The 108,967-nt window shown below is 51.9% G+C and overlaps 1 protein-coding gene across 1 annotated transcript; it reads left to right on the forward strand.

Annotated features, from left to right (window-relative positions):
* The first annotated feature begins 3,007 nt into the window (after nucleotides 1-3,007).
* ADAMTS10 (ADAM metallopeptidase with thrombospondin type 1 motif 10) lies at nucleotides 3,008-104,765 on the forward strand. The gene is made up of 25 exons (XM_048830912.2): nucleotides 3,008-3,355; nucleotides 21,002-21,459; nucleotides 34,968-35,332; nucleotides 42,239-42,398; nucleotides 49,371-49,588; nucleotides 51,646-51,729; nucleotides 52,331-52,476; nucleotides 57,267-57,310; nucleotides 58,854-58,959; nucleotides 62,328-62,474; nucleotides 66,321-66,462; nucleotides 72,315-72,422; nucleotides 75,169-75,314; nucleotides 75,479-75,542; nucleotides 77,920-78,022; nucleotides 90,413-90,546; nucleotides 91,968-92,091; nucleotides 92,565-92,645; nucleotides 94,656-94,819; nucleotides 95,297-95,423; nucleotides 96,340-96,469; nucleotides 97,636-97,840; nucleotides 100,704-100,880; nucleotides 102,225-102,381; nucleotides 102,892-104,765. The coding sequence occupies exons 2-25, from the start codon at nucleotides 21,339-21,341 to the stop codon at nucleotides 102,999-103,001; spliced, it is 3,363 nt and encodes a 1,120-aa protein (XP_048686869.2). The 5' UTR covers nucleotides 3,008-3,355; nucleotides 21,002-21,338; the 3' UTR covers nucleotides 103,002-104,765.
* Nucleotides 104,766-108,967: the final 4,202 nt, after the last annotated feature.

The raw sequence follows: 108,967 nt of genomic DNA on the forward strand, positions 1-108,967 counted from the left end.
TAGTCACCCAGAATGGCTCTGTGCTCGGATGCAGAGCTAGGAGGCTTTGAGCATAAGGCAGACGAGCCTACAACCCTGCCCCCTTGTATGTTACAATATGGTCTCTAGTGGCATCTCTGCAGATCAGTTGAGAAACCACAAAATCCAACCTCCAATACAAGGAGAATCTTTTCCCACAAGGGGAAAAAACAAGTATCGGGGTGGTGGGGGGGAGAGAGAATGCAGGGCAGCAAATTCCTGGGCAGGAAAGATGTATCTTTGAAACCTCCTTTCCTTGTAATCACCCATGAAGTGTGCTTGATGACAAGCTTTAGCAGAGAGAAGTCATTCGAAAGTCCTTTTGCCTGGCTTCAGGCCACGTTCAATGCAATTAGTGAGTTTTCCCCTGGCCCGAAGCAGTTCCATTCAACAATTAAGCCCCCAAATACTTTGTTTAGCTGCTCTTTTATGCATGTACTTTGGGGCTCATACAATGGCCAAAGCAGCATGAACTGTATGGAGAGGAAGGAAGGAAGCCACTCTTCCCACCCACCAAGGGAGCTGGCCAGGAATCCAACCCAACAATTACCTCCTCTATTCAATAAATGGCCCATTCCTTTGGGGTTCTAACCTCTGTAAATGAAAAGGCGTTTTCTTGCCTGACATTTTCTGTGCTCCAGAGTCACATCGTGCAGAGACGCCAGCAGCTCTGGCCTCTGCTGTCTGTGCTTCCAAAGTATCCACGTGTGTGTGACCCACCTGCCGGCCCCCACCCCCCAGAACATCGGCCTCTTGCTGGGGCTTTCAGAATGAAATTGTGGCTGCGTTGTATACAGACATCAGGGTCATAGAATACCAGGCTTGGAAGGGACCTCAGGAGGTCATCTAGTCCAACCCCCTGCTCAAAGCAGGACCAATCCCCAATTTTTGCCCCAGATCCCTAAATGGCCCCGTCAAGGATTGAACTCACAATGCTGGGTTTAGCAGGCCAATGCTCCAACCACTGAGCTATCCCTCCCCCCCTTGGCTTGGGTCCTTGGCTGAAGGGTGCATCGGCAGCATTGGGAATAGAACCAGCCAAGCCACTGCTACTTGAATTAAAGGGTGTCTTCCAGCCCCCAGAATAGGGCTTTTATCTTCTATAGCAGAGGCTCTCAACCTTTCCAGATGACTGTACCCTTTTCAGGAGCCTGATTTGTCTTGCAAACCCCAAGCTTCACCTCGTTTAAAAACAACTTGCTTACAAAATCAGACCTAAAAATACAAAAGTGTCTCAGCACACTGCTTCTGAGAACTTGCTTTCTTTCCCATTATTACCATATCATTATCAAGTAAATCAACTGGAATATAAATGCGGCACTTACATTTCAGTGTATAGCATTCAGAGTAGTATAAACAAGCCCTTGCCTGCATGAAATTTTAGTTGGTACGGACTTCGCTAGTGCTTTTTATGTAGCCTGTTGTAAAACTAGGCAAATACCTAGATGAGCTGATGTACCCACTGGAAGAGCTCTGTGTGCACCCAGGGGTACATGTACCTCTGGTTGAGAACCACTAATCTATAGGCTCTTTTGGCCTGTGTGCACACTAAGTCACTGCACCTGTCTCTTTTCCAAGATGCCACCTTCTCCGAGTACACGGTTTGAGCTAGGAGTGTGGTGGGCTGCAGGATTTGGGGAGGCATGCAAGGTAACGGGCTGCAGCGCTACATTCCCCAGTTCACCCTCTCTGTCTGCTCCTGCCGGTCCCCAGCAGTCACAAAACCCTGCAGCCTGTGTTTCCAGACTGATAGGGGTAGGCCACGTGGCCAGAGTGACCCCTCGGTGGTCTCCCTGAGGCAATAGGGAAGCAGAAGGCTATTCAGAGCTAACCTTCCCAGGCTAGCGAGTGATTTAAGTACCACTGTCACGCGCAGCAGAGCAGACGTTTGTGCTGGGTCAGCTGGGCTCTGAACTTTTCCAGCAAGCTGGTGGGGGGCACGCACTGCGGACAAGGCTGCACTGAACGGGTGGCAATCCCCCGAATGATGGAATGGCCCTTGCCATCAAACTCAGTGTTTTGTGATTGAACTCCAATGCCTACTAACATGGAGAAAGGATGTTTTTGTTAAAGAACCAACCCCTCCCCCATCCCTTTTCGTAAAGGTGTGAGAGCTCATGATACATGCCTCGGAATGGTCCAGGGACGGCCAGATTTGATGTTTCTGATATTTCTATGGTTAAATCTTCAGTGGAAAAGAAATGCAGACGTTTGGAAGGGCAGGACCTTTTCTTTCTTCATGGTGAAAAAGGAAAGCAGCTCAATTTCTAAAACACCTGTTGCACATCACCTTCCAATCCATTCCTCTAGTTCGGGGGCTCTCCACCTTTCCAGATGACTGTCCCCCTTTCAGGAGTCTGATTTATCTTGTGTACCCCTGAGTTTCACCACACTTAAAAATGACTTGCTTCCAAAAATCAGATATAAACATACAGAAGTGTCGCAGCGCATTGCTACTGAAAAATGGCTGACTTGCTCGTGTTTGCCATAGAATTATAAAATAAATCGACTGGAATATAAACGTTGTACTTGCATGTCAGTGGATAGTATCTAGAGCATCATAAACACGTCATTGTCTGACATTTTAGTTTGTACGGACTTCGCTAGTGCTTTTTACATAGCCTGTTGTAAAGCTAGGCAAATCTCTAGATGAGTTGATGGACCCCCCGGAAGACCTCTGCATACCCCCAGGGATACACGTACTGCTCTAGTTTCCTGGTCATTAATTATTATAATTATTTACCATATGTAATTATGGTGGCCCTTAGGACCGCCAGTCACGGAGCAGAACCCCACCGTGATAGACCCGCTACAAACACAGCGCAAAAAGTTGGTCCCATTAAATCAAGTAAGGGATGGAGTGTTTCCTTTTAGAACAGGGAAACTGAGTAGTTTTATTCTGTAGCAGAAAAGGCCTGCCTTCTTTAGTGATTTCATCAGTCTGGGCAGGGCTTTTATGGCCTTGTGGGGTTTTGACTTTTCTGTGTGTGTGTGTGTGTGTGTATCCCTGGCAAAATTCCTGAGCGAGCGGTGATTTTTTTATTTTTTTTTTTTAACAGCTCCTATCCATGCTGCCTGCAAGCTGCTCTCTGATTACCGCTCACTTCCTGAAAGGAGACTTTTCAGCAAAGCCTCTCACTCAAGAGCTGCCGACCTCTGACAGAAGAAGGCTATTCTGCTGTGACTTGAGCAAGGGCGACGCACACCCTGGCAGCCTGGAAAGTTTCTGACACACGCAGGAGGGAGAGAGAAGCTTTTGGCTGCTGCTGGGAAAAAGAAGAGATCCTGGCAGACTAGAAGGGGGGAACAGAAGAAAAAGGGGGAAAAGATAGCCAAGGTAATATGCTTTCTTAATAAAGAAATCTTTGCAGAGCAAACTCTCAGCGGTTGGGCTTGTGGGGGTTACGGGAGGGGGGTTATGCAGATGTTCTTTGAAATCCAAATGGTCTCCGGTTGAAGGAATGAGGCTGAGGAATACTGCATGCTGGAAAAACATTTATGAGAATGAAAACCATGTTCACCCGTCTCCAACATTCAGAGTTTCCATAAAACCTCTGGGTTGTGTTTCAGAGTGTCTGCAAACAGCGGGAGTCAGGCATTTGCTCTCGCTTGCTCTCTGTCGCTCCCAAACACACCAGTCAACTGCTTTGACTGGGCTAAGCCCTCTGATTGCATGTTTGTTGTTCTAAAATCGGAGTCCCTTTTGCAAAGCGGCTACGGGGTGAAACTCTTAATTACCAAGCCCCAAAGCTGTAATCGTGCTGGAGAATTATATGTTCTTAGCTGCCCTCATTCCTGAGAATAAGCACACATTGCTTTCTCTCTCTCTCTCTCTGACTTCATGCACTGCCAAGGCTTGCTTTCCCTCCTGTACTATGTGGCTTATAAACTGTCTGCCCCCAAAAAGTTACAATGCCGCTAATTTTGTGAGCAGCATCCGGCGTTTGGCAGTTCAGACTGGTCATTTGTTTCTCTGCCTTGATTATATTTTTAAAGGGTTTTTTTTTTTTTTCTAATTTAATCCCCTGGACCATGTTATTTTAAACATCAAGGTAAATATTAGCCATGGAGAAATGCCAGCAGATTATCTCATTAGGGTTTGTTGAGCTGTACTATAAATAGAAAGGAGTTTATAAAATAACCTTGGTGATCCAGTCCAACAAAATAAAATCAAGAGAGGCACTGAATGCTGGGCTGGTCTGAGTGCTGGGGAAGGGCTGCTACCCTCTGCCTTTGGCGCCAGCTAGGGCTGTGCGGCAAGATTTAAATTTTCAAATTGGGGCCAGTTTGGGGGAGGCTGTTCTCAGCAGTGATTTGGTCAAATATCAAAGTGGTTGTAAGCCTTGAGTTTTTCTAATGGCAGCCGCTACCTGTTTACATGGGAGAAGACTCCCTATCCTGCTCAGACACACCAGCCAGATGGGATTTCTGTCCCGGTTTTATCCGTTTTTGTCAGTAGGGTTTAGACTTTGACAGCTCAGGGTCTGGTGTCAGCTGTGCGGAGGGTCACGAGGGTTCTCGGGGTCTGTGATTTCTGTTGGTCCTTTGGTTTGGATCCATCATAGATGCTTGGAAGCTGTGGGAAAGGGAAATGACTTATTGGGCCATCTAGTCAATTTCCCCTGCCAGCGCAAGATTCCTCCCTACCGTCTGTTCGCCAGTGCTTTTCTCAGTCTAGTTTCAAATGTCTCCATCAGTGACGCTGTCGTCGCTTCTCTTGGGAGACAGTTCCACTGAATTATAGTTTGCAGTGGTGGTGTTGTATCTGTGTGTGTCCCAGCTGGTCCCATGTTTCCAGAAAATTATAGACTGGGGCATCATTTGGTATGGGGCAAGGGGGCAGTTGCTCCCCTAAACCTTGTTTTGCCCCTCTCTGACTTTTATAGGTCTATAGGCTTGATTATGTCTTCCACCCCAACCCCCACTATGACTTTGCATGACATAATATCACATATAATGTTATATTTGCTGACACAACTTTGTCCTGCCCCAGAATTTTTCTGAAATGATCCCCTGATTATAAATCTCACTGTCAGGAAGAGTTCCTTATATTAAACATACCAAGTGTTTCCTTTGCTCTATTTCATCCAATTATTTTCAGTTCTACCCCCATTGGACCTCCCTGTACATTCCTTTCCCCTTCTTGATGTTTAAACCTTCCAGACACTTATATTTGGTTCTCTAGCCCTACTCACTCTTAGCCATATCGTCAAAATCACATAGATTTTTGCTCCTGTAATCTTCTGGGTAAACCAACCCCTTTTCCCAGTTCACAAGGACAAGGCATTGGAGGCAGAACACTTGTCATTTGGGCCTGGAATGTCCCAAACAAAACTCATGATAACGAGAGCTGTTAGATTCAGGGAGGGCTATTGGCTGCCCTGAGGTTTACAGATTCCCCCTCCCATACAAGGAATATAAGTGTGCTTTAAGCAGCCACACTGAATAACCAGCAATCCTTGACTTCCTGTACTTATAAAGCGTAGAGGTCACGGGTGTTGTCTGTTAGTTTAAGCAGCCGGCCACTAGATGGCAGCACCAAGTGCAAAGAACCAGGGACCCATTGGCCATAAGATGGAACACTGAGCCTCTGACAATGGAGGAATACAATGCTCTGGAGGAGTCGGGTGACCCAGAGGGGAGCATTTATTGCCACTGTCAGTCCTGGCTGCCCACCGGTCCAAGAGATGGTGAGCACTGTGCGGCTCTGAGGCGGCCTCCGCCGATGGGAGAGTCTTTTCATTGACTTCCACAAGAATTGTATTGGGGCCATCGTGAGCGGAGAACATCAGTCAGTGGGATGGTTCCGTCCGTATCTAAAGCCTATCCAAAGCCCCCTTAACTCTGAAAACCTCCATAGACCAACTCTGAGTTCATGCCAAGCCAGAAATGCCATGGGAAGTGCCTCTCAGCCATTTGTCACTTCCCAGACCAACCGTGTCCAGGAAGCGCAGGGGCAGTGCCAATCGGGTGAAAACCCACAGAAAGCGAACCAGGCTTCCTCAACTTTCAGAAAGGTTCAAGGCGGATTTGGATTGTTATGGCGAAGTTTAGGCTCAGATGTCTGGGTGACAAGGAACCAGAAAGAACACAGCTTGGCTCTCCGATTCCGGGCAAGGTCTGCAGAGCGGCTAGTTTGGAAAACCACCTTCTGGTTTGTAAGCCGATCAGATCTGATGTGGCGTCATTCCTACATAAGAAACATGGGAACCCATGGGGCCATTTTGAGGGTCCGTTTCCAGAGCAGAATCACACTGAAACGGTCTTCAGACCTAATCCAAGGTTAATAGTAACTGAGATGAGAAATCCCTAACTTGATGGGATCCCTCTACAGTCAGCGTAACTCCATGGAAGTTAGTGGCACTGCTACTTCAACTGACACGAGCTGAGGATCTGACTATTCTCCAGTGACGTGGGTTGTTTGGTTTTTGGTTTCAGTCAGCATGGGCCGTGAAAACAGATTATTCAGCGGCACCCTTACTAGACGCTTTCACTTTCTGTTGATTGTCCTAGGCCAAAGCTGTTGCTTTTGGGTTTCCAACACTTCTTCACACAATGCACAGTCAACCTGTGGAACTCCTTGCCAGAGGATGTTGTGAAGGCCAAGACTATAAAAGCGTTCAAAAAAGAACTAGATAAAGTCATGGAAGATGGGTCCATCAATGGCTATTAGCCAGGGATAGTGTCCCTAGTCTCTCTTTGCCAGAAGCTGGGAATGGACGACAGCAGATGAGGGAGGGATAGCTCAGTGGTTTGAGCATTGGCCTGCTAAACCCAGGGTTGTGAGTTCAATCCTTGAGGGGGCCATTTGGGATCTGGGGCAAAAATTGGGGATTGGTCCTGCTTTGAGCAGGGGGTTGGACTAGATGACCTCCTGAGGTCTCTTCCAACCCTGATATTCTATGATTCTATGATCACTTGATGATTACCTGTTCTGTTCATTCCCTCTGAAGCACCTGGCATTGGCCACTGTCAGGAGACAGAATACTGGGCTAGATGGACCTTTGGTCTGACCCAGGATGACTGTTCTTCTGTTCCATTTTCAGTTAATTTTTAAAGAAAAAGCAAGTCACTAACAGGATTCTGCTCCTTTTAGGTTTGCAAAACCCTACTGAATGCAAAATCTTCATCAGTATTGGTCCTAACATGCGTTGAGCTTAGTGCATGCAATACCTGGAGTTTTGCCATGCAATGGCGCCAGGATTTCACCCTTCAGTTGAAACCAGAACAAAAGAACTAGTTCAATCCCCTGTCCGGCTAACAGCCCCAGATTCCAAAGCGATGAACGGCAGTGTCTCGTCAGTGAGTAGGCACAGATAGCACGCTGCGTGGCCTTTGAGTTGCAGCTACCTCATTAGAAACCTACACATTTTGGCAAGTCTGCCCTGTCCCATCAAAACTAAATAGTCTGGCTGATATGCTTCCTCCATGGAAGAGCCCACAGATGGGGGAGAAAGGGACGCTTAAATCTCGGCAGGTGAGAGCCATCCGAGCTGGCCTCTCATGCTCCCATCTGAAGAGGGATTTGGAGCCCAGAGCCAGAGGCAAGAGACATGACTTGCAAACCCTGTGACTCCATGAGATCCATCTAGAACTCAGGGCCCAGCAATGTGACTCCCATTCCCTCTGCAATGCTTCCTGGGCAGCACTCCTCCTCAGGCCCATACTGTCGCTGGTTCTCCTGCTGCTCCAAGGTACCTTTCCCCTTCCCTCCAGGAGCTTCTTGGGCCAGTGTTAACTCCAGCCTTGATTTCTGCTCACCGATCTATTGGGAGTTGAAGAGCACGGATGTTCCTTCCCTCACGCGCCCCTCTTCCTTCAGCTCCCTCTGTCAGACACGCTCCCCCCATGACGTCTGGGACCTTTAGCCACCATCCGTCGGCATCTGACTGGGATGGTGTACGCCTCAGGGCGGTGACCACAGACATTTGCACAGGGCCAAGCTAGAAAAACCAGACTGAGAGTTACAGGGCCGTGGAGAAGGAAGTCCTCAATCAGTCACGCCCACCCTCAACCAGTGAGGCCTGGTTCCACGCAGTGTATTGTCCAGGCCATGTTTAAGTAATGCAAACAATGAAAGCAGTGACCAGTTCCCTCCTGTCAGCCTCGCAGATCTCAGCAGTGGGAAGCTTTTCCTGCTATTTAGTGTAGATTTTTTCCTTTGCTTAATTTCATCCCATAGGTCCTAGAGCGGTGATACTCGCTCAGAATCCCCTAGCCCCCCACCACCCCCCCACCCCTTGTTACTTTAGGTAGCTAGCGCATCCCACAATAGTCAGAGATTCTAAGGCCAGAAGGGATGGTTGTGATCATCATCTAGTCTTACCTCCTGCATAACACGGGTCATAGGATGTCCCTGAATTAATTTCTGTTTGAGCAGAGCCTACAGTACAGTCTTGATCCAAAATTTGCCAGGGGTGTTCCAATGGTTACTTAACCTCCTATTAAAAACTCGTACCTTATTTCTAGGCTGTATCTAGATTCTACTTCCAGCCATTGGATCTTGTTCTATCTTGATTGAGGAAACTATGATCAAAGTTCTGTTCGCCAAGCAGGTACTTATGGACTGTGATCAAGGCATCCCTTATCCTTCTCATGGTTAAGCTAAATAGATTGAGCTCCTGGAGTCTCTCAATAGAAGGCCGGTTTTCTCATCCTTCGATGATTCCCGTGGCTCTTCCCTGAACCCAATTTATCACCATTCTTCTTGAATTATGGCCACCCAAACAGGACACGGTATTTCAGCAGTGGTCGCACCGGTGCCAAGAGGTATAATAGCCTTCCTACTCGAGGTGCCCTGTGTATGTATCCAAGGATTGCATTAGCCCTTTTGGCCCCAGCCCTGGGAGCTCCTGTTCGGCTGATTATCCACCGTGACCCCCCCAGAGGTCCGAGTCGCCACATCCCAGCACATCCCAGGTTTTGAGTACAGCTGTGCACCCACTTTAATCCCACGCCACTTGCTGTCTTGGAGTGTCACTGTCCAGCATTAAACACCTGCTGCGCTCCACTCCAGAGAGAGTGAAGTGATTACACGTTCCATCTGTCCCATGTTCTCTCTCTCTCGCACACACATATAGAATCATAGAATATCAGGGTTGGAAGGGACCTCAGGAGGCCATCTGGTCCAACCCCCTGCTCAAAGCAGGACCAATCCCCAATTAAATCATCCCAGCCAGAGCTTTGTCAAGCCTGACCTTAAAAACTTCTAAGGAAGGAGATTCTACCACCTCCCTAGGTAACGCATTCCAGTGTTTCACCACCCTCCTAGTGAAAACACACGTTCCAGCAGACCCATGTTCTCTCTCTCTCACTCACTCACACACACACACACACGTACGTTCCAGCTGTCCCATGTTCTCTCTCACACATACATGGAATCACAGAATCGTAGGACTGGAAGGGACCTCGAGGGGTCAGCTAGTCCTGCCATGAGAGCAGGGGGCTGGACTAAGTATTACATACACACGTCAGATAGGCAGGGCTAAATTTTCAAAAGAACTCAGGGTCAGATTCGCTGTATACTTGCGGTTAAAATATGTCGGGACCTTTGGGCGTGACAGGCGCTGTGGAGTTGCAAGGCATTGCCGTGTCACTCGACCTGCGTCCCATTGTAGGGCTCAGTACTGAAGTTCTTCCTCTGAAGTAAATCAGTGGGACTTGTGCTTGAAAGAAGAGCTCAAGACTGGCTCTGCGGTGGCCTGGTCACTGTGCCGCCCAGTGAGCCTGTGGGCTTGATTCTCCATGGCCCCATGCAGGTATTAACACCCGTGGACAGTGGGTGTATAAGGCTTGCACAGGTGTAGTTGGCTGCCCAAGGCTCTAGGCAGTGGGGAATCAGGCCATGAGGTTTTGTGTGTAGGAGGGGTGGGGGAAGGGGGTGGTGTTTCACTGTCTGTGTAGAACCATGAATGCTCCATCCTTTTCCGAGCCTCGACACGCTTATTGCAAGCCAAGTGGAGCCAACGACGGTGCTGGGTAGCGCGGACACTGCTGGTTGCCAAGGAAAGGGGAGGGGGGCAGTAAGAGGAGTGGGAGGGAAGCTGCCTTCACTGACACCCATGAAGGTGGGAAGTCCATATTTCCTGCCCACACCGAACCCCATAAACTGTTCGGAGCATAGTGGGGCCGCTCACAGTTGCACACAGTGCAGCTTATGTCTGAGGACGGGACGCCGGAGGCGGCGATCCCGCTGAACTGCGAACCATGAAGCAGTCAACGATCCAGTTGACGGGAGAGGGTGCAGGGGCCGCAGAGCTGATGTGGAGGCCCTGAGTGCCAAACGATCAGTCTGCACAGTGGAACGGTAACAACTCAAGCAGGTGTTTGTGGCTCTGGATCCGGTGGAAATAGGGTTTGCTGATTGATTGATTTATTTTATGGTTGTATCCTGAAGCTCTCTTTGTCAGCTGAGACTGTAATAAACATGTGTGTGTGTACACACACACACACACGTTCCCTCTGTCCCGTGTTCTCACACACACACACACGGAATCACAGAATCGTAGGACTGAAAGGGACCTCGAGGGGTCAGCTAATCCAGCCCCCTGCTCTCCTGGCAGGACTAAGTATAACATACACACGTCAGATAGGTAGAGCTAGATTTTCAAAAGAACTCAGGGTCAGATTTTCAAGTGCTCGGCCCCTATAATTTTGTAGCCCCCCACCCCAGCACAGGTTGCAGACAGGGACCCACATGTAGAGAGATTCATCTGTGTGGATGGAATACATACCTAGTCATTCAGGCGTGGGAGTGGCATATACACGGACAAACACACGTAGGTGGTATACACCCACAGACATACATGTGTATAGGTGGTGCACAGTAATGTAGATGGTGCACATGCTTGTGCATGGAGGACACACACGCAGAGATGGCTCATATCCACGTATGTGTAGACAGCACACACGGACGTACACACTTATGCATAGATGCATGCACACGTGGATGGCACCCGGACATGTAAGTGTAGGTGGCACAAAGCTACAAAGCCCGAGCCGATGTGTTGATGGCTCGCATGCTTGTACAAAGGTGGCGTGTGCGTGCCCACGCTTCGATGGCATTCGCAGGCGCGCGCACGTCGGTGGCAGATACGGTCGCTCAGTGACTGTCTGTTCTTTTTTCCTTGAAGCCAGTGGGGGCCAGCAAGTCTGGATCACATGGAACTGCTCCAAGCCGTTGCATAACTCCTGTCTGAGAGGGGACCTGCCTGGGAACGCTTCGCTTCATCTCCTTAAAGCAAAAGACGTCCCGGGGCCGGTGTCTCCTTCGAGGGCAGGAGCTTCCTGTGTCACTCAGTCCATAGCTGTCTTATCTCTGGCCTAGAGGGTTACCCTGGGTTGTCCAAGGACTAGGGTTCAGACCCAGTGCAGATGCTGCCATGTGAGGCAGGACAGGAGGTGCTGCCCCCACGTCTATAGCACCTCCTGGATCAGGCTCTCAAAGCCTGTACAAGGGAGCTGGACAAGTAACATGATCCCCATGGGACAGATGAGGAAAGTGAGGCACAGACAGGTCAAGGCATGCCTCCAAGATCACAGAGCAAGTCAGTGGCAGAGCAGGGAAGAGACTCCAGGAATCCCTGACCCCCTGTCTTGGACTCGGCTGCCTCCCACTAAAATGCGGTGCCTTCTGCCCCAGACCCAGGGAAATCAGAGCCCTGCTCTCCTGGCTGGCGTTCTCTCCCCAGCGAGAGCAGGGCTGAGTTCTCAATGACTTCTACGTTGGCTCCTTGCTTGAGGCTGTGGGTGGGGGGAGGGAAGTGAAGGGTAACCGTGTTCTCTCTTGTGGAGCCCGAACGGGCCTGCAGAGAGCTTAGGAGAATAAACACAAACGCCCCTGGCTGGCTGGCAGCCCCGGAAAACTGAGACTGTCCAGCACTGCCCAGCTTGCAAGCCGCCAAGCGGCTGCAGTTGGGACTCACCAATGCCTTTCGGAGGCAGCTTGGTGTCTTCCTAGAGAGCCAGGAGCGTGCAGAGAGACAGCGGAGCGGGAGCCATGAGAAATGGGATCTGCTTTGAGGGCTTCATTTCAAAGGCAAGCAGGCAGGTTGGTCTTGAGAGGCTTTTTCTAACCCAGGCTTTTTCAAGTCCTTATGCCCTCACTTTGGCAGGCAGGAGACTCTCCAGCTCTGAGCCTGCTGGTGTCTCCTGCAATCCTTCCTCTGTTTCAGCTCCTTCCAGCCTTCCTGCACCCAGAGAGAAACTGATCCCAGTGCAACCAACCGGGCAGCTGTGGCCAGTCCAGGAGCCATGCTGCCCGCTGTAGAATGGACCGGTGTTGAGCCTTTCGTGCGCTGGGGACGTTGCTGTTGATTTTATGGGCCAGGCGTTCAGACACTGCCATGATCAGTGTCAGCAGAAACCCCCAGCTAGACAGCCACCTTCCAAGGGTGTAGTAGACCCCAGGCAGACGCGCACGCCATTCACTTCTGGGGCCGATACTTTGATTTCCCTGGTGTGTGAGTGGCAGGCCGGTTGTCTTGTTCCTCCAACCTGTAACAACTTGCTACATTTGAGGCATGTGAGAACTTCGCAATGAGAGGCAAAGCTACTTGATGGAGTTTGGATGTGGTTAAAACCTCAGAAAAGGGCTCATTTCCCTCAACAAAATAACTAAAACAAAATTCAAGTCAGTTTTAAAATCCCTGTGTTTTATGAATTTTTCACTTCAAAACAGACCTTTCTGGCTGTGCTTCTCATCCAACTGAATGGCCAATCGGGTTCAGGCGCATGGAGCCAGGTGGCCAGTTGGAGTTGGTGACTTGGTGATATTTCACCATGCGAACAAGCCCACCGGACAGCCTGTTTCTCCTTTCAAAGAGCAGAGAACAAAGATGTGCAGTTGGTCAGTAGGAATGAGTTTCACGTGTCTGGGAAATTAATGTTTAAAATAATGAACATCCTAATAAAGAGAGGCTTGACTAGGGGGTACAGCCCTTGAGGAAGGTGTCCTCTCTGTGGTACCATTTCACTGGTAGCTTAGGGGTGCTGTGCAGGTGGGCCATCAGGAATGAATGAAGGGCTGTCTCTGGAGATCTAGCCATGGCCTACCTTCAGCTACTGCCTGGCAAAGGTAACAGCAGCTCTGGCTTTTGGCTTTCAAGAAATGCCAGTCCCCCGTTAAGCAATTTGGAGTTCTCTTGGTCACAAATTTCTCAACTTTCACATTTTATCTGAATGATCCCTGCAGGTTTGTTCCTTTCATAGGAACACAGAAATCAGACCAATGGCCCAGCTCAGTATCTTATTTCCATCAGGGTGGACAAAACTCCACTCTTCGGGGGGAGGGATAGCTCAGTGGTTTGAGCATTAGCCTGCTAAATCCAGGGTTGTGAGTTCAATCCCTGAGGGGGCCATTTGGGATCTGGGGCAAAAATTGGGGATTGGTCCTGCTTTGACCAGGGGGTTGGACTAGATGACCTCCTGAGGTCCCTTCCAACCCTAATATTCTATGATTCAGGGCTGATAATGGACAATTATGCAATAATCCATGATACTGGCCTTGGTTACTATATACCCCTGAGCAGAATAACCCAGACTAGGTTTGGGACCGCACTTTGGGATGACATGGAACTACCCTTCCTTCACCTTTTGACTGGATTGGTCCATGTCTGCGAGCCATATTTCAGCAAAGGCTCCAAACCAGAATTCTCCAGGTCTCCATGCAGCAGCTCTAGCATTTAATGAAAGAGGCTGGTTTTCAGAGAGAAGAGATTAGGATAATTTCAGGATGAGTCTATGACTATTTGGATGAATGCTGAACCTCTCCCGCTGCAAGGTCTTTGCTCTGCAGCAGTCCTGGGTCCTTCCTCAGTTCAGGTCCTTGCTGACCTACAGTGGCATCTTTCTGGTCTTGGTCCATAGCGGTGGTGATAGGAGTGCAGCAGATTGATGGGGCTATTTGGTTTACGGTGATTGTTTAGGATGAGAAATCTTGGCGTAAGGAAACTATCCGGCTGGATGGTGTCTACCTATGGTACTTATGGCCCTGAGCACCTCAATCTTTCATGCATGGATTCTCCGAGCACCCCTGTGTTTTGGGGAAGTGCTATTTTACTGAGGCACAGAGAGACTAAGGCTATGTCTACCCTCGCACTTTTGTCGGTCAGGGGTGTGAAAAACACACTAACATAAGTTTGACCGACAAAAGCACTGGTGTGGACAGCGTTATGTCAGCAGGAGAGGCTGTCCCACCAACACAGCTCCCGCCGCTCGTTGGGGGTGGTCTAATTGTGCCCGCAGGAGAGCACTCGCCTGTTGGCATAGAGCGGCTACACAGGAGACCTTGCAGAGTTACAGCCATGGCGATGCGAGGTCCAGAGTGTAGACATCGCTTGGGTGATTTGCCCCAGGTGACCCAGGAAGTGTGACACAGAACAGGGAATTGGAGCCAAGTCCCACAAGTTCCAACCTAGCACGTTAACCCCCTGGAACCTCCTCCTCCTTTGAGCTGTGTGCTCCTGATCTAATTTGAGGACTTCAGTAGCTCAGACATAGGTTAGATAGAGGTTTGTTACAGGTGTGGGTGGGTGAAATTCTGTGGCCTGCATTGTGCAGGTGAGACTAGATGATCATATTGGTCCCTTCTGACCTTAAAGTCTATGATTCTATGATATCAACCACCCGCACTGGATCTGGGCAGCAGACTTGGTGCATTAACTAAGTGCTCTGTGGTTGAGTTCCTCTGGTTTGGAGAGTGTATCCAGCCTGCACGAACTGTTACTACGTTGTGATGGCATAGACAAAGGCCAGGTATTGATTCATTCATTAATTATTTAACTAAGAGAACAACACCGTCTGGAAGTTCGGATTCCGGAGCTTTATGTTCTCCTTGTTTTCAGCAGCTGGCACTGCACATCAGGGAAGGTGTGTAGGTGGAAGGGGGATGGGGACAGGCTGGCAAGAAGGGCTCGCAAGTATTTCCTCCCACCGGGGTGTGCTGGAAGCAGAAATCTGCGTTTGTCTTTATTTCTCTCTCAAAAAGGGAAAGGGACACCTGAGCTCATAAATTGCAAACGCTGGATGAGAAACCTGGAACCAGCAAGCCCCTGCGTCTTTAAAAGTATTTAAGTTCCTCTCCTCTGCACTAGGAGGCACCTTGAACCTTCCTCTTGGGCCAAATCAGAGCCCATCTGCTTTCTATTACCTTCCCATCCAGCTGCCTCCCGAGCCAAAAAGCCAGGCTTTCAGGGAATTCTGTCTGCAGACCCGATGTTGAAATTAGTAACAGTTGTCCTTTCTGTCTTTCTGTCTTTCTTTCTTTCTGTCTTTCTTTCTTGAGAGCCAGGGATCCAAACAGCCGCCTTGTACTCACGCCACAACCCAAGAGTTCACACAGCGAAAGCCACCTTGGCACAGGCAGCTGGGAGTGTTAGCTATCAGGCAGCGCCTGCCAAGTACAATGAATTCCTAGGAAAGGAGCAAATCGGAACCGACCCAAGTGAGGCAGGCACGAGACCCGGAGAGGTCACGCTGTACCCTGGGCCTCATTACTGCTGGACATGGCCCCGCCTCATAAAAGCCGAAGATTCTGGAGCCCCCCCCCCCCCCCCCCGGTGCACAGAGCTGGGGGCTTCCTGGCTGTTTGTGCCTGTGTATTATTGACATCCTGAAGGCTAAATCTTGAAACGAACATTCTGGAAAACTTTATACATATTAAAGAAACTGAGGAGCCCACTGGTCTTCCAGCTTCCCTCCTCCTCTGCTCCTTGTTTTGGGTCTTTCCCTCCCAGAATAAAGGCTCATTGGGGGTCTCAGAGGTGGAGTGCTGTGGAAAAGGGGATGCATTTTTACCACCCTGTGCATAAATGCTTGGGCCCTTCCCCCACTGCAGTTCAGGGGAATTTTACAGCCCTAATTCCCAACCTGTGGTGCTAAAAACAGACCTTCCTCCCTGTGAGGTCAAGGGTTGAAGGGTTCTCCTTGCTCTGCAACCTCTCCCAGGCTTTGATGCCTTTGTGGATGAGGGAGCTGCTAACATAAATGAGAGGGAAAGGGGGAGGGAAAGATGGAAGAGGATAGGAGGGAGGTCAGAAGTCATGGCCACTGCAGCTCAGGGTCTTGGAGATGTGGAAGAGCGACAGGAAATAATAACTGCTTTGAGGAAGCTGGTTCAACAACGGAAAAACAAGACAAATTAGGAGTGTAAAGCCCAGGGGAAATATACTTCAGCTGAGAGGCTTTCTGTCCAGAAACCTTGGAAGTAGGACAAAGTTTAAAAGCTGGAATCTCAAAGCTTAATAGAGTCTAAAAATGCTGACTTGGGAGAGCAAGCCCATGCTGGGCTTTTGTTTCCCTTCTCCCTTGTGCAGTTTAAATCATGCAGCTTTAAAGGGAATCATGATGGACAAACTCTGAGCTTTTGCGTCGGTTTGGCTGCAGGATTGCACTTGCTGTTCTCTGAAATTTACTCTCCGTTCACTGGTACGTCTGGAGGTCGTGTTGCGATGTGGCAACGTCACTAGGTTGGACACCGCTACGTCACTGCCTCGTGACCCCGTGGCATGGGCCACATCGGCCTTACTTTATTGAGAGGTGGGATCAGGAATAGTCCTGCCTATCAGCCCCCCAGATTTCTCTGTTCTTGGTGACCAGAGTAACCCAAGGTCAAGCTTTGGCCAGCTGTTCTGCAGCCATGTACTTACTTCACTGGGGCTATGGCATAATTGGGAGATGATGGTTTCTGCGTAGGATGTGAAGGGCATAGACAATTGTGTTCTATCTGCCTACTCTTGGCATTTGGACCCAGGGTTTCTAATAGTCTTTTCGACATGTGTGAGAAGATAAAACCTTGTAGGACTCCTCCAATGAGAATTTAAGAGAGAGAACTGAAGATACCCATTACAACTCGGTTGATTTGGACTGAGAGGAGGGCCTGGTGCCAGGAGTACACTTCCCCGCTGTCCATAGCAAAGAAGCAATCATTTAATAACACACCCAAGGTCATCTCTGAGCCATACCTGGCTTACCATTTAAAGGGATACAGAATGTTGATGGCAATCAGGTGTGGTTGGAAGCTTAGCTTCTCATCCACCTAATTTAGAAATGGGAGGTTAGACACCAGCCTGTAGACAGCCATACTGGATAGTTGGCCAAGTTTGTGTCAAGCGATCGTTTCTTAATTACTAGCTGGAGTTTGCAAGGCTTTGAGAGGGAAGACGTCTACATTCATCCAAGGAGCCCAAGAGTTACAGGCTGTCCTTAAGCCAAAAAGGGTGTGGGACAAAGTTGAATGTGGTGTCTCTGAGAACTTGCAGTGCTTCCAGGACTTGCATCTGATATGAAGAGTCCAAATCCATGGGGACAGAAATGGAATCACGGGTTCTGTATGTGTCCGTCAGTATACCTGAGGGGTCCTCTTGGATTTGTGTGACCTGATCTGAGATGAACATTCTTTGCAACAAATTGCTTATGCTTCTGTTACCGTCTGTTCACAGTTTTTGTTATTGACCTTCATGCTTCCTTCCTTTCCACAGGTCATCTGAGAGCCATGGGTGTCTATGGAGTGATAGGACAGAGACTTTTGGTTCTAAGGTTTCAGTGACAGTGGAAAGTATATGTTCCAAATGTTTGACCAGATCTCCATGCCGTGGCTGCTTATTTGGATGGCCGGTTTCTTTTAGGATGTTCTGAAAGTTGGCTGGCTTCCTGAGTCTATACGGTCAGACTGTTATCAGTAGGGTGAAAGAGCTGACGCTATCCTGGATGAGTTGACTGTCTAACAAGGACTCCCAGTGCCCAAATCCAGGCTAAAGATAATGTCTAGAGTGTGACTGGCCAAACAGCTAGACTGGACACTACCCGGAAAAAGCTCCGGGAGGAGAAGGTTGAGATAAAGCTCCATGCTAGTTTCTCAGAAGAGCTGCTCGGGCATGCACTGAAATCAGGAAGCCTTGGGGACTCCAGCATCATGCCTGGAGAATATTTCTCTCAGTTCTGCCAGGACAGCATTGCTTTTTGGAGATCCCAGACGTTTCTGGATTCATAGGCCAAGTGAATAATGGGCTCAGGGGACATTTTGTTCTTGCTCAAGGGAACCTCTCTTGCATGGAGGTGGGATGGGAATGACACAGCCACCCTGCCCCAGGCTTGTCTTTCTCAGTTGGTAGTGGACAGAGTAACCTGAGAAAACAGGGTGAGCCATGACGGGGTTTGTGATGTCAGCTAGTCAGGCTGCAGTGATGGGGCCAGGGGGGTCTCAAAGAAACTTTGAGACAAATTACACAAATTACAGCAGGCTCTGCACCATCTCCTGTTTTTCCCCCAGATTCCCTCTAGTGTTCACAGATAGATACTGCATCATTCCTTCTCCTGTCCAATTAGTATTTAATATAACAAAATATTAACTATCATAATGTCTGAAGGAACCACTTATGGGACTAAACACAAGATTGTGGTATTTAAATTCTTGGGGGAAATGCCACAATGAAGCTGTGTCTTTGGTTTATTTTATCTTTCTAAAGCAAAATTAACTCCCCAAACCTAGAAACAGAAGTACAAAACACAGAGCAATTCAGGTTTCTTCCCGTTCTTGCAGAATGCACAACCCTACTGTGAACTGCAGGCCATTCCCTTTACCCATCACCTGCCATCCTCCTGTTAGCATAAAAGCTCTTTCTGTTTGAATTCACGTATTCTTCTACGCAGCCCATCTTCCGCAGCCTTTTGCCGGAGCATTCACACGCTCTATCTGTTTTGTAGCATCCCAGTCTGTCACCCCAGATCTGACAGTGACATCCCAAATGCTGCATAATGCATCACCATACTACAGCAGGACCCAGGGAGTGAGGGGTGAGAGGATGGTGGTTCTTGGGCCAAATTCTTGCTTATGATCTGGGTGTAAATGGACAGTGGAGAATCTTAAGATATAAAATAATATAAATAATATTAACTCCATTTTCCAGATGGGGAAACCAAAGGACAGAGAGGTTAATGACCAGTCTGAGACCAAAGAGCGAGTCAGTCAGTGACAGAGATATGAATAGAACCCAAAAGTCCTGACTCCCCAATCCTGTAGTCTATCCACTAGACTATACCTCCCTCCTTTACTAATTAAAAGCATAAGAGGCGTTAAGAATATGGGACAAGACAAGTGGTTAATGATTCAAAATGCTTCATTATTCAAAGTGTTCAGAAGGATGAGTAGTTATTCAGATCTTTCTGGTTAACATAAAAGTCACTCCCATTTGCAGACCCTCAGTCAAAATTCTCACTCGGACCCAAAATAACTATCTTAAGGTTGAAAAAAACACACCTTCTGCATTTCCCATCCAGCAATGGAGTAGGCCATTGCTGGAATTGAGCAAATACTGAAAAACAATGTCCGTGACTACCCGTTCAAATTTAAATCCAGTTTCAATTTGATTGCAGCTTTCACCCTTTTGTGTTCTCTTTCCAGGAACATTTGTGCTTGGTTAGAGATGATACTTGCAAACAGGACATTTAAAGTCAAATATTGTTAGGGAGTACATTTGGAATTCTGTATCCAGTCATTAAATTTGTGCAGCATTGGTCAGTTGCAAAGGCCATCCAATCAGCAAACAGAAATGAAACCACGCCCCTATATAACCATCCAACCCCATGTGAATTCCTTACATGGACATTGCGGATAATTGATATTTCTGTGTGGAATTGATCCAGAGGCCAAGACTCTTCACAAATCATTTCAAATAAATACTATCAAGAATCTCCTGATCTACTTAGGAACAGCTCAAAAGGCAAAATGCACTGACTGCATCCTTTAGCTCTGACTGAGTACCCTGACAGAGGTGGCTGTGCTCACAATACTGTGGAACCATTACAGCAGTGACACTCAGACTGAGCCTCGGGAGCCGCAAGTGGCTTTTTAATGTGTCTCCTGCGGCTCTTTGCAGCACGTGATATTAAAACCCTGTGTGATTGAATATATAGCAAATCGACAATGAATTCACACGACTGTGGCTCTTTGGGGTAATGATGATTGCTAATTTGGCTGCCGAACCAAAGAGGTTTGAGTATCACTGCATTACAGAGTCAACGTTTCCCACATGATACCATTCATTTGTTTCATCTGTTTCTTGTTCTAAGGACTGAAAATGGTGGTGGCGTCTGAGATGCCACTGGGTGGTAAGTGTTGACTTTTTCATAGAGACCACTGGTATTGCCACCTGGAGCCGAATGGAGGATATGCCAAAACTTCCAGCCCCGTTATTTAGACTGAAGATGGCCTGATAAGCATCTGAGCAGTGGGGTGCTCTCTGGACTCCCATGGCCCATGAGCAATTATATTCCCCTCTATGGGACACATGACATTCTGAGGGGAGACTGTCCTAGGGCGTGGATTTGAACTCAGACCCTTTGCTCCACCTTGTGCCTTCTACTTCTGCTCTGCCCTGTTTCTCTCTCTTGAGATCTCTGCTGCTGAGCCAGCCAGCTCGCTGTGTTGCTGAGGGGATTCTCTGAGCGGCAGCTTCTGAAACATAACCCTTGCGCCTCCTTGAAACGTTTCTGCCAGAGCAGCAGTGTTGTGCCTGCATTCGTCATTTGTTTTGAAGAGATCAAGTAGATCTTGGGCCTGGTGCTCCTTTGCCTGGCACAAAGACAAGAAAGGGGATGGGCCTCGTTTACACTAAGAACGACTGATACCATGTTGGCAGGGCAAAGGGGCCTCAAAGTGGGTGCAAATGGCAGTTGCCATTACTTTAAGGTCCCTTTACATGGCCCAAGCAGTATAAGGGACCTCGGTATAGCTGAGCATTCAGGCCGGCGGGTGCAAAGGGGGTACAGCGCCAGCCAGTGAGAAAGGCAGCCACTCTTCACTGGTGTGAATGATGACCCAAAGGGAAGGATCCCGGAGATCGGGCCCCTTGACTAACGGGGCTTTAATATGCTATGAAATGATGGGGTTGATTTAATTTATACCCTTCCCCCGCCCCCACCCCTCTTTTCCTTTCCTTCTCTGACACACTCACTCTTCCCTTCCTGCCCACTCTGCTTTCCCTAGCTTCCCCTGCCTTTTTTTCTCTCTCCTTTCCTTCTCCATTTTTCCCCACCATTCCCTCTCTCTCTCCTTTACTCCGCTTCTCTTTCTCCCACTCCCTCTCCTCACCCTCTCTTCCGCAGAGGCAATGCCGCCGAGAGCCTTTGATTCTAATTAGCACATGTTGAAGCCATTACGCCGGCCCGGGTACAGCGCACTACAAAGACCCTATCGGCTTCGCTGCTTTGGGGAGAGCACGGAGCGGCTGAGGATGTCTGGGAAGAGACCAAGGACTCCTGTCTCTACATAAGCGGTGGCCCAAAGAGAGACATGTTGGGACAGAGCCCTTTAGGCTGGTACAATGCTCCCTGCGCTGAGACGAGCATCGCTAACCATGGCAACAGCTTGGAGGCTTCTGACATGGACTCTCATCTTCACCACAGCGGCGTGCGACTCTCCCGGTTACAAATTCCAGTCACAAGGTAGGGATTTCCCCCAGGGGAGGGGAAGATGGGCTGGAATTGGGGGGCGGGGTGGGGGGGGAGAATCCCTAGTGGTGGCTCTAAGGTGGGAAAACCTGCAAGCTAGTCCTGCTGTAGTAGTCCAGTGGTTCTCAACCAGGGGTACATGTACCCTGGGGGTACTCAGAGCTCTTCCAGGCGGTCCATCAACTCATCGAGATATCTGCCTAGTTTTACAGCAGGCTACGTCAAAAGCACTAGCGAAGTCCGTACAAACGAAAATTCCATACAGTGATTTGTTTATACTGCTCTGATTGATTTTATAAGGAGAGGGTAAAAATGAGAAAGTCAGCCATTCCTCAGTACTAGCCTGCTGTGACACTTGTATGTTTAGGTCTGGTTTTGTAAGCAAGGAGATTTTAAGTGAGGTGAAACTTGGGGGTACACAAGACAAGTCAGACTCCTGAAAGGGGGACAGTGGTCTGGAAGGGTTGAGAGCCACCGTGCTAGGGAACCCCTGGATCCACCTCTGCTTGGCCTGCAGTAGGGGAATCCCTAGGGCTGGCTCTGTTACGCCTGTAGCATAGATATAGACCCCTCTCTGCCTGTGAAAAGAGAGATGCTTTGTTGTGGGATTTAATGCTCCTTGATTTTAGGCAGTGCTTAGCCAGCAAATCGATAAGGGCTGTATCAAGCCCCAGGATGACAGCTAGAGAGAGCAAGAGGTAGGTGCCTTTTAGCAAGCAGAATGAGGGTCCTTGCATTGCACTTCAGTGGAGTGGAGCATCCCAGTATGAGTAAGAGCTTTATAGCGAAGAGCCTTATGAAAAGGGAGACGCGTGTGTATGTGCATATCGACGTGTGTGTGTGTTTGCAGGCATTTCTCTGTGTGTGCATGTCTGTATTAGCATATGAATGTCTGTGTCTGTGCAGATGGCTGCAATTTTGTAGGTGATTTTATGGGTTTGAGCGTGCTTGCGTGTGGGTGGTACTTTTGTACCGTCTGTGTACTTTTGTGAACATGTGCGTGTCATCTGGCAGTGACTGTTTGAATGCATTTATGAGTTAGTGTGTGGATACGGATGTGAGTATTGTCGGTCTGTATGCAGTGTGCATGGGTTTAAGTGAACTTGTACAGGTATTGGATTATCCCCAGGGAATTGTGTGCACTCAGGGTGATGGGGCTAGCTGCTAAATTCAATGCTATATTAAGTCGGGCTAAATTCAATGCTATATTAAGGCCCCTCGCACACATGGCTAATGCCATCAGGCTGTGGTCTGCTTGTTACACAGAGTTCTAACAGAGATGAACAAAGAGAAAGGACAAAGCCACAAAACTATTCTGAGTTCTGAATACAGTCCGAGTGCCACATCTGTGCTCCAAATCTGTGGGACGGCCTCCTCCAGCTGCAGCCTGTGCGGGGGTAAACTAAGAGGTGACTGAAAGCAGAACCACCACTGTTGCTGTGCAGTTCACAGTTTTATAAAGGCAGAAAAGAAACTGAATCGGAAACAAACACAGTTTCTGGTGCTTTTAGCCAAAGGCTCTGGCAATTCCTGTTCTGAATGTTCTGGGCTTCCTGCATCAGTGAGTTCACACCTCGCTCCAGTTGCATGACCTTATTCACTGCACTAAATAAACTCCAATGAAAACTTACCTACCCCATGCAGTTCTGTCAAAGCACCTCAGTTCTCACCTGGAACACCCCCTGCTGCCAAGCGTTGGCCCCCACTCAGTTCTGTCCATGCATCTCAGTCCAAATCTACAGTACCTGCTGCAGCTTCAGTCCTGGGATCTGGTGCAGTTCATTCAGCGCACCTCACTCCAGAGCCCTGACCTGCAGCACCCACTACTCTTTTAGCCCTGGACTTATGCAGAGCAGAGACTGCCAATTCTGCTACACTGTAGAGTTGTTTTGGTGGCCTGCTGAGATCACCAGAGCCCTGACCACCATTTGACCTGAGCCAGGATTTGAAACCCAGTCTCCAGACTTGAAAAGTTGATGGACTTCTCTGTTGAGTAAATGCCTTTGTGACGACCCCTGGGGTTGGACCCTATGGCGTTTTGAATGGGTATTTGGGATGCGGGGCATCTGAATACCAAATCGTTTGGGAGGTTGCTTGCTAACTCACACTTAAAGAAAAGGAGGACTTGTGGCAGCTTAGAGACTAACCAATTTATCTGAGCATCAGCTTTCGTGAGCTACAGCTCACTTCATTGGATACATTCCCAGTTGAAGTGAACTGTAGCTCACGAAAGCTCATGCTCAGATAAATTGGTTAGTCTCTAAGCTGCCACAAGTCCTCCTTTTCTTTTCGCGAATACAGACTAACACGGCTGTTACTCTGAAACCTAACTCACACTTGGAACAGATATTGTGGATTCCTTTCGTGAAACCAAAGGCAGGTTCTTAATCGTCTTTTCAAGGTCATGTTTCCAATAGGGATGTAAAATATTAAACAGTTGACCAGTCAGCATTAGTCTTACCGTTAACCCATCCTAACCATTAACCCCCAGCCCCAAGCCAGCCAGAGCGACCCCAGCCCTGGGCCGGCTAGAGCAGCCCTAGCCCCTCCCCCTTTCATCAGTTAACCAGTTAAACAATATCATTTTAATTGTTTAAATGGTTAACTTTTTAAATGATATTTACATCCCTGGTTTCCAACCTTGTATCAGCCCTGTTATTAAATGGGGCCAGAGACTCCTCAGTCTGTGGCTAGTGGAATATGATTTCTGCACCCACTTGAAATAGACGCCAGGGACGGTCTTAGATTTTCATTTTTTGCAGCAGTTGCCGGTAGTAACTACACTTTTTATGAACTAAGAGCTAGGATTTGATCCATGCTCTCTTCAGGGGCTATATAACCCCCTGTTCCGTGGCAAGGTTCTGCAGCAAGGCCCCCTGATTGTGTGAGGCGCTGGAAATTCAGCGCATTTGGAGCGAATTTGATGTGTCCGTGAAGAGTCAGTCAGGACAACAGCCCCGAGGTTATTGATTTTGATCATCAATTCAGTTTATTTTAAGCTGCCTCAAATGTTTGTTATACCCCAGAGTTGTGCACTGAAAACACACAGCTGCACTGGAGCACTTGTCATGGGCAGCCAGGATTCCCGGTGCTCAGAGCGGCGTGGGAGGAGGTTGAGGCTTGGGGCAGTGGGTGTGTCTCCCCTTCCTCTCTCCTTTTACAGGGCAGAGCACAAGCCAGGTCAGTAGCAGAGCCAGGAACAGAACTCTGTCTCCTCATTCCCAAGCCCGGTGCCCTCTCCACGGGACCACCCAAACCACCTCTTGGTATCAAAATATTTTGATAGGCTGTCTCCCTCTTGTGAATTCTAGGCTCCCTGCTAGAAATAGTAATCCTTAGCATTGAGCTTCACAGCGCTATCCACAGAGGGAGTAAATAATCCTCACAGCAGCCTTGGAAGGGGCAAAGTAGCAGCTTCCCTGTGAGAGGGTGTCCACCTCACACTCACCCTGAAGGGGTTAATGGGGGCCAGGTGGGCCTATTAAGTGGCAGGCTGGGAGAATTAAGGCTGAGAGGAAAGCCCTAACTGGGGGAAGCTCTCCTATGTGGGAACAGGCGGGGCTTCTATAAAGCCAGGGACCTGATAGCAGAAAGGGGCTGCAGGGATTGGGAAGTAGGCTGCAGCCGCTCCCTGAGTGAAGAGACGTGTGTTTTGGGTAATATAGAGGGTAGTCCACAGTTACTCCTTGGGAGGAGAGGAGTTTGGGCTGGCAAACTCAGAAAGGTGGGAAAAGCAGCAAGAGATACAGTAGGGCAGACCCTGGCTGCTGATGAGAAGCCACCTGAGCTGGAACCTGGAGGAGAGGGAGGTCCCAGGTTCCTGTACCAGCTGCTGAAGAAGTGGCACCAGCTGGGCAGTGACTGGGAAGACTGCCTGAGCCCATTTGTCAGGAGAGACTTTGGTACCCTGTAAGAAGGAAACCTGGCTAGTGAGCTGGCTGGAGGGTCAAGTCAAGAAGAGGAGGCTGCAGCTCCCGGAGAGAGCGGGGCCCCAGAGAGACAGCAAGGGTGAGAGTGGCAGAAGGGGGCCTCAGACCAGGAAAGAGCTAACCCCCAGAGCAACCAGGAGGAGGCACCATCCGCAGTGAGTGGATCCCCCGACACTCCCCATTTGGCAGATGTGGAAACTGAGGCACAGGGCAATTAAAAACCAACATTTGCAGGAGCACCCACTAGTTTTGGCCTGTGTGATGTGCCCAAGGCTGCTCAGTTAGTTGGTATCAGAGTAGGATTAGAGCTCCGGATGTCTTGGCTCAGGGTTGTGTGTTTTTCTAAAAGATGTGCTCTAGTTTAAGCAGAAATTATTTCTGAGCAGTTATCTGGCCAGTGTTACACACGAGGTCAGACTAGATGATCAGATTGGTCTCTTCTGCCCTTGGAATCTATAATATCCCTGTGCTCCAGTCACGAAAGCACACTGCCTTTCATTATAGGTGGGACCCACGTGTAAATGCATTTAGCCAGCACTCTCAATTGTGGAACATTATTTTGGTATGATTTTGCTGGACTAGGCATGGTGCCAGAGCAGTAATCTGATCTGATCTGATCCTGGTCTAGAGCAATCCAAACTGCTGCCCGTATTCATGGGATAGACATCCACCAATTTATGGTACCACGGACAGTTCCTGTCACTTCTGCAAACTAGAGGTGGATTGGGGGGCCCAGCTGTTCAGATGCAATCCAACCCATCAGTGGAGGTGTAGATCAATGTCTGTCAAAGGGAGTCAGAATATGACGGGAATAGGCACTATATTACTTCTGTGTTTGTAACCCCTGTGACTGCTACTGGAATACTGTGTGCAGTTTTGGTGTTCACAATTCAAGAAGAATGTTGATGAATTGGGAAGGGTTCAGAGAAGAGCCACGAAAATGATTAAAGGCCTGGAAAACATACCTTTTAGTGATAGCCTCAAGGAACTTGATCTATTTAGCTTCTCAAACAGAAGATTAAAGGTGACTTGATCCCAGTGTCTGAGTACCTACACATGATGAACATTCTAGCAGACAAAGGTATAAAAAGATCTGATATTTAGAAGTTGAAGCTAGACACAGTCAGGATTAGATCATTTATGGACAGACTAGAGAGGAGTGAGGTGAGAAGCAGGAAGGCCAGGATCAGGGACTGCAGTAGTCAGGGTGTGAAGCAGTGAAAGCCGTTCTGTGGGAGTGTGGAGGAATGGATGCCCTAGAGACAGAAATGGCAGGATTTAGTCAGTGTTGGTGTGAGCAGAGGAAAATAGAAAGCAGTGGGAGATGACTTGAGACACATCACATGCATAGATGAACACGATATGTTGCGGAAGAGTCAACACAACTTTTGTAAAGGGAAATTATGCCTCACCAGTCTATTAGAATTCTTAGAGAGAGTCAACAAGCATGTGTACAAGAGTCATCCAGTGGATATGGTGTACTTGGACTTTCAGAAAGCCTTTGACAAGGTCCCACGCCAAAGCCTCTTAAGCAAAGTAACCAGTCATGGGATAAGAGGGAAGGACCTCTCATGGATCAATAACTGGCTAAAAGATAAGAAAGGGTAGGAACAAATGGTCCATTTTCACATTCGAAAGAGATAAATAGTGCTCTCCCACCAGGATTTGTACTGGGACCCGTGCTTTTCACTATATTCATAAATGATCTGGAAAAGGAGGTGAACAGTGAGGTGGCAAAATGTACAATGATACAGAACAACTTAAGAGAGTTAAGTCCAAAGCTGATTGCAAAGAGTTACAAAGGGCTCTCCGTAAGCTGGGTGATGGGACAACAAATTTGGCAGATGAAATTTAATGTTGACAAATGCAAAGTAGTGCGCATTGGAAAATATAATCCCAACTACACATACAAAACGATTGGCTCTAAATTAGCTGTTATCCCTCAAGAAAGAGATCTTGGAGTGAGCGTGGATAGATCTGTGAGAACATCTGCTCAATGTGCAGCGGCAGTCTAAAAAATTAACAGAATGTTAGAGACCATTAGGAAAAGGATTTATAATAAGGCAGAAAATATCATTAATGCCTCTATATAAATCCATGGTATGGCCACACCTTGAATATTGTGTCTAGCTCTGGTTGCCCCGTCTGAAAAAAGATATGTTAGAATTGGAAAAGACACAAAGAAGGGCAACAAAATTGGTTAAGGGGATGGACCCACTTCCATAGGAGGAGAGAGTAAAAAGACTGGCACTGTTCATCTTAGAAAAGAGACGACTAAGAGGGGAGATGATCGAGGTCTATAACATCATGACTGGTGCGGAGAAAGTGAATGAGGATGTGTTATTTACTCCTTCTCATAACACAAGACTATGGGGTCACCCAATTAAATTAATAGGCAGCTGGTTTAAAACAACAAAAGAAAGTATTTCTTCATGCAACTCACAGTCAACCTGTGGAACTCCTTGCCAGGAGATGTTGTGAAGGCCAAAAGTATGACTGGGTTCAAAAAAGAACTAGATAAATTCCTGGAGGATAGGTCCATCAATGGCAATAGCTAGGATGGGCAGGAATGTAAAACCATGCTCTGGGTAGCCCTAAACCTCTGACTGACGGGTGCTGGGCCTGGATGACTGGGGGTGGATCTCTTGATAATTGCTGTTTTGTTTGTTCCCTCTGAAGCACCTGGCACTGGCCACTGTCAGAAGACTGGATACTGGGCTAGATGGACCATTGGTCTAACCCAGTACTGCCATTCTGTGTTGCCAAGCTGACTCAAGGTGTGGGGTCCCAGAGCACATTTTTCTCACCGATCCATTATGAAACGTGTCAATGGGCTGCTGCCGGGGCTCGTCTCTGCTGTGGTAACAAGGCCAAGGAAGCTGTGGCTTCCTTTAATCCCATAATCCCAGCGGTGACCATGCGGTGGTACGAGGTGCAGGAACTGAGACAAGGTCCTGGGCTATCTGGAAAGAAGGACGCCACTTGGTAGGAAGCTCCTTCCCATCTCCCCTTCCCTGGTCATGCTCACTCTCTTCCCCTCCTTGGGCCGCCTTGGCTCCCTCTTTCCCAGTCCCCCTTCACCTCTTTCCAGCTCCTCCTCACTGTCTCCCTTCCTCCCCACACTCCTACTCTGTGTCTGCTGCTTCCTCTCTATCTATCTCTGCCCCCCTACCTGGACCCCCTCGCACGCCCTTGCAGATCCATTTTCCCTCTCTAGGTGGAAGGGGAGACCTCGAATGGGGGCTGAGCGTGTTCCTGCCCTCCAGCCTGAACATCCTACCGGGTTCTGTTCCCCCGGGGCTTAGTATGGACTCCCTCTAGTAATGTGCTCGCTGCTAGAGAGCTTGCTGGAAACAGCCGGCGTCTTATCACCTGTGCAAACCTCTTTGGTACAGGTGGGCACAATGTTACGTATGTCTGCCAAGGTCTATTAATACAGCATGAGTGGCTGCAAGGGGAGAGAGAACAGGACTGGATTTCCTGGAAAGAACAGGGCTGGCTAAGGGCCAGACAGGCTAGTTCTCCTGTAACGCTGGGCAAGGGAAGTGGAGGGGCCCCATAATGCCAATAGGTGGGGAAGCCTCTGTTGTCCCCCAGGATAGGAGGGAGCAGGGGAGCCCCTGTAATGCAGCAGGGCAGAGCTGGACAGGGGAGCCCCTACTGTGAAGCAGGCCAGGGGGAGCCCCTGTAATGGAGCGGGGCAGGAGGAGCAGGGGAACCCCTGTAATGGAGCGGGGTAGGAAGAGACGGGGAGCCCCTGTAATGCTGCAGGGAAGGGAGAAGCACAGGAGCAGGTCCCAGGGGCAGATGTATCTAGAGCTGCTAAACCACTTTCCAACAGACGTGCAGCCTGTGAATGGACAATACCCCTTTAAGAGAGACCACCAGACATCTGATCACTATTAAGCAGGGCTAGATTCCAACCAGTGGCCTACAGCAGAGAGTCTCTGTGGCCGATTCCCAGCCCCCAGTGTTCTCCAGCCCTCGTTCAACGGGAGCCTTTGGATTGCCTTGCCGGGCGTGAGCTTGCAGCATGTCAGACCAGCCCATGAAATCCGTTCTCTCCCAGGAACTGGGGGGCAGGTGGAGGTCCCTCTCCTGACACCTACCAGTCTCACTTTTCTAGCTGCTTGAATCTCGGGGGTATAATAGTAACTTTGCCCCTCTTCTAGCTGAGGATCTCAAAGCACTTCCCACACATTAATAAACCCTCATAACCCCCTATCAGGCAGACTGTAATTTTTATCCCCACTTTACAGGCTGATAGAAAGAACCTCTCTGTGTCTGTCGGTCTTCGGTACATTCGATTGTAAGCTGTTTGGGGCAGGATCTGTTCTGTGTTCGTACAACGGTTAGCGCAGTGGGGTGCTGGTCTTTGACGGGCTCCTAGACACAATAGGAATACATAGCCCCCTATCTAACCACCTCACAATCTTTAATGTATTTATCCTCACAACCTCCCTGCTAGGTAGAGCAATGCTGTTCTCCCTATTTTATTAATAGGAAACTGGGGCACAGAAAGGCAAAGTGACTTGACCACGGTCACACAGAGTGTCTGTGTTGAACCAGGGACTTGAACCTGGGTCTCTCTCAGCCTAAGCTAGTGCCCTAACCACTGGACAATGCCATCTCTCTGTTCTGTGATTAGCCTCACACAACAAGTGGGTGGCAGATGTTGTACTTAAAGTACTGCACAGGGTCTTTTCAGGGGGGATAAGTTTATTGGTAATCCATGTATCAATCAACACTGTATCATATGCATATGATATATATTACACTCATGCTCTCTCTCACACACACAAGCACACTCCGTCTTGTTGTTACCAACTAGTCTCTCCCCTTAATTTCACTGGCCAGATGAGTTTGATGGGGGAGGCGTGGAGCCCGGCTTCTGCCGATCCAGATCGATGCTTCGATGTTGACAAGACGAGACCCGGGGTCCTCTGCAAGACACCTCACATTTATAGCAGCTTCCCTCTCACGCAAGTCTATCCCAGATCCAAAATCTGTGTCTGTGTCAATTGGTCATCTGTGGCGTCTCCCTCTGGGTGTTGTCTTAATGCTGCCATATTTACTTTCAGAGAGGGTGTTTTTCAAAAGAAGGTGCTCGTGTCTAACTCTCAAGGCCGTCAATATGTCTGATCTTCTTTAATGAGCCCATTTGACAAGTTTTATTGTTCTTGAGTCTGTCTTCCATCCGCTCTCCAAGGGTTGCAGCTGTCTGGAGGTGCTTGCCTTCCACGCCTTGCTCATTCACACCTCATTCATTCAACAGGGCCACTGATTAAAAAAGGGGGTGATCTTATTCTACTCTTTTAGCAACATTTAGGTATTTTCCACTGCATGCATCCGATGAAGTGAGCTGTAGCTCACAAAAGCTTATGCTCAAATAAATTGGTTCGTCTCTAAGGTGCCACAAGTCCTCCTTTTCTTTTCTGAGCAAAAAGACATTTTTCTTCTATCTTATTCTATCCTTAGGGGCTATAACATTATACCAAGGCTCAATACAAAGCTTCTATATAAGGATTTGATACAAAGTTCCCATTTACCAAGGCTCAATACAAAGTTTTCGTGAAAACAGCGGTCACACGTGGATAGACCTAATACAAGGTTATTTGAAGAGGCATAATACAAAGTCAAATGAAAGTTATGCAAAGATGCTTAATACAGAGATTTATCTACAGAGAGAGCCCAGCTCCTGGCTCCCAGTCCCCTGTTCTCCTAACCAGGCTTCCTTCTGCCCATGTGGCAGGCTCGAGAGGACAAAGAAAAACAAAATGTTTCCGGTAGCAGCAAGTTTCTCCAGGCTTGCAGTCATTCCTTAAGTGGAAATAGCTTTTCTTGTTTGCCCGGCTGCATCGCACAAGATGTGGTCTGATGTGGGGGAAGCCGAGGCAGAAGGAGTGAAAATAAAACCATCGCTTCTGGTTGGTCAGGCCAAAGAATAGATGCCAGAGGTATTTATGGTTTGGAAGGTCGGGACGTAACCCCTAGACCCAGCCAGTGGGAAGGATTGTTCCATTAGCCGTAGCCGAAGAAACCACTTTGTCAAGATCCCACGCTGGAAAATGCATTAGAAGGAAAGTAAACGTTCCAGAACTTGGCATGTGGCGACAGTGTAATTTGGAGTCCAAATTTATGATGGCTTTGAAGATGGGCATTGTGGAGCCAGGCAAAATGCAGCCACGCCAGGGCAGCCTGGCTTCTCCGGGGTTGCTTAGAAAACAGCAAGGAAAAGGATGCAAACAGAACAGCAAGTCCCTTGGACAAAATGTGTGGGTGAGTCCAATCAGGTAGAACTTCTCCTGATCCAGGCCATGAATAGCTCATGCTTCAGGGCATAAGTCAGCCTCTAGCTACTGGGGGTTAGGAGGACATGCCCTGCAGGTAGATTACCCCAAAACTGGATACTGGGCTCGCTAGAGCACAGGTCTGAACCACTCTGCCAATTCCTGTGATGGTTTGCTAGCTGCACGAGAAGTTTCTCTTGATTTGTTAGTCTCTAAGGTGCCACAAGTACTCCTTTTCCTCTTGAGCAGTGTTTTCCAAACTGTGGGTCATACTGCCAGGAGGGAAGGAGGTCATGAAAGAGCATCAGGAGGTCACAGGATGTGCATGCTGAATTGCGAGGGCAGCTGCTTGCCCTGCCCCAACTGTCCGGCACTGTCTGGCTGCGCCGTGTGGGGGTTGGCACAGCAAGGTGGCGGCAGCCAGCAGGGATGGGGCTTGTAGCCACCACTGTGCCAACCCCATGAGCAGGAGCAAGGGAGCCGACCTAAGCCAAGCCCAAGGGGGTCAGAAGACAACCTGGCCCAACTAGGGTGATTCGTTGGATGGAAATAAGGGGAAACCATGTGAAAAATCCGGGACAACATTTCATTTTTAGGGACATTTTAGGGAAACCCCAGTTCCCGTAGCACAGCATGGATTTGTCACTGAAATGTACATTTCTACTGTCCTTGAGTACATCATGCAATTATCATATGCTTCAATTTCATCTTTAAAATGGTATCCGTCGTTATCCATTTTGATACATTTCAATACATTTTAAAATAAGGGACCGGTGGTTAACCTAGATGCAACCCGAACCCAACACGTGTAGTCTGGTCCCAGAGAGTCCCGGTTGGGTTGCAGGGCTCTGTCTCAGACCCTGGGGCCTGGTTAACACAGGTGAGCCCAGAGGGGGTCATGGTATGAAAGAGTTTGGGAACCAAGGCACTAAAAGTTATCTGGAGCCAATCTCTTTGATGGAGGAAGGTGTTGTGTTCCCCTGCAAGTGCAGTCAGACGTTCTGGACTGTGACCTTGTTAGATCACATGTGATAAGTGGTGTTAGACTGTTTCAGAGACTGAAGTGTCATAGGAGGAGGTGATAGAAGAAGTTGATAAGTTAAAGTGCAACAAGTGGCTGAAGTGGCAGAAGTGCCTAGTGGGTAGAGTACTGGCTGGGGCAGGTTCTATTCTTGATTGTGCCACTAGCCTGTTCTGTGATCTTGAACTCTGGTTTCCCTCCCCTTTGTCTCTCTTATTTTGATTGTAAGATTTTCAAGGCAGGGACCCTCTGAGCATGGTTTTGAATCATGCCTACCACAACGGGGTCCAGATCTTTCTTGGTGCTACCATCATATAAATGATAAGAATAAGAATAAGAACAGCAATGAGTCATCAGGACCAGATGGGACATCCCAAAGTTCTGAAGGAACCTAAGACTGCTTTTAGCTGAGTTGCTAACAGAAATGCACGTAAGCTTTCGTGAGCTACAGCTCACTCACGAAAGCTTATGCTCAAATAAATTGGTTAGTCTCTAAGGTGCCACAAGTCCTCCTTTTCTTTTTGCGTATACAGACTAACACGGCTGCTACTCTGAAACCTGTAAAAATGCCCAATCGCTTATCAGAATCGCTGGCTATGCTGAAGGGTTAGAACAGCAGCTCTCAACCTTTCCAGACTTTGTCCCCCTTTCAGGAGTCTGATTTGTCTTGTGTACCCCCGAGTTACACCTCACTTAAAAACGACTTGCTTCCAAAATCAGGCATAAAAACCCATAAGTGTCACAGCAGGCTATTCCCGAAAAAAAAATGCTCACTTTCACATTTTTACCATATAATTATAAAATGAACCAATTGGAATATAAATACTGTACTTCCATTGTAGTATGTAGAGCAGTATAAAGAAGTTATTGCCTGTATGAAATTTTGGTTTGTACGGACTTCGCTAGTGCTTTTTATGTAGCACTGTTGTAAAATAAGGCAAATGTCTGGATGAGTTGTCTTCCAGGGGGGACATCCTCTGCCTACCCCTGGCCCATACAGCAATATGGGAAAGGCAGCAGGGTGATCGCGATCCCTTGACACCTCTTTGCAAGCCCAGAGCCCCAGGGTATGAACCCCCGATCTAAGAACTTCAGAACTAAATAGCTGTAATTTGCCAAAAGAGAATGTGGCTCTCTCCAAGTACAGCACACTCAAATGCCCCTCTGAATCTATCCTAGAAGATAGATGGGAAAAGCCCTCTATGGTCATTCAGTCCATCCCCTGGCCAGAGCATAGGTGGTTCCTCACAGCGGGCTGTTGTTCAGTCTAGTTTAAATAACGCAAGCAATCAGGCTTCCATCCTTGCCCTGGGGAGATTGATCTGCAAACTAATACAACTGAACTATAAGGAAAATTTGCCCAGTTTCCTTTGCTCGGTTTTAGCCTCTTGTTCCTAAGGTTTGTTGCTCCCCCTCTGCTATTTACACCTTTCAGGAGCTTGTAGGTAGATGTCACCTTCTTCCAGCTTCGTGGTCACCGTCTGGATTAGCCCTGCCTAGTTAGTGCTTTTTAGCCCTCCTTGCCAATCAATCCTCCCGTTCTGCCTTCAGCTTTCCAGCTTACCTGGCTCCCATTCCTGTGGTGTCTGAACACTGGGCAATTTGCAACATATTTATCCTCACAGTGCCCCTCTGATGTAGGGAATTGTCCCCATTTTAGAGATGAGAAACTGAGGCACAGAGAGATTAAGTGACTTGTACATTCTAGCGCTGACTTTGGTATAAGTTAAGTCGCTCAGGGGTGTGGAAAAGCCACCCCTCCTCCCCCCCCCCCCCCCGAGCAACGTAAGTTACTCTGACCGAAGCGCTGGTGTGGACAGTGCTATGTTGGCAGGAGACGCTCTCCCGCTGACAGAGCTACCGTTGCTTGGGGAGGTGGAGTCGTGATGCCGACGGGAGAGAGCCGCCCATGCAGCTGCGCCGCTGTAGCGATTCTCGTGTAGACTAGCCCTAAGTGACTTGCCCAAGGTCTCACCGGAGTCTGTGGCAGAGCAGGGGATCCTCTGTCTCAGACTTGTGCCCTAACCGCTCAACCATCCTTCCTGCCTCCACTGGGCCATCCTTGCTATTGAGATGTGCAGCACTGAGTGCATTTCCCTAGCTGCAATCTTGCCAGACCTCTACAGAGAAGGATGGTCCTCTCCCTACTTCTGACATGCCCCTGCAGCTGAGAGCTGCATTAGCTTTTACTATGCCCCTGGGTCTCCTGGCCTCCCTGTCTCTCCAGAACGTGACTGTCACTGTGTTTGCTTTGCCCTCCAGAGGAGTTCCTCTCCAGCCTCGATCACTATGAAATCGCTTTCCCCATCCAAGTGGACCAAAACGGGGACTTCCTCACCTTCGACATGAGAAGCCAGCTGAAGCGGCGTTCCCGGCGCAGCCTGGGCTCCCTGTCCTACGAGGCCGCTGAGCGGCGGGTCTTCTACAAAGTCTCCGCCCACCGCACCCAGTTCCTCCTCAACCTGACCCTGCACTCCAACCTGCTGTCCGAGCACTTCACTGTGGAGTACTGGAAGCGGGACGGGGTGGACTGGCAGCACGACTTCCACGAGGACTGCCACTACGCAGGCCACTTGCAAGATCAGTACCTGAATTCCAAAGTCGCCATCAGCAACTGCAACGGACTGGTGAGCTTCCAAGGGAATCGTAAGACAGGCCCTCCCGGTTTGCCCAGCCAAGGGCGGTATCAATAATTAAGACTGCCCATAAAATGGAGCAGATTGCAGCTTCCCTGATCTTCATTACAGAAGTGCAACCTACTAAGGTTACTGGTCCCAGCATGCAGTGCTCCGTTGTGATATGCTTGGCCAAGCGGGAGGAGCTGAGATGGGTCTCCATTGGCCATATCTCTCTCTTAAAGCTGAGGGTGACCAAAAGCTAGGAGAATTCCCCTGGAAGCCAGTCAGTTTCCATTCACATCAATTGGCATGGGATAGGGAGACATTTAGACCACACTTTGGTTACTTGAGCTGTAAGAGACCTCAGCCCTGTGCTCCTTTGTCTCTTCGCCGCGTTCTGCATATACTAGAGAGCCGTGAATTCCAGGAGGTTGCAGGACGCTCAGAGATAAGCACTCAGATGCTTATCCAGACCTGTGTAGTTAATAAATTGTCCTTAGGGATTGCCACCCAGTTGTGTTTTAACTGCTGGAAAAAAAGAACGGCCTAGTGATGCCAGACAGCTGGATTGCCAACCTTGCATCGCTCTGCCCTGACGATGCCTTAATGAGAGGCAAGGTAGTGCTGTCACATTGTGACATTAACCTTGCCGGGCGGGGATGCAGTGTGCAGTCTGAGCGGAGTCACAGAGAGGATATATTGGGCTGTGAGACGGTCCCAGTATCCCCAGTGCCTCCTGCGTGGACGAGGGCTGCGTCCAGCATTTCACTGGTCACGTTAGCATTTACTCTGTCGCCTTCTGCTTCTGGTTTCTCTGGGGTTTCCCCACACAGGGGGTTTGGTGCTGACTCCAGAGAATAGCTTGCCAAGTATGATACCCTGTTGCCCCCCAGAGAGAGGGATGGAGCAAACATGCCTTTAGTGGGGTAAACATACACAGGAATCGATTCTGTGGGCCTGATTCTCCTTTATGCCAAGGCCCCTCGGGCAGTGTAAAAGGGCATTAACATGGGCATGAATTTATACCGCCTTTAATGCAGCTTTACGTTGCCATTGAAAGGGCCCTAGTGTAATGAGAATCTGGCTCGTTATGTCAAAGATCCTTTTACCATGTTTCCACCCTGCCCCCGCCACCAGGATGCACCTGGATCCTTCCCCCCACCCCTCCCCTGATTGCTGCGTCAGAGCGGGCTCTCCAGGTGTCTGGGGGTAAGAGTTCCAGTGATGTCTTAGTGGATTTACTAGGACTCATTGGGTGAGCTGGTGGGTGCGTTGGGCACTGCTGGCTCATAAGGGATCTGGTGTCAATGCCTTTCCCACAGTGGCCCACGCATCTCAGGACACCTGATGGCCAGACAGTACTTTGACCAAGCCCAGCATGTCCCAGGAAAAGGGACGGGGGATGGAGAGATCCCGATGACAGGCTAACGCCCAGCCCCTCCTTGGGAGGGTGCGACAGGGCAGGAAATAAACCCTCTCCAAGCACAGAAATCTCCACATTACCCGCTGTCCTGGAGAGCTTATGGACATCAGTGGGGGGGATGGGGGAAGGGAGTCTAGCTGCTTTGTTGGGGGGAGTCTGGCAACATCCCAGCTGCACCCAGCCACCCCACAGGGCAGCCTTCCGGGGAGCTGACCCCATCAGGCACCAAACACCCCACATCACCCCCTCGGCCGTAGTGCGTCCTCCCCTGGGCCCTCAGAGGGCAGGCAGCTAGGGCTGCTTGGCAGAGGAAACAGGATCCTAGATGCCAGAACAGAGCCCAAGAGCTTCTCCCCTTTCCCACTCTGCTGTCTCTCCTCACTGAACAGAACTGTCCAGCTGTCACTCCCAACCGCCCCAGCACCCTCACCCCCCAGTCACCCCCAAACTGACATGAGGAGAGAGGGTGAGAAGGGGTAACCTAAATCAGGCCATCCCTTGCTCTCTGAATTTCCCGCTACTCCTCCCCTGTTGTACCCACCACTCTCTCAGCATGTAAGTTACACCAGCTCACGCCCACTTAATGGTGTATAACTCACACTTTATGTCACTTCTGAGTTGGCCCACTGATAATGACATAGCTACACATTGACGCATATTGCTAGCTACCTGTGTGTACACACACACACACCCTGTACCCTGCTATCTAAACACACACTGAGACATCTACACCACACTCACAATCACAATGATCTGAACACACATGCAGAGCTGAACACATCTATCTACTGTATCCATTGCTACCCACAAAGGCGCACACATCCCAGGACTGAGAGCTCCCTCAAGCAATGTGCTCTTTGCTACGCTTCATTTTGAACAGAATCAAAGTTACCGAGGCTTAAGTTGTCGGAAGCGAAGGGCAGAACGGTCAGGCTTCCAAAACATGCACAGGCTCTTCGCTGCCAGCAAGGAAGGCCGCCAACAAGCCTGCAACAAGCCTGCAACGAAAAACAGCTGGAGGTGACAGAAAGCAGCCCCAGCAGCTCTCTCTGCCTGGGCCCTAAAGGGGAACTGAAAACCTTGCATTACACAAAGCAATATTTCAATCCACTGGCTGTTTGGGATCCCCGAGACCCAGGTGCCTGGGAGCACCACAAATAACCTCAGCTCAGAAGGAAAGAGTTGAAAATCACACTTTCCTTCCTTTGCCTCCCGTGACCTGAGTTCACAAGACATCATTCCCCCTGTCGCTGCTAGGGACAAGGAGCAGCGTAGTCTGCTAGTTAGGAAAGTTGGCCTGCAAATCAGGATGCGTTCTACTCCCTCCTCTGCTGTTGAATGGCTGCTGGCCTTGGGTAGGTCACTTTGCTTCCCTGTGCCTCAATTTCTCCATCTGTAAAAAGGGGCTAAATGCTGCTTACCCTCCTTTGTGAAGTGCTTCGGGAGCTACGAGTGAAAAGGACTGGAGACCGGGTAGGTATTAACATTAATATTCATGGGGAGGCATAGGCATGTGGAATTCTGAGCTTTTGACAGGGTTAAAAAATGTTTCAGTTCCTCCTTAACTCTAATTCTTAACAGGTTTGAGAAAGAGTTTGATTTATTTGGTCAGTTATTACTATTATGTGTTGTACTGCAGTAGGGCCTACAGGCCTCCGATCCAAATCAGGACCCCAGTGTGCTGGGGGCTGTACAAACATGGAGTAAAAAGCAGCATCCATTCTTGCCTCTGCCCAAAAGAATTCCATGGTTTATAATCTTGCAGTAGAGATAGGGACCGATAAAACCCTATGATGCAACATGCTATCCCTGTAGACCAATAAATACTGTCGATTGTAAGGTGTTTGGGGCAGGGACTGTCTTTTTGTTCTGTGTTTGTGTAGCACCTAGAATAGTGGAGAGTGGTCCATGACTGAGTCTCTTAAGTGCTACTGCAGTACAAATAATAATAATTAATAAGTACGCTAGTAATTGGAGCTGTGTAAATACTTAAGACAGGCTGTGGGGGCCCTCCTTTGCTGTCAGTTCCAACTGACAGACAAGGAATATGGAGTTAATTATTGTGCAACAGTTTGATTTTCTTTCTGAATCTTGAATTTTTCAGGCCTTTGCATTTGGAATGAGTAATACTTGGGGTCAAATTCTGCTCTCGCATTGGGGTGAATCAGAGTGATTCTGCTGACTTTGTTGGAATTAACTCTGGTTTTTACACCAAGGGAAGTAAGAGTAGAATCTGGCCCTTTTTATCTGTTGATGTTGGAGGTGGGGATAATTTCCTGATTGCAACATTTTTAATTTCATTAAGACTCAGGGGCTGGGAGGAAAAGACCTTGGAAGTAAAAACATCATTCGCTCTCCATCCGTGTTAGACCCAAGACCTCTGCTCTGGTGAATTTCCCCCCACTTCTGGCATAGTCAAGATCATTATCTGATTTTTCACTACTGGCCCCTGTGTCTAGACTGAGCCTGTCTGTCTTTCTCATTTTTGTAAGGCAGCCCATCCCCCTAGTGTTTGAACCCCTTAGTGCTGTGGCATCTGAGAAACTCAGCCCCCAACTCCAAACTTCCCTGTATTTTGGGAAAGTTTGGATCCAGAGCCTAATCCAGACCTGAAATTTGTGGCTTGGATCCCTCGCGAGACAAAACTCGTAAGAATGACAAATCAAGGCCCAGTCCTCCAAACATAGGTGTGCTAAACTTTACTCATGAAGCTTATATAATAATCCCGAGCTCTTATATAGCACTTTGCATCCGCAGATCTCAAAGCACTTCACAAAGGAGGCAAGTGTCGTTAACAATATCACGTGTAAGTGTTTGCCGGCTCAGCCCTCAAACCCCCCCAAGCCTGGCGATCAGCGAATGGGATAGACCTGTTCAGAGCCCATCCCTGCTCTGCAGGTGGCTTGAGCAAATCGCAGACAGGATATTTCAGCTCATCTCCCCCACAAACTGCAGCTACATCTCAAAGGACTCCGTTCCGCCCCCTTTCAGCCACCAGAGGTCATGTCAGCAACCCAAGCCACTCAGCCTGGCCCATTGCAGAGCAGCTTTTGGACCCCAGAAAGGACAGAGCTTCACACACGCATGGGCAGGAGAGGTGGTGGCATCCCCTGCACGCTAGAAACTCTGCATCGGCCCCAGAGATGATGTCTTGGGCAGATCGGTAGGGTCCTTTTCTAGCAGCACACAATTTCCAGGCCTTTCTGTGCTCTCCCTTCCCGCTGTTCCACCATAAGCCGGCGGTGACCTCCTTCCCCCTGTCCCACAAAGCCAGCAGCCAGCTGGCTTTGCCGGCCGACGCTTGGCTTTCTGTTGGAATCCTCGCCAGGCTAACCTCACACTACCTCGCTTGTGTATGAAAAGGTGGAGCCGGGCCAAGAGCAACAGAGCTTGGTGCAAAAGGAAATCCCCCAGCACTCGGTGGAGATGGGGACTTCGCGGCGCACACACTGCCCTGATTCAGCTTTCCTAGTGGGGGGGGGGGGAGAAGGAGACAGAGAGCCCTATTAAGGAGGCAGCCTAGACCCCCCCAAAGAATGCTCACCCCAACTTTCCCAGCAATCATTCTTTTACTTACATAGCACCTTCCATGCAAGGATCTCAGGGGGCTTTGTTGATCTCCAGTCTCACTCCACAGAACGAGAAGCTTGGGGCCAGAGGGGTGAAGTGACTTGCCAGAGAACAAGCAGTGGGAGAGCTTGGAAGGGAACCCAAATGTTGCTATTCCCAGGGCTGTGCTCTAATCATTAGCACCGAGGGGAAGGATCTCCCAGTGGTTAGAGGATTAGCTGGGGAGACTCAGGTTCAATTCACTGCTCCACCACCAATCTCCTGCGTGACTTTGGAGAAGTCGCTTGGGATTTGTCTACCTGCGCAATTAGTCTGTGGCAAGCCAGGCCGTGAATCTCCCACAGACGGACTGTCTGGACCCATCTGAACAGTTCTTTAATGCACTTTGATCTACTCCTGTTTCAAAAAGGCTCAAAGTATATTAATGTGCACCAGCAGGGTCCACACAGACAACTGGTCCACGGCAGGCAATTCACCGATTGTGAAATGGGGTTAGCAGCACTTCGTACCTTACAGGGGTGGGGTGAGGATAAAGACATTATCAATTGTGAGGTGCTTGTGTACAAGCATAAGGGTGACCAAATAAGCACGTAAGATAGATAGGCTTCCCACATACCATGCAGAGCTGAGTTGATCATTGAATTTAGGCTGGCAAAAATCCTTTTAGGTCACCGAGACCATTAGTCTGGCCTAACGAGCCAAGCCGGGCAGGCTCTCAGGAAAAGTATTCGCAGGCATACTGCTGGTTCTGAATTGCACGTCGATTGGTCCCCACCCTCTCTTGACTGCTTTTCACAAGGGCAGAGTTTTGCTTGCACACCTGTTTGCAGAAAGCGAATTGTGCACCCAAAGCTGAGATATGTTCAGTCAAGGGGGGGGAAATCAGACGTGGAAGTCAGTCAGTTAATCAGGGACCAGAAGCAATGCCATCGGACTTGGGCCACGTCTACACTACAGCACTCTGTTAGCATTGCTACAGCACCTTAGCTGTGCTGGCATAACCCCGAAGTGTAGATACAGCCTAGACCAACCAAAGGGGTTTGTCGGTGGGGGTAGGGACACCACATCCACGAGCAACGGTACCTAGGTCGGGGGAAATATTCTTTCATTGACCTAGCTGCGTTTACACTGAGGGTGAGGTCAGCATAGCTCTGTTGCTCAGGGTGTGGATTTTTCATACCTGTGATCAACGTAGCTAAGTTGACCTAAATGTTCAGTGTTGACCAAGCCTTAGCTGGCCAATCACCTAGTGTGAAGGAAGAAACATAATGAGGAGGCTGTGTGGCCTAGTGGGTAGACCCCTGGCCTGGGACTTTTGAGACCTGGGTTCTATTCCCATCTCTGCTACTGGATTGCTGGGTGACTTTACGCTCGATTTTCAAAGGTATTTAGGTGCCTAGTGATATTTTCAGAAACATTTAAGTCTCTAGTCATCTAAATACCTTTAAAAAGGAGAGTGGGGCTGAGTTTAGATGATGTTTCAGGGCATTGGGTCTAATGTTGGGGCGGCTGTTTGCAGAGTGGGGCTGAATTTGGAGGATCGTTCAGGGTGTTGGGGCAGCTGTTTGGGGGAGTGGGGCTGAGTTTGGAGGATGGTTCGGGGCATTGGGGCAGCTGTTTGGGGGAATGGGGCTAAGTTTGGAGGATGGTTTGGGCTGTTTGGGGGAGTTGGGCTGAGTTTAGGTGTTGGTTCAGGGCATTAAGTCTAACATTGGGGCAGCTGTGGGGTTGACTCTGAGTTTGTGGTGACACTCAGGGAGTTTGTGGTTTAAACTCTGTGTGAAGGTTCAGTTCTGTTCCGATTTCATCCACAGCAGCTGATGCCTCCCTCTTTGTCCCCTGGAGGGTGGAGTTTTGCAGATGGGAGACAGCACCCTGCTTCCCTTTCACTTCCCCCTCCCTCTTCCTCTCACCTTTTACAGCACGGGGTGATCGTTGCCGACGAGGAAGAGTATTTCATTGAGCCTCTCAGCCTGGGAGCCAACGTGAGCACAGAGAGTGAAGGCGAGGGAAGCCCCCATGTTGTGTACAAGCGATCGTCTCTCCAGCACTCGCACATGGACGCGGCCTGCGGCGTTTTAGGTATCGATGTCGACAGACAAACCCTCAAATCCTCCCCAACGCTGTGATATTCACTTCTGTGTATGCCAGATAATCCCGCTGATAGAGCCAAATTTCTCTCCCGTCCATGAGAACCTGGCGTTGCCGAGCTGGTTTCAGAGAGGCCAGGAATGCTGACTCTGGAAACCAAATGTAAACCAGGCTATCGCACTGTACGTCTGTCCCCTTCTAATGGTTAGGCCCCAAATAAAAGATCACGAGTCAGCTACTGCCTGTAAACTAATGGGATTGGTTCTTTAGCTCAAAGAGATTTTAGATCCAGAGGTCATGAGTTCAATCCAGGAAGATGACTCGACTAGGGACATTGTTCCAAGTGCCCGTACAGGGACTAACTCTGTACACATGCCATAGTCACTACACGAGGATGAAGAGTCCCTTCAGTATCAGCAGGGATTACATGAAGTTATGATAGTTATAGGCAGGGCTGGCAGCACCTGGCTATAATTAAGGTTCCCTGACACTTTTCATTATAAGACCCAGTTTCTTGTAACTTTACATTTCAGCCAACGCAGTTCAGCCTTTTCCGAGAATGGGCGCAGTGCAAAATGAATTGCTTTGCTAACGTAAAAAAATTCTGGTGACCGTTTTTCTTTGAGAAGCTTTAGCAACCCCACGCTTTGTAGCAGGGACTTGAAGTTTGGCAGGCAGGGGGCCTTTGTGTCAGGGATGTGGCTTTTGCTGCCCCCATGAAAATCCACCCAAATTTGGCCAAGTTTTAAGCCTTTGAAAAATTCCAGTTTGCACATGCTCGGCGGAGACTTTCGAGAGCTTTGGTGTTAAATGCCCTGAAGATTCCGTCCACACTGAACAGGACTTGCCCGGTAACTGCAGCACTGGGCTGCTCCAGGCTGGGCCAGGTCTTGGTCCGGGCATTGGAATTGAGAGCCGGGAACCAGTCTCAACTCTGGTCTCAATGACCCCCTCCCAAGGCTGAGCCCAGGCACCGGGGAAAAGGAAGCCACCTGACTCAAATACAGACGGGGACAAGAGCTGGAGTTGGGGTTGGGGCCTTAGATTGGGACAAGGAGCTTGGAGGTGTTTAGGGGAAGACTGAGGCCAGAGGATGGTGGGAGGGTGGGGGGAGAGGGAAACTGAAACGGGGTGTTTGGGTGGGGGAGACTGGGACTGGGAGCCAGTGGGTGCAGGAGAGACTGAGACTGGATGAACAGCATGCAGTGAATAAGGCCTAGGGATCCACATCGAACAATAACAGAAGCTGGATATGAGTCAGCTGTGTGCCCTGGTTGCCAAGGAGGACACTGGCATATTGGGCTGTATTAATAGGAGCATTGCCAGCAGATAGAGAGAAGTGATTATAACCCCTCTATTTGGCACTGGTGAGGCCACACCTGGAGTATTGCGTCCAGTTTTGGTCCCCCCACTGTAGAAGGGATGTGGACAAATTGGAGAGAGTCCAGCAGAGGGCAACAAAAATGATTAGGAGGTTGGGGCACATGACTTACAAGGAGAGGCTGAGGGAAGTGGGCTTATTTAGTCTGCAGAAGAGAAGAGTGAGGGGGGATTTGATAGCAGCCTTCAACTACCTGAAGGGGGGTTCCAAAGAGGATGGAGCTCGGCTCTTCTCAGTGGTGGTAGATGACAGAACGAGGAATAATGGTCTCAAGTTGCAGTGGGGGAGGGCTAGGTTGGATATTAGGAAACACTATTTCACTAGGAGGGTGGTGAAGCACTGGAATGGGTTCCCTAGGGAGGCGGAGGAATCTGTATCCTTAGAGGTTTTTAAGGCCCGGCTTTTCAAAGCCCTGGCTGGAATGATTTAGTTGGGGATGGTCCTGCTTTGAGCAGGGGGTTGGATTAGATGACCTCCTGAGGTCCCTTCCAACCCTAATCTTCTATGATTCTATAATTCTAATGAGGAGAAAAGAAAACGTGGACTAGTTGCTCATTAATTGAGCACCATCCATGCCATGCACTGAGTGAGGCAGGAGTGCTGTGGAAAAATAGCATGTGCTCATGTAATTAAAGGATGCACATGCACAAGGGGGTAATGATTAATAATCTGAAAGTGTGTGTGTGTGATCAAAATATATATAGCTAGGGTTAAAGGAAGGAATCCCTCCTCATCTCACGCCCGCCCCTCGCAGTCTGAGAATGAGCCTCTGAGCTGGTGAGCATGAGTGTCTGTGTGACACCGATACCCCCAAACCATAGACCTGGATCCAGACTTTGCATCTTAGGTGCCATCTTTAGCATGTCCTGTGTGTGCGGGTATCTGTGTATGCCAGTGAGTGTTCGTGGGCCTCTCCGTTCTCTGTGCGTGAGTGGTTGTTGTTATGTTGGGGTGAGCACAGCTGAGAGTGTCTGTACATGGCATGAGGAGAAACTGTAGATTGGTTTCAGAGTAACAGCCGTGTTAGTCTGTATTCGCAAAAAGAAAAGGAGGACTTGTGGTACCTTAGAGACTAACCAATTTATTTGAGCATAAGCTTTCGTGAGCTACAGCTCACTTCATCGGATGCATACTGTGGAAACTGCAGAAGACATTATATACATAGACCATGAAACAATACTTCCTCCCACCCCACTCTCCTGCTGGTAATAGCTTATCTAAAGTGATCACTCTCCTTACAATGTGTATGATAATCAAGTTGGGCCATTTCCAGCACAAATGCAGGTTTTCTTACCCTCCGCCCCCCCACACACAAATTCACTCTCCTGCTGGTAATAGCCCATCCAAAGTGACCACTCTCTTTACAATAAGAAAAGGAGTACTTGTGGCACCTTAGAGACTAACCAATTTATTTGAGCATAAGCTTTCGTGAGCTACAGCTCACTTCATCGGATGCATACTGTGGAAACTGCAGAAGACATTATATACACACAGAGACCATGTCTTCTGCAGTTTCCACAGTATGCATCTGATGAAGTGAGCTGTAGCTCACGAAAGCTTATGCTCAAATAAATTGGTTAGTCTCTAAGGTGCCACAAGTACTCCTTTTCTTTTTGCAAATACAGACTAACACGGCTGTTACTCTGAAACCTGTCATTGTAGGGAGAGTGGTCACTTTGGATGAGCTATTACCAGCAGGACAGTGAGTATGTGTGTGTGTGTTTTGGGGGGGGTGGGGTGGTGGTGGTGAGAAAACCTGGATTTGTGCTGGAAATGGCCCACCTTGATTTTCATACACATTATAAAGAGAGTGGTCACTTTGGATGGGCTATTACCAGCAGGAGAGTGAGTTTGTGTGTGGGGGTGCGGAGGGTGAGAAAACCTGGATTTGTGCTGGATATGGCCCAACTTGATTATCATACACATTGTAAGGAGAGTGATCACTTTAGATAAGCTATTACCAGCAGGAGAGTGGGGTGGGAGGAGGTATTGTTTCATGGTCTCTGTGTATATAATGTCTTCTGCGGTTTCCACAGCATGCATCCGATGAAGTGAGCTGTAGCTCACGAAAGCTCATGCTCAAATAAATTGGTTAGTCTCTAAGATACCACAAGTCCTCCTTTTCTTTTTACTGTAGATTGGGTGATTCTTTGTGTGGGGTTAGGTACAAGGTGGGGGTGTCTTTATAGTACCAGGTGTTTTGGTGATTGGGGGAGCAGTATCTGGGGGGAAGGGGTGCCTGAAAGGGAAGTTCTGAGGGGAGAGAACCTGGGAGGGAGGTTCTGGGGGGAAGGGAGGTTCTGTCGGGAGGGGACCTGGGAGGGAGGTTCTGTCGGGGGAGGCGCGGAGGGGGGATCTGGGCTGGAGGTTCGGGGGGGCGGGGCTGGGAGGGAGGTGCATTGTGTGAGTATCTCTGTGTTGGGAGTAGGGGTCATGTCTCTGTGTGGATGTGTTTGTGTGGGGTGAGGCACTGTCTGTTCGGGTGAGTCTCTGGTGCTGAGTGTGTGTGTGTGTGTCTGTCTGTGTGTGTGTGCGTGGTAGAGGTGTGCTCTGCATATCAGTGCTTGGTGTCTAGGGGCACACTCAGGGCAGAGGAATGTCAGTCCGTCTGCGGATGGTGCTGCTCCTGGATCTCTGGCCCCGGCTGTGGCGAGTTGCAGCTCTGCCCTCTGCTCACCATGTGGGCTGAGCCCAAGGCCTGGCCCATGTTCGGGCTAGAGTGTTACACTTCCCTTTGTCAGTCTGAGTCACATTTGTGTCGCTCGGCTGTAGGATGCTCCATGGATAGGGTGAGAACGCCGGAGCCATTCACAGGAGAGACCACAGCAGCTCCCGAGAGTTACCGTAGGCTCTGGGAGGTATTGGGAAAGGAGGGCAGTTATGTAGTTACCTTCCTCTCTTACCCCTCCACTGGGAGGCCCTCCCACTTTTCCTCCCCATCTGTGTTCTTATGATTGGTGCCCGAGAAGAGTATACGACAGGACTCCTTTAGAGGTGATGAACCCCCATGTACGTATGGCCCAGAGGGTGCCGGCAGTAGTGTCCTTTGCAGCTGCAGAAGCCTTCAACTTATGCCGGCCTCCTTTCTGCAGAACGATGCTGAACCGCAGAGGACAGTCCCCGTTTCGCTATCGTGAATCATTTCTGTCGTGCCAGCCCGTGCCAATCCTCAGTACTGTGCAATCGCAGGCCTGCGATCAGCCGGCAGAGAACTGCTCCCTGCCACAGAGAGCCTACAAACAAAATGATCTGATTTTGCATCATATTCTAATGAACTCTGTGGTGTATGCACACGTGTGTGTGTGTGTGTGTGTAGATGAAGAACAGTGGTTAGGGCGCTAGCCTGTGACCTGGATCACCTGCGCCCTTCTCTACCACAGACTGCCTGTGTGACCTTGGGCAAGCCACTTAGCCTCTGTGACTCAGTTTCCTCTCTGTGAATGGGGAAGAGCAGCACGGCCCTGCCTCCCTGGGGTGTGGTGAGGAGAATACATTAAAGATTGTGAGATGTTTGGATATTATCTATGTACCTGAAATACATTGTGCGTGTGGTAGGTCCTGCAGTGGGAGGAGAGATTCTCCTTTGGGGCCAGGGCTCTGTTTTGGGAGCAGGGGGATCTGAGAGTCATCCCCATTGTCTGTAGTGTGTGGCAAGGTGACAATCCCAACCCTAGGCTGCCCTGTGTAGGCTCCTGCTGATCGCACTAAAGGAAGATGAAAGGAGAAGCTCCCCCCGGCAGGGTTCTCTGACAGAGTCATAGTATGCAGAGAGGCGGCTGCTCCCAGCTGCCCCAGGCCCTTGGCAAGTTTGAGTGTTGCCGCAGGATGCGTTTGACTCCGAGCAAGTAAATCCAGCATCTCCCTGACCCGCTGAGCAAGCGCAGCTGTAAGGGCTGGTGCCTGAGGAGGGGTCTGAGGAGAGCTAAGTCCGCTGGAGCATCAGGAGATGACCTGGACTCTCCTGGCCCCGCTCCTCCCACCACGTTACGCGAGGCAGCCAGCAGAGTCCCCTTGTGCTGACTCTTTGCCACATTCCCTGGCTTCCAGACGAACGCGAGCCTGTTCCCAGTTGTTTCTTGGAAAGCAAAGACCACAGAGTAAGAGCCACGGGCCAAATACAGCTCAGAACAACCACAGCACAACTGGCCGCAGCGGCGACTCTCCCTCCCATCCCCTGCACCCCTGACCTGCCTGAGCAGCCCAGCCTCACCTGTGTGCAACAAAGAGCTCTCCCCCATCAGCCCCAGTGAGCCAGCCCGAGCTGCCGCAAGGCAATGACTGAGAGTCACCTCTCCCTGATGGCCAGCCCACTCCCACCCGGGGGGAATTTTTGGATTGAGTCCCACGTCGGGGCAGAGAGGACATGAATTCACCCTGCCTCTGGTTTCCCAGTCGGAGAGGTCAGTGGGAGCACTGGCCACAGCCTTCCAGCAGACCACAGCTCCCAAAGTCCCTTGCAAGATGCTTCTCCCTAGGGGACGTCACCATGGGTGTGTGGCGGTGGGGAAGGAGCATGCCCAGTGAGGTGGTACCCATTGGGAGGCAGTCAGTTGGGGGGCAGAGGGCTCAGTGCACCAGCTGGTGGCACCAACCGCTCTTGAAGCTTGCAGCAAAATACCACAGTCCTGCTTCAGGGTACATCCAAATGGCAAAATACAACCCCCAGCAGTGAGTCTCAGAGCCCAGATCAGTGGACTCAGGCTCCTGCTGAGAGGATAAAAAGAAATAACCCCATCGCTGGGTTTCAGAGCCCAGGCCCCATTCCCCGAGCGGGAACGTCTACGCTGCTATTTGTAGCGCTGTTTTTAACATGAGCCCTGCCAGTCCCAGTCAGCTGAGCCGGGTGCTGAGATTCGCTGCTGTAGGTTTTGTTGTTGTTGGTTTTTTTTACAGTGTAGACCTACCCTTAGAGCAGTGGTTCCTAACCTGGGGTGCACGCACCCCCTGCGGGGGCGAGATGCCCTTTCTGGGGGTGCGAGACAGGCCAGATTTTTTTGGAAGGTAAATCGTCGAAAACACAAATTAAGCACAGGCATGTAAATACAACTACTTTGTTTCAGCAAATCTCTGTCTTTATTAACAGGAGACATTTTTTAATGATTACTGTCATATACAAACAACAACTATATCTAGGTTTAAAGAACTGACCTCCTTCGATGATTTTTGATAAGGGGTGCGAGAACACGTTTTGAGAACCAAAGGGGTGCAGGGTGCAGCAAAGGTTAAGAACCATTGCCGTAGAGGTTGCTGCTCTTGCTGCAGGGGGAATCCCAAATCTCAAACTCAGGTCCCGGCAGAGAAAAGGGGAAGAAAAGGATTGGTCATTGCCTTGTTTTCAGGATATTTCTTTGTAGTTTCTAAACCTGCGCAGCTGCTCCCCGCGCTGGGGAGAGGGCTCTGGCTCGGGGCAGCAGAAAGTGTCCCCTGCCTCAGCATTGAAGTGCAAGCACAGATGGCGAGGAGGGTGGATACTAGGGCTGGGCGGCAAGGGGAACTGGCAGGACAGGGTTGTGATGAATCCCATTCACGCGCCACAAAACACACCCCAAAGCCAGAAAGCCCCTTTCTCTCTCTCTCCTCAGATGAGAAGCCCTGGAAGGGGAGACCTTGGTGGTTGCGGACACTCAAGCCCCCCCCTCTGAAACCATCGAGCAATAACAGCCAACGAGGCCAGCTGCCCCTGAAGAGATCCGTCAGCACCGAGCGCTATGTGGAGACCCTAGTGGTGGCCGACAAAATGATGGTGGGGTACCACGGGCGGCGGGACATAGAGCAATACATCCTGGCCATCATGAATATTGTAAGTGTTACACCCACATCACAGCCCTCCTGGGTCCTTGTGGCCCCCCAGGATGGGAGCCATGGGGATAGCCATGTGCCCACGCTGCTGGTGAACCGGGATAGGCTGCCAGGAAGCAGGTGGGAGGTAGACTGCAGAGTGCGGCACTCAGAGGGCCCCCCATCTCCTGGAGGATCATTGGCAGCCCTGGGACAGGTCACAACTGAAGTCTAGACATGGCCTGGTCGGCCTAAAACACGGTGACCCAAAACCCAACTTGTGTATTTGCTGCGGCGGGGGGATCACACCAGGCCAGACTGTGCCCGTATCTCACTCGGCCGAGCAGGGCACAGTGAGCAGGAGTAAGCTCTGCCCCCACCTCCTTGTTCAGGCAGGTAATATTTACCCAGCCAGCTCTTGGGTCTGGGTTTGGTGTGGGGCAGACCCAATGCTCCCACTGCCAGCACATGAATAGGGAGAGGCTAGAGAGCACTGGGGAATGGGCGGACCCTTTGGAGGCCTGCAGTAACTTACTCCCCACCTCCAGGGTGAGGGGTGTCGGGAGCAGAAGGCCCTCAACAGCTATAGTTGGGGTGGAGCGATTACACGCCACCTCTTACTCCAGGCAGAGCCTAAAGTTCTTCGTGTAGCCCATAGGGACCACTTCTGGAGTCAGGTGCTAATGTATCTGAGTAGGAGTGGCAAAGTCTAGCCCCATACAGCCATGCTGTAGGGCAGTGGTTTTCACCCTGGGGTCCGCAGACTATGGCTAAGATTTCCAAAGGGGTCTGCACCTCCATTCAAATTGTTTGAGGGGTCTGCAAACGAAAATAGGTTGAAGCCCCCAGCTGTAGGCTAGATCTCATGGGGGGACCAAAAGCCATTCTCTAAACAGCACCTCCCTTATGATCCGCACTGCAAATAGGGCAGGAGAAACGGCGAAACACGTGGGAAAACAGAGGGGCCATCATTATGCTTCAGGGCATAAGCTGATTAACATGAGGGTTAGGTAGGACTATATCCCATCCCTCCATGCAATGCTGCTCAGGTCTCCAGGTGAGTTATAGACAGGGAAGGACTTCCTCTGCAGCACCTAGCGATGGCCAAAGTGTCCCTCTACAACACCAAGGAGAGGAGGTTGTCTGAGGGGGTTCTCTGCGACTGTGGGGCCTATTTCCGATCCTCCCTCTGTTTGCGCATCTGGGCAGAGTTCCTCTGGGTGGCATCAGCTGGCTCCCTTGACACCTTCGAGGAGCAGTGGGCGGTGTCTGGGGTTCTCTGCTCGATGGTCCCCTTCAGGTTCCATTTTTTTTACCCTTTGATGTTCACACCTGCCCTTGTTCTATTTTCTGTTGTCCCCCGTAATTATTTGAGTTCCCAGACTCAGTGAATCCTCCCCAGAACCCAATAGGACCAGGTGCAGATTATTAAAGAGGCAGGATACCAGGCTAGATGGATTAAGGGGGTGAGCTGGGTGTGCTGACTCCTGTGTTCCTGTGAGGGGGAGACAGGCTGGGAAGTTGTTGACAGTATGTGTGAAAGCCTGTCTTTGCTGGCTCTTTGCCCAGTCCCCTGCAGGACATTGTTTAGCTAGACTGGGGGCTTGCTCTGTGTGTGGTTTAAGGTGGGTGCTAGATTTTAAAATAAGCCCATTTCTGATTGTTGCACGTGGCGTAAAACATTCACCAAGTTGTTCCCAGCACTGCTCAGACCCAAGGACAATGCAGCTCCAAAGCCAGAGGCCTTCACCCTCTGAGCTCCAGCAGAAGATCCAGAGAGGTGGTGCTTTCTGTTAGATTCAGGGCAGAACCAGAGCCCCGATCTGAACATCCTCAGCCTTTGTTAGGTTCCGAAATCCAGATCCCAATGAGATGGCTCAGGCCCATTGCTGGCCACCATCTATCTTGAGTTCAAGCCTCCCCATGGGGGGGGGGGGGGGCGAGACCTCTACACACCAATAAATGCTAGAGCAGACCTGGTTCCTTCCAGCAGAAAGCAACAGTGGGTATGTGAGACGCCATGTCCCCAGTGATGAGCTCATTTTTAAGACTTGTCTTTTCTTGTTTCTTGGAGGTCAGGTTGCCAAACTTTTCCAGGACTCAAGTCTGGGCAATATTGTCAATATCCTTGTGACCCGTCTGATTCTTCTCACTGAGGACCAGGTAAGGTGGCAATGGAGCTTCTGGCTAGTGGGGAGCTTTGCCAAACCCCCACACGCATACCCCCCAGCTGTGCAGCGTCGTCATGACCCCCTGACTGGGGAGTGCTGCCCTGGCTTTGTGAAATCTTGTATTTTTCCTGTGTGGTAAAGCTGTGAACTGCTGCTGAATGGTCCAGGTTCCATGCAGCGTGCACCTGGTGCGCCGCTCAACAAAGCAGGTTCTCCCTGGTGCAACACACCTGCTGGGCATGTGCCAGCTACCTGCTGTGCTAGAGACCAGACTGTGTCTTGAATCGGAGCTCACCTGCCGTGCCCCTGAATGGACCTGGGTATTTACTGGGGGCTTGATTCTCTGTTTGGAGTGGAGGGGGGGTTGCTGCAGGGAGCCAGTTGCAGTTCTATTTCCATGCAGGACCTTAGGCCAGCAGAGATGTCCCACATCTTCTGCTGTACTTTCCCCGCCTCTGCCTGCCAACTAGTCCTTCCCCACAGCCCCACTGTGCAATGGGAGAGGGAAGCAGTGCTGGACTTAGCCCCCTGCTCATCTGGGGAGGGGCAGTGCACCTTCCCCATGTCATGCTCTCCTCTTGCTTCTGTTCCAGCCCACCCTGGAGATTAACCACCATGCTGGGAAATCCCTGGACAGTTTCTGCAAGTGGCAGAAATCCATTGTGAACCGAAACGGCAATGGGAATGCCATCCCTGAGAACGGCATAGCCAACCACGACACTGCTGTGCTGATCACCAGGTAAGGCCCCCGCTGCTGGGCTGTGCTCTCTGGGTCCATCTTCGCTGCAGAGGTGACCCAGACACTTACCAGGTGTTGCCCCTAAACCTCTTCCCTCCAGACACAAAACCCCCTCTCCCGAGCGTGGAGCTGCTTTACCCCAAGGTTTGAAAGCCCGAGCAAGGCTTTTGCCCAGGCTGGGAACCCACCCGCTTTGCAGTGAGGATGCAAGCTAAACGACGTGAGTGCTGACAGTCCTTTGATGCCTTCCCAGAATTCGCCCGGCCTGGCCAGAAGGATATGTGCTGAAATCAGTGGGATATAAGCACGTGTCTAGGTGCTTTGGGCCATACTGTTCTGCCTGTGAAAGTATGACCACAGTGCAGATATGAGAGCTGTGCAGGGTTTTACTAACCTGGGGCATTGTGTCATATGCTAGCCCCACCTGGAGTGCTCTGCTGAGCCATGCCATGGCACAACAGGCCCATCTGCCTCAGTTTCCCTCCTTCGGAGACCCAATAATTCTACTCCAGGTTCTGTTGCCTCAATAATACCCTTCCCACTCGAGTTTATTACAAAAACATTGTGCAAATATCCGAAAACATCAGTCGCAACCCATAGTCCATTTGTCACCTCCTGCACATAGAATCCTTAAAATCCCAGGGCTTCTAGGCCCTTGGGGCCCCACGTTCCACTCTCCAGTGTATTCTATCGTACCTGGCTTGGTCCTCTCCTGTCCTTCTGCCAGGGCAGCCACCCCAGTCCTTCCAGCTGGAGTGTAACCCCACTCTTTCCAGTGGGACCCCCACCGCCTCTCTTCTGGGAGATCATCCTCACCAGGGGAGCATCCCTCACTCCCCCGGTCCTCCCACTCTTCCCTGGGTCCAGCTCTGCGGCAAGGAGACATCAGCAGATAAGTTTCTCCACTGCCCCTCTGCCTTCTCCAGCCCTTGGCTTCAGCTCTCCAGGTTAGATGTCAGCAAGCAACTCCCTCTGCTGCTTTCTGGCCTTCAGCCGTCTTCAGCCCTGGCCCTCTGGCTAGGGGAAGTCAGCCAGCAAACCCCTCTTGCCGCTCTCCTGCCTTCTCCCAGGAACCAACCACTGCTTACTTTGGGGACCTTCCAAAGCCTCCTGGTCTCTGGCAGCTCTCACCGGCCCTGTCCTGACTAACGCAGTCTCTGCTCTAAGCCAAGCCCGCAGTGTCTCTTAGGTGTCCTTGTCCCCATCTCCAGCCTCCTGCCGCTGTACTAGTGGTTGGCCAGGGAACCGTGCACTGGGATCCAGCCCAGGGATCCTACAACCCCCAGCCAAGGTCTGCTCAGTCCAGCTCCTCGGTGCTGCTTCCATAGGCTTTTCTTCCTACGGTGACCTTTGTCAGGCCTTCTCCCCCACAGCCTCTCTAGGTTTTCCTGTCCTGCAGGGCTGGGACTCTCAGGACTTTCCCCTGGAATTCCCCACAAAATCCCAAACTAGAAGTATAAACAATAAACCCCACTTCTGCCTTCCTTGGGCTTGACTTTTCATCCCCCTCATTTTCCTGGCTCCAGTCCTCATTTAAAGGCCTCCTTGCACCCTCCCCTGAAGTCCAGTTCCTGCCCTTTTATCGGGGCTTTACCGCTGGAGCCTGCTCCACTCCCAGCAGCTGCTTCCGCCCTCTCCTTTCTCAGGTTCACTTTCTCTTAACTGGCCAAACAGGGCGCACCTGTTCTGGCACTGGGATGCTGGACCTGCTTCGCTTACTGGACCCAGCCACCTGTGACATGTTGGCTGAGCAAGACAAAAGTCTGGGGACCCTGAGAGCCCAGGACTGAAGGGCACCAGCCGGACTGTTATGGGGCGTGAGACTGGCATGTCAGTGGGTGCTGACAGGCACATTTGGACGGCTTCGGCACGGCTTCTCGATGCCCGCCCACAGCCAGCCCTGCCTGCCCCTCGCCTACCTGAACACTCAGTTTTAATGGCGGGGGGCTCAGGGTGGAGACAGGTTGGGTGTCCCAAGTTTGGGGCGACTGCAGTGGGCTACAAGCAGGGAGGGGTTGCGCCTTCCTTTTTCCTCCAGGAAGTGGGGGGAGAGGGGGGAAGGTCATAAAACGAAAGCAGCAGGGCCGGGAGTCTCCAAGCAGGAGCCGATTCTTGCTGGCTTCCCCAGCACGCTGCACTCTCGCTCCAGTTCCCTTCAGCTGCAGGAGCTGCACAGAGCCTGGCTCATGTCAGAGGAGCTTGTGAAATTTTTGATGGCGGGGCGGGGGGGGAAGCCAAAGCCCTGTCAGCCCCGACTTCACCTTCCCTGGCTCGCAGCGGCTGCTGCGTGTGGGACGCGGACGCTGACTCCGAATTCCTCGGCCTCCTGCCAGATGTTTGAACTAACCCTGAGAGACGCTCTGGGCCCGAGTCCCCGGGGCCAGCTCCCGCACCAGCCCTTGGAAGGGCCTACCGCATCTGGAGCTGTCTGTAATAAATTCCCCGTCTCCCGATAACATCTTGCTGAGCTGTGGGCTTTTTTCCCTCCGCCGGAGACGTGTCAAGTCAGAACCTCCGAAGGCTTTAGCGGAATCCGCTCGAAACAAAGCGGCGAATGTTTTCCCCTCGCTCGGTTTCCTGTCGGGGGGCGAGGGGTTTGGACGCCTTGAGCGAGCGGGGAGGCCAGAGGGCCAGGAGCCATCTACCGGCAATTGTCCCTCTTAACCCATCACCTGCTGTACGCTGGCTTTCTCCCCGGTTTCAGGGTCTGTGAGGCAGTAGCAAGGCTGATTTACAGTGCTGGCAGGCACCTAAGCTTCCCCCCTCCACGGCTCTGCCTGGACTCAGCGTCCTCCATGCTTTGAGCCCTGGGCCCACACGCAGCCTTGCCAATCCACCTCACTCCTGACCAGAAACACCTCTGCTGTTCCAGCCCACCCGCCACCATCTTCTCTCTCTCTGTCACACACACACACGGATAAAAATTCAAGAAAGGCCCGTATCACTGAATTGTTAGTTCCCAAAGCCCATGCGTATTCCTATCTGGAGCTTAGCTCTGGCCTTTCTTTGGACCTATGCCCCCAGCCCTGTGCCCCAGGTGAAAAAATCCTGACAGACTCTATGCGTCCCGCTCCACGCCTCGAAGCTCAGTGAACGTGGGCTGGGGCTGACTAATGGGGAAAGCGGACTGCAGAGCCAAGCCCTGTTCCAAGCCCTCTGTCGCCTCCCGCTCCAGCCGTGCTGAGATCAGGGTGGCCCGAGAGATCTTAGCTGTCATAAAATTGTCCAAAGCGGCCCCGAGTTTGCTCGGGTCCCCCAGTCTGAGCCTGGGTAAAGGACTCCTCCGGAAACCGAGGTGCACAAAATGAGCAGCTGTTTTGGGAAACTTAGGCCTTGCCGGAACCTCCCTGTGCGTCGCTTTCCCCGTCTGTGAAAAGTGGCTCACAGGTAGTCTGGGGGGGGGGGTAAATGAATTGGGGGGGAGGGATAGCTCAGTGGTTTGAGCATTGGCCTGCTAAACCCAGGGTTGTGAGTTCAATCCTTGAGGGGGCCATTTGGGATCTGGGGCACAAATTGGGGATTGGTCCTGCTTTGAGCAGGGGGTTGGACTAGATGACCTCCTGAGGTCCCTTCCAACCCTGGTATTCTATGGTTCTATGATGGGGGCTATGGGAAAGGCTCCTGGGGAGCAGGCAGTGCTTCATTTGTAATTAAAAAGGTGCCAGGACTCAAGCAGTTTTTTTTACATTCACAAACCCAGAGGTGCCAGGGGCTGTGAACTGCCAGGCCCAGAGGTGCCGGGGGCTGTGAACGGCCAGGCCCAGAGGTGCCGGGGGCTGTGAACGGCCAGGCCCAGAGGTGCCGGGGGCTGTGAACTGCCAGGCCCAGAGGTGCCGGGGGCTGTGAACGGCCAGGCCCAGAGGTGCCGAGGGCTGTGAACTGCCAGGCCCAGAGGTGCCGGGGGCTCTGAACTGCCAGGCCCAGAGGTGCCGGGGGCTGTGAACTGCCAGGCCCAGAGGTGCCGGGGGCTGTGAACTGCCAGGCCCAGAGGTGCCGGGGGCTCTGAACTGCCAGGCCCAGAGGTGCCGGGGGCTCAGCCCTGGCAAGGCCTGGCACAAATCAAGCACTGGGATCAGTGCCCCGTGGGTAGCAGGTGGTACAGCTGGAGAGAGGTCAATGAAACAGGTGCTGTGATTGGCTGTAATCCAAATCGCTGCCCGCTTCCTTCTTTCAATCTCGGCATCATGTTCTTCTCGATCAAATGAAATAAGGAGGGTGTTTTCCAGCTGGAGGGGCACTGGTGCTGCTCGGTTCCCAAGATCTCCTGGCATCTCAGGGGACGGCTGCACTGCCATAAATAACACCACCGCGCCGGTCAATTGACAGGTTTGCAGGGCTTGGGCCGCGGGGCTAAAAAATAGCAGCGTGGACCTGTAGGCTCAGGCTGGCATCTGGGATCTCTTGCGGCGGGTGGGGGGGTTCAGAGCCCAGACGCCAGCCTGAGTGTCTACACTGCAGTTTGATAGCTGCCCTGCCTGGGCCCCATGAACTGGAGTCAGCTGACCCGGGCCAGTTGCAGCCATGCGGTGCAGTGTAGACAAACCTTCAGAGCCCCAGGCTGTGATAATACAAGTGCTCAGAGCTGCTGGATGACAAATATCCAAAGGATCTGTGCACGCCTATCCTAGGGAGAAATCCCATGGGGTTAAGATACTTTGGCAATTAGCCAGAAAACCATGTTCTTTTTTTCCCACTGGGCAGAAACTATGGAGATCTAATGAAAGCTGCCATCTTTTCAGCCTGCACAGGGTTTTGTTTTAATTTAGTGTTTTTCCTTTCTTCTCTTTCAGATACGATATATGCATCTACAAGAACAAGCCATGTGGCACCTTAGGTAGGTAAGAGCCCAGCTCAGAGACTCTGTTGTAACTAATTCTTCGCTCTTCTCTAGCGCTTTGCATCAGTAGATCTCAAAGTGCTTGACAAAGGAGATCGGTATCATTAGCCCCATTTTACAGATAGGGAAACTGAGGCAAAGAGCCGCAAAGTGCCTTGCCCAAGCTCACCCAGCAGGCCTACGGTAGAGCTGGGAACAGAACCTTGGTATCCGGAGTCCCTGTCCAGTGCTTGATCGTCTAGGCCACACTGCCTCCTTACTTCAATAAGTGTTAAAAAAAAAAAATCTACTTCGTGCCAAGGGTCTGGTGACTGGCTTTGGACCATTTCACTGTTCTATCCCTTGTTCAGTTCCAGCCCAGTGACTCAGACCGGTTCTCGTTCTGAAGGTTGGTCAGCAGTCTCCCTGACTGCAGAGGAGAGTGCTAGGACTCTGTTGTGATGTACACAAAGGGAATTCTTTATTGCCGCTGCTGGACACAGACCATGTAGTTCTGGCTCTGCCCTCTTGTACTGTCCATACACAGGGTCTCCTTAAGTTCTGGTCTAAACTGAGCAGTCATGGAAGGGAGGGCCGAGTATACTCCCCCAAAGTAAAATAGACAGGGTGGATCTCAAAGCAACTTCTTAGAGGCTAGGTGGTCCAGCTGGGAGGCCAAGAACTGAGGACGAACTCCTCACTCATCGTGGGATTGTGTCCTGTTCTGGTAGGTTGATGGGGTAGGGTGGGAAGCTTGCACCTGCTCTGTAGGTAAAAGAGGGTTACCTTGTCTTAGTATGGCACCTGTCGGTAGCAATCTATGCTCTTAACAAATAGCCAAACTCCCCCCCTCACCCCGCTGCCTTGTTTCCGACTCTGCGGGTGGGAGGGTGCCCAGCATTGAGGCACAGTGCCTGGGGCGTTCTGTGTGCAGAGGTACAGAGGAACCCAGAGATATTTCCGGGGTGCTGAGCAGCACAGATGGACACAGGTTTGATTCCAGTGGTGATGGGCACCAATCAACCCCCCCTCAGTGGAATTAGCCAGTTGGATCTGGGCTTTGTCTCTCTCCAATGGGCAGTGGCAGGACTGTGGCTTCAGCCCTTTAGAGACAGATATTCAGTCTGCTGAAAACAGGCTTTGGATGGGCCTTTCTGTCCCCACTGAGCTCCTCTGGTGTGACCAGCCCCGCTTCCTCACTGTGTAGACAATCTGGGGAGCAGATCTGAAGTCTGGTGGAGTTTTATTGGCACTTGGCATTTCCAAGCCCTCCTGCTGTTGCCAGCCATCTCACGGCAAAGTGAGTTCGTGGCCAGCACTGGGAGTAGCTGGAGACCTGGGTGCCGGAGCCCAGCAAACCACTTTCCTGTCCTGCTCTAGTGCGTGATACACAATCCACTGAAGTCAATGAGAAGAGTCAGGCCCTCCAGGCCAGGTTAACGCGCCGAATAAACATTAAGCCCAAAGCCCGCTGTTGAACCCTGAAACGTGGCCCGTGGCCTGGCACCCCACCACCAGTGCTCCTCACTGGCCCCGTACCAACCGCAGCTGCCTTTCCTAGGGCTGGCCCCAGTGGGAGGAATGTGTGAGCGAGAGAGAAGCTGCAGCATCAACGAGGACATCGGGCTGGCCACTGCCTTCACCATTGCCCATGAGATCGGCCACACGTGAGTGTTACACCCGGAAGCATTCCCCCGGGGAGTCGCTTAACAGGAAAGACCTCCCCTTTTTGGCTGCTCTCACCAGTAACCAACTGGAGAATCGTCTTCAGTGTAAAGACCTTGGAATAGCCATGCGAGGTGGGACCAACAGTCCATCCAGTTCAATATCCCACATCCACACCAGAACAGATAGGCCAGTGTCCCCACTCCGGGCAAAGCAGATCACACCAGTAGTGCATGTAGTCTGAGATCTCACCTTCTTGCTCATGCTGGGCCAGGCCAGTAGTCCACCTAGTCCATCATCCTGTCTCCAGCAGTGGCCAATGCTCCATGCATCATAGGAAAACTTGTGATGCCTCATGCACCTGGACCAATGTCCGGCACTATACTGTGGGGAAGGGAAATTTGTTCCTGACCTTAGTGATGCGCTGGTGTCCTGAAGCCTAAGCACTAATAGCCCCTTGACACTTTATCTTCTCTCGTGTAAACTTTTGGAGTAGGGACTGTTGTTTATTATATGTTTGTACCGCACCTTGCACGGTGGGCCCACCCAGTTACCTCACATGTACATGCTCCTCAGTAGAAATATTTAATAATAATGAATACATTTATCACCTCCTCATGTTTAATCCTGCTTAGCTATGTGCCTCAGCAATGACAAATATCAAGAATGACAAGAATAGCATCCTGTAGTTATGTAGGTCTAAGCTAAGAGCAGTCAAATCTCATGCTCCATGTCTTCAGCTGCCACCTCCATGGGTCAGGAAGGAATTTTTGCCCCACATGCTTTTATGCACAGTTGTCGAGGTGCATTGTGGGTGGTCAGGATTATTACACTATCCTCTGGAGCTAGAAGCAGGACACTGGACTAGGCAGCCCAATGGTCTGGTCAAACAGAGGAAATGCCATGTTCCTATAATACTGTGTTACAAGCCCAGTGCAGAGTGAGTCTCATTAATTCAGGGGAGGGGAGACTATTAGTCAGTAAGGGCCCAATCCTGTGAAATGCTGTGGCAACACAACTCCTGTTGCCATCAACAGGCGATGACCCCGCCGGATCAAGCTTTCAGCACTCATTACTCAGAGACTTACTTTACCTTAGACCTTAGCCCATCCCGTGCTTTGCTGCACATTGGGCTACACACCATTGCCCTCCTTGCCTGTCAACTGTCCTTCTCTCCAAATCTTCCCATTTCATGTTGAGGTACTTGATGTTCGTTTCCATGTTATTCACGGTCTTCCTCTCTTTCTTCTTGCATTTTCTGGCTTCCATCAAGGGCGGTATTTGGTGAGCGCTCTTTTCCCCATGCTCAGCACAAGTCCCAGCCACTGAGGTCTTCTTTTGTAGCTTATTTATGAGAGGGTGCCTTGTCCAGTAATGTTTCTGACTGCTTCGTTCATCTTCCCATCTCTATATGTTATTCCCAATATTGTTCTCAGACATTTGTGATGGAACGCATCCAGCTTTTGCGTACCTTTCTTGGTAAGTTGCCATGTCTCTCTGCTATATGTTGTGATGGCGATAACAATTGCTTTGTACGTTCTGTTTTGTCTTGAGGGAGATGTTTTTGAGTCTTCCAAATGCAGTGTTTGCCTTCCCATTCTTCTTCTTTCCTCAGAACTAGTACCATCTTGGCTGATGCTACTTCCAAGATACGTAAAATTGTCCACCTTCTCCAGTTTCTCTTCTTCAATTTTGATTTCTGTCCCTAGAGTCTCCATTAACATGACTTTACATTTCTTTGCATTGTATCTCAAAGCTATCTTCTCCATTACTTCTTTTACTTGGTTGTGCATTTTTGTAGTCCGTTGGCATCTTCATTGATAAGAGCGATGTCGTCAGCAAAGTCGAGATCAGATAGTCTTGAATTTTTCCATTTTAGGCCATGTGTATCACTGTCACATTGTTTTAATCCATAGTCGATGACTAGCATAATCAAAAAAGGAGACAGGACGCACCTCTGCCTTATATCTGTCTTGATGCTGAATGTCTTACTCAATCCATTTTCCATTTTAATGCAGCATTTTGAATTGGCATAGAATGCCTTCATAACGTTAATTAATTTTGTTGGAATTTCATATTGTTCCACAATTTTCCACATTGTTTCTCTATTTACACTATCGAATGCCTTTTGAAAGTCCATGAAATTGATGGCAAGACTGCCTTGGAATTCAATTGTGTTCTCAATAATCCGTCTCAGGGTGAAAATAGTGTCTGCGCACAATCTCCCTTGTCTAAATCCGGATTGTTCACATAGGATGGTATCCATCTTTCCTTCCATTCTGCTCAGGAGGACCACTGCTAATACTTTTCCTGTGACATATAGAAGTGTTACTCCCCTACAGTTTGAACAATTGTTTAGATCACCTTTCTTTGGTAACTTGATTACGATACCGAGGGTCCATTCTTCCGGCACTTTACCTCCATCCATATTTTGTTGCACAGTGAACAGATGACTGATTCCACATCTTTGCCTCATATTTAAGCATCTCAGGATGAATGCCATCCAAACCAGATGCCTTGTGGTTTTTCAGCTTCTGCAATGCTTTTTTTACTACTTCGATTTTTACCTCAGATACATCTATATCTAGGTCTAATGGTTTATCATTGTTAAATTCCAGTCTTGTCATTGGTTCTGGTTGGTTTAGCACTTCTTGGAAGTGTTCCACCCATCTATTTTCTTGTTCCTCCTTGACAAAGCAGTAAAGAAACAATGCAAAAAAAGATAAGCGAAATTGGTTAGAAAGTAAGGCTAGTGAAGCTGAAGAAGCAGAGGAAAGAAACTATACGAGAACAGTCTCCATGATCCTGAAACAGTTAACAGGATATGGAACTCAGAGACTAGAGCTGAGTAAACTCCTCCCCGGTCCATCTCCCTCCTCCCAGACAGAGTCCCACTCCCTCTCTTTGACCAAGTGAGGTTCTGCTACCTCCCAGTGAATGCCAGGACACACCTCCCTACATCCCTCCCCCACACAACCCCCACAATCTTCTCTGCCACCAGCCCTGTCTCCCCACTCAGCCATGTGGTCAGATCCTCGCTGTTCTTCCCCGCTCCCGTTCTTCCATGCTTTCCCACTCCTAGTCCCCCACCTGAGGGAGGGATCAGAAACCGGAAGCGGTGGGAGGCCTGGAGAAAGAGGGTGTACCCAGGAGGGGCAGGCAAAGCTGACCGGTTGCACCCTAAAGTCCCCACCACCCAGGGCACCTTCCATCGGCACAGCATCCCTTATTGGCTTCCCCCACCCAAGGAGACTGGCCATCTTGGCATTGTCCGGCCTCCCGTGGCTCTGTGCACGGACACGCTGGAGGGATGTCAGCTGCCTGTAACCGCAGCTCGCATCTTTGTCGTTGTTGTTGTGACCTTTTCCAGGTTCGGCATGAACCATGATGGAGTTGGCAACAGCTGCGGCTCCCGCGGACAGGAAACAGCCAAGCTCATGGCGGCTCACATCACCATGAAGACCAATCCCTTCGTATGGTCAACCTGCAGCCGGGATTATATCACCAGCTTCCTGGAGTAAGAAACCTGGCCAGCCCTGCCCACCCTTTCCCCCTGGGAGCAGAGACTTCTCCAGCCTCTGACAGTGATTTTCTTGCCCATCCTCATAAATTACCCCGCATGCTCATGCCGCGTATACATTCTATTCCCTGGCTCCCAGTATCCATCCCTTTCCCAGCCAAGAACGCATTTCCCCTCCCCTCTGTACATTTGTCTGTGGTTTGCATTATCATCTGCTAATGCCACTAACCCTCCCGACTAGGGTGACCAGACAGCAAGTGTGAAAAATCCGAAAAGGAGGTGGGGGGGTAATAGGAGCCTATATAAGAAAAAGACCCCAAAATTGGGACTGTCCCTATAAAATCGGGACATCTGGTCACCCTACTCCCGACTTACCTGGCCCTGCAGCATCCAGACCTTTCCATAGATCTCCTCCCCCCCCTCCCCCCGTAGGAATTTCCCAAATAAACCACCAGCTTTCTGAGATGTTTCAAAGGATTTTGGTTGAGCCAGGAAGTGCGGAGAGGGGGTTGTGTGTTGAGGAAAGGTACCCGGGAGATGCAGCTTCTCTCTTTAACCACAGCAGCACAACCTGCTTCCCCCATTCGCTGTGGAAGGGGATTTTCAGATGTAGCTAAGCCAGGGGTGGGCAAACTTTTTGGTCCGAGGGCCAGATCTGGGTGGGGAAATTGTCTGCAGGGCCATGAATGTAGGGATGGGGCAGAGGGTTGGGATGCGGGAGGGAGTGTGTGGTGTGGGAGGGGATATGGTGTGCAAGAAAGGGCTCAGGATAGGGGGTTGAGGTGCAGGAGGGGGTGCAGAGTGCGGGAGGGGTCTCAGGCAGGGGTTTGGGGTCTCAGGGCAGGGGGTTGGGCTGTAGAAGGGGGTGCAGAGTGCAGGAGGGGCTCAGGGCAGGGGGTTAGGGGGCTCAGGGCAGGGGATTGAGGTGCAGGGTGCAGGGGAGGTTCAGGGTGCGGGCTCCTTCCCAGCGCCACTTACCTCAAGTAGCTCCAGGGTGGCAGCGGTATGCAATGGGGCTAAGGCAGGCTCCCTGGCTGCCCTGGTCCCACGCCGCTCCCGGAAGTGGCCAGCAAGTTCGAAAATGGCTCCTGGGGGTGGGGTGGGGCAGGGCAGGCGGCCCGACCATGCGCTGCCCTCGCCTGCGAGTGTTACCCCGGAAGCTCCCATTGGTCGCGGTTCCCCCTTCCCAGCCAATGGGAGCTGCGGGGGTGGTACCTGTAGTGCATGGATCCCTCTGCCTCCTCCTCCCCCAGGGGTCACAGGGACATGGTGCCGGCCGCTTCCAGGAGTGGCACAGGGCCAGGGCAGGCAGGGAGCCTGCCTTAGCCCCGCTGCACCACGGGACTGGCAATCCCGTGGGACAGACTGAAAACCCTGATGGGCCAGATCCAGCCTGTGGGCCGTAGTTTGCCCTCCCCTGAGCTAAGCAACTTAGGAGCCACAGAAGAGATTTTCATAAGCACCTTTTGGGATTTAGATGCACAAGTCCTAGTTACTATCACCAAGATTTGTGCACCAAAGTTCCTTCAGTAATTTTGAACTTCTCTCCCCTGAGTCCCATTGAATATTGATGGGACATGTGCTCCTAAGCCACTGATGTGCTTTTGAAAATCGCCCCCATCCTAGCAATGCACTGCAGACCTGCTCAAGAAGGACTCCCAGGGACAAGAAGGCTCCATTTTTGTGGCCATGCAGTCCTCAGCTTTCCTATCAAAGAGGCCCTGGTTAGCATCAGTTGCGATGGTGGGTTGTTGGTGTGATGTGGATCCCTGTCTCTGCTAAAAAGATGGTGTTAACTTTAAACCGAAGCTGGATAGGAGCAAACAGTGTACTGGGGTCATCAGCCACTGGTCCAGTCTTAAAAAGGTCCAAGCATTAAAGCCCTCTAGAGTAAGGGGTAAAACAAAGACTCCTCCAGTTGCAATTTTTAAAGAATGTAACGAACACAAACCTTTCCGATGGGACCCCGAGGGCCCAAGTTTTCCTCCCCTTGGCTGGGACATGAGGCTTTACCATGAAATTCCAGTTCTGGCAGCTCGTGTTTGGCTGCAGTGGACTCCTTCCCTCTTAGCCCCTTGATCTCTGCACACAGAACATGGCAAAGAGTGTTCCCTTGATAGTGCTGGAGAAATGTGGCCTCACCAAAGAGGTTTCCGTTGTTGTCACAGAGCCCTGAAGAGTCTCAACTGGTTGGCGGGGGATGGGGAGTTGACTTTAGTCCCCTTTGCCATCCCTTCCATCCACCCCCACTTAGATGCATGGACCTGCACGGTCCTCTTGTGCCACAGGACATGGCCATGGAACCCAAGGCCATGGGAGTGATGATTGGAGACTTGATTTCAGAAAAGAACATGGCAGCCAGGAGGGACCGTGGTTGGGGAGGAAAAGGCATAGTTCTTGCAAAACTTGGGCATCCCCACAACGGCCTGGCACACACAGGGGCAAGCTGGGAAAAGCAGGAGTGTTCCAGCCATTGTTAATTGTAGCATTTTTGTGCCATGTGGCTCCTTCTGCATGAAGGGCTCCAGCTAACTCCAAGCACCTGATGCTGGGCCCTAGAAGCACAGAAGCTCTGCACTCAGACCTGCTCCTTCCAGCCATGCATTCTCTGTCGGATCTGATACCCAACTGGCCAGCTGTCAGAGTGGATCGCTTAGCGGGGTGGGCAACAAGACACAAAGCCCATCGGCTGGTGCTTCAAACCCAGCAGCCCACACAACCACACTTATATACCAAAATTTAAGGAAGTGCTGAATCAGAGCCTTAGTACCTTGCCCTTACAGAGGGCGGGTCTCCAAGCACTTTATCAACATTAAGTAAGTCCCAAAATTGCCCCTGTAAGGTAGGTCAGTATAATTATCTCCAGCCTACAGATAGAGGGCTGACTTTTCAAAGGGCCCTATGAGAGTTAGGCACCCACTGAAAGTCACAGCGAATTGGGCGCCTCACTCCCCTCCAGAGAGATTACGGCCAACATTTGCAAACTTAGGTGCCTAAACTGAGCCCATATTTCGGTGCCTAAATGGAAGCGGCCTGTCAGAGGAGCTGAACACACGCAAATCCTGCCGCAGCCGCTAGAGGCTGGGTGTGTTCAGCATCTTCAGAAACTCAGGGGCCCAAACATGGATTTAGCTGCCTAAGTTTAGGCCAACCTGTTTGACAGCCTTGCCCTAGGTGACTTGCCCAAGGTCGGCCAGCATGTCACTGGGGACAGACCCCAGTTCCTCTGAGCTCCAGCCTTGCGTTTTGGTCACAGGACTAACCTTCCCACTCCCTTCCCTTCTCTTATTCTCTTCCTTCTGCCTGGGGGCCCGTGGGAAGTGAGTGCATCAGTCCAGACTTCACAATGGGTAGACCTGAAACCCCAGTACCATATGGCCTAGAGTTCAAGAAAAGCTTGAAACTCAGATCCAGGCTTTGCAACTCCCGTCTGAGTAGCAGGAGAACCAGTCTGAAGCTCTAGGTCCCTGTGTCTATGGTATCTCCACTGCTACCATCACTGTAATATTTGGGTCCTTGCCGAAAACTCAGATGGATCCTTTTGTGAGGTTCCAAAGGGTTTGGTTCATTTGTCCGCCTGTTTCATGTCAGTTTCCCAGCAGCCTCTGCACTTCCCAGCTCTGTCTGGAGGTGGAGGTGCTGCGTGACCTGGACAAAGCCTGTCCCACTGAGGTTTCCATCCTGGTTGTGCAGACTCCAGCTGCTTGGTGAGGTAACCCAGGCTCACCTGAGCCAAACCTCCAAGCCGGTAGCTGTTTGCCCACCACTCGTTCTCAGCCGGCTGGTTATAACCCCATTTGTCTGCACAGGTTTCCCATCTGTGATTCTCTATTTCTTCTCCAGCTCAGGCATGGGACTGTGCTTGAACAACGCTCCTCCCAAGCAAGACTTCGTCTACCCAACGGTGGCTCCCGGACAGGCCTACGACGCGGATGAGCAGTGCCGTTTCCAGTACGGAGTTAAATCTCGCCAGTGTAAATACGGGGTAGAGAGCCTTCCTGCTTTACTATCGGTTCTGAGGGGGTGGAGGGCTGGGCCGCGAAGGGCTTGGGCCGTCGGGGCCGTTCTTCCACCTCCCACGATGCTTTGCTGGCTTGCGTGAAACGAAAGCGCTTTCCCCGTTAGCTTTGCTGGGAAAGGGCGGAAGGGGCCAGGTCAGGTCTGCGAAGGGCGAGCTCAGCTCAGCTCGGTTTCCATTCCACTCAGCTCTGGCAGAAGCAAATCGCTCGCCTGCTTCACCTGCTGCCGAGGGGGCGCCATAGTCCTCACTGGAGTCCAGGCGGCAGTCTTCTCATCTGATCCACTCTGCAGATGGTGGGTGATGGCCAGGGTTTGGTCACACTGGTCATTTTCATCGCGGTTATTGGGAGCTGGCTGGAGAAATCCCTCACACACGTGCGATTAGGAGGAGAAACCCCTCCTGTGGGAATTCGTTCCTGGGGAGACTGGCACATGCCCTTCACAGAGGATCGGTCTCGCTCAGATGCCAGCAGTGAAAGTGCTTTGGAACATTAACCAGCCGTTGCCTTTTCCCGGAATTCCCCTCCGCCTCTGTCACTCTCAGCCAATCAACTCAGGGGGAAGCTGCTTGAAGCCAGGGAATGTCTGCTGTGGAAGGCAAGGCTCCTCTGGAGGTGAACCGTATCGGCCACCGGGCCTGTCCCTGAAGTGATGCCTGCCATAACTGATCCATTCCCCTCCTGCGCTGGGTCTGAACAGCCCATCTGATTGGAACTTCAGCTGGGAGGCCTGTGCACCAAAGGGTTAAATGTGGTGTGTGAAAGGCCCAGTTTCCCATAGAGGGGACAGAAGATTCACCTGGGTAGGAGGCTGAATCCAGCAGTAAGGTGCCTCAGTAGCTCTGCTGTCAGGCTGGAAGGGATGTAGCTGGACAAGTGCAAGTGCGTCCTGTTAGTGGGGGGAAGCAGGACTCACCCTAGATGGGGAAGGAGGTGGAGGGATTCAAAACTCACTCATTTCCAGCATGAAAAGTACAAGACTCAGACCATCCCAAGAGGAAGGAGAAAAGATGGGCTGGGTGCTGCCTTTCAGCCTGGGGATGTGGCCTGGGATTCAGGCCTCCACACCGATCAATGGAGGAGCGGTTTGCAGGTCTCAGAGGGCATCACACGATGGGTCTGTTCAAGCTGTTGGCGTTGGGGAGGCCAAGGAGAAATGAGGAGTAAACTGCAGAGGCTAAAGTAAAATTACCAGCTCTGCTCACCACTGGTGGGTCCGTGGGGGAAGCCAACATAGGGTTAGAAAAGAAAAACAGCCCGGAAGAAAAGACAGTAAGACCAGATCTTGATTTCAGTTACACCAATGTAAATCCAGAGGAAATCCACAGAAGCCAATGGAGTGGCTCTGGATTTACACCTGTGTAACTGAGATCAGAGTCAGGCCCGTCACCTGCTCTAGAGATGCACAAAGAGCCCCTTGGATGCAATTCACTTACTGCAATTATGACCCAGAGGACGATTCTCTAATGATGGCGTCTCTGCATCCATCAGCAGCTTCCACGGCAGTTCACTCTGCTTACAAGGCAAAGTGAGTTTCTTTTTCATTGGCAGCCACCATCAGCTCATTGTGGGGATCTGATGGCCACGCTGGTTTCTCTCTGCTTCTAGCATCATCAGCAACTGAAACTATTCTGATATCAGAACTTAACTGGTCATTTGACCTGATGCTTAAGACAGAGGAAAATCCTGCTCACCCTCCTGTGGCCGTGTCAGATCTGTGGGACTGGCAGGATTAAAACAGATGATTATCAATCAGCTTGGACTCATCGGGATATCTCACCGGGGTCTGTAATCTAGCAGAGAAAGGCAGAACACAGGAACTGACGGTGGGAAGCTAAAGCCAGATTCAAACTAGAAATAAGTCCCCCGTTTCTGACAGTCAGGGTGATTATCCGTTGGAAGAAACTACCAAGGGCAGTGGTCGATTCTCCATATCCTGAGGTCTTCAAGGCAAGATGGGAGGCTTTTCTGTAGCGTGTGTTCGACTAAAGCAGAAGTGACTGGGCTCAATGCAGTCAAGGTTGGTTGAAATGTTATGATCTGTGTTATACAGGAGAGCAAACTAGATAATCTAACAGTCCCTTCTGGCCTTAAAGTGTCTTAAATGAATCCATGGACAAGGGTTGATACTAGCAGGGAGGCTTTGCTGATTGTTACTGTACTTGCAAATGTGGACTGGAACCTTTCCAAGTTCACATGCCCATTTCCCAGCTCGTTTTTAGCTTATGTAGATGCTTCCTGTGTGAAAAAAGAAAAACAAACACCTGCAGTATCCTAGAGTAATGGGGCCAAAGACTACAGCTTCCCATAACCATGTGATGCCCAAGGACCTCCACATTCCTTATTCACCTTAATGAATTCAAGTAGAGTTCTACCCAGAACAGCGACTACAGAAACTGTGTCTGTCGATGCCATGTTTATTTCTCTCTCTCTGAGTCTAGATCCAATGTGCCCCGTTCATGTGTGAAAAGATTTCTGTTCTTCTTGCCAGCCCTGCAGCCTGGAATCTGAGAGCAGCTGGGTTCTTTCCTCCTTGCTCCTCATCACGAGTAAGGAGACTTGTGTCCTCATGTGACACCTTTGCAGCCCTACTGGGAGTTCTGTTACTATAGTGATGGGCGTCATGTAAAAAGCAAGTTACTACAGAAAGGTCATCTTCCAGTTTTGCCCTCCGTTGGTCTGTCTACACTGCACACTAAACCCGGGTCTGTGCTTTTGTGTCCCCACTGTAATGTAAACCTGGGTTTACAATTGCTGGAGCTGGGTCTCCCAGCTGTGCTAACCTGTCCGTCCTGCATCACACAGACCACCTATCTCAGGTCTGTGGCTCAACCTGCGTCCACACTGCAAAATGACCGGGCTTGGACCCAGTCACAGTGGGACTCAGGCTTTGATCCACTCCCCTAGCAGGGTCCTAGAACCCAAGTCCTAAGTGCTGGGTGACCCAAGTCAGACTGATTGGTGTGGGGACCTAAGGGGGCTTAGGATCAAACCAGAGTCAGAGCCTGGGCTTAGTGTACAGTGTAGACGCACCCAGTGGTGCCTGTGGAGCCTCTGCCCTTCAGTGGGCTGCCCAGATGTATCTGGTAGAAGCTTAGCAAGTAATTCTGTTGATGATGCACAAGAAGGAGCCGACTCCCTCTCCCATCCCCGTATCGGCGAACAGGCATGAAGAGTGTTAGACACATCAATAAGCACAGATGACTTCTCCTTCCTCTAATCAGGGGCAGTAGTTATGTTATTGGCTGGGATTTGCCTAAGGGAGTTAGGCGCCTGCCCGCATCCCACTGAACCTCAGTGGGAATTGGGTGCCGGAATCCTTTACAGACATTTGAGACGCCCAGCCGCTGTAGGGTGTTGGGCCATCACCACAGGATGCTGCGGTTTTCTTGTTCCTTAGTCCCCTCGTATGGTAACTCTAGTAACAACGGGAGCAGCACCACAGTGTCCTGCCCCCTTCGGCACCCATCAGGAGGATTTCCCGCTTGCTGAACAAGTTCATTGATGATCACGGGGTGTCGGTTCCTGTTCCGAGCGCTGCCTGCACCGGGGCCAAAGAATTTCCTACTGAAGTGCTCCGAGAAGAGAGGAAGGCGGGATTAATGGCCTATCACCTGACTGCAGGTTGGCGGCCTGCATGAGCGTGGTACTGTCAGGTCCTGCCGCTTTGGGGATGCAGGGGGAGGCCAGAGTGGGGGAGGGTTTTGCCTCATTCTCTATCAGCACCACCAGTAGAGTTGCCAACTTTAGTCGGACAGATTCCTGGAGGTTTCATCCGACGACTTAATCTTTCATTTAGATTAATCTTTAATTTCTGGTGACTCCAGGACTATCCTGGAGCGTTGGCAATCCTAAGCACTAAGCCTGTAGTGCTGATGAGCGAAGGCTTTCTTTGGCTGAACATAGCTAAGGCCTCAGCTCTCCTGCTCGATCGCAGCCGGCCGGGCTGAGAGCGTGATGTGCGTGCCACCGGGTCCTCCGTGCCGTAAGCCCCGTGTCTCTGATGAAGTCCTGATTCTGTGCATATGGCACTGGATTCCAGATCCCATTGTCCCTGCATCTCTGGGGAAGGCCCAGCAGCCACCTTCCCTAGATCCTGAATCCCATTTGGTCCTCCCTCTGTATTAGCCAGTGGCCTTCACTTCTCTGCTGCCAACCTCCTTCCAGCACCTGGTCATCTTGGCCGCTGCCAGACTCACCAAAGCCAGTATCTGCGGCCACAGCAAGTGCTGCTTACCCCCCCACCCTTTCCTGTTTGCTGGGACAATGCCAAGCGGGTCTGCCACTCTGTTCATGCCGTGTAGTGGCTGGAGCAAAGGACTCAGCTGGTAGGTGGCAGTGTTTTAAGAAGTCTTGCAATCCACGCCATAAAGCCTTTATTCACCACAAGCATACCGGATATCCCTGCCCTTCCGAGGCTGGGTTAATGGAGGGCCATGGCCCTTTAGCTCCTGTTCTCACATCTCAGGCCGTGTTTCTACCATAATAAAAAAAACAAACTATAATTTTGTTTTAAATACCCACAAACCTAGTTAAACTCCCCCCAGGGAGTCATTTTCTGTGTAATAGGCTTGTTCTAATAACCATAGGGCCACCATAGAGATCCGGCAACCAACTCAGCCACCCTCCTTAGATGCTGCGTTGCGGTTTGCAAGTGCTGAAGTCTGGATTTAAAGATTGGGGCCCAGAGCAGGTTCCGAGGGTCTGCGTTTTCCAGTTGAGCCGCTGTGATGGATTTGCAGAGTCTCTGTGATAGAACTGACTTTTGGGTGGGGTTTAAATGGACTGATGGGAGAAAAGGCCCAGCCGAGGGGAGCTTAGCTCGCCTGGAGCCCAGGAGGGGTCATGGTGGGACTGGGTTTGAGAAGCTGGAACTTGGATAGAGAGCTGCTCCAAAGGTGGAGTGGGATTTTAGGGCCGAGATGCACTCAGGACAGGACCTGATGAGAGAAAAGGCGAAGGAGACTCTAAGCCAGCCTCTGTCTCCTCCAGTCCTGGAGCTGACTGAAGGCCAGTTCAGCACCTGTCATAACTGAGAGCCTCCTAAAGGCAGATCTAAATTCTTCCAGCGGGAACAGTCCCCTAAGGACCGTTACACCATCTGGGAACAGTGGACTTCCTGTGGTGTTTGGGGGAGCCAGGAGAAAAGTGGCATAAACCATCTAAACCAGCTTTACACCTCTTGGGGATACCCAGTTGCCCTGTAAACACAGATCTCCATCCACCTGGCACCAGGAGGGGCCAGGATCCGTTCCCTCGTGTTTATCATTCATAATGGAGATCCAGAGAAGGAGACATTCCTGCGAGCATCACCCCAGAAGGAAAGGACTGGGAGAAGGGGAAGGGCTGGGTGCACTGGGTTAGAATTGGATGTACAGGGTAATCCTGGGAGACACTTTTTCTGCGAGGCATCCTCTGTTAAAAACTGAGTTCAGATGTGCTGGAGGCGCAGTTTGTTGCCTTAGTGCCATTTTGGTGCTTCCAACACAGGTGCAAATCTTTGAAAGCTCTGCTCCCATGTCTCCGAATGGACAATGAATGGCGTCCAAAGAACCAGAAATATCCTCGGGCCAGATCCCAAGAGGGGCTGAACTCAGTGTGCGTTGCGAGGTCTAAGCACCTCTCCAGATATGACCCCATCTTTGTATTTTCCCTGCTGAAAATCTTTCCATTACGAGAATGTCCCAGACCAGCTGGAGCTTCTCAAAGACACCAACATGCTGCTACTGCAATCCTAGCTGCTGCGAGCACAAGTGATTCCTAATCTGTTTGTTTCTTTTTTCTCTTTCCTCCACCCCGACCACGTCTCCCTTTCCAGGAAGTCTGCAGTGAGTTATGGTGTCTGAGCAAAAGCAACCGCTGCATTACCAACAGCATACCGGCTGCTGAGGGGACCATATGCCAAACCAATACCATTGAAAAGGGGGTAAGGAAGCCCAGGGCCCCAGAGTGAGTTGACAATGCATGGTTGAAGCAATTGTCGGATGATTCATGTGATTACTGTTTGCATTGGTGAGCGATTTAAAAGCACTGTGTGCCCACCCCTGCCTCTTGCATCCCAGTGTGGAGGGGAGATTAAGGCTGGAATCTACCAAGGAGCACAATTGAATTTCAACTCATTTTAGGCTCAAGTGAGAGACTATATTACCCCCCCTCATGAGGCCCAAAAAGTCTATTGATGGCAGAATTATCCACAGCACAATCCAGCGGTAGGTAGGCCCTGTGGTGTAATGGATAGACTCAGGAGATGTGGGTTCTGTTCCCACCTCTGGCCTGCTGGGTGGCCTCGGGCAAGTCACTTCTGTATGCCTCAGTTTCCCCTTCTGTAAAGCAAGGATAATGGCTTGTGAAGTGCTTTGAAATCTATGGCTGAAAAGGGCTAGATAAAGCTCAGTGTTATTAACCCATCACTTTTTCCAGTCAGCTGAGCGTGGACGGTTTTGGTTTTGGTTTTTGCCATGGCTATTTATTTGGAAAGTGAGTTGTGATTTGGCAGCATCCACGCCACTTTTGTGTTCGCTCAGGATTTCCACTGCCGATATTAGAGTAAGGTGACGTTTACGGCTATTTGCTGAGTGCTAACGTCAGGCTGTGAAATTGAAGGTCGAAATTGAAGGTCGTCATTCACGCTGCGTTGATTAGCTGCATGCCACCCAATCAGGGAAGAGGATCAACACCACGTGACTAGCTAACCCAGCATGAATTTCAGAGCTTGACTACTGACGTCCTGGTTCTCCATTGCCCGGGACCTCATGCAGACAGGGTGACGAGGGTGACTAAATCTGGCTGTTAATGGCTAACGTGCCGTTTGCAAGATGTACATGATGAAGAATCAGGCTCTGAATATTCACAATGAAATGGACATGAGTTTCTCCAATAGGGGGAAATTTGTTGCAAAGAAATTCAAGAACCGTTTCAAATCATTAATAGGTTTGTGAGTTTCAGGCAGAAAAAGAGGCAGAAATTGATAAGCCTGTTGTTCCTTGCAAATGGTCCACTCAGTTCGGCTGTAAATCAGATTGAAATGTATTAAACAGCATCTAGAAACTGGGCATTCCTGCTGGTCAGGCCTGGCCATGCACCATGAGAAAAAAAAAATTTTCATGATTTTTTTTTCTAGTAATTTTTTCTTTTTTTACCCTTTTCTACCAGTCATTTTTTCAGCTAGTGATTGGCAGCTTTCCAAAGAGAGGCAATGTGTCTAGGAGTTAGAGCACCCAGGACTCACGGGTTCCCAGCTCTGACATAGACTCACTATATATCCCTATGCAAGTCACTTCACCTCTGTATGCCTCAGTTTCTCCATCTGTATTATGGGTATGATGGTACCGATCAATCTCTCAAGATGGAATGTGAGGCTTAATGTATTAATGGTTATGAAGTGTTTTGAGGTCTTTGGTTGATATACCCTTCAACTGAAGGTTGCTTTTTCAGAACCCCAGTTAGCCAAAGTTCCTGGTAATCCAGAGTTTGGCTGTCTCCCTCCTTGGTTTGCTTGCTGGGCCAGCCCCGAACCCTGAACACCTTGCTAGATCTGCACCTTCAGGTCTGCGCTGTCTTTTCCCCTTTTGGCTGGTGGGGGAATAAGGATCAAGCTGTAAGAAACAGCAAAGGGTTTTGGCTATCAGAGATTGGACTGAAGGGGAAAGAGGCGCTGCTGTGCTCTAAGTGGTACATAAAGATGTCTTCTGCCTACTCTCTTGATTCACCAGCCTTCTGGGTTATGGCAGCCCTGAGATTTCTGCGTAATCCAGATTCGAGGCTCTCTGTGTTATTTTCCAATGGACTGTCGTAGTTCTCTGGGAATCGGCTCCTGCATGGTGTCTGGTACCAAGAGCTGCTGCTGCTCACACTTACCCCAGGGTCCAGGCCATGCTGCCTGTTCTGCTCCTTGGCACCCTCTGTAGGCAGATCGCAGAAGAGCTGGGGAGGGAGACATGAGTCAGAGAAAAGAAGGGCAGGACTCTGGGGTGTTGGAGCTGACATAATCTTTGCCCCGTGTGACTGGGCAGGCTTCTTTCCTTCCTCCACTGCTGCTAGGGTGACCAGATGTTCCGATTTTACAGGGACAGTCCCGATTTTGGGGGCTTTTTTTTTATATTGGCACCTATTACCCCCCCCACACACACACCCCCGTCCTGATTTTTTACACTTGCTGTCTGGTCGCCCGACTGCTGCTGGTCAGAATATGCAAGTGCTGGGAAGAACAGGCCAGCTAGCCCTGGGCACGGGGAATGGATACATGGCCACTGTCTGCCTCAGTGGCTGGATGTGGCCTGGGGCTGCCGATCCAAAGGCTCCTGAGCAGCAGTGGCTCATGGCAGGAGGGTCAATCCAGGCCCCAATATCTTCACTTTTGCCCTTCCCTCCCTCTCTCCGCCCCCCACCCCAATGCTCTGGAAATAGTGGAAATAGGGCTCCTCCTCCCTTTCCAAAGAGCTGACAAAATTCCAGAGCCCACCCTGCCACCCCCTAAAATGCACCTCGGAGGCCTCCCTGTCCGACCCATCCCTGCACCTCCACAAGCCGGACTGGGCCCCGTGCTTAGTGTCACTCGTTCCTGGCCATCTCACATTGCTCCATCCCGGCTGTCCCCTGGGCAGCGCCGGCCTGACGAGCTGCCCACGAGGAGGCCATGCGCTCTCGGACGCTGACGCTCTGTGTTTCCCCAGTGGTGCTACAAGAGGGAGTGTGTGCCCTTCGGGACGCGGCCAGAGGGAGTGGACGGTGCCTGGGGGGCCTGGTCCTCCTGGGGGGAGTGCAGCAGGACGTGCGGGGGAGGCGTATCGTCATCCATCCGCCACTGCGACAGCCCACGGTAGGTAAACTGCTCGCGCTGCCCAATGCAGCCCTTCGCCTTGGGGAGCACCCTGGATTCCTGCCCTGCCACCGCAGTTTGCGAGCAGCACAGGGCATCCTTGCCTTCACAGCACGACCCATCTCACTTCGCCCCCTCTCTCCCCTCTTGTTCTCTGTTGGAAGGCCGACCATTGGAGGGAAGTACTGCCTGGGCGAACGGAAACGCTACCGGTCGTGCAACACTGATGTAAGTAGCAAAGGTGCTCTCAGGGGGGTGGTGGACGGTGAGGCGGATATGGCTCTGCAATGGGATACGACTACAACCCAGGCCAAAGCAACTGGGGGAAGGGTTACATCGCACAGCAGGGAGATGGTCGTTCCTCTCTGCGTGGCTCGGGGGATGCCGGGTACCGTGCTGGCATCCACAGAAGCAGAAATACCCTGACAAGCTGGGGGCAGTGCAGAAAAGAGCCACAAGACGATCAGAGGGATTCAGTTGTGACTGAAGCTTGGAGTGATGTGGCTAAGTGAGGAGATGGTGCAGCAACAGCTTACACATACTGGCAGGGGTTCAGCACAGGGACAGGAAAGGAGCTATTTGGTGTGGTCGATGGAGTCAAGACCAAGGAACCATGGGGTGAAATTAACGAAGGAGAATTTGAGGCGAACTCTCTGACACTGAGATAATGCTGATGACTGTGGTGGAATAGCGGCTCCAAGCCCCAGTCAGGGATCATGACCCCACTATTCTAGGGACTGAAGACAAACATAACAAAAAGTCCCTGCCTCAAATCTTCCATTAAACCGCAGAGCAGTGTCCCAAGGGAAGGGGTGAAAGCCTTATAAGAGGCCAATGGAAAGTTAACGTAAAGCTAGACTAGAAGGCATCTGGTAGAGGACAATCCTGCATCTGTCCCAAGGACAGTGACTGAATGGCCTAGAACAGTGGTTGTCAACCAGGGGTGTGGGTCCCTCTGGGGGTGTGCAGAGGTCTTCCAGGGGGTCCATCAACTCATCTAGGTAGTTGCTTAGTTTTACAACAGGCTACATAAAAGGCACTAGCGAAGTCAGTACAAACTAAAATGTCAGACAATGACGTGTTTATACTGCTCTAGATACTATCCACTGAAATGTAAGTACAATATTTACATGCCAGTCGATTTATTTTATAATTATAGGGTAGCAATGAGAAAATCAGCCATTTTTCAGTACTAGTGTGCTGTGACACTTGTGTGTATCTTTATATCTGATTGTGGGAGCGAATAGTTTTTAAGTGAGGTGAAACTTGGAGGTACACAAGACAAATCAGGCTCCTGTCTGGAAAGGTTGAGAGCCACTGAATAGAGCCTTTGCCATCTCTTAACGTCTATGATTCTGGAATTTCATTGCTGCCAGCTCTCAGATCACAGTCTGTATCTGTGCAATTCTCCAACCATTGTGACTTTTATATTCGTTTGCAGGCTGCTAGTGACATTGATGGCATTAGTCCGGTGGCTCTCTAACCTTTTATATTGGTGACCCCTTTCACGACGCAAGCCTCTGAGTGTGAGCCCCCCTTATAAATTAAAACCCCATTTTTATTTTTAACGTTATTTGAAATGCTAAATTTATGACCCTGTTTTTTAAAATGAATGTACCTTTTCTTGCCACTTTTAAATTAAGACTAAAACACGTTTGTATTGAATTATTGTTATAAGCATTAAAGTTTGTTTTTTGTAATGATGATTGTTTAATACTGGGGGGGCGCGAAGAAACTTTGCCAGTCTCACTTTTCACAGCAGACTTAGCACTCCACTGCCACCCTTACTTCTGCGCTGCTGCTGGCAACAGCGCTGCCTTCAGAGCTGGGTGGCCCGTGATCGCCACCTAATAACCTTGCAATGCCGAGGGGCCACGACCCCCAGTTTGAGAACCTCCCCCTTAGTCATTGAGAGCCTTCCCATTGCTTTCAGTTGGCTACGTATCAGGCCCCTAACATGATTCACAAATGATTCCACAGGGCTGGAGCACCCACGGGGAAAAATTAGCGGGTGCTCCGCACCCACGGGCAGCCAAGCTCCACCCGCCCCCTCCTCCTCCTTCCCTGTGCACGCCACATCCTTGCTCCTCCCCGGCCCTCCCAGCGCTTCCCGCCCACTGCCTAACAGCTGTTTGGTGGCGCTTAGGACTTTCCATGAAGGAGGGGGAAGAGTGGGAACACAGCGTGCTCAGGGGAGGAGGCAGGGCGGGGCGGGGACTTGGGGGAAGGGAGTGGAATGGGGACAGGGCCAGAGTTGGGCAGGGGTTGAGCACCCACTGGGCAGAGGAGAAGTCGGTGCCTATGCTGGTTGGGATCCAATGGCAGGTGCCATTGGCCTTCATGCTACCCCTGGGTTTAGAAAGAAGATGCCCCTCCCATGCTATAGCACTCTACAGTTGGCCAGGGACATCACTGGCAGGGGTTATTGGCTTTCTCCTTGACGTGCCAAGCACTGGCCATTGTTGGAAGCAAGATGCCCATTTGAAAGGACCATGGGTCTGCTTTGATACGGCAGTTCCTCCTTGTAGGTCTTATGCATGGTCAACCTGGCTCTCCACTAGGCTCTAGGGAAGCCACTAATCTCACTTGGATCTGTGTCCCGCAGGACTGCCCTCCAGGTTCCCATGACTTCCGAGAGCTGCAGTGCGCCGAGTTCGACAACATCCCCTTCCGAGGGAAATACTACACCTGGAAGACGTACCGAGGAGGTGAGTGGCACAGGACTTGTTCGGCAATGGTCCTCTTGCTGCTTCACCAGCACATCTCTGGGCCTCGAGAGCTCTGGCAGCCGGAGTTGGAGCAGAGTCTTATTAATAGGAGCTCACCCACACCTTCTGCAGGGATCTGCAAACTCATCAAATTTGCAGATTCGCACATTTCGTCAAATCTGTCTTTCCAGGGGTCCCCCGTTCCTGTGGCATCCCAGTCCCTTTTTAAAAGCTGTCTGCATCCACATTTAGAGTGACTCTTGCCTGACAAGTGGAAACACACTTCGCTGATGGAAGTATCGTTCTCCTCCAGAAACTGGCATGATGACACTACCTAGCAGTTCTCCTGCTCTTGTTCGTGTTACTCTATGCAGCTGCTTTTTAAATTCCTAGCTATGCAGACAAAAATCCAAAAGGATAGGGGCTGTTTAGTTTATTTCTTTGGATCCGATTGTTCCTTAATCTCTGAGTGGTATAAACAAGAAGACCAGAGACATAAAACCAGGAGTTGCATAGTGACTGCTCACTTTAGTTCACTACCCAGCCTCTGGCCGTGGCCAACACTTGATGGGCATAGAGGGAAAGGGAAATCCTCCCATAATTAGGGCTAGATGGACAATTGGTGCCGGGGCGGGGGAGGCAGGGTATTTTTGAGTCAAATGAAATGAGTTTTTCAGTGTTTCTTGTCAGAATGTAAAGCCAGACCAATTTTGTTTGGGGTCGAATGAAAAAACAAAACATTCCATTTATGGGTGCGTTTCTACCCTCTGGGGAGTTGTTTAGAGAAATTTAGCTTAATTTCCAAATGAGATGTTGTTCCTCAATGAAAAGTTGACCCATTTTATTTTGAAAAATATTGAAACGGTTGGACTTCTTCAGAATTCCACCTACCCACCCCTTGGGTTTTTTTCTGGCCTAAATTATTCGACCGAAATTGGTGGACCATTTCGGTTGACCTGAAGTTGTAATTTTCAGCAAATAAACTATTCACTGGGAAATGTTTGCCCAGCTCTTCCCATAATGCACTAGGCTCACTCACACGCACAGATTTCACGTTTCACCACCTGGCATTTTAGACTGTGTCCAGCCCAACTAGGGAAGAGAGCGGAGTCTACCCTCTGAGATAGCTGGTGGCTAGCAGTGCCCCCCTCGTCTCTTCAGTCAGTTCTAACGGGTCTTGTAGAAGTGACTGGCTAAAAGGGAGGAGGTAGGGGGAGATCTGTGTGGCAGAAATCTTTTAATAACGAGAAAGAACAGTGCGTCTCCTTCATGTACTTAATGAACCTGACTGGGGAACTCCTTTGCAGCTGTGTAAATAAGCTTACCTCCCCGGGGGGACCCTGCATCAGGAACAGATGTGCTGTGGCTGCAGGGAATGGATCAATAAAAATGTAATAAAATGGCAAAGCAATAAGTCAGACAACGCCCCCGAGGGATTTCACAGTGGAAAATGCAGTTGAAATACTTGCTTGGACCTCTTGCTCCGTCCCAGCTGAGAGATAGGCGTGGCCTAGTGTCTGACTACGGGGCTTGGTGCAGTGAACTATTGGCTGGTTGCATTCCAGTCTACCTCTGACTCTGATTTCTTCTGTGACCTTGAGTAAGGTGCTGCCCCACTCCTTGCCTCAGTTTCCCCATCTGAAAAATAAGACGATAAAACTCCTCTTCCTCTGAGGAGGACACGAGACATCATAAGTTAATGTCTGCAAAGCACTGGGGAGTTGTCGCTCTTTAAAAACATCCTGGTTTTGCTTTTGGCTGTGATGATAACTAATAATAACAATACTTTGCTCTTATGCACCCTGTTCATGCACAAACCTGAAAGCTCTTTGCAAAGACAAGTCAGTATCATTAGCTCCATTGCACAGATGGGGAAAGCAAGGCACGCAGAAGGGAAGCGATTTGCCTATGGTCATGCCAGCAGAGGTGGGAATACAACCTAGGTACCCCAAATCCGAACCTACTGTCCCAGCTACTGGCTAGATATTACCAAGGTATTCCATCTACCTTGGGAATAGCCAGGCAGTACTGTGTACATTGTGATAACGCTGTCTAGTTTACAATGACAGAGAGCATGTTGAATGGTGATTGTTGTCAGTATTATTAGAGGACACTCCCGACCACCAAAGTGCAAGAAAGGGAAACTGAGGACTGAGAGGCAAATGCTGACTGGGCCCCGTATGAAGGCCCCAGAGTTCAGTGGGGACGGTGGCGCTAGCCGGACTATCGCAACTTGCTTTGCGCATGAGAATACCAGTGGCTGGTTTGAGGTGACCCTGCCAGCAATGGTGCCTGGCCGGCCAACTCCCCAGGGATCAGGGTAGCTCAGAGGGAGTGATGCTGGGTGTCCTTTGGGAGTGGGAGCAAGTCTGCTGAAGACCATGGTGCGACCCCAGAGGGGAGCCTGCTACGTGTCTGTCTGGAGAAGGAAGAGGTTGTCTCAGGCAATCCCATCTGCCATGTTGTTGTTTTGAGCGAATAAGAGGCAGAATCAACATTCCCAGATATAGGAGGCCGAGTGGCCTGTCCAGGTGCCTCCATTTGCGTCTGATATTTTTCCCTCAGAGCTTCCAAGGATCCGTCAGGGATTATGCTCTTCTCTCTCTCCTTTTCTGCCGCCCAGCTGGTCTGGGGTGTGCTCCCTCCTGTCTGGCTGCTGGACAGGAGAGGGATTTGGTCCCCTTCTCTCTCCCAGGCATCAGTTCCACCCTTGGGACATACTCTGCTCCGTCCTGGAGTCTCTTCTGAGTTCCCATAGTTCTCTCTGCTCGTTCAGCTGGTGCCATCTTGGGATAGACCCTCTGGGAGCTGCTGCCTCACCCTGCAGGGAAATCTGGTACCCAGCACCTGGTAAAGCCAGCTCCAAGTGCCTCTGGCTCCTTGTTCCCCCTTCCACTAGCTCCTTCAGATAGGCTCCTGTCTGAGGTAACCAGCTTCGGCTCCCAGATCTTGGCCGGCTCCCCCAGCAAGGGTCATCAAGATGTCCCGCGTGTGATTGCACCGGGATGCCACCTTTTTGCCAACATGGCTGCCATTGCGTGGGACAGGGAGGGAGGGAGGCCCTGTGCTGGGCAAGATCCTGCCTAGGGCCAACCCTTGTCTTTATTAGCAAGGTTTAAAGGCACAGAGCATCCCTGTGGCTCAGGTGGGGGAGGGAGCCGGTTCCCAGGGAGGGTAGGAGCAGTCAGCTGGAAGCCTGGCGCCAGCTGCCGGGTCACTGGCGAATTGAGGTTGGGTGTTGCATGGGGCCGGTATGGCGTGTTTTCCTGGTGGTGATTTATAACGGTCCTGGAACCCAGACCCTGGGAGTGCAGGATACACAGACCCAGCGAGAAGCACTGAGCTCAGCCTGTCCGAGTTTAACAGTCAGCAGATACCTCTTGGAATGTGGCTTTAATTGTTTGTTTATTTTGTTTTATTCACTTAGTTATTCATTTGGCTCTTGGCAAATGTCAGAGCCAAGGGAGTGGGGAGCAGCTCATGGGGTCGGGGTGGGGAAGCGGGGTCTGCTGAAAACAGGAGAGATTGCTCATCATAAGCTATTATGCACTTTAATTCCTTCCTGGGGGAGGTAAGGGGGGGACGGGAACAAAACACGTCCTCTGCGGCAAAGCATGGTGGGTAAATGCAAGCACCCATGGCTGTTCTTTCTTATTGACTTTGGATGGACCGGACCAAAGTCGAAGAACACACATCTTGGTGTTCCTGATGAATGTTTTGTGGATCAGCCTAGTTTTCAAAATATGGAATTTTCACACCATTTACCCATGATCCTTTGTTGCTCAGGAGCTTCTGTCCCATCAGTCTTTTTGGTTTCCCAGCTGCCTATGAGCTGGTGCAGAATAACACCTAGAAAGCCAACAAACCAGCATGGTTCTGCCCTGAAAAAGGAGTGGGGGAAAGTGGCCCCTTCTTACACAGCAAACCCACCCCTTGGGTATATTCAGAGCCAGGGCTGCTCAGCACAAAGAAACTTTCAACCCTATTCGCCCTGCAGAGCCAACTCGGCTGGGAGAGAGTGAGCTGGATTCTCTCCTGGCTCAGCATGGCCAACACAAGTGGTTACCTCCATTCGAGATGCAGGGCCAAATTCTGATCTCACTTAACCCCAAGCAATTGCAATGAAGTCGAAAGGTTGCCTAGTAAGAGAGGGCCAAATTTGAAGACAATAGGGTAACAAAAGATCTGCCATCCTTGGGCCTGATTCTTCTCTTGTTTATACACTTTTACTCCCGTGTAACCCTATTAACTTCAGTGGAACTACAACTGGTTTACGCTGCTGTGGGAGGGAGCAGAATCAGGCCCTTTGTTTGTATGTTGCATCCCCTGGCCTCTTTCATCTTTTAGGTTTGGATGCCCTTTGGCACAGGGACTGATTCTCTGGGTTTGGAAAGGGCCTAGCACTTTTCTCTAAATTAATACATAGTAATAATTAAGGAAGGCAGGATTCAGGCTAGTAGACCTTTATTCCTGGCCAGGATGTATGAGAAGTGAAGAGTCCCGCTTGAATCTCAGAGCCCAGTTGAATTTGTAGTGTTGGTAGGTAAAAAACAACAACCAATAACCCATATCATACAGTTGACGGCCAGAAGGACCCATTAGATCCGACTTCCTGTATACCACAAGCCATTAATTTTCATCCCTGTATTAAACCCAAAGGCCTTAGTTAAACTAAGCTATTTCAGTCCTCAGGTGACTGGAGTCTATGCCACAGGCAGAGAGCAGGAGAAATCAAAGAGCCATCAGTGCCCACTGACTTTGAAATGGCAAGGAACTGATTAGATGAAATGCACCCAGATGATCCCAGCAGGTGAACCACACGGCACAGAAAGGCGACCCCCCCAACCACCACCCCATTCTCATAAACTGAGCAATCTTAGCATGGAGCCTGATCCCATTGTGCCATTTTCCAGAGTCACCTTTCAGAGCAGGGCCACTTTGCAAGGCCCCAGATGAATCCCGCAGTCAGTGGCTTCTCAGACAAGCGCAGGCCACGTGACGTGGCCGTGCCGCTCGCAGTGAGCAGCGGCGTTACTCCTGGTAGACATGGCAGTGTCCCTCTTCTCAGGGCATGGTCACTTCAGCTGGAGTCAGAGCCAGGGCCAGGTTTTCAAAAGAGCCCATCACCCAGCACTGACCCCTGCGAACAATTCCCCCTCCCTGTCCCTTCCACTGAGAACAATGGGAGCTGCCAGATACTGAATGCTTCTGAAAATCTGGCCCTCAGCTTCCACATGGGGGAAGCCCAAAGCATGCCCCGATCCCTAAAGGAGCATCACAGGACCCTACAGTATGACCAGCCCCTGCCCCTGCAGTCAGGAGAAAGCTGATCATCAGCAAAACTTCCCTGCTGGTCAATGCAGCCCACGAGCCATTTCGATTGATCCAGCCAGAAAGATGCAAGTGCAAACAAATATGGCAGGTAATACAGTGAAGTGCCTTTAGTTGGGGATGAGCTGGATCCAAACCCCCTTGAAGGTGGGGAGAATTCAGGACTGGGTTTGAATTTTGCTGTTCGCAAGCCAGTTAGATTCCCAGCAAGCTGTCAGCGAGGCCCCTGGGGTCACCGATTTGGTCTCTGTCTGTTCTCCCACTGAGCATGTTCGCAAAGGCCCCCCCAGAATGGACTTTAAGAATGTGGAACTGGGCCACTCCACCCCCCCACACACACTCACACACACACACCAGGGGCAGAAGTCACTCCTCCATTCCTTACTGAATGGCCTGGGAGCCCTGCTGAGCCAGCTCAGCTACTCCACAGCATCCAGTGCTGAAGGAAAGAGAAACCGCAGCATCGGAAACCCCGGAGAGCAGCAGCGACAAGTCGCAGCCACTCGGGTTCCCCTGCCCCCATCCCTGGGCAGTACCTGCTTTTACACACAGGGTGGTGAAAGCCGCCTCTCTGAAGAGTGCTGGTGAAAGCCACGGCCAGCCACCAGCGGGAGTCAGGCAGGTCGGGACGAAGCACGGAAGACAGAGACGGCAAAGCGCTAATCGGCCCCGTGCAGTCCAGCCACTCCAGCCGCTTTGTTCCACGCGGCTATGCCCAGTCGGTTCTCAGTATCGCTGTTATTTCGTTAATTTGCATTGTCATCGGAGGATCTCCAAACCCTTTGCAAAGACTGAGAAAGCCCTATAGCGTCCCTGTGAGGTGTGTAAAGGATAGACAGAGATCCTTTGACCCCCCCATGGAAAGGCAGGGGGCGTGGAGTGAGCCAGCACGCCTCAGAATTGGGACAGGAAGTGAGGAGTGTCACAGGAGCCCAGGGAAGCAGTGGGTGCGAATCAGTTAAACAGAATGGGACAAATCTGGCACTGCCTGCCCTTGTGATCCCCTTGGAGTCTGAAGGCTAACTCTGCCCTTAGTGACTCCTGTCGCTGGTTCAACTGGTGTAAGTTAATGCAGAGTTTCATAGAATCATAGAATATCAGGGTTGGAAGGGACCTCAGGAGGTCATCTAGTCCAACCCCCTGCTTAAAGCAGGACCAATCCACAAGTTTTTGCCCCAGATCCCTAAATGGCCCCCTCAAGGATTGAACTCTGAACCCTGGGTTTAGCAGGCCAATGCTCAAACCACTGAGCTATCCCTCCCCCCCTTTGCCGCAGTGGCATGGCCCAGCACGTCAGCCAGGGGAGAATTTGGCCCATTGCAATAACCCAAGTTGGAATTTGGCCAGGACACCAGGATTAAGGCTCGCCAAGTACCATGAAATTCCATTTCACCTCTCAGCTGGATGATGGTATCTAGAGAGCAGCGCAGCACCCCCCAGAACCAGGCTGGGCCATTGCCGCCTACTTCCTAGCTGGCACCTCTTCTTGCATCGCTCAGTTGTTCCCCCCGCCAAATACAATTGTGGCTTGGCCCTGCTGTTTACGTGATTACAGCAGAATGTAGCCTGGCGGCAGCCCGCAAATTAACCATTGGGGATCAGTTCATTTGCACAGCAGCTCGCATGCTTTCTTTTCTTTAAATCTTCCCTCCACTGAGGAACCAAATACATGAACCACCACCAGAATCGGATCTGCCAATCCGAAGTAACTCCGCCACCGGGCTTTACACCGCTGCCGGGGAGATCCAAATCGGGTCCCAGCCGCAGAGCCGTTTCCCATTTAGCAGTGGCTTGTTTGTGCCCCGATGGACGGTGAGCTCTTCTGCCTTGTGTCTGCACGGCACGAACCGAAACCGGAGCTACCGATGCTGCAACACCATAAACAGTCATTGAGGGAGAAGGGACGAGTCTTTGTGCTCCGTGGCCCGTGCTGGGGCAGAGTGGTCTAGGAGGGACCATCCCTGTCTGAAGGGGGGCGATCAGGATGCCCGCGGCTAATGCCAATAGCAAGAAGGCTGCAACGAGCTCCCTGTTTTCTGGCTTAGAAAGGAGCCGAGCGGCTTTGCTTCGTGGCCTGTTTGTTTATTTCTCTTGGAGGCTGCGCCGGGATACCGGCCGGTGCTGCCACCGATTCGCAGGAGCGCAGCCTGCTTGCCATGAGCTTCCTTGGACAAATACAGCTTGGGAAGCCTTCGCCAAGTGGCGTGCTTAGGGGCTGATCCAAAGCTCGTTGGGGTCAGCGGAAAGACTCTCGGGGACCTCAGTGGGCTCTGGATGAGGCCCTGAGTGAGCGAGGCAGAGAACCGTGTGGGAGAAGGTTTCTCTCTCAATTTCCCTTGCACTTAAAACCTTTTTTTTTTTAAGAAAAGCTCTCCCAGCTGCAAGCCTTTCTCAAATCCCCCGCCAAACAGCTGGCCAGGGGAAGATGCCAATAAACCATCCTCTGTTCACAGGGCGATTTCTCAGACCCTGGGCCATCCTGAGCTTTGGCAGGGAGCAGGCTGTGGGAGGCCCCCCGAGATGTGCTTCCTCTCAATAGATCAGCTCTTTTGCCCCCCACCCCACCCCCCAACCCCTCCACACCGGAACCCAAGCCGTAGGGAACCGTAGGATGGCCCAGGGTGTGAGGCATAAAGGGGGATGCATCATAGCCACGGGGAGGCATCGTGGTCCCGTGGTGAAATGTTCTGTGTGTGACAATGGTTTCCAATTAAATCAGGGCCCCGTGTGCCAGGTGCCGCACAGACACAGAGTGAGAGACAGCCCCTGCCCCAAGGAGCTCACTGTCTAAACAGACAGGACAGGCCAAGGGCAGGAGCGGAGACAGATATAGGCAATGACTTGCCCACAATAGGTTAGCAGCAGAGCTGGGAATAGCACCCAGCTCTCTTGACTCCTAGTCCGCTGCCCTTATCTACAAGACAAACCTCTCGGGATGGCACAACTTGACACTAGCTGCTTGGTATTTGCATATAACCATGCAGGGTAGCTGGTACAAGCAGCCAGGGAAAGGGCATAGACACCCACTGTAGGAGCTTCTGTTCCATTTTATCCTGGATAATTCACCCCGGTGAGCAGATCTCCCATGCAGTAGCCCAAGCTGGCTTGCTCCCTTCTACTGGGGCATCTTGCCCATTGAGCTGGGCAAATGGGTTGTCAATTTGCCTAACCGGTTACAACCCAGTAGATCAAAATGAACGGTTTCCAGTTTTACTTTCCCCTCAGATAAAATTAATAAGCTAGGCACATTTAGCAGAAGGCCGGGAGGCCTGGGATTTTATAGTCACCTGAGCGGACTAGCCTGCTCGGCCAGATTGCCTGCCTGCTGGCTGGGCTCCCTTTGCACATAGCCACCGCCAAGACATGACACAGGATGCTGGTGTTCCATCGGCAGCTGAGCCTAAAGGGAGTTTACCCCTGATTGACCTGCTAGGAGCCAGACTCTGCTGGCCTCAGCTCGAGGACTCGCTCGCTCGCTTTTTCTAGTTGCTGATTTCCCTTGGAAAGAAGTTGAATTCTGAAGGATTTAAGCGAAAGAAAAAAACCACCCTCCTGGGCTGTAATGTGGAGAAGGCCAGGAGGAAACTCCAGAGCCTCCCCCAGAGCTGGATCCACACCTGCCAGCTTTTCCCTCTCGCTCCCGAGTTCTTACGCCCTGCACCGTTCCTGTAGGTGCTGCAACAAAGTCAGGGCACTTGAGGCAAAGGAAGAAATTTGGCCTTCACGCCACCAATCCCTGATCCCTTTTTTTTCCTCTTCGTTGTATTACATTTTTCATTCCCATTTTCCGTCTTGGCTGCTTTTTTGAGCCCGTGATGATTCCGCCGTGGGCCGGTTGCGGCTGTAGGTGTTTGGGCCGCTGAAGGCTGGGCATAGGACAGCGGCAATCAGAGAGTATTCTAGGAAAGAGCGAGAGGACCCCACAGCTGCTGAAATGGAGAAGGAGACAGGGAAGGGGGAGGAAGCAAGGCTGTGTCATGATTTAGCTGCTTTCCGGGGGGGTGGGGCGGGATAATGAGGTTCCAGCGGAGGAGAGGCTGCAAGGGCTGGGGTGGTTTTGTTTGGAAGTGAGAAGAGTAAGACAAGGGTATCAAATACATTCAGTAAAGGCCAGTCAAAGGTGCTCCTGTGGCCATGGTCTGGGCAGGCACTTAGCCCTTGAACTAGCCCAAATCACTAGACCCTATCCTCGTGGGAAGCCACCACCTGCTGGCACTAAAATACGTCGAGTAACAGCATGCAGACTTGTCTCGTACGGTAATGGCTCTCGGGGAAGGAACTCTCGGACACAGGAGCTTTGGGATGCTGTGGCCAAGAGAACTAAACTAGCGGCAGAGGCCCAGCTGTCTCAAGGGCTAGAGGGTGGGACACTGAGCCTCTGACCTTCCAGTCACAAGTTCAAATCCACCCAATGGTAGAGCCCACCTAAAGGCCTTGCCCAGCTGTCGGCTGCCTGGTGGCCTCTGTGAAATGAATTGGTGGCCTCAGTGGAGTGCCCAGCGGATGGGGGTCGGTGTGACAGAGTCGATCGCCACTCCTGGTGAGCTCAGACAGGAAGCTGAGGATTGAATGTGCTGTGGAGTCGCTCTCCTTTAAAAAGGATCCCCCAAGCCAGCGTCGAGGCACATCGTGGTGAGCCTGAAGGAGAAGCTTGTATGGCTCCTGCCCATGTTGTCCCTGGCCTGTGATTTGATTGTAGCACTGTCAGTCCAGCATCCTTCAAGGATAGAGGGGAGGTCAAAGGGAAAGAGTTTCGGTAGACGATAGTCCTTGGCTCTCAGAGAGTCCGGGATAATGCAACCCCCTTCACCAAGTGCCTAGCCCAGTCATCATTTTCAACGGCTTTGCCCGGAGCTAGCTAAACTCCCCTCTAACGGCCCCCCATGTAACTTCCCTCTTCCTTCCCCCTCCATCTGCTTTCACTGAACTTGCAGGCTCCCAGACAAGCAGCTGGGCTGCCTCTTCCCTCCATCTGCCCCTTTGATCTTCAGTAACGACTTGCAGATTTCAGTTGCTGGGGTTCTCACTCAGCTAGGTGGTTCTGAGCTACTGTCTCCTGAGCATCGCCGGTACCACAAGGAGGAAACTGCCTGTGTCCCAGCCCTGGGGGATGCCTCTCCGCCTGAGTCTCCTACATGTTGCTGACCTGCCTTAGGATACTGCAATACTGAGTGAACACTTCAAGCACTGGAAACTGGGCACATGCACAGGTCCAGTCGGGAGAGAGAGAGAGAGTGTGTGTGTTTTCTAGCCACTTTGAGCCTCTTCTTTTTGTCCCCAGACCCTAGGAATCTGCTTCTGCCATGAGTCTAGTCCCATAGGCAGCCTTCTTCCAAAACAGATCGGACCTGCTCGTCCCTCTCACTGATATCCCACTTCCTGCTAGGCTGCTTCAGATCACTCCTGGAGTCCGGATGAGCGCCTTGGCTCTGGGCCCTACCAGAGGAGTGAGGCCACTGGTCCAGCCAGTCCTGGGTTCTGCCAGTCCATCTGGTCTAACCTTGCCACTTGGCTCAGAATTTGTTCGCGGGATGAAAGTTCTTCTGCTGCAATTTCTTCCAGAACTGAATCTCAGGAAAAATCCCTCAGATCTCCTGCCGCTGCCCTGCTTAGTACCAGTGCTGCGGAAGAAGGTGCAGGTGAAATCATAATGCACCATAGTTGGTAGGAGACAGGGTACAGCCTTCCAGTCACCGGCAGATGCTCAGCTGCTCTCTGAAGGCTGAGACCTTGTCAAATGACACACGCTACAGTATCTGCTTCAGGCCCGGTACTGCTCCCTTCGCTGGCCCGTAGGAGCTTTGCCAGTGACTTCCATGAGAGCTAGGTTGGGCTATTCCTGGCTCTGCGTTTGACGGGCTGTGGGAGGTTGGGTAAGTCTCTGCACCTCCCACCCTTGGACTGTCTGCTCTGTTTAGCTTGCAGGCTCCTTGGGGCAGGGGCTGTCTCTCGCTGAGCGCCTGTACAGCACCTAGGGCGATGGGGCTCAGGCTCGGCTGGGGGCTCAGGGCGCTGCCGTAGTACAAACAGCAACGCAGTGGGGGTGCTCTTGTGTCACAGAGATGTGCACTCTGAAGGGAGGAGGGGCGAGTCCTGGCTCCCAGGGAGCTGGGGCTCAGTGCGGTATGAGCCCGGAGGAAGAAGACCCTGTCAGGCTGGAGGGCTGCACGGCTCTGAGTGGCTGCTCCCAGAAGGCGTGGGGGGGGGGCTGTCTCTGCTCCGAAGCCCCACAGGGTAGTTAGTGAGCAGGCCTGACGCTGCTCTGAACTTGCTGCCTGGCAGTGGGGCCTCCTGACCCCTCGGAGCAGCCTAGGCCAGGCACAGAGTGGAGGGCGTCAGGAGAGCAGGGGGAAGCTGGCTGGGTGGGGAAGCTCTATCACTAGGGTCTGACCAAATTCACGCACATGAAAAATGCGTCACGAACTGTGAAATCTGGTCTATTGTGTCCTTTTACCCTATACTATACAGACTTCACAGGGGAAACCAGCGTCTCTCAAATTGGGGGTCCGGACCCAACAGGGAGTTGCAAGGGGATCACAAGGTTATTTTGTGGGGGGGAGAGGGCGGTATTGCCACCCTGACTTCTGCGCTGCCTTCAGAGCTGGGCGGCCAGAGAGCAGCGGTGGTTTGCCGGGCGCCCAGCTCTGCAGGGAGCAGCGCAGAAGTCAGGGTGGCGAGACCGTACCAGGCCATCCTGACTTCTGCGGTGCTGCTGGCGGCAGATCTGCCTTCAGAGCGGGGATCCCAGCCAGCAGCCGCCGCTCTCCAGCCGCCCGGCTCTGAAGGCAGCAGCGCAGAAGGAAGGGTAGCAGTACCGCAGCCCCCTACAATAACCTTGCAACACCCCCCCCCCCCAACTCCCTTTTGGGTCAGGACCCCAACAATGACAACAGTGAAATTTCAGATTTAAATAGCTGAAATCGTGAAATTTACAATTTTAAAACCCCTATGACCACGACGTTGACCAAAATGGACCGTGAATTTGGGAGGGCCCTAGCCATTTCTCCTCTGGCCTTCGCTGTGCTGGAGTGGGTGGAACCGCCTCCGTTTCTCTTGCAGGGGGTGTGAAATCCTGTTCTCTCAACTGCCTGGCCGAGGGCTTCAACTTCTACACGGAGCGGGCAGCGGCCGTGGTGGACGGGACGCCCTGCCGGCAGGACTCCAATGACATCTGTGTCAATGGGGAGTGCAAGGTACTTGCCGAGGTCAGGGGGTGCTGGGGCGGGAGCTGGGATGAGGCGGGGGCTTCCCTGCAGGCACTCAGCCCCTCTCCTGTGCTCTGCGGGCCCTTCTCATGTGCCTTGGCTGTCGGTGGGGAGTTCAGCTGCCCCCTCACAGCACAGCAGTTAAAGAGCAGAGCCAGCTACTCTCCCACTTGCCTGGGGTCTCATGGACTCAGCTCTGCTGCTGACTCTTTGTGACCTGGAGCAAGTCAGCCCACCTCTCGTGCCTCAGTTTCCCCATCTGTGGAGTGTGGGCTATAGTCCTGGCGTGCCCTGTCTGGGAGTGCACTGTGGGTGCTTAGCATTACTGTGTGACAGGCTCAGGGCCTGAGGCTTCCCCCACGTGAGTGGGTGAGTGGGTGGCCATGAAGGTAGCTGTGCATTGCCCTGAGAAGAAGACAGATAAAGCCCTCAGAGCTCTGGAGAAGGTATGCGGGACCTGGCGGAGCCTGAGAGTCCCTCCCGGGTCTGAGAGGACATGGCTACATAAGCAGGAGTCTCTGGGAAGTTGGAGGTAGGCCCAGCCTGCCCCTTCCAGCTGCTGGGGCCTGTGCTGTGAAGGACCCCAGAGTGCGGTGGAAGCCCGGCAGGAATCAGCCTGTCACACAGGGGCTGCTAATTACAAGCACAGGGCGTCCCTTCCTTCCTCCCTTTGAAAATGTCGCCTTCCTCCTCGTCCTCCTCCCTCGGGGCAGCTGCACGTTCCGCCTCCAGCCGATGAGCGTTCAGCATCAGGGCCCGGAGACACGCTGGCCTGACCCTGCGCCTGCAGCGAGAGGTCCAGGACCCAGCAAGGGTGAAGGGCCCAGCCTGGCCGGAGGACAGAGGGACCATGGAGCCTCTCCTCATGAGATTTCCAGCCAGGTGCTGCAGAGCCAAGCCCTCCAGATATCAGGGACAGCTTTGGCCGTTGCCAGAGAGATCTGGGGCATTTCCTTCACGAAGTGGCAGGGCTGTGCAAGGGAAAAGGGGGCACCCCTCATACCCAAATGGCCTGGCATGGAGAGGGAGCTCCCGAAGCTCCATGTGCCAGGAGCCTCCAAGCAGATTGTGGAGAGGACGCGCTGAATCCTCCCCCCGGTAAGGCATCCCACACACACATGCTCAGCCCTTCACCCAGGGCACTCGGGGTGCGGATGGGGAGAGGCGGATTTCGTCCTTGGGCCCCATGCTCACACCCCTTTCTCTTGCCAGCCCCCAGGAGTGGCAGAAAGACAGGGGAGCCGTGCTGAGCCCCCACAGCTGGGAGGGGTAGGGGGCAGGAGTAAAAGGGAGGCAAAGGGGATGTCTGAACCCCCCCACGTGACACCAGAATGGCCATCTGGAGGTCTGGTCAGTTGGAGGCCAGCACTCCCTGCAGGCGCATAATCCCCCCTGCTCTGTCCCTCCAGCACGTGGGCTGTGACCGCGTCCTTGGCTCTGACTTGAAGGAGGACAAGTGCCGCGTGTGTGGGGGAGACGGGAGTACCTGCGAGACCATCGAAGGCATTTTCAACCAGTCCCTGCCCGAGGGGGGTAAGGAGCGTCCGGCCCAGCTGGGACACAACAAGGCTTGATTTACCCACCCCTCGTTTCCTTCTGGTTCAATGCCTTTATCTCAGGAGATGGGGGGGTCGGATACACCCATGAGCTCCCTGGGGTGGGGTTGAGGGGGTCGGGTACGCCTGTGGGCTCCCCGGGGTGGGGGATGTCGGGTACACCCGTGGGCTCCCAGGGATATGGGGGTCAGATACAGCCATTGGGTCCCCGGGGTGGGGTGGGGGTCATCAGATACACCCATGGGCTCCCCGAGGTGGGGGTTGGATATGCCCATGGGCTCCCTGCCCTGGGGTGCCGATATGCCTCTGGGCTATTCTGGGGTCCTTGACTTGATTTCCCTGCGCTGGGCTCAGGTGGTCTCCTCCTACCCAGGCAATCCCACACAGTCTCTCCAATCCCAGCATGGCTTAGTTGCCCTGCTAACCCCACGCCCTGGGGTTGTCTTCCAGGTTACAGGGAGGTGATCTGGATCCCCAAGGGCTCGGTGCACATTGATATCCGGGAGCTGAACCTCTCTCTCAACTATCTGGGTGAGAAAACAGCAGGGTCTGCAGCTCAGGGGTGACGCTGGGGGTCAGGGAGAGTCACGATGGAGAGCCAATGAAATCCCAGTCAGACGCCTGTTCAGTGCCAAGGCACCCTTCTCTGTGGTTGCTGTGTGGACAAGACCTGCCTGGCAGATCTCCTCTGGAGGGGGAGCTGGGAGGGTTTTAGGTGCCAGCCTGAGGGAACAGTTGGGTGAAGTATTCTCAACACTCGGTAGCTAACCACTGAGAAAAGCTTTTCCCCCTCCCCAGGGGTGGCATCTGCTGGCAAAGCCTGGTGCCTGGTGAGGTTTGCAAAGCATGATGGGGGAGCTGTTTCGGGGCCGGTGGTGTGTTTGTGTGTGGTGTAGATGCCCCCTATCTCGCTGCAGCTCCACCTCTGGTCAGCAATGTAACCCCACACAAACCCCACGCCCCGGCTCCTTGGCACTTCCCTTGGAGCCAGCATGTTCGACTGGGGGTTCAAAATGAGACCGTCTCGCGTTTTGCTCAGGCTCGGCTTTCCAGCCAGACTCTGGCCTGTTGATTTTCTCAAGCGATCGGCAGCCATTACAGCGAGGGGAGAGGAAGGGAGGGGAATGTAAACATCCCCTGGCAGGTCACCTGCCAGGTGAGCTTGAACCATGGCAGATTCCAGAGCCTGCACTGAGGTCCCATGGGAGGGAGCTCCCTTAAGCTGGGGTTTCCCTGCAGTTCTGGGGGGAGCAGCATTTGCCAACAGGGCCCGCGCTGGTGCCGGACCGGGTAAAGGACCCCTCGGGCCGGCTCCCTTGTGCCGGTTCCAGGGGAGCAGCGTCCCGGAGCAGAGCCTGCCCTGGTGTCGGACAGACCGGGGCTCCCCTAGTCTTTCCAGTCCATCAGGAATGATTTACTGGTGCATACACGTCACCGGGGATGTTCCTGGCTAAGGTGCAGGCTGGGATTTTACGCCCTCCTCTAATGGGGCCTGCCTGGCTGGGACACTTGTGAGCCCATCATACCTGTGGAAAGGCACTACCCAAACCTGCCTCTGTCCCCGGAGTAACAGCCAGCATCTCTCCCTGCGGCCAGCACAGGACCGTGGAGTCCCCTGCAGCTGCAATGCCTGTCCGGGCAGTGCTCGTGCGATTTCCAGCCTGGAGGGGAACGAGTCTCCCCCGCATTTCTCACCAACGCGGGACCATCCACCCTGCCCCAGAGCATCATGGGAAAGAGCACATTAACATCAACAACAGTGCAACCATTACAAACTTACCCGTGAACCTTCGTGTAACACACGGGCTGAGTGTGGGTGTGTGAGAGAGAGATCATGTCTCCCTTTAGTGACCGACTTCGGCGACTACAATAGCCAGCTGTAGTCCCGCCCACTCGCTCACCGCCCACGGGGTATTCCTTTAGCACAGGGTCTAGAAGCTGCATTTCGGGCCTGGAAGATCTCGAGTGGGGTCCCAGCTGTGCTGGGGTCTCTGCGTATAGCCTGTGGCCACTGTTTTACGCTGCCGGGGTATGAACTGCCATGTGCTAGTCTGGTGCCCTGGTTACCATCCCCGGTGCCACCAAGCTGGCTGGTTAAGCCCTGTCCCACTATGGCATCTTTAGTGTGGCTTGGACACAGACTGTGAATCCAGATACTGGGCTGCTAGTCCCAGCTCTGTCCCTGGCCTTGACCAAGTCACTTAATTTGCGTGCACCTCAGTGTCTCGATCTATAAAATGGGGACAATGGTACTTCCCCGGCTGTAACAGTGGATGAAGAGCAATGGCTGGAAAGCACTGGATGGCAGGCTAAGCATTGTTATGGTGTCACGGGGGGTGGAGGAAATCCCAGTGCCCTGATACTATGGTGTGGGGTGTATTAGAAGCCATGCCCCGTGATTCCCATGGCAGACCTGCTTTCAAAGAGACTCCATAGCCTCCTAGCTTTACCCATTAACTTGGTTGCGGGAGGCAGTGCAGGCTGGGAAATAGCTGGCAGTCCCCTCCGCACTGAGGACCCTCGCCTCGCCTGTCCTTCCAGCGCTGAAAGGGGAGAACGACGAGTATTTCATCAACGGGAAGCTCTCCATCGACCCGCCCAGGCACTTTGATGTCGCCGGGACGACGTTCCACTACAGGAGATCTCAGGATGACCCCGAATCGCTGGAGGCCTTAGGACCTACCAATGCCACTCTCATTGTCATGGTTGGTAATGGCCCTTTCCGTCCCCCTGGCCCTGCCTGCCTGGCCACGGCTAACCCATCCCAATCGATTATCCCCATTCTTGACACATGCATCACAGTTAGCGCTAATCCGGGATACAGGGACACTGGCGTCATAGGGGCCAAATTCTTCTCAGATCCCTGCCCTGGAGCAGAGGGCCCATTACACCACAGAGCCAGGCTTTGGAAAGAAAGCGGGTTTTGGCTGCCCCGGATCCGTGGTCCCTCCTGATCACTGCTCTGCTGAGCACACTGGCTTCACGCCTCCATGCTGCCCCGCTGCACCGTGGCCAGAGTCGATGGATATCGACTCCTGGTGGTTTCAGAGCTGGGAAGGCAAGGGAAGCCCAGCAGACCTTGGAGAGACTGGTGGGGGTCCTGGGACACACCACGCGATGGGCCCACGCTCGGCTCTGGTGGCACGTTGGCCCCAGTGCACTGACAGCCCCTTTCTCCACAGGTTCTCGTGCGGGCAGAGCTGCCGGGGATTCAGTACAAATTCAACGCGCCCATCACCCGAGGCTCCTTGACCCAGTACTCCTGGCACTACACCCCATGGACCAAATGCTCAGCTATCTGTGCAGGGGGTGAGAGGTTTGACTGTACTTTGGCAGCGGTGTAGTATCTGCAACTCCCTTGACTCCCAGGCACAAGATGCCACGCATGGGGACTTGCTTTGGGAGCCATATTGGTCTAATGGGGCTCTCAGACCAGGACCTCACACTCAACCGCTTGCAACTCAGTGTCAGTCAACAAAGCTGCATGGACAACAGGTCTTGTCATATGTCCTGGACGTTGTTCTTTGGCTAGACCCCAAGAGTGGCTGATAAAGGTCACTGGGTTGAAATGATACACTTGAAATTCAAAGTCGTGTGTTAGGCTGGAGGTTGGACTAATGGTCCCCTCTGGCCTTTAAATCTCTGCATCTGTGAACTGGTCTGCCTCAGACAGATGCTTCCCAGAATCCTTTGGGCTGAAGCCGTGGTTTCTGTGGGGTGTCTGGCAGAACCTGGCTGCGAGGGGCTGAGCAAATATTCAGAAGAAGACAGAGGCACTTTCAAAACCAAGGCTGAGTGATCTTTCAACTTTGATGTTAGGGGCCTTGGTTTTGCACGGGGCAGCAGTCCTCAGCAAGGGGAGTGCAGGATAGACCCCCCTAATCCTCCTCAAAAAAGGGTTACAAGACTTTCAAAACCAGGTTGTTGTTTTTCTGGGTGCACGAACCCCTTGATCAAATGCCCTCAAATTTTCTCGACAAACTTTGCCCTGGGCCCTGACCCGACCTACCAGTTTTCAGCCCAACCTGTCAGGTGTTGTAGATTTTAGAGATGATGGAAAACTTGGCTTTAAATAGAAACTTAAGGGCATCCTTGTCTCTGGAGTGACAAGTGGTTGTGCCCCCCTGTAGTCCCAGAGTGAGCAGCTGGGTGGTGCATCCTAAACTCTGGAACCAGGCCAGAGCTATTTCTCTCTTCCCTTTCCCTTCCCCCCGGTCCCCCGCAGGCAGCCAAGTCCAGTCCGTCATATGCAAGAAACAGGCCGACAGCTCCACAGTCTTCAACCATTTCTGTAGCCCTGAAACCAAATTACCGGAGAAGGAGAGGCCATGCAACACTGAGCCATGTCCGCCCACGTGAGTGCGGTCACCGGTCTGGGAACGGTGTCTGCTGTTGGGGATCATGGGGCGGCTGGGCTGGGGAACTACTGGCGGGGTTCTCGGCTGGAGAAGCAGGGCTGGATCGAGGTGGAGAATGGAGGAAGTGCCTGCTCTCTCCCTGAATCAGCGAAGCAGGTTCTCCCGTCTTTTTTCTTCCCCCGAATCAGTTTCCCCCGTCTCTCTTCCCTCTGGGAGAAAGGATGATCCTTGTGGTTCCGTTCCAGACATGGCCCCAGGCTCCTGGGTGGAGTCAATCCAGCCTCTGGGGGTGATGATCATACTCGGCAAGGCACTAAAGCCGGTGTGGCACCACTGGGCTCCCCAGAGGAAAGGTGTCAGAGGATGGCAAGGGTGTGGTATTACGTTATCTTTCCGCTCTCTCACTAATAATAATATCCAGAGCTTTTCACGTCAAAGTGCTTCACAAAGGAGGACAATAGCACTGTCCCCATTTTACAGCGGGGGAAACTGAGGCACAGAGCGGCGGTGACTTGCCCAAGGTCAGTGGCAGAGCCAGGACTAGAACCCCAGTCCCTGTCCGGGGCCCTTATCCACTAGACTAGTGCAGGGGATGGGTTCATCGAGTGTGGGGGGTCTGCTGGCCAGAAGGTTCATCGGTAAAGCGGAATTTCTCCTAGAGTCATTGTACCCCCTCTCCCCACCATGTGCCCCTCTCCCCGCAATATTGGCACCTTCTCTGTGCATCTCCTTAGAAACATGCCCAGCCCCGCAAGTCGGTGTCATTGTCCCCGCTGTACGTGCAGAGATTAAATGACCGGTGCAAAGCCAGTCCGTGCGAGGCCGGGGAGGACTCGGGGTATGTGTACTCAGCCTGTGGGAGCCAGCCTCTTAGCCCAGAGGGTGCAGACAGCCTAAGGGTAGCAGGACTTGTATAAATAGCCGTGTAGCTTCAGGACCCGAGCTCTAGCCCGAGCCACAACCTCAAGGCACTGTCTACACAGCTGTTTTCAGAGGGCTAGCACGAGCCGAGCTAGCCAAGTCTGTCACCCCAGGCTCGGAGGCTCACTGCGCGGGCTGCGTAGATGTACTCTGGGGTTGCTGGCTCCTAGTGCTGGGCTCAGACAACGGCTGCCCAGGGTCAAGCTTTGCTCCTAGCTGCCAACACTTGTCTCTTTGCCCAGCTGGGTGATCGGGAACTGGTCCGAATGCAGCCGGAGCTGCAACGAGGGCGTCCGCACCCGCAGCGTCGTCTGCCGCAGGAAAATCGCTGCCACAGAGGAGAAAATCCTGGACGATGGCTCCTGTGCCCAACCCAGGCCCAAGATGCACGAGCCGTGCAACAATCAAACGTGCCCCCCAGAATGGGCTGCTCTGGACTGGTCAGAGGTAAGGCCCATCGCACAGGCTCTCAGAATCCCCTGGCTCCTTATAGCTTGGGCCCTGCTGTGCTCCATTCATTACGGCATTACGGCTCCATTCATTAAGGCTGTCCAGGGCCTACAGTGCCATTGAGGGAGGGGTACTGCCCCATACAGGGCACAGTCCTGCACTTACCAAGGAGATGGACTAGGTGGGACCTAACGAGGCTTTGCCACTGGGTGGGAACCTGGGTGACTTCACAGTGTCTGCCCCATGCTGAGCACTTGGGCTGCATCAGGTCCTAAGAACGGCCAGAGTGGGTCAGATCAATGGTCCATCTTGCCCAGTATCTTGTGTTCCAATAGTGGCCAATGCCAGGTGCGTCAGGGGAAATGAATGAAAGAGGGCAATTATTGAGTGATCCATCCCCTGTCATCCACTCCCAGCTTCTGGCAGTCAGAGGCTAGGGACACGCAGAGCCTGGAGTTACATCCCTGACCAGCTTGGCTAATAGTCATTGATGGACCTACCTAGTTCTTTTTTTGGACCCCGTTATAGTGTTGGCCTTTGCAACATTCCCTGGCAACAAGTTCCACAAGTTGACTGTGCATTGTGTGAAGAAATACTTCCGACTACCCCTCTGATTTGGTTCCTTTTGTTTGTTTTAAACCTGCTGCCTATTCATTTTATTGGGTGAGCCCTTAGTTCTTGTGTTATGAATAAGGCTACGTTTTAGACAAGGGTATTTTAGTAAAAGTCATGGACAGGTCACGGGCAGTAAACAAAAATTCACGGCCCGTGACCTGTCCATGACTTGTACTATATAACCCTGACTAAAACTTGGGCGGGAGCCGTGGGTGCTCTGGAGGGGTGCTCTGGGGGCACCGCTGGTGCTGGGAGAGGTGACCCAGGATCCCGCTGGGGGGAGCGGGCAGTGGCTCCCGCTGGTGCTGGGAGCGGGAGGGTTGGCCGGGCTGGCAGGGGCTCCCCACCCAATCCGCGTGTCCCTGCAGCTCGTAGGCAGCGCAGGGGCCAGGGGGCTCTGCTCGCTGCTCCCGCCACAAGCGCCAGCTGCGCAGCTCCCATTGGCTGGGAACTGCAGCCATTGGGAGCTGCAGGGGCGGGGCCTGCAGGCGCGGGCAGCACGGGGAGCCCCCTGGCCCCTCCACCTAGGAGGACCTGCAGGGCCATGCCAGTTGGAGCCGGGGAACCCCGAGGTAAGCGCCCCCTGCATCGCCCGACCCCTTGCCCTGAGCCCCCTCCCACACACCCAACTGCTGCTGCTGGCCCAGGAGCTGCCCGGCTCAGGCAGCCCCTGAGCCAGCACCGGCCGCTGCAGACGTGACGGAAAGTCACAAAATCCATGATGGACTCGCAGCCTTAGGTCTGATAAGGAGTAAATAACACTTCGCTATTCACTTTCTCCACCCCAGTCTTGATTTCATAGACCTCGAGCCTATCGCCCCCTTTAGTCGTCTCTCTTCAAAACTGAACTGTTCCAGTCTTTTTAATCTCTCCTCATACGGAAGCTGTTCCATGCCCTGGATCATTTTGGTTGTGCTTCTCGGTACCTTTTCCAGTTCTAAGTTTTGCCATCCTCTGAGCTGGGAGGGCCAAGCCTAGGGCTTCATTAGCTGACATGTCTAGTTAGTGTTACCACAAACTTCTGAGAGCTAAGGTAGCGCGGAGGGTCAGTACGTCCCTAGCCTCTGACCACAAGTGAAATGAGTTTGGCATCTCAGCCCAGAATGCTGAAGCAGCCAGGAGGGATAAAGCTTGCTGGCTTTGTGGCTTGTCTCAAGAAGGGGAAATCCAAAGGTACTGAGCCATCGCTTTAGAAACTCTGGTCGAAGAGACCCCCGCATTCGAAGCAAGGTCCTGGTTGGCACCTAATTTAAAGAAAGTGTCATTTATTCATTATTTTATTTTTGTATTACTGTAGCTCCTAGCAGCCCCAGTCATGGCCCAGGACCCCCCTGGGCTAGGCGCTGGACAAACAATGGAAGGACAGTCTCTGCCCCAGAGAGCTTCCATTCTAAATAGACAAGCGACACCCCTGGGGCACAGACAGATGGGGGAGCGCAAGGAAACAATAGGCCGTATTGGCCAGCGTGGTGGGCAGTGGCCCAGTGGCACAGCCCAAGGCCACGAAGATGCTAATACTTGACTGTTAGTGGACCAGATACTGCTCTGTGTAATGTCATGTGTGAGCCTGGGGTGTACATGGTCGGGAGTGCTGAGCAGGATGGGAGTGCCTTGAGCTCACAAACTCAGCTGTGCTAAGGGAAGGGATCCCACGGCCTTTGTAAGTTTCCTGCATGACCCATATTTGCCTCCTGGAGTTGGGATCTTAGGATCCTAGAACTGGAAGGGACCTCGAGAGGTCATCTAGTCCGGTCCCCTGCACTCGTGGCGGGACTCAGTATTATCTTTTTGGCATGGTGTCTTCTTCACTTGGGCATTGGCAGGCTGAAATGTGTGGGTGACAAAGGGCATGGGGCCTGCTGTTGCTCAGACCTTTACCTTGCACGCCCTTGGGTGGAGAGGGAATGGGGAGATTCTCCATGCGCCCTGAGATCAGTGTATCTTTTCTTTCCTCAAAAACAAAAGGAGGACTTGTGGCATCTTAGAGACTAACAAATTTATTTGAGCATAAGCTTTTGTGAGCTACAGCTCACTTCATCAGATGCATGAAGTGAGCTGTAGCTCACGAAAGCTTATGCTCAGATAAATTTGTTAGTCTCTTATAAGGTGCCACAGGTCCTCCTTTCCTTTTTGCAGATACAGACTAACACGGTTGCTACTCTTAAAACTTTTTTTTCCTGTGCCCCCTAAAGCTGAGCCTGCCCTTTGCAGGGCACCGCAAGTTTCATGGGTCTCCTCTTTGCAGTGCACCCCGAGCTGTGGGCCTGGTTTCCGCCACCGCATTGTGCTTTGCAAAAGCGGCGACCACAGCACGACCCTGGCAACCTCGCAGTGCCCCGAGAACACCAAGCCCCCGACCAGCATGAGGTGCAACCTGCGACGCTGCCCGCCCCCGCGGTGGGTGACTGGCGAATGGGGAGAGGTACTGAATGATCTCCTGCCACAGTCCCAGGAGTTCCCAGCCCACTCAGTGGCCTTGGGGTGGGGAACCCAGGTGATCTCCCATGATATCAGCGAGGAGACGTTGGGTCTGGCTGGCGTCCAGGCTGAGACCCGCCCCCCTCATGGAGTCCCAGAGCCCAGGCTCCAGCCTGAGCCCAACGTCTGCACGGCAATTTAGCAGCCGTGTAGACGTGCCCTTGGAGTCCGCAGAGGGACACCCGGCTGCATGCCAGGGAGCGCTCTGCTTCCAGTGGTCACCAGCACGGTGGCGGGCGGTGGCTCCTGGTCGTCTGGGCCAGTTTTGCCTAGGCCTGGCTGGAGTCCCTGCTTGGCTGGCGGGGGTTTGCTGCGTGTGCCCCTGGGACGCCTCTCAGTTGAGCCCCGCGCTCTGCCCTCCTCCAGCTGCTCAGGCCTTATCTCTTGCCTGGTCCCTGGGGTCCCTGTGCTGACTAGCCCACTGGGCAAATGAAACGCCTCCCTTTGCGAGCTCAGAGCCGCTGCTTTGCCACCTTTGGGGCTCCTTCCCCCTGTCCCCCTTCCCCGGGGTAGGTGGAGCGATCAGGCTGGCTTGTGTCCCAGCCGCCAGGCCCCCTCCTGGAGTCAGCCAGGCACCTTCTTCCTACTCAGCCCTGAAGTTTCAGCCCCTGCTTCTTGCCTGCAATGGGGAGAAGTGAGACAAGGAGCCCGCAAGCCATGGCCAGGTGGGATCCGGGCAGATAAAGGGGAGAGGTGCCCTTAAGTCTGTTCCTCTTTCCTTCCCAAAAGGGGCCCTTATTTACCTGGGCATGGCTGTTGTCCCCACCCCCTTAGCATCCCAGCCCCTTCCCCGAGAGCCCAGGAGTCCAGCCTTTGAACCCCTCTGCTATCAACCACTGAGGGATATCCAGCCAGGGAAACTGAGCTGATGGATCTTCCCTCCACTCGGGCACAGGCAGGCCGCCTCTGTTTCCGTGGACTAGGCAGTGCCCCAGTTACTGATGGGTGGACGGCTGGATTAGTAAATGTACCGAGAACTGGGCTCTGTAGTTCAGGGCAGTGTAGGGGTGGAGGGTTGGACTCTCCAACATAACAGCTATTTAGGGGTGTGCAGGGGGAGGGCCAGTAGGCTTGGATCAAGCCTATAAAGGCAGCTGGACTGCATTGATCCGCTCGGTGCATAGAAATCCCTGTAGCCAGCTGGAAACAGCAATCTGCAGCCCTCAAGGGTTGGGTTAAACACAGTGGCCGGGCTGCAGCCCTGGGAGAATCCAGGCCCAGCCCCCTCCCCATTAGCGGTGCACCGCAGGGCAGGTCTGACTCTGCCCTGTCCCCCGTCCCCCCACAGTGCTCCGCCCAGTGCGGCCTCGGCCAGCAGAGGCGCTCCGTCCAGTGCTTGACCCACATGGGGCAGCCGTCCGGCGACTGCGGGGAGAGCCTGAAGCCTGCGGGCATGCAGCAGTGTGAAGCGAGGTGCAAATCAGGACCTACCGAGAGCCCCGAAGGTACCGGCCAGGCCATGCCGATGCAGGAGAGAGAGCTTCAAATCTAAATCCTGTCCGTTGCTAACAGCCGGGTTCGAAATCTCCCCTCTGGGTCTGTGCTGACCCCAATCTCCCTGCACGGAGCTGTGGGTCTCAGTAAGGGGCGCTCTCCCCTCTGGGTCAGCCCTCATGGGGGGCGGGGGTGAAGTGGCTCCTGCATGTACTTTGTCCGGGTGAGCCTGCCCAGCACTGTGGGACCCCTGGGAAAAGAGGCCTCGATCTCCCTGTAAGATTCCCCATCCCGAGCTTGGTTCATTGCCCTTGTGTGGGGTTCACCCCACTTGCTCCTTGGCAGCCAGTCCATGGAGACTGGGCCCTGAGCAACAACACTTTCCCAGAGTTTGGGGGAGTTCCGCTCGGGGGGGGGGGGCCTGCTCGGCGCCCATTCTCTACCCTGCTTAGGTAGACTAGCGCCCCCGCCCCCAGTGCACAGCTGGGTCTCTCATCCCTTTCCCTCTGGGCTCCCTGCAGAATGCAAGGATGTGAACAAGGTCGCCTACTGCCCCCTGGTGTTGAAGTTCAAGTTCTGCAGCCGGACCTACTTCCGACAGATGTGCTGTAAAACGTGCCAGGGGCATTAAAGGAGCAAGGCGACCCCTGTAGGAAAACTGGAAGGCGAAAGCAATGCCGGAGGGCAGCCGAGCCGTGCCGTGCCGTTCCCCTCCACCCCCGGGAATCTCCAAAGGATTCAACCCAAACACTGGTCGTGCTTCTGGTGGGAGCCGGCGACACCCCCTCACCCCCCGACCCCAACCCCACAAGAACCCCCGTGGCGGGAGCCTCAGTTAAACCACTGCCAACGCGTGTGCCACTCCGGAGACCGGCAGCACAAAGCACGGGAGGAGCGGGGAGATCTCTGCAGCCACAACGGAGCCGGTCACCGTGCCGGGAGAGGGCAGAGCTGGGGAGAGTGTGGCAACAAGGACATTACTTGAAATTCTGACATTTGTTATTTATTTAGTAGCACAGCTGGGTCCTGCGGGCACCAGCCAACAGCCTCCAGATGGTGCCAACAGCCCTGCCCGCCACACTGGGGAGGGCAGGGTGGTCCTCGACAGCCAATCAGCATGCTCTGGTCCTGCTCTCGCCTTGCTCCGTGCCAGGTCTCCTGAAGGGCATCGCTGTCCGCCTCTGGGAAACCGAGCGTGCTCCATGGCTGCCATGGCGCTGGGAAGCAGGCCTCGGGCCGGGGAGGGGGACTGAGTGAATGGAGCAGTCCGTCCTGCCCTATGCCAGCGGGAGCCCGGGGAAAACCAGGAGAGCAAGAAGAGGAGAAAGATTTTAGCTGTGTGGAGCATCAACCTGCCAAGGACAACCCTTGGCTTGTGCCTTTGGGCTTCTTTATGATGGATGAGGCAAGACTGCTGGGGTGGGAGGGGCGGGATTGTTTGGTTCGTTCAAGCCTTGTCTCCCCTGGAAGACTCTGTGGATGACTGGAGAAGCGGTCGGATACTGATCGTCCCCAAGGAAGTGACACCGGATGAATTGGGAGGGGAAGGGTGTTAAAAACATGGGTTTTCTGAAGCCTTTTATTATTATTTGTATCACAGGGGTGTACCTAGAAACCCCAGCTGAAGTCAAGGCCTCGTGGTGCCAGGTGCTGTACGTGTACATAATAAGAGACAGACGAGCTTCCAATCTAAATAGACAAGACAGAGAAAGGTTGGAAGAGGAAACACAAGGAGGAAGTGATTTACCCAAGGTCACCCGTAAAGCCAGGAATTGAACCTGGGTCTCCTGAATCCCAGTCCAGGGCCCTGCCTTCTGGGGCCTGGTGCCTTAGCCGTGGAAAGCAGAGCTGTCTCCTGACAAGATTCAGGTTCCGCTGCCTTGCTAAGTGTGGTGTCATCGTCCTGTGATTTTCCCCAGCTCTCCACAGCGTCTTCCAGGAAAAACAGGGCTAGACAGGACCTGAGTTTCCAATGTGGAAAGAACATGGATTTTTTTTTTTTAAATCCCATCATAACGAAGCAACACAAGGCCCAAGCCCGGGGGTCTGTTCCATTTGCAGACCGCCTGTCGGGTGCAGGAACGACGAACATCTCTCTCCTCCCTTGCCCCAGTGTCTCTAGCTATTACTATACCTGCTACAGCATCATCCACTCACCAGCCAATCACAGCCTCTCGGGTGCTGGCTGGCTCCTGATAGGCTGGCGCGTGGGTATTAATTGTCTTCCTTCCTGGTGGAATGTTCCATTCCGACGCTTACTCCGGGGGGGGAGGCGTTGTTTTCACGATTTTATATAAATATATTATAACAAAAATTGTTTAAAATACTAACTCTGAGAAGAAGGCGCAAAATACCGGCATGATTTATAATAAAGGAGTAGCTACCATCCCGGGCAGCTTCTGGTCCGAGTGTCATTTCTCAGCTCGCCCCGCACCTGCCTGGATGGCCTGGAGCCCTGCGCTGGGCGCTCAGCTGCCTCCCATCTGCCCGGGACAAGGCGAGCTCTGGATCCCTAGAGGCACAGAGGAGGGTGGATGATTGCTAAGCTTGGGGGCAGGACACGTTGAATTTGCACCTGCTTTGCTGCCTCCTTTCTGCCAGGTGACTTGCCCGCTCTTCCCTTCCCCTCCTGCCTTGTCATTGGATCCCAGCCGGCTGCTCCCTGCAGGTTTGTCTCATGGCTTCAGCCCATAGGAGCTTCCCACCCATCTCTGGAGCAGACGACGCCTATCCCTGCACCATGCACACACGCCACGACCCTGAAGGATGGACCAGGACATCACGGTGAGTGGCAGGTGGGGAGTGTTTTACCTGGGTCCTGCCTGGTTGGAATGAGGAGAAGGGCTGAATGCAGCCAGTCTTGCTATCAGGCAGGAGCAAGAAGCCAAAGGAAAGACACTGAGTCTATGAGAAAGTGGCCAGCTTAGCTCAGCATCCTGAGGCTCCCAAAGACATTATATGGCCAACTCCATGGGTTCAAAAATGAGGAATCAGAACCCCCAAATCACAAGATTCTTTTAACTAGTAAAGGGGGGGGCTTTTAATTTGCATTCTCATTTCTGAGCCTCTCAGGTGCACTCACCTCACGTTTTCCATCTCTGTTGCCATGATGGCTGGAACCTTTTCTTTTGAAACGATCGTGGGGATTCTGGCAAACTAGCCTGATTCCAGGAGCTGGAGCTTTAAGAAAACCCCCAAATATCCCCAGCGCTGGCAACACTAGTTGCCTCTGCCCAGCTGCAGCGAGGATCAAACCTGAACTGCTTCAGGAATTGGCCTGGGTGATTCAATAGCTGTCACCGTTGTCCGACTTCTGTCCTCCAGACGTAGCCAGATGATCATCTCAGGGAAGGAAACCGGCCTGTAGGAACCTGGGATGCAGTGCAGTTATCAGCCACTAGATGTCCTTCCGCATCCATGCACAACACTCCTCCAAGTCTGAAATAGTTTCCGGGCAGGAAATCCTGCTTTCTTCTTATTCCATATGAGAGAAACAAAAATCAAACCATCACTTGCCATGGCCAGATTGCCCAACAGGAGGCTGAGTCTCTTAGTGCTGGTTTATAATGTTTTCAAATCTAACAGCAAAGCCTGAGACACTAAATGACCCTTAACACAGTGGTGGAGCTGAGGACTTTAGTTCATTTGATCACCTCTTGTTCCAGCTTCCCCACTGGCCAGATTTATGGCGTCTTGGGTTTTATTGGTTTTATCCCATCTCTGCAACATCATTTCCTCCCACCCCCTAGTGCAGACATCCTGCACTGATGCACTATGGGGCTGACCCCGTATGGCTTACTCTGGGTTGCCGCTACGGTGTACAATTGCAGGGATGCAGATATCCCCAGCATAGACAGGCCCTGCAGTCCTGGTTGCATGCTAAAGAATTGCAGATGTGGTGGGTTCACTACCATTTAGAGGCTGGCATTATAACTCTGTTCTTACGAATGGGCAGGGATTTGTCAGTGGGCAGGCGGAATTTAGGAGACTTATTCCATAATATGGTCCTGTGTGTGGAGCAATCAATAGCAGGAGGGTGACCTGTCCCAGCTCACCAGCATCACACTGCAGAGACACAGAAGAACAGCATCCTAGTTATGTGGGTCTTGCTGTAGTGTTCAGAGCTTGGTAGATCCGTTAACCCTGGCTGCTTGTTTATTCTGGGCCCCTCCCTGCCCTGGGAGGGCGTATCACAGATTCACCCCTTCACTTGCAGAGATGTAAGATCCTCCTGAGATAAGCCCTTATGCTTCTTAGCTACTCTTTGCACCTGCTGAGCAAGGACCGCAGCAGTGCATGTGGCTTTCCAAGCGATCGCACGTACGATCCAGCTCCTTCCACAGGTGTTTCTTTTCTTTGCCAAATGCTACTAGTTATCCCTAGTGAGTGATGGCCCCGAGCCGTGAAAAGGGGCAAACACAAGCCAAAATGTTCAACCCTGAGGGCCCACAGTTGGACCCCTAAATCCATAGGTGCCCTTCCCCCACTGCCTAATTTCCTTAAAGAGCCTTTCAAAGCCCAGTCTGAAATAAGCAGTCTGATTTGCTGATTGCCACCCCCCGCTCCGGCGGGTTTGTGCGCGTTCGGTGCCTCTGCAAATCAGGCTGCCTCTACATGTGGGTGGCTACATTCAGCTGGAGGGGTCTCGCTCCAGGCAGCCGAGTTTGAACGTTTCTGACAACAGCGCATTTGAACGACAAGGGGCTTGAGGGACTTGAGCCGCTGCGGGACTTGAGCCTGGTAAATGAGCAAAACTCCAGCAAACCAACAAAACAACTGGGACGTTTTTTGCCTGTCTATTTACCTGCCCGGAGATCATTAATTCCTCCTGGGTCAGATTGGACGCCTGCTGCAAATACAGGCAACGGTATCGTTTCCTGAGCATCCAGCTGCACGAGGCTACGACTGTAGCCCAGTTACAGGAGCTCTCGTTTGGCTCGAGACTCTGCAGCCTGCACCCGTAGTGGTGATGGGCCAAGTTGCAATCCCTGCTAACGCCCATGGGGGCTGAGTGGGTACGTAGCCCTTTGTTGGTTACGCTGTGACCGGTGCCTCTGATCATCGCCCTGGGGTTTGAGACTAGACACAGTAGGCGTTTCTAAAGACCATCTCTGCCTGGCTATTCATAGTGCTCCACCCGTGGGTGTACCTCAATGGCGTCCGTTTCCTGTGATTGTCAGTGGTTCTTCGTTGATCATTTCCCTTTGTTTCTGCACAGACAAGGTTAGCTGGCATGCAGCTCCCATGCTGGCTTAGGCGTGTCAGTTGCCTACCAGCTTTTTCGCTGGCATTTGGTTTCACACGCGCCCCTCCATCATAGACATCCGCCGAACTGACCCGTGTGACATAAGCCTTTAATGCGCCGCCATTGGCGCAATGAGACACGCAGCAGCGCAAGGCACAGCTAACCGATGCCCCAGAAGCCCAGCCCTGTCCAGCCCCCTCTCCCCTACGGGTTGAGAAAAAGGCCAGTCTTGTTCGCTGGGCCGATGAGCAGAATCGCTCAGGCGCTGCAGAGAGGACAGCTCCGCAGGACAGGACAAGCCTCTCCCCAGGCACGACCCATCAGCGTCCTCCACCAGCGGGAGCAGCAAAGCTGGTCGTTATCTGCCAGTCCTTTCCTCGCTGACTTTGCCAGCGAGATCAGCAGCAGCCTTTTGGGGTTTTACAAGAATATGGAGTCAAATAAAGGCTCGCAAGCCCCGAACTGCCCTGTTTATCCCCAGCCCCAGCCCTGCTTCACTCCCCTTTGACTCAGCCAGTTGGCCGGCCCGCCCTGGGAGTGAGCGTCTCTGGGTGCGAGAGGGGAGGCCCGACTCCGCAGCCCAGTGCTGGGGCCTCTCTCACGAGGCTGCCGACGAGGGGGGACAAGTGTGGGGCTCCCCTAGGAACTGCAGCGAATTCACCCACACTTTGCACAGGCCGCCCAGAGCTGTGCGACGGTAACAGCCGTTAAACACTACTGCTCGGGGGTCAGATTGGCACTGACTAGAAAATGCACACACATGCATGCGTATGGACACACACACACACACACACGTGCTTGCTCACAAACACACGTGTGTGCACACATCACATACATGCCACACATATACACGTGGGCACGTACATGCACACGCTTTGCAGGTCACCTTGAAAGCGGAAGTTTGCAGACTCTTGTAGACGGCAGCAAACAGCGTGTGCCACTGGCCCAAGGCCCAGGAGACCTGCAATGATTTGACGCTTTTCCCTTGTCCCTCCCTGATGCCAGGCATCAAACTGCCCCATGAGCATGGGATGAGCTCAACGACCTGCACTGCTACCTGGGAACGGCTCTAACAGCCTTAAACCTCACACGGGCTACCAGGGAGTCCTCGGCACAGACAGCGGACCAGCTTTTACAAGCATGGAATTCAAAGACTTTCTGAACAAACATGGGATTAAACCTATGCAAACTTCCACATCTCATCCAGCCTGCAATGGCCTCACAGAGAGAGCTGAGAGGATCTTTAAAGAGGGGATGAAAAGATGATTAATGGCAGCTCGGGAATGAAGCTAGCTCGATTTCTCTGGAAATACAGAACCAGTGCTCTGACTGCGCTGGGTGCGAGCCCACCT

This window comes from Caretta caretta, chromosome 25, assembly GCF_965140235.1.
Source record: "Caretta caretta isolate rCarCar2 chromosome 25, rCarCar1.hap1, whole genome shotgun sequence".
Lineage (NCBI taxonomy): Eukaryota > Metazoa > Chordata > Testudines > Cheloniidae > Caretta > Caretta caretta.

Coding starts and splice junctions, on each gene's coding strand:
- ADAMTS10 (XM_048830912.2), top strand. CDS start 21,339: ATGCTCCCTGCGCTGAGACGAGCATCGCTAACCATGGCAACAGCTTGG. Junction 75,543..77,919: donor ACCGGTCGTGCAACACTGAT/GTAAGTAGCAAA, acceptor TGTGTCCCGCAG/GACTGCCCTCCAGGTTCCCA. Junction 102,382..102,891: donor ACCTACCGAGAGCCCCGAAG/GTACCGGCCAGG, acceptor GGCTCCCTGCAG/AATGCAAGGATGTGAACAAG.